Genomic DNA, 144,179 nt, shown 5'->3' with positions numbered 1-144,179 from the left:
TCCAAGATTTCTCCGGACATTGTTATTGCATTTTGCCTGCCTGTTGATGATAGAGGGCGCTATTTACACTTTGGGGGAAAATCATGCCCAATTTAAACGGCCTCGTACTCAATTCTTGCTCGTACAATATGCATATTTTTGTATTATTAGAAAACACTCTCTAGTTTCTAAAACCGTTTGAATTTGGTCTGTGAGTAAAACAGAACTCATTTGGCAGCACACTTTCTGACCAGGAAGTGGAAAGTCTGAAAATTATGCTCTGTTCAAGGGCCTGCCTATAAATGGGCATGATACGTATGACTATACATGCACGTCATACACCTTCCCTAGATGTCAAGAGGAAGTGAGAGAAGAAATGAAGTGATTATCTTGGTCTGAGGTGGAATAAATCCTCTTGGAATGACGTGTCCGCATTCCTGTTTTCTGGAAAGCGCAAAGAGGACCTGGATTGCCTTCTGAAAAGCTGTCGTTATAGGCGTACTACTATCTCCGGCTTTGATTTTATTTGATATGTCACATATATCGTAAAGTATGTTTTTTAACATAGTTTTATTAGATTATTGAATATTTTTCGGGACTTAGGCGTGTTGCGTTGTCTGTGTTTGTTTGACGTTGGAGAGCTTCGCGCCACTTGGCCAGTGGTGCTTGCTAATTAAGAGGAAACGATGTTCTAATCCAAACAACGACTGTTCTGGACAAAGGACCCTTGTACACATTCTGATGGAAGATCACCAAAGTGGACCCATTTTGTGATGCTATTTCATATATCTGTCGAACTGTGTACTAGTAGTTTTGCACCCAGGTTTTGGCCACTCTCTCGCTATAACATAAGCCTTATGTCGTAATGAAGATATTTTTTGATTCTAACACTGCGATTGCATTAAGAACTAGTGTATCTATCAATTCCTATACAACATGTATTTTTTTATAATGTTTATGAATAGCTATTTGGTCAGAATAGGTGACAGTTAATAGAAATATCCGCACATTCTGGGGAAAAGATGCTACGTTAGCATAATGGATAACCACTGATTTCAGCTCTAAATATGCACATTTTCGAACAAAACATAAGTGTATGTATAACCTGATGTTATAGGACTGTCATCTGAGGAGGTTTATGAAGGTTAGTGAAAATGTATATCTTTTGCTGGTTTATTTGCTAACGCTAACGTGCCTATTGCTATCGCTAAAGTGCCTTGATGAATGAATGCGGTTGTGTGGTAGGCTATTGTAGTAAGCTAATATAATGCTATATTTGTTTTCGCTGTAAAACACTTAAAAAATCGGAAATATTGCTGGATTCACAAGATGTTTGTCTTTATTTGCTGTACACCATCGAATTTCAGAAATGTTTTATGATGAGTATTTAGGTATTTCACGTTGGTCTCTATTAATTCTCTGGCTGCTTCGGTACTATTCTGACGGTAGCTGTGATGGTAGCAGCATGTAAAACTGATTTATACCTCAAATATGCACATTTTTCGAACAAAACATAGATTTATTGTGTAACATGTTATAGGACTGTCATCTGATGACGTTTGTTTCTTGGTTAGTTTGGTTGGTTCTTGGTTAGTTTTGGTTGGTTTCGTGCATGCTACTGTGCTGTAAAAATGTCTGTCCTTTTTTTGTATTTGGTGGTGAGCTAACATAAATATATGTGGTGTTTTCGCTGTAAAACATTTTAAAAATCGGACATGTTACTGGATTCACAAGATGTGTTCTTTTCATTTGCTGTATTGGACTTGTTAATGTGTGAAAGTTAAATATTTCAAAAAAATATTTTTTGAATTTCGCCTTTCAGTGGAATGTGGGAGGAGTTTCCGCTAGCGGAACCCGGGGCTGTAAAAGCTAGTATTCACATTGTATAACCACGATTTGTGCCGCTAAATATGCACATTTTCGAACAAACGATATATGTATTGTGTAAGATGATGTTATAGGACTGTCATCTGATGAATTTTGAGAAGGTTAGTGAAAACATTTATATCTTTTGCTGGTTTATTCGTTATCGCTACTGTTGGCTTGAATCAATGCTGTTGTGTTTTTGGCATTGTGGTAGCTAATATAATGCTATATTGTGTTTTCGCTGTAAAACACTTAAAGAATCGGAAATATTGGCTGGATTCACAAGATGTTTGTCTTTCATTGCTGTACATTTACATTTAGCATTTAGTCATTTAGCACGACGCTCTTTCCAGAGCGACTTACAAATTGGTGCATTCACCTTATGATATCCATGGAACAACCACTTCCAATAGTCGATCTAACTCTTTTAAGGGGAGGGGGGGGGGGTAGGAGGATTACTTTATCCTATCCTAGGTATTCCTTAAGAGGTGGGTTTCAGGTTGCTCCGGAGGGTGGTGATTGACTCCGCTGACCTGGCGTCGTGAGGGAGTTTGTTCCACCATTGGGGTGCCAGAGCAGCGAACAGTTTTGACTGGGCTGAGCGGGAACTGTACTTCCTCAGAGGTAGGGAGGCGAGCAGGCAGAGGTGATGAACGCAGTGCCCTTGTTTGGGTGTAGGGCCTGATCAGAGCCTGAAGGTACGGAGGTGCCGTCCCCTCACAGCTCCGTAGGCAAGCACCATGGTCTTGTAGCGGATGCGAGCTTCAACTGGAAAGCCAGTGGAGAGAGCGGAGGAGCGGGGACAGCCCGCTGTACACATGTATTTTTCATAAATGTTTTATGATGAGTATTTTAGGTATTTCAATTTGATCTCTGTAATTGTTCTAGCTGCTTCGGTGCTATTTCCGATTGTAGCTGCAATGTAAAACTATGATTTATCCTCAAATATGGAAAATTTTCGAACAAAACATAGATTTATTGTATAACATTTATAAGACTGTCATCTGATGAAGTTGTTTCTTGGTTAGTTTGGTTGGTTCTTGGTTAGTTAGGTTGGTTTTGTGCACGCTACCTGTGCTGTGAAAAATGTCTGTGCTTTTTTGTATTTGGTGGTGAGCTAACATAAATATACGTGGTGTTTTCGCTGTAAAACATTTTAAAAATCGGACATGTTGGCTGGATTCACAAGATGTGTATCTTTTATTTGCTGTATTGGACTTGTTAATGTGTGAAAGTTAAATATTTCTAAAAAATATATTTCGAATTTTGCGCCCTGCACTTGGCCTGGCTGTTGTCATAAGTGTACCGACGTCGGGCTTGCAGCCCAAAGAAGTTAACCTTCGTTCTCCCCATGGAGAGAAAACATGGTCTAATGGTAATTTCTCAGAGTCGACTTTTATTCAGATAGCAGGAAGGGGCTGTCCTTGGATGTCTGACCCAACTGGCTCAGGGGCGGGTCCTCGGGTTTAGTTCAAATCAAAAAGGGATTTGTATTTTTCTTAATTAAACAGTCCAAAATCATATTACACAATTATATAAACAGTATCATACTCACTCATTCATTTTATACAACAAACAGATGTAAACCTCATATCTGAGGTTATTATATAAACAGCGGTATGGTAATGTAGTCCCACAGTCTCTCATGAGTTTCCCACGTGGTGGCCAATGGGCATGTTAATAGCTGGACTCTCCACCGATCTTTTATACTTTTGCAGGAACATGAAATATGTTCGTACCTCAAGTTCTGTGAGGTGGGAGAAAATTCCTTTGTCCTGAAAGTTTACCCTCTCTCTTAATACTGTTTGGCCATGAGGAGATTCTCAGGAATTTACGARGTCTCTCTGTGATCACAGCATGGGTTGAAGGAGGAAAGGGAAAGGCAGGGAGAGGGGGATGGGGTTTGCAATACCCAAGCAGGCGACGTCATGACACTACCCTTGCTATTATATGCTTTCGTTCCTTAATTCTTATTGAAACATGAGTTAGGCTGAGCTTTCAACAGCAAACTCTGGTCTATTGTGACTCAGAAGACAATTCTGAGTTCGGAATGTGCACCTCTCGGAATGGCATTTAAAGGTGCAGCTCAAGGAGCAAACAGAAAGAAAAAAAAAATATCCTGACGACAGCAAAGATAAAGTCACTTCACCGACCAACCTTTTCTGCTTTGGAAAACAAAAATACAAATTCTGAACCTGGTTTCAAAGGATGAAAAAGGGTTGTGACATTGTTTGAGTTCTTTGAAAAGATGGATGGTGGAGGTGGAAAGAGAGATGAAGAGAGAGTGTTTGGTCATTGTTCCTGAAAGAGTTAATAGGAAAAGAAGAACATAAATAATAGAGAGGAAGGAGGAGAGGCAATTCCAGTAACTCCGTAAAAAAACACAGAGTGAGATAATAAAGAGTCATCATTCAACTCCATTGAACCGGGAAGCTAGCCTTGTGCAACTCATTTGAACATAATTCACTTACGGCTAGTTTCTCTGTAAAAAAAATACGTTTCCAAACGCATATTCACCAGAACAGCTAATGTAATGCCATTTAATGAAGCACTATGTATAGCTAGTTATATGATTTTAAGGACACAAGGTGTTTGTTGGGGCACCTAAAGGGTTCCAACTAGTTGTCTCTGTATCCACCTCGATGGTTCTTCAGAGTCTCCATTTGTACAGGAGGACAGGCTGAATGACAGGTGTTTCACAGCTGCCTGAAGGGTATACTACAAAGCAGGTTTGAGGAGTTAGCGAGGTAACTTTGGTCAACTCTGAGTTCAAGTCGCGATAACCGTTCATACAAAAGTGGCTCACCTTTTAGCCAGGTAAATTTCTAAGGCAAGGAATCCTTCAGAACTCACAGCTAACTCCACTTACCCTGCATGAAATGACTGAGCCACGAGTTGAGAACAAATGAAATCAGATTCCCTCCCTCTTGCAAAGATTGCATCATCATCCCCTTCATTTGAGGAAGATGACTGATTACATCTTTAATTAATCAAATATTTTTCTGTGTAAAAAATAGTAATGTTCACATTACACTTTTAGTAATGGCATAATGCATTTTAAACTTCACACACAGTAACAGTTTTGTATGACTTAGCTAATAAAATTATATTATTGATAGGAGAGGGGAAAAGGGGCTTGTGGTTGTGCATTGATAAGCACACCAAAGCACACCCGAGTCGGCATTAAAGATAAATATTAAAATAAAGACAGCACTTCTAAAAGCCTATTTCCCCACATAGCCTGCGGAATTTTCACAATAACTTTTCTTTCATTTTGATTTCGGCAGAAATTCAAATGTGGCACTGACTCGCTCATGGATTGATGTTTCAGCATTGTCTCAATGAAGAGTTCTGCGTTCAACTAGCCATGTGTGACATGCATGCGCAGTTACAAGCCTGCTAGAGCTAGCGGCAGGCGGACGAGCAATATCAAATCACATTTTATTGGTCACATACACATATTTAGCAGATGTTATTGCGGGTGTAGCGAAATGCTTGTATCCACCGTGGTAGTACGGATGAAGCCTGAGCTGTAATGTGAAGCTAACTGAAGCTGGTTAACAACCCGGTGTAGATCTAGCTTGCTTCGTAGGATTCCCTTCAGGTGTGTTCTTTTCTTCTCTTGGGGAGGTGCCACTACAGAACGTTGAGATGTAAATGTAATGTACAGGGATGCCTGCCAGGCCGGTCTATTCTCCAACTCCAAGACACACATGATATCTAGTCATTGGATGGGTCCACAATGCTGTCTGCGCCACATAACTGGCACAAGGCAAAAATACGGCACAGAACAACACATCACTCTCAGGTCATCACCCCTGAGCCCTGTTCTATTGAAGGGATCAACCTGCTTAACGTCTACGAGCTTCTAACCCTAAATAACATCAGTTTAGTGGGTGTCAGTGTGCACTGCTCATGTGGGCTGTGTAATGTTATGGGTTAGATACTGTAGGTACGGGTTGTTTGACATGGACAGACAGAAGGACACATTCAGAATTACAGAATGCATAGGTGTCATTGAACAATGGTAAAAATACACAGGTGTCATTGGACAATGTTAATTAATAATGTTGGTTAGACATAATACTGGTGCTCACAAGCCTGGGCATCTGACAGTTCCTGTAATCAACAAAGCAACTGTATATCCCTGTTAGGCAAGACAACAACAAGTAGACTAAAGCGGTAACAGACTGGCACCCGGTGTTACCCATAACGGCGTAAAGTAATCTTGTTGCCCGTGCTGGCGCTGCAGACAGATATAGCCGCTAATACAGGACTATTAAAGGCCCAGTGCATTACTTTTGTGAATAATACATTTTTTAACCACCCCCAAAAAAGGTTATAGTATTTTTTCTTCAGATTTTTCAAGTGGTGCTGCAGTACCCCTACTTCCCTGTTCAATAGTGTACTAAGGAAACTACCCAATTACCAGGGCATGTGTCACGTTCTGACCTTAGTTCCTTTTTTATGTCTTTATTTTAGTTGGTCAGGGCGTGAGTTGGGGTGGGCATTCTATGTTGTTTTTCTATGTTTTGTTCTGTTGTTATTTTTCTATGTGTTTGGCCTAGTATGGTTTTCAATCAGAGGCAGGTGTCAGTCGTTGTCTCTGATTGGGAGCCATATTTAGGTTGCCTGTTTTCTATTGTGTTTTGTGGGTGGTTGTTTCCTGTGTTAGTGTTTGCACCATACGGGACTGTTTCGGTTGTTTGTTTGTACTTTTTTTATTTTGTTCAGTGTTCTTTTGATTTATTAAATATCTCATTATGGACACTTACCACGCTGCACATTGGTCCGATCCTTGCTACTCCTCCTCAGACGAAGAGGAAATCCGTTACAGCATGTCACTACTACCACATTACTTTCACTTAGTCATCAAGCACATTAAGTCACATCCCACAATTCCCTGCATGTTTTTATGCACAGCCAGCAGGGCTAAGAGTGTGCGTAAGACTGAGATTAAAGCAGATCTATGTTTGGGTGAGTATATTCTATGGTTTACTGGAGTTGCCGCTCTACGGCAGCAGTTGAATGTTTCCGTCTGTAATAATAGAAGTTGTAGCTGGGGTTCAATGGATTCTTTGATGGTGTATGTTTGTTTGTTGTTGTTAACCCTCAAGCTACCAACATAATTGATAGTTTCCGGATTCGACCATATTAATGACCTAAGGCGCGTATTTCTGTGTGTTATTATGTTATAACTAAGTCTATGATTTGATAGAGCAGTCTGACTGAGCGGTGGTAGGCAGCAGCAGGCTCGTAAGCATTCATTCAAACAGCACTTTCCTGCATTTTGCCAGAAGCTCTTCGCTGTGCTTCAAGCCTATCAACTCCCGAGGTTAGACTGGTGTAACCGATGTGAAATGGCTAGCTAGTTAGCGGGGTGCGCGCTAATAGCGTTTCAAACGTCACTCGCTCTGAGACTTGGAGTAGTTATTCCCCTTGCTCTGCATGGGTAACGTTGCTTCGAGGGTGGCTGTTGTCGTTGTGTTCCTGGTTCGAGCCCAGGTAGGAGCGAGGAGAGGGATGGAAGCTATACTGTTACACTGGCAATACTAAAGTGCCTATAAGAATATCCAATAGTCAAAGGTTAATGAAATACAAATGGTATAGAGAGAAATAGTCCTAAAATTCCTATAATACAACTACAACCTAAAACTTCTTACCTGGGAATATTGAAGATTCATGTTAAAAGGAACCACCAGCTTTCATATGTTCTCATGTTCTGAGCAAGGAACTTAAACGTTAGCTTTCTTACATGGCACATATTGCACTTTTACTTTCTTCTCCAACACTTTGTTTTTGCATTATTTAAACCAAATTGAACATGTTTCATTATTTATTTGAGGCTAAATTGATTTTATTGATGTATTATATTAAGTTAAAATAAGTGTTCATTCAGTATTGTTGTAATTTTCATTATTACAAATAAATAAAACAAATCATCCGATTAATCGGTATCGGCTTTTTTGGTCCTCCAATAATCGGTATCGGTATCGGCGTTGAAAAATCATAATCGGTCGACCTCTAATCAAGATCTTTTGGGGGATTTCTAAGCTTGTTTTTTTCAGAAGATGAAAATCCTTCACATTGCTAACTTGCAAAGTTTCAGTGTATCAAACTTCGTCAGAGTTTAGTGAAACTTGCTGTGCAGGTGTGGTTTTTGTTCCAGTGCATCTGTAACAGTCTGTAACTAGATGTAAGTTTCTAGGAAAACCATTTTCCCAGAATCGGTAATATTATTCCCTGTGCTACATACAGTCCAATTTGGGTCATTTGGTAACCCAGCACTGGTTAAATAGTGGACAGAAAAATGTTGTGTTATTTTGACCCAGCCAGTTGTATTGTGTGAATAACCCAACATGTTGGTTTGTTGGGATTCCCCAAACATGGGTTCATTTAAACATTTTTTGGGCATGTTTTAATCTCATGCCGGCTTGACATAGCAGCTGGGTCTTTTTGAAAGTAATAATTAGGTGACTTATTACAGGCGTGACTTTCAGCTAGATCTTATTGGCCACCCAGGAGAGTAAATGTTATTCCTGTTCATCATGTTAACTTTACATACTGCAAATATATATATATTTTTTTTAAATATTATTTGACGATATTAAGATCATTTATTACATATAATAAGGTATAACACCTTATTGTAGCCTAACAGTGGGATTTACATAGAGAAGTGTATGAGTTCCCTAAAAGCCAAAGTGCCATTTAAACTACAAAATGTCTATGTTCAAACATACCATGTGATAACTAAAGAATACATTAACAGGAATGACATTTACTCTCATAGGCGGCTAAAAATATCTATCTGAATGCCACGCCCCTACTAAACTACGTCTCCAGTCTTCTGATCTGACCCGCTGGGACTAATCTCTAGCCCCCATGAGAGTAAATGTCATTTTTGTTAATCTGTTCTGTTGTATAGTAATCTCATGTTAACTTTGAACATAGATTTTTTTGTAGCTTCAACTAGGTTTACACATGTGTATGAGTTCCTTAAAAGCCTATGCAAATCCTAATTTCGGGATAAATACCAATTTATTATATGTAATAAGCAATTGTAATATTCTATAAGAATGTGTAAAATGCTAAACATTTCAAGGAAACATTTCATTTGCAGAATGTAAACTTAAGACCGTGCGGTCTTTGTCATTTTATTTTAAATCATCACTGTGTCTAATAAATCACTGTACATGTTTATTTAAAGCCCATGAACAGTTCAAATCAAATGTTCATGAAATTAGATGATATTTGGATGAAAACAGATCAAAATATGATGACCAAAGTATGAAAAATGACTGTTGTTTCAACACTGATAAAGTTTGATCATTGTCCTGGATTATTAAGGGGTTAGGGTGACATCACCTTAACTCTCATTTTAATACACCAATGATAACATGACATTCTCTTACCTAATTTAAATAAGTACCGCCTTGTAAAGAACATCGGAGAAGGCGTGTTTGTGGAGGGGTGTGGAGGGGTGTGGTTTCGCTACTGTTATTTTCACTGTCATTTTACTGTTTTTTATTTCTTTACTTATCTATTGTTTACCTAATACCTATTTTTTACTTAAAATTGCACTGTTGGTTAGGGCTTCTTAATAACTTCTTTGGGATAGGGGGCCGTATTTTCACGTCCGGATGAAAAGCGTGCCCAAAGTAAACTGCCTGTCACTCAGGCCCAGAAGCTAGGATATGCATATAATTGGTAGATTTAGATAGAAAACACTCTAAAGTTTCTAAAACTGTTAAAATTATGTGTAAGACCTGTTGTATTCAGAGCACGTGACAAATACACTTTGATTTGATTTGTCATGGAAAGAGCAGATGTTCCTAATGTTTTGTACACTCACTGTATGTCCCCCCTTTAATCTGTGTCTGGTTTCAGCTAGTTACTGGCTAGGTAGGGCTTCAGCCAGCATGGAACAAAAGGGGGGGACGGGTCATTCAAAACTCTCCTGCCGTTGTCATGTCAACACATCCATCAGTGTTGCTGTGAACCACATCACAAGAGACATGCCAAATGGGAGAGAAAAACCTTGACTGCGATATTATTTGAGTTGCTTTGTGTATCACCAAATTTGCTTGACATTATGTTATCGCAACACTGCCCACTGCATCCAAGTTTCTTGACATATGTATTTCAAAGAGCTAGCAGTCAAGGCAAACTCATTAATATAATCTCCCCTCCCACTCAGCCTGCCTTTTCAAACTTCCTGGTAGTTAGATATGAGAGAAAAATTATTATTTAAAAAATGTGAGCATTTCAATCATGCAAAAACATTATGCATGATATTTTAGTCATTCAAAAGGCTAATTTACATGGGAATCAAAATTACTGTCCGGGACATCTAATGAAAATAACCCAAAAATATATTTTTCATAATCTTTTTCCCTGAGCCAGACTGAAATAATCAGTCTCATCGTGTGGGTGTTGGGAAATAAATGTGAAGATATGGTCTACAGCCCACCCCCTTGCCCAGATGAACAGTCACTGGTCTATGATAATCAGTTCACATAGTGACATCATGATGTGGGACAAAAGTTCCATCCCACTTGAACAGGCTGACATTTCAGGAACACCTCATCCACAAAAACGGTATTACGCAATATCAGAGTACCCCTTTAAAATGATGAACAGGAATGACATTTACTTTCACGGGTGGCCAATAAGATCTATCTGAAAGCCACACCTCCAATAAGCCACGCCTCCTGAAAAGCATGAAAGTTAAAAATAACCAACTGAGGGTTTAATTAACCCATGTTTTGGTAATCCCGACAAGTAAGGTTATTCACACAACCCAACTGGTTGGGTCAAAATAACTCATATTTACCCAGTACTGGGTTACCAAATAACCCAAATTGGGTTGATTTTAACAAAGCATTGTTTTTGTGGGTACACTGGTGGCCATGTTGGATGTACCATTTGTTTAATCAATTGATGGTTCTGACATTCTCACTTGGAATTCAGTGTCTCTCTCAACATTCAACACCTGAAATTATGACTGGATTGTGAGAAATTCAATTAATCTTTGGAGCCGTGTCCGAATATATTGGTTTTGATTCTATGGTTACAGTCGCCTCTCACCGAATATAATCCTGTAACTCTTGCTGTAAACAGGAAGTGTCACTGTACTATACGCATCACAATCACACAATGCACATACTGTACACGGCAACGACGCACCCTCGGAAACATCCCACTGGGCGCACACTGGTTGAATCAACGTTGCTTCCACGTCATTTATACTGAACAAAAATATAAATGCAACGTGCAACAATTTCATTGATTTTACCTTGTTACAGTTCATATAAGGAAATCAGTCAATTGAAATAAATAAATTAGGCCCTAATCTATGGATTTCACATGACTGGGAATACAGATATACATATGTTGGTCACAGATAGCTTAAAAAAGCGCATCCTTTGTCTGCACCTCCCATGGCATTTGAACTTATTCCAAAGGCCGACCCAAAATCTAATTTATTTATAAAGCCCTTCTTACATCAGCTGATATCTCAAAGTGCTGTACAGAAACTCAGCCTAAAACCCCAAACAGCACGGTGGCTAGGAAAAACTCCCTAGAAAGGCCAAAACCGAGGAAGAAACCTAGAGAGGAACTAGGCTATGAGGGGTGGCCAGTCCTCTTCTGGTTGTGCCGGGTGGAGATTATATCAGAACATGGCCAAGATGTTCAAATGTTCATAGATGACCAGCAGGGTCAAATAATAATAACCAGAGTGGTTGTTGAGGGTGCAACAGGTCAGCACCTCAGGAGTAAATGTCAGCTGGATTTGGAGTTGGAGTATATGCGCTCCGCTCCGCTACCTCGACTTCTGTCTCTAGAGAATTGAAAACAGCAGGTCTGGGACAGGTAGCACGACCGGTGAACAGGTCAGGGTTCCATAGCCGCAGGCAGAACAGTTGAAACTGGAGCAGCAGCACGGCCAGGTGGACTGGGGACAGCAAGGAGTCATCAGGCCAGGTAGTCCTGAGGCATGGTCCTAGGGCTCAGGTCCTCCGAGAGAGAGAAAGAAAGAAAGAATTAGAGAGAGCATACTTAAATTCACACAGGACACCGGATAAGACAGGAGAAATACTCCAGAAATAACAGACTGACCCTAGCCCCCCGACACAAACTACTGCAGCATAAATACTGGAGGCTAAGACAGGAGGGGTCGGGAGACACTGTGGCCCCTTCCGACGATACCCCCGGACAGGGCCAAACAGGAAGGATATAACCCACCCACTTTGCCAAAGCACAGCACCAACACCACTAGAGGGATAACTTAAGCCATCAACTTACCATCCTGAGACAAGGCCGAGTATAGCCTGCAAATATCTCCGCCACGGCACAACCCAGACAGGAAGATCACATCAGTGACTCAACCCACTCAAGTGATGCACCCCTCCTAGGGACGGCATGGAAGAGCACCAGTAAGCCAGTGACTCAGCTCCTGTAATAGGCTTAGAGGGAGAGAATCCCAGTGGAGAGAGGGGAACCAGCCAGGCAGAGACAGCAAGGGGGGTTCGTTGCTCCAGTGCCTTTCCGTTCACCTTCACACTCCTGGGCCAGACTACACTCAATCATGGGACCTACTGAAGAGATGAGTCTTCAATAAAGACTTAAAGGTTGAGACAGAGTCTGCGTCTCTCACATGGGTAGGCAGACCATTCCAGAAAAATGGAGCTCTGAAGGAGAAAGCCCTGCCTCCAGCTGTTTGCTTAGAAATTGTAGGGACAGTTAGGAGGCCTGCATCTTGTAACCGTAGCATACGTGTAGGTATGTATGGCAGGACCAAATCGGAAAGATATAACTTTTACAGGTGCACAATTGAGAGCATCCTGTCGGGCTGTATCATTGCCTGGTACGGCAACTGCACCCACGCAACCCGCAAGGCTCTCCAGAGGGTGGTGCGGTCTGCACAACGCAACACCAGGGGCAGACTACCTGCCCTCCAGGACACCTACAACACCCGATGCCACAGGAAGGCAAAAAAGATCATCAAGGACAATAACCACCCGAGCCACTGCCTGTTCACCCTGCTTCCATCCAGAAGGCGAGGTCAGTACAGGTGCATCAAAGCTGGGGCAGAGAGATTGAAAAACAAGGCCATCAGATTGTTAAACAGTCACCACTAGCACAGAGAGGCAGATGCCTACCTACAGACTTGATATCATTGGCCACTTTAATAAATGGAACACTAGTCACTTTAATAATGCAATTTAAAAAATGTTTACATATCTCGCATTACTCATCTCATATGTACAGTTGAAGTCGGAAGTTTACATACACTTAGGTTGGAGTCATTAAAACTCGTTTTTCAACCACTCCACAAATGTCTTGTTAACAAACCATAGTTTTGGCAAGTTGGTCAGGACATCTACTTTGTGCATGACACAAATTCTTTACAGACAGATTATTTCACTTATAATTATTTGTATCACAAGTCCAGTGGGTCAGAAGTTTACATACACTAAATTGACTGTGGCTTTAAACAGCTTGGAGAATTCCAGAAAATAATGTCATGGCTTTAGAAGGTTCTGGTAGGCTAATTGACATCATGAGAGTCAATTGGAGATGTACCTGTGGATGTATTTCAAGGCCTACCTTCAAACTCAGTGCCTCTTTGCTTGACATCATGGGAAAATCAAAAGAAACCAGCCAAGACCTCAGAAATAAATTGGTGACCTCCACAAGTCTGGTTCATCCTTGGGAGCAATTTCCAAACGCCTGAAGGTACCACGTTCATCTGTACAAATAATAGTACGCAAGTATAAACACCATGGGACCACGCAGCCGTCATACCGCTCAGGAAGGAGACGTGTTCTGTCTCCTGGAGATGAATGTACTTTGGTGCGAAAAGCGCAAATCAATCCCAGAACAACAGCAAAGGACCTTGTGAAGATGCTGGATGAAACAGGTACAAAGTATCTATATCCACAGTACAACAAGTCCTATATCGACATAACCTGAAAGGCTGCTCAGCAAGGAAGAAGCCACTGCTCCAAAACCGCCATAAAAAAGATCATACTTTTTGGAGAAATGTCCTCTGGTCTGATGAAACAAAAATAGAACTGTTTGGCCATAATGCCCATTGTTATGTTTGGAGGAAAAAGGGGAGGCTTGCAAGCCGAAGAACACCACCCCCGTGCTTCACGGTTGGGGTGGTAGCATCATGTTGTAAGGGTGCATTGCTGCAGGAAGGACTGGATGCACTTCACAAAATAGATGGTATCATGAGGTAGGAAAATTACGTGGATATATTGAAGCAACATCTCAAGACATCAGTCAGGAAGTTAAAGCTTGGTCGCAAATGGTTCTTCCAAATGGACAATGACCCCAAGCATACTTCCAAAGTTGTGACAAAATGGTTTAAGGACAACAAAGTCAAGGTATTGGAGTGGCCATCACAAAGCCCTGACCTCCATCCTATAGAACATTTGTGGGCAGACTCAGTTACACCAGCTTTGTTAGGATGAATGGGCGAAAATTCACCCAATTTATTGTGGGAAGCTTGTGGAAGGCTACCCGAAATGTTTGACCCAAGTTAAACAATTTATAGGCAATGTTACCAAATACTAATTGAGTGTATGTAAACTTCTGACCCACTAGGAATGTGATGAAAGAAATAAAAGCTGAAATAAATCATTCTCTCTACTATTATTCTGACATTTCACATTCTTAAAATAAAGTGGTGATCCTAACTGACCTAAGACAGGGAARTTTTACTAGGATTAAATGTCAGGAATTGTGAAAAACTGAGTTTAAATGTATTTGGCTAAGGTGTATGTAAACTTCCGATTTCAACTGTATATAATGTATACTGTATCCTTCACTATCTATTCTTTACTATCTATTGCATCTTAGTTGCTCTGTCACTGCTCATCCATATATTTTATACTTATATATTCTTATCCCATCCCTTTACTAGATTGTGTGAATTACGTAGGTTTTATTGTGGAATTTGTTAGATATTACCTGTTAGATGCTGCTGCACTGTCGGTTCTAGAAGAATATGCATTTTGCTACACTCGCAATAACATCTGCTAACCATGTGTACGTGACCAATAAAATTTGATTTGATTTGAACTGATTGAACTTGGCTTTCTGGCTTTAATTTCTGTATCTGCAGCTGGTTCTAACATAGAGAACCAGGAGAGTGAGTGAGTCCCTCGTGCCCAGAGACAGAGCACAAGCTCTGGCCTCGGAAAGAGTAGTGAGAGGAGTCTGGCCACATGAAGCAGGAAGGGCTGAATACTAGCTTTGTCAAGGGCCTTTGCCCCTAACATCCTGGGGCAGTGGACTGAATTAATTTGACTGTTTCTGAGAAATAAAGCATCAAATAAAGCATTAAAGCTACTTACAACAAACCCCTCAGAATGTCATAGAGAGATTCATCGAGAAAATAAGGGAGAGAGGGAGATGAGAAAGATGGGGGATGTGAAATGATCAATAGAGGATCATTGTGCTAGGTTCAGGTTAAGGAGATAATTGTGAAGTGTATATGTGTGTGTGTGTGTGTGTGTGTGTGTGTGTGTGTGTGTGTGTGTGTGTGTGTGTGTGTGTGAGCGCATGTTTGTGTGTAGTGGCTGTAAGTACGTCACTCATTGAATGCTTAATCCAATATTACAGCTAATAACCCTGCTGGCTCCCCCGGGCCCTTACCAATCCCCAGTCCCTCTGCTCCTCATCACTCCTTCCCCTTCCAACTGCCTCTCCTGTGAGGGGAATCAGCTAGGCCTAATTGCCTTCCCTCTCACTCTGCTCCAGCCCTGGATAGCTCCTCTCCTCTGTCACCCTGGTGTCACTGTGGCCTCCACAGGTGGCATGGCCCATAATGGGCCTGACTAATGTGCTGCTCCAGAAGATTATGAACAGCTGCCATACTTGCTGGAGTTAGCGGCAGGTGGACGAGCAATATCCACTGTCCTAGTATGGTGATTCAGCTGCCATACTGAATCTCTAAGTTAGAACACACACACACACACTTGGCATCACAGAATGAGTCTGATGAAAATGTGAGCATCCCCTCCCCTCCTCGGACACACTCTGCCCAGGCTGCAGGACACTTTTTAGTCAGCATGTTGCTAATACACTTGTATACATACGCACACACATGCACACACATGCACAGACACACACACACACACACACCTGACACATAGTCAACATGCTTCTTGTACACACACACACACACTCTCTCGCTTGCCTCTCTACTTTCTTGTCGGGTTGCCAAGAAAAACAATGCCAAAAGGTGATTACAATATTTCAACTGAGGGAGGAGGGAGTAGAAGTGACACAGTAGGTGTAACACATAAAGCCAGCCTTGTGTTTTGTTGTTATTAGTGTCAATATTTAATTCTGACTCTATTTAAGGACCATATTAAAGGGGTGCAGCATGATCTAATATGAGAGTGTGTAAAGTTAATCTTCAAGTGTTTAATGATGAAGATGTCGGTGTTAGGATGGACACAAAGCTATTCAAATAGAAGGACTACACCTGAGCACTTGAGAGAGAAAAAGAGTCAGAGAACTGAAAGAAAAAGACCTAGGGATAGAGACAGGAAGAGATGGAGAGGGAAATACACAGAAATATATACAAATACAGAGGGACAGAGCGAAAGACAGAGAAGATAGATGACTACCTGTAGACAACAGCTCCTTTGTGTGTTAAAGCTCCTGTGGAGTTTGGGCCCCTGCCCTTGAATTCTACCTCTGTGTTTGGAGGAGTGGTGCCCCATCCATCAACATCACTCTGGGACAAAAGAGCTAAAGCTGCCAAGTGACAACTCACCCACTACTTTCACCCACAGCTTAGATGATAATTGTTGCAATGATTACTTCACTGTGCCACAGCCCCTGAGTGCCATGGAGAATACACTGAGCGCAGATTCATGACTGCCATGCTTGCAACATTACTACAAAGAAAACTGCTTTTTATCTCAAATACTTTTTATTGTGCTCCTAAATTTCTTTGTGTGCTCCTAAATTGTTCTACTTAGGTGCACACGTGCTCCTTGTAAAAAAAGGTCAGCGTAGAGCCCTGTGGGGTTAGGATTAGGGGTAAGCCTCGTGTGTAAACATTTGCATTAGACTGATAGATGGAGGAGCCTTTTTTGGGCATGGACCCATGTACACACATACGTAAGCAGTGTGTGTGTTTGGCTACAGGGAGACAGGAAATGGTTGTGGCTGGCATGCAAAGACTCAACAGGATCACTAACCAACACAAGGGATTGTGGTAACACTGCAGCGCACAGTGGACTTATTATTGGCTGGTGATATCCAATAAACTTATACATGATTAGTCAATAAAGTTACTTGAATAACAAATTAGACAGACGGGGCTGGCGTGCCAAAACTCATGACTACTACGCTACTAAGTAACCAGCACAGGATCGGACAGAACTAACCTGTATCATCTGGGATGCTACATGACCTTGTAAAGGAGTATCCTCCATTCCAAATCTAACCCTAGGTACTTATTGCATCTGAAATCTATCACATTATATCATTAATAACAGATGGTAGAAGTCAAGGACTGACAGGATCGACAACCGATTTAGATGGAGAAGTTATTGTAGTTTATTTGCATCATGTACAACTTTGTGATATATACTTTCAACATACTGTACAGCCTAACCTTTCATCAATATAGCATACAGTACAAGGCAAATATACAGTACCTACATTAACAACTTTGGTCATTCAAATAATTTCAGCACTTAAACATGTTTTAATACCAAAAGGTATTGTATGAAATATATTGTAATCTTCAAAAATTCCAATGTGAAATTAAATTGGTCAATATCTTGATAAATGCTTTAGCCTGTGGAGTGATCAGAAAGGGTTGTTTCATGTGATTTGAGATTGACAGGATGTATATAATCAGTCATGATCAGAATAATGCTAATTAACTTTTTAATCGGGAGGATTTTTGTTAATTTTGATAGTTTTGAAAGGCTTCATCCATATTACGACGGTGGATATTGCTCGTCCACCTGCCGCTAACTCCAGCAGGCTTGTAACAGCGAGTGCATGTGGCTATTCGAACACCAAACTCTTCATTGAGAAAATGCTGAATAAATCAATTCATGGGCAAGTCTGTACCACATTTTAATTGTGCCAAAATCTAAATAAAATAAAAGTTATCTTGCAAATACAGTAGGTTATTGTGTGAAATAGACTTTAAGAAGTGCAGTCTTTATTTTCTTGCTTTGGTGTGTTTATTAATGCACAAGCACTTTTACCCCTCAACCCTATCGATAAAATAATTTGATAAAGTCAAACAAAAGTTTTACTGTGCGTGAACTTTCAAATGCATCCTGTCATTACTAAATAGGTAATGTGATAGTAATATTAAAATACCTATTTTTATCCAAAAAACAAATACATTTGATTAATAAAATGTTTGCGAGAGGGAGGGCAATCTGATTCCATTAGTCCTCAACTCGCGGCTCAGTACTATCAATCAGGGCAAGTGGAGGTAGCCATCAGTTAGATTGCCCCAGATCAGGTAAGTTCTGAAGGATTCGTTGCCATAGAAATTTACCTGTCTAAAAGGTGAACCACTTTCGTATGACCGGCTATCCCGAGTTGAACTCAGTTCACCAAAGTTAGCTCGCTAACTCCTCAAACCTGCTTCTTAGTAAGGGGCTCAGGTCAACTCCATTCAATTACAACCTTTGCGCAAACAACACTGTGTGATTAGGTTGAGTGTGTGTGTGTGTGCATGTGTTGAGAAGGGCTAGGTAAGTAGGTCAATCCAATATCAGGCGACCCAAAGAGTGTGTGTGTGTGTGTGTGTGTGTGTATGTGTCTCAGAAAGACCATCTGGTTGAAACCTAAGGTAAGATGGTTTTCTCTCAGCAGTACATACTGTAACCAGCAACACTGACCCCAGGGAAAATTACTAAGATTTGGATCTGGGGAAAGGAGGAGATTGTCCAAAGGTGCAAACACACACACACACACACACACACACACTCCCTTAGATAAACGTCTGTTGTTTTTGTAACGATAGATCCATTGAAACAGAAGCTCATGTCTTGCTTTACCATGGGTTACACAACCACAACAGGGATGATCATTTTCATCAACTGTTCAGCCAAAGTAAAACATTTCACGTTCTAGATGGAAATAATAAATTGGGCAACATCAGGTAAAAATTATGTGAAAGCCTGCCACCTTATCCTTCAATGGAGATGTTTCAGTATACAGTGCATTCAGAAAGTATTCAGACCCATTGACTTTTTCCACATTTTGTTACATTACAGCCTTATTCTAAAATGGATTAAATTGTTTGTTTCCCTCAATCTACACACAATACACCATAATGACAAAGCAAACACAGGTTTTTAGAAATGTGTTAAAAAACTGAAATATCACATTTACATAAGTATTCAGACCCTTTACTCAGGACTTTGTTGAAGCACCTTTGGCAGGGATTACAGACTTGAGTCTTTTTGGGTATGATGCTACAAGCATGGCACACCTGTATTTGGGGAGTTTTTCCCATTCTTCTCTGCAGATCCACTGAAGCTCTGTCAGGTTGGATGGGGACCGTCTCTGCACAGCTAATTTCAGGTCTCTCCAGAGATGTTCGATCGGGTTCAAGTTGGGGCTCTGCCTGGGCCACTCAAGGGCATTCAGAGACTTGTCCCGCAGCCACTGCTTTGTTGTCTTGGCTGTGTGCTAAGGGTCATTGTCCTGTTGGAAGGTGAACCTTCGCCCCAGTCTGAGGTCCTGAGCGCTCTGGAGCAGGTTTTCATCAAGGATCTCTATGTACTTTGCGCCGTTCATATTTCCCTCAATCCTGACTAGTCTCCCAGTCCCTGCCGCTGAAAAACATCCCCACAACATGATGCTGCTGCCACCATCATGCTTCACCTTAGAGTTGATGCCAGGTTTCCTCTAGATGTGACGCTTGACATTCAGGCCAAAGAGTTCAATCTTGGTTTCATGAGACCAGAGAATCTTGTTTCTCATGGTCTGAGAGTCCTTTAGGTGCCTTTTGGCAACTCCAAGCGGGCTGTCATGTGCCTTTTACTGAGGAGTAGCTTCCGTCTGGCCACTACCATAAAGGCCTGACTAAGGCCCTTTTTGGTACCCTTCCACAAATCTGTGCCTTGACACAATCCTGACTCGGAGCTCTACAGACAATTCTTCAAACACATGGCTTGGTTTTTGCTCTGACATGCACTGTCAACTGTGGGACCTTATATAGACAGGTGTGAGCCTTTCCAAATCAATTCCAATCAATTTAATTTTCCTCAGGTGGACTCCAATGAAATCATTATGTAAATAAGATAATACATTTGCAAATATTTCTAAAAACCTATTTTCGCTTTGTCATTATGGGATATTGTCTGTAGATTGATGAGGATTTATTTTAAATACATTTTTTAATATGCCCTCAAAGCTCATCACTAAGCTAAGGACCCTGGGACTAAACACCTCCCTCTGCAACTGGATCCTAGACTTCCTGACGGGCCGCCCCCGGGTGGTAAGGGTAGGTAACAACACATCCGCCACTCTGATCCGCAACACGGGGGCCCCTCAGATGTGCGTGCTCAGTCCCCTCCTGTACTTCCTGTTCACTCATGACTGCACGGCCAGGCACGACTCCAACACCATCATTAAGTTTGCAGACGACACAACAGTGGTAGGCCTGATCACCGACAACGATGAGACAGCCTATAGGGAGGAGGTCAGAGACCTGACCGTGTGGTGCAAGGACAACAACCTCTCCCTGAACGTGCTCAAAACAAAGGAGTTGATTGTGGACTACAGGAAAAAGAGGACCGAGCACTCCCCCATTCTCATCGACGGGGCTGTAGTGGAGCAGGTTGAGAGCTTCAAGTTCCTTGGCGTCCACATCAACAACAAACTAACATGGTCCAAGCACACCAAGACAGTCATGAAGAGAGCACGACAAAACATATTCCCCCTCAGGAGATCCTCAAAAGATTTTACAGCTGAACCATCGAAAGCATCCTGACGGGTTGCATCACTGCCTGGTATGGCAACTGCTTGGCCTCCGACCGCAAGGCACTACAGAGGGTAGTGCATACGACCCAGTACATCACCGGGGCCAATCTTCCTGCCATCCAGGACCTCTATACCAGGCAGTGTTAGAGGAAGGCCTTAAAAATCGTCAAAGACTCCAGCCACCCTAGTCATAGACTGTTCTATCTGTTACCGGATGACAAGCGGTACCGGAGCGCCAAGTCTAGGTGCAAGAGGCTTCTAAACAGCTTCTACCCCCAAGCTGTAAGACTCCTGAACAGCTAATCAAAAGGCTACCCAGACTATTTGCACCCCCACACGCTGCTACTACTCTCTGTTATTATCTATGCATAGCCACTTTAACAACCCTACCTGCATGTACATAATTATCTCAATTACCTTGACACCGGTGCCCCCGCACATTGACACATTGAGTCTGTACTGGTACCCCCTGTATATAGCCCCGCTATTGTTATTTACTGCTGCTCTTTAATTATTTGTTTTTCTTATCTCTTACATTTTTTAAACTTTTTTTTTTAAGGTATTTTCTTAAAACTGCATCGTTGGTTAAACTTCTTATGGCTGAAGGGGCAGTATTGAGTAGCTTGGATGAAAGGTGCCCATTGTAAACGGACAGCTCCTCAGTCTCAGTTGCTAATATATGCATATTATTATTAGTATTGGATAGAAAACACTAATGTTTCTAAAACTGTTTGAATTAAGTCTGTGAGATTAACAGAACTCATATGGCAGGCAAAAACCTGAGAAGTTCCACTTCCTGTTTGGATTTTTTCTGGGGGTGCCATATTTTCAACCAAGCTCTCATTGAATATAAAGAGAGATATGGATGGGTTTTCACTTCCTACGGCTTCCACTAGATGTCAACAGTCAATAGAACTTAGTCTAATGACTCTAATTTTAAGGGGATTCGAAGGAGACAGGAATGAGTAATCACTGCCATGAGGTGCCCACGCATTGAACTGGCGCGTTCACGTGAGAGTGAGCTCCGTTCCTTCTCTCAATTGAAGTCGATTTAATTCTCCGGTTGGAACGTTATTCAAGATGTATGTTAACAACATTCTAAAAATTGATTCAGTACATCGTTTGACATGTTTCTACTGACTGTAACGGAACGTTTGGACGTTATAGTGGTCGCGCTTTGAGACTTTGGTTAGGGTATTAGGAAAACAATTCGAAAATAGCTAATTTGACATAAATAACGGACATGAACGAACAAATCAAGCATTTATTGTGGACCTGGGATTCCTAGGACTGCATTCTGACGAATTCATCAAAGGTAAGGAAACATTTATCATGTATTTTCTGGTTTCTGTTGAGTCCAACATGGTGGCTAATTTGGCTAATCATCTGAGCTCCGTCTCAGATTATTGCATGGTTTATATTTCCGTAAAGTTTTTTTGAAATCTGACACAGCGGTTGCATTAAGGAGAAGTATATCTATAATTCTATGTGTATTACTTGTATTATCATTTATATTTATGTTGAGTATTTCTGTTGAAACGATGTGGCTATGCAAAGTCACTTGATGTTTTTGCAACTAGTGAATTTAACGCCTCAATGTACACTCAGATTATTTTATATAAATATGAACTTAATCAAACAAAACATGCATGTATTGTGTAACATGAAGTCCTATGAGTGTCATATGATGAAAATAATCGAAGGTTAGTGATTAATTTCATCTCTATTCTGGTTTTTGTGAAAGCTATCTTTAGCTGGAAAAAATGGCTGTGGTTATTGTGGTTTTGTGGTGACCTAACATAAGAGCGTTTGTAGTGCTTTCGCTGAAAAGCCTATTTGAAATCGGACACTTGTTGGATTAACAACAAGATTACCTTTAAAATATAAGACACATGAATGTCTGAGGAATTTTAATTATGAGATTTCTGTTTTTTGAATTTGGCCCTGCACTTCGACTGGCTGTTGTCATATCGATCCCGTTAACGGGACTGCAGCATAAGAAGTTATTAAGGGCTTGTAAGTAAGCATTCACTGTAAGGTCTACACCTGTTGTATTCGGCGCATGTGACAAATCACATTTTATTTGATTTATAAGGCCGTAATGTAACAAAAGGTGGAAAAAATCAAGGGTCTGAATACTTTCCGAATGCACTGGAAGTGCCTAAATGATCTTTTATCTACTGTACTTAGATTTTTGATTATGCATACATGTGTATAAAGATGTAGGATCTTAATTTGAGCCAGTTTGCTACAGAAGGAAAATAATTATGCAACACAAGGAAATGTGAATTATTGTGTGGATTATAATTAATGCAAATTTTTGTAGAGGTTGATACCTTTTTCGAAATGGAAAATCAAGTCTGAAATTTCAAAGTGGAAATGACAAACTTCAGAAGCCTTTTAAAACATCAAATACACTACAAGTGATATGTTTCCTGCATTGCAGGAAAGTTCTCCTCAACAGGTCTAATGCAGTCTATGACTGCTTCTAGTGTCATAAAACTCCATTTGAGTGGTCCACAATGTGGTTCTTAAAATCTATCATTTTTTTTAACCCTAACTAACACTTTGGGTCGCCCAATATTAGATTGACCTAGTTATTGACCTACTTACCTACCTCATACAACACACACGCTTACATAACACAAAATGAACACAATAGATTTTCCGATTATGCCAATGTCCTCTTAAAAATGATCAAACACCAGAAAGGACTTCCTTTCACAAACTTTCACAGGACTTTATTTCCTTTCACATAATCACTTAATATCATTAACGCCCTCAGAAGGCAGACAGATGATACAAGGAATGAAAAATGGTAGAAGTGTAACGAAACAGTCTGGCAGCCTCATTCCTACCATACATTTTCTAGTTCACTGACTCATTTAATCAAGGACAGTACATTTGTATTTGTTTTGTTTAATCTGAATTCACCTGTGATTACCAGAAATGAAAACTGAAAGAGAGAAAGACTGTGTCCAAATGGGCACCCTATTCACTATGTCGTGCACTATATAGGATTAGGTGCCATTTGGGACTCATTAGAGAGACACGTCCAAAGCTAAAGTGATGAAACACCAGCTTGGCTAGCATGCTGTGTTTTGTTCAGATGACAGTCTGAGTTACACACCCCAGATTCACCATGACTCATTAGCCTCAGGTGAGAGCATAGAGATTGTTAAAGGAACAACATTGTATGTTCTTTATGCCGTCTGTGAGAGCATGACCCCATCTCTATTTTTCATTTTCTTATTCTACTACTTCTATGAGTTGGTAAACAACCTGAAAGGTGCAGTGTGTTGTTTGAACAGGTAAAAAGCCAAGGTGGCAATTTACTGCCACCTGAATTATGGAATGTCTGCACATGAGTATAATTCATTGGCTGATCCCTCCTGATGACCTGGATGGAAGTATGTGATCCTTCCTTAACCCATAGGATGTCCCACTCAGTTGACTACTTCAAAATGGTGAATGTCCTCAATGGTGCTGCCCATGCTTAAACAAGCTTTGGGGTACTAGAGTCCTCTATCTTATGGGTGAGAGTTAGATCACCTAGCTGATTGGCTGCTTCACCTCTGACTGGGAAAGTTCAAGAGGGTCAAGTGCCTTGTTGCAAACAGGATGCCTGTATTGACACTGGAAGTCTATGGGTATCTGTTTCGATAGAAAAGCTTGCTAGCAGATACCCATAGACTTCCAGTCATTGAGCTAACGCTAGTTAGTATTGGCTCACAAAAGAAATTCATTGGGAATTTTTGTTACATCACCAACATTTTAAGAATAAAGGTGCTAACATGGCGTCCATTCTAAAACCTGGCCAAACTCTCTTTATATTACTGCATGGCACTGCTTCTCCCTGCTCATAACCTGACAACACATGGCGCTGGAATAGAACTGAATGAAACAGTTGACTCCTATATGGTTCTCGTTAGTGATGATGTCAATACTAATCCGTTTTCATCTCAATCATCTTGTTGGCTTAGTTCTTCCTTCCCTGTGTTTTGATATCCCAATACAAATCAAATCAAATTTTATTGGTCACATACACATATTTAGCATAGTTATTGCGGGTGTAGTGAAATGCTTGCATTCCTAGCTCCAACAGTGCAGTAGTATTTAAAAACATTTCACAACAATACACACAAATCTAAAAGTAAAATAATTAATTAAGATATGTATAAATATTAGATTGAGCAATGTCGGAGTGGCTTTGACTAAAATACAGTAGAATAGAATACAGTATATACATATGAGATGAGTAAAGCAGTAGGTAAACATTATTTAAACATTATTAAAGTAACTAGTGTTACATTATAAAAGTGGCCAGTGATTCCATATCTATGTATATAGGGCAGCAGCCTCTAAGGTGCAGGGTTGAATAACCGGATGGAAGCCGGCTAGTGATGGCTATTTAACAGTCTGATGGCCTTGGGATAGAAGCTGTTTTTCAGTCTCTTGGCCCCAGTTTTGATGCACCTGTAATGACCTCGCCTTCTGGATGATAGCGGAGTGAACAGGCCGTAGCTTGGGTGGTTGATGTCTTTGATGTACACGCCGAGGAACTTGAAGGTTTCCACTTCTCCACTGAGCTTCCCGTCGATTGTGGTTAGGGGCGTGTTCCATTTGCTATTTCCTGTTTTGTTGACATTGAGTGAGAGGTTATTTCCTGCCACCCATGTCCAGGGCCCTCACCTCCTCCCTGTAGGGTGTCTCGTCATTTGTTGGTGATCAGCCTACTACTGTTGTGCCATCTGCAAACTTGATGATTGAGTTGGAAGCGTGCGTGGCCACGAAGTCATGGGTGAACAGGGAGTACAGGAAAGGGCTGAGCAAGCACCCATGTGGGGCCTCTGTGCTGAGGATCAGCGAATGGAGGTGTTGTTCCTACCTTCACCACCTGGGGCGGCCAGTCAGGTAGTGCAGGACCCAGTTGCAAGGGCGGGGTCGAGACCCAGGATCACAAGTTTAATGATGAGTTTGGAGGGTACTATGGTGTTTAATGCTGAGCTGTAGTCAAGGAACAGCATTCTTACATAGGTATTCATACTCTTTGTCCAGATGGGATAGTGCAGTGTGATGGCGATTGCATCGTGTGTGGACCTAATGGGGAGGTAAGCAAATTGAAGTGGGCCTAGGGTGACAGGTAAGGTGGAGGTGGAGGTGATATGATCCTTGACTAGTCTCTCAAAGCACTTCATGATGACAGAAGTGAGTGCTACGTGGCAATAGTCATTTAGTTCAGTTAGCTTAGCTTTCTTGGGAACAGGAACAATGGTGACCATCTTGAAAAATGTGGGGACAACAGACTCGGATAGAGAGCGATTGATTTAAATACAGTTGAAGTCGGAAGTTTACATACACCTTAGCCAAATACATTTAAACTCAGTTTTTCACAATTCCTGACATTTAACCTAGTAAAAATTCCCTGTTTTAGGTCAGTTAGGATCACCACTTTATTTTAAGAATGTGAAATGTCAGGATAATAGTAGAGAGAATGATTTATTTCAGCTTTATTATCTTTTCATCACATTCCCAGTGGGTCAGAAGTTACATACAACTCATAGTATTGTTTGTAGCATTGCCTTTTAAATTGTTTAACTTGGGTCAAAAGATTCCCACAATAAGTTGGGTGAATTTCAGCCCATTCCTCCTGACAGAGCTGGTGTAACGGAGTCAGGTTTGTAGACCTCCTTGCTTGCACACGCTTTTTCAGTTCTGCCCACAAATTTTCATAAGGCTTGAGGTCAGGGCTTGTGATGGCCACTCCAATACCTTGACTTTGTTGTCCATAAGCCATTTTCCCACAACTTTGGAAGTATGCTTGGGATCATTGTCCATTTGGAAGACCCATTTGCGACCAAGCTTTAACTTCCTGACTGATGTCTTGAGATGTTATCCACATAATTCCCCCTCATGATGCCATCCATTTGTGAAGTGCTGCAGTCCCTCCTGCAGCAAAGCACCCCCACAACATGATGCTGCCACCCCCGTGCGTCACAGTTGGGATGGTGTTCTTCGGCTTGCAAGCCTCCCCTTTTTCTCCAAACATAACGATGTTTACTTCCGGCGCCGACCAAGATGGCCGCTCGCTTCGCGTTCCTTGGAAAATATGCAGTATTTTGTTTTTTTATGTGTTATTCCTTACATTGGTACCCCAGTAATCTTAGGTTTCATTACATACAGTCGGGAGGAACTACTGAATATAACATTAACGTCAACTCACCATCGTTCCTACCAGGAATATGACTTTCTCGAAACGGATCCAGTGTTTTGCCTTCCACCCAATACAATGGATCGATCCCAGCCGGCGACCCTATGCGACGCCGGAAGGGGCAAACGTAGCGGTCTCCTGGTCAGGCTTCGGAGACGGGCACATCGCGCTCCACTCCCTGCGATATACTCCCAATGTCCAGTCTCTTGACAATAAGGTTGATGAAATCCGAGCACGGGTAACATTCCAGAGAGACATCAGGGATTGTAACGTTCTCTGCTTCAGCGAAACATGGCTAACTCAAGAGACGCTAACGGAGTCGGTGCAGCGCAGCTGGTTTCTTCACGCATCGCGCCGACAGAAACATACATCTTTCTGGTAAGAAGAGGGGCGGGGGTGTATGCCTTATGATTAACGAGACTGGTGTGATCATAACAACATACAGGAACTCAAGTCATCTGTTCACTTGATCTAGAACTCCTCACAATCAAATGTCGACCGCATTATCTACCAAGGGAATTCTCTTCGATTATAATCACAGCCATATATATTCCCCCCCAAGCAGACACATCGATGGCCCTGAACGAACTTTATCTGACTCTTTGAACACTGGAAACCACACACCCTGAGGCTGCATTCATCGTAGCTGGGGATTTTAACAAGGCTAATCTAAAAACAAAACTCCCTAAATTCTATCAGCATATCGATTGTGCTACCAGGGCTGGTAAAACCTTGGATCATTGTTATACTAACTTCCGCGACGCATATAAGGCCCTCCCCCGCCCTCCTTTCGGAAAAGCTGACCACGACTCCATTTTGTTGATTCCAGCCTACAAACAGAAACTAAAACAACAAGCTCCCGCGCTCAGGTCTGTTCAATGCTGGTCCGACCAATCTGATTCCACGCTTCAAGACTGCTTCGATCACGCGGATTGGAATATGTTCCGCATTGCGTCCAACAACAACATTGACGAATATGCTGATTCGGTGAGCGATTCATTAGGAAGTGCATTGACGATGTCATACCCACAGCAACGATTAAAACATTCCCAAACCAGAAACCGTGGATTGACGGCAGCATTCGCGTGAAACTGAAAGCGCGAACCACTGCTTAACCAGGGCAAGGTGACCGGAAACATGACCGAATACAAACAGTGAGAGCTATTCTCTCCGCAAGGCAATCAAACAAGCTAAGTCCCAGTACAGAGACAAAATAGAGTCGCAATTCAACAGCTCAGACACAAGAGGTATGTGGCAGGGTCTACAGTCAATCACGGATTACAAAAAGAAAACCAGCCCCGTCGCGGACCAGGATGTCTTGCTCCCAGACAGGCTAAATAACTTTTTTGCTCGCTTTGAGGACAATACAGTGCCACTGACACGGCCCGCTACCAAAACCTGCGGGCTCTCCTTCACTGCAGCCGAGGTGAGTAAAACATTTAAACGTGTTAACCCTCGCAAGGCTGCAGGCCCAGACGGCATTCCCAGCCGCGTCCTCAGAGCATGCGCAGACCAGCTGGCTGGTGTGTTTACGGACATATTCAATCAATCCTTATCCCAGTCTGCTGTTCCCACATGCTTCAAGAGGGCCACCATTGTTCCTGTTCCCAAGAAAGCTAAGGTAACTGAGCTAAACGACTACGACTATGTCACAGGAAGGCCATAAAGATCATCAAGGACAACAACCACCCAGCCACTGCCTGTTCACCCCGCTATCATCCAGAAGGCGAGGTCAGTACAGGTGCATCAAAGCAGGGACCGAGAGACTGAAAAACAGCTTCTATCTCAGACTGTTAAACAGCCACTACTAACATTTAGCGGCCGCTGCCAACATACTGACTCAACTCCAGCCACTTTAATAATGGGAATTGATGGAATTATGTAAAAATGTATCACTAGCCACTTTAAACAATGCCACTTAATATAATGTTTTACATACCCTACAGTACTCATCTCATACGTATATACTGTACTCTATACCATCTACTGCATCTTGCCTATGCCGTTCTGTACCATCACTCATTCATATATCTTAATGTACATATTCTTTATCCCTTTACACTTGTGTGTATAAGGTAGTAGTGTGGAATTGTTAGGTTAGATTATTGTTGGTTATTACTGCATTGTCGGAACTAGAAGCACAAGCATTTCGCTACACTCGCATTAACATCTGCTAACCATGTGTATGTGACAAATAAAATTTGATTTGATTTGGTCATTATGGCCAAACAGTTCTATTTTTGAATCATCAGACCAGAGGACATTTCTCCAAAAAGTATGATCTTTGTCACAATGTGCAGTTGCAAACCGTAGTATGGCTTTTTAATGGCGGTTTTGGAGCAGTGGCTTCTTCCTTGCTCAGCGGCCTTTCAGGTTATGTCAATATAGAACTTGTTTAACTGTGGATATAAATACTTTTGTACCTGTTTCCTCCAGCATCTTCACAAGGTCTTTTGCTGTTGTTCTGGGATTGATTTGCACTTTTTGCACCAAAGTACGTTCATCTCTAGGAGACAGAACGTGTCTCCTTCCTGAGCGGTATGACAGCTGCGTGGTCCCATGGTGTTTATACTTGCATACTATTGTTTGTACAGATGCACGTGGTACCTTCAGGCATCTGGAAATTGCTCCCAAGAATGAACCAGACTTGTGGAGGTCACCAATTTTTTTCTGAAGTCTTGTCTGATTTCTTTTGATTTTCCCATGATGTCAAGCAAAGAGGCACTAAGTTTGAAGGTAGGCCTTCAAATACATCCACAGGTACACCTCCAATTGACTCAAATGATGTCAATTAACCTATCAGAAGCTTCTAAAGCCATGACATCATTTTCTGAAATTTTACAAGCTGTTTAAAGGCACAGTCAACTTAGTGTATGTAAACTTTTGACCTACTGGAATTGTGATACAGTGAATTATAAGTGAAATAATCTGTCTGTAAACAATTGTTGGAAAAATTACTTGTCATGCAAAAAGTAGATTTCCTAACCGACTTGCCAAAACTATAGTTTGTTAACAAGAAATTTGTGGAGTGGTTGAAAAACGAGTTTTAATGACTCCAACCTAAGTGTATGTAAACTTCCGACTTCAACTGTATGTATACAACCATCCCAGATCTACAGATTTTGCTGTGAAGAGACAATCATTAGATCACTTGTTTTGGTACTACCCATATGTATCTTGTTTTTGGTTGCAGGTCCAGGAATGGCTGAAAAACTTAAACATTTACTAGGAGCTAACTCTGCAAATAGCACTGCTGGGTGATTTGAAGTCATAGTCATTCGGTCAATAATATAATAATACTCAGCAAAGGTGTTTATCTTTCATTTACAATCTGTAGAAACTTTGAAAATAGAAAGGTTCAGCACCTCCCGAGTGGCGCAGCGGTCTAAGGCATCACTACAGACCCGGGTTCGATCCCAGGCTGTGTCGCAGCCGGCTGCGACCGGGAGATCAATGAGGTGGCGCACAATTGGCCTAGCGTCGTCTGGGTTAGGGGAGGGTTTGGCCGGCCGTGATGTCCTAGTCCCATCGCACACTAGACTCCTGTGGCGGGCCGGGTGCATGCACGCTGACTTCGGTCACCAGTTGTACGCTGTTCCCTCCAACACATTGGTGCGGGTGGCTTCTGGGTTAAGCGGGCATTTTGTCAAGAAGCAGTGCGGCTTGGCAGGGCCGTGTTTCGTAGGACGCATGGCTCTCGACCTTTGCCTTTCCCGAGTCTTTTGAAGCGATGGGACAAGACTGTAACTACCAATTGGATATCACAAAAAAGGGGTAAAAAAATGATAATAATTTTAGGTTCAGCACAGTAGAAAAATATATGGCAGCTAGAAATCTAAACTGGATGGTCTTCAGAGATAGATGGGAGGGGTTGAGAGTAGCTCAAGGCTGGGACTAAAAACCAAAAAAGATAACTAATGTAAAATATACTGTCAGTGAAATGTATGTAGTATGTGTAAGTATTATTTTCCATTAGTTTACTCCAATTATGGGAGGGGTGCTAGAGTTAGGGGAAAATAATAACATAAAATATATAGATATGGGGGATTGCAGACAATTACATTGACAGAAGCCACAATCTATCTTCAATATTAAAGCTGATGTTTAATTTTTTTATTTTATTATAATAAATAAACCACTGCACTAAATGACTATCGCCCCATAGCAATCACTTCTGTCATTATGTCAGTGCTTTGAAAGGCTAGTCAAGGGCCATTACCTCCACCATACCTGACACCCAAGAGGAACATCTATGTGAGAATACTATTCATCGACTACAGCTCAGCATTTAACACCATAGTGCGCTAAGCTCAGGCCCTTGGGTCTGAACTCCTCCCTGTGCAACTGGTTCCTAGAATTCCTGACGGGCCGACCCCAGGTGGTGAGGGTAGGCAACTACACCTCCGCCACACTGATCCTCAACACGGGGGCCCCCCATGGGTGTGTGCTCAGCCCCCTCCTGTACTCCCTGTTCACACACAACTCCAACTCAATCATCAAGTTTGCTGACGACACAACAGTGGTAGGCCTGATTACCAACAACAACGAGACATCCTACAGGGAGGAGGTTAGAGCCCTGGTGGAGTGGTGCCAGGAAAATAACCTCTCCCTCAATGTCAACAAAACAAAGAAGCTTATCTTGGACTACAGTAGACAGAAGAGGTAGGATGCCACCATCCTCATTGACAGGGCCGCAATGGATAGGGTCAAAACTGCAATGGATAAGGTCAATAGCTTCAAGTTCCTCGTGGTGCACATCACTGAGCACCTAAGACCCTCACAAACTGCACCATTGAGAGCATTCTGTCGGGCTGCATCACTGCCTGGTATGGCAACGGCTCCGCCCTCAACCGCATAGCTCTCCAGAGGGCGGTGCAGACAGCCCAACGCATCACAGGGGCCACGCTGCCTGACCTCGAGGACATTTACCACATCCGGTGTCAAAGGAAGTCTAAGAAGATCATCAAGGACCTCAGTAACATCAACACACACACGCACAGCCAACGCTGCTGTATCATGTTATAGAGACATTGAACCAACCACTGGTCACTTCCCGTTTCACACTGTGTATTTAAATAATGTATCCTCAACATAGCTTATTCTAATATTTCTACAACTGCACATTGTATTTTAGTTACACTGATTATACACACCACATATTTATTTATATACTTGATTCTTGACATAGTTCACTAAATATTGTGTCTACTGCTGTACATTCTTAGTTGATCTGGTGTAAATTCCCCCGGTGTACATGTATAGACTGTATGTATAGATTCCATTTTGATACTGCTACATTGCTATTTGGGTTGTTAATTGGATTCGTCCTGCCATTCTTTTTTGTATTTTTCTTTACAATGTTTTTTTCTTTACATTGTAATTGCTTGACATTTGACTACATTGCTAGGAGCTAGCAACATAAGCATTTCGCTGCACAGCTATTACACCTGCTAAACTGTGTACGTGACCAATAAACTTTTATTTGCTCCCCAACACTGATGGTTAGCTACTGACTTGATCACAGGTGTATGTATGATGATGTTCTGTATTGACGTAGGTCTTATTGTACATTTCTAGATACACTTGTACAATTCTGTACATATCTATAGGAAGTAGAACATTGCATTGCATTTCATGTTGCATGAAAGATCAGTCTGTCCGTCCACTAGACGATGACTACAGAGAAAACTTGAGTAAATATGGATGGAACACAACTTCACTGGACACAGAGGCTGGAACATCGAGGTTGCTTAACACTCAGTCCCTGGTTCTTTCAACTCCACTGGACAGAAACTGAACATCTCAAGGTTGCTTTACACTCAGTCCCTGGTCCATTCAACTCCATTGGGCACAGAGGCTGAACATCTTGAGATTGCTTAACACTCAGTCAGTCCCTGGTTCATTCAACTCCACTGGACACAGAGGCTGAACATCTTGAGATTGCTTAACACTCAGTCAGTCCCTGGTTCATTCAACTCCATTGGGCACAGAGGCTGAACATCTTGAGATTGCTTAACACTGTCAGTCCCTGGTTCATTCAACTCCACTGGACACAGAGGCTGAACATCTCGAGACTGCTTAACACTGTCAGTCCCTGGTTCATTCAACTCCACTGGACACAGAGGCTGGAACATCTCAAGGTTGCTTAGCTGCTGTATTGTCTTTAATTCTGCTGTCTGATACTCCAGTGCAAGGATGTCCTTCATTTCCTTACAGGCTGCTCCACTAAAAAACAACTTTTATGTGTATAGTAACTACAGAGGTGGTTTGGTGTCGGTTTTCCAGTTGGTTTTGGTTGGCTTGGTAACTATGGAGGTTGGCTTGGTGTATGATGAGCTGATTGGTTTTGGTTATCCGGTTGGTTTTACTTAGCTTAGCAACTATGTGGTTTGATGTCGGTTATGCAGTTGGTTTTGGTTGGCATAGTAACTATGGAGGTGATTTGGTTGGTTTGGTGTCTGTTATCCAGTTCGTTTAGGTTGGTTTCAAAACTACGGTGGTGATTGTTGAGCTGATTGGATTTGCATGCTAGGCCAGGGATAGAGACGATATGCAGGCATGTAGCAAGTCGACTCGTAACACGACGAGTCAAGATGATAGATCACTTACAGCCCACCTCGAGGATGGCTCTAATAGTCCGTGTGAGTTCTTTAGCCTCTGCAGCTAGCGTAGCCGTCGTCCACTGGGACTTCTTCCCCACGCGGGCTCCCAGGGGTTGAGAGGAAGCGCCGGGCTTCATGTCACCAGAGCTGCAGAGAAACAGACAGGTATAGAGTTAACCTTTCAAGCTTACAGCACTTTTACACTGTTTTTACCATGGCTGTATTCATTAATCTAGCAAGAGAAAACTCTATGGATATTGGCTTTCACCTGGAATTGTCTATTTATGTCTGACATAAAATAATGAGATATTAAGGATATGGATAGGCTAGATAGGATGAAGTCAGAAGTGATGCAGGAAAATACTGTACTCTTTCTTAGGGATGTTATTGTAAAGAGTAGATGACATAGGCTGTACTACAGTTGGTCGGGAATATGGTGGCATGATGGCAGGTCATGACACATGTCATAGCTAATACTTCATAACTGAGAGTATAGCCTTGTCTCAAGTTAAGCAGTTGGTTACAACTGTGAGCGCTGTGGAGACCAAACAAAACTAGCAGAGTTGTATTGTGGGTGCATCTACTCTCCTTATTTGACCTAGATATTTTGTGTGTATGTATTGATGTGTAGGCTACGTGTGCCTTTTTAAATTGATGTAGTTCTGTTCTTGAGCTGTTCTTGTCTATTAATGTTCTGTATTATGTCATGTTTCATGTTTTGTGTGGAAGAGAAGCTGCTGCTTTTGCAACAGCTAATGGGGATCCAAATAAACCCCCCCCCCCTCCCCCAAAATACCATAGTCTGAATTCAATTCAATAGGGTTGCTAGAAAATACCGCAATATTGCCGACCTTGCCACCTAAATTGATGGAAATTATGATGCTGTAAAAATGGTTATTGCCACAGTTAATGGGGGATATCAATATTAGAGAAAGTAATTATTGTCTGACAGTGACTGATGAAGTAATTATATTATGACAATGAGCAATGGATATAATTATCTTTGTCTACCATTACCGAGGTGTAAACAACAACATGTCAACCTACATTTCATCTGTTACAACTACTGCCCTACAAACGACCAGGAACACCTGCAGTTCTAGGAAGAAAACGTATTGTCAAAAGTGTTGTTTATCTAACAAATGGTCTGGTTACCTAAGACTGAAGGTTGCTTAAAAGTCCAATGCAGCCATTTCTGAATCGCCGAGCTGACTAGGTGAAAAATCTATTGGGCAAGGCATTTAACTCTAATTGCTCCTGTAAGATAAGAGAGTCTGTGAAATGACTAAAATAGTCTGAGTAGGGAGGGGTAAACTGGCTGTTGCTGGCAGAGAGGTTTGGAAATCTTCTTTCTTATTGGTCTATTAACTAATTTACTCCATCCCACCAAAACAGGCAGAAATTTCAGGCGGTCTTTTCAAACAACTATTATCATCATTTTCACAATTTCACAGTATAATTACAACCTCAGTGTGGAAATATATATATATATATATATATATAAAACAGGAAAATCACATTTTTGACTGCACTGGATCTTTAACATAAAAACGAAAGTTGGGAGGTTGGTCAGGGAACGTCTTCGAATCGCGTCGGGGACACCTTTAGCATCTTAGCTAATTAACAACTTTAGCTAACCCCAACCAAAAGCGTTTTGCAACTACTTAGGTAACCCTTATCCTAACCCCTAATCCTTAACCTACCTAAAGTTAGCCACAATTGCTAAGCAAATGTTCACTACAAATGACAGCACAAAAATATGTATGATACTCTACGACTGCTAATATGTCTGATACTGTACAACCACAGGACCATTTGTAACATGTCATACAAAATGGAGGGACATAAAAAAACAACTATAATATCATGCAAATGCATATGAGACAGCATTGTTGTCACAAATCCATGTGAGACTGACTGGACAGCTATATTGAGGTTTTCCAGTGACCTACAGATTGACAATAGAACACTGGGTAGGTGGTAGCACAGGGGGTCTTTGTAAAAAAGTGTTTCAAACTGACACAGACTAATGCATGTTAGGTAGTCAGACTTACAAAACAGGACGTTGTCTAGGTCTTCAGAGGGCCAGAACTAATCATCACCCCACGTTGTTTGCTAAAAACTGCAGCTCGATACCCAAGTGGAAAGTAAATATATTTAAATATACTTATATCATACTTGAATATATTTAAGTATATAGAATTATGTCCATAATATATATACTTTAGTATATTTAAAATAATCTAAATTGGAAAACATTTTAACACATTTAATGTCAACTTTAATAGTGTTTTATTAGCATTTAAGTATATAAAAAATGCCCATTAGAGCGTTAAGGGCGGCACCTCACTTGTGATTGGTCAACAAAAAATATATAATTAATGGTTTATGTTTTAAATGCTCATAAAAGTGTGGTAAATGTGTAGATTTTTCTGTTTCAAAAATATATTGTTCAAAACAAGCTGTTCAGTTACTTACTACTCTGCCCCTAAGTGACTGTCAGCAGTGGCAGCTCCGTCTCCGTGGGTGAACAGGCCGTGCGAACATTGCTTGGATTGTGTTGCCAGCTGTTTGCTATGAGGGTGAATAGTCCAAATGAAATCACAGGAATTCATAGCATGAATTATAACAGCACAAAGTAAATGGGCCGTCCTGAGGCGATCAAATGTGTGTCCGTTCAGTCAGAACTTCTGGGTTTGCTCTAGTCTCCTCCTCCCAATCAGTCTCTTTATTATAGAGAAATACTCCTCAGCATGTTGCGTCGAAGGACAGAGCGATACAGTAGCTAGAACCTTTTCATCGTGGATCTGGTAGGGATTTATTTTTATTGTTTCCCACTGTTAGGGTCCTGTGTGGCTCAGTTGGTAGAGCATGGCACTTACAACACCAGGGTTGTGGGTTGGATTCCCACGGGGGACCAGTACCAAAAAGTATGAACATGTATGCACTCTGGATAAGTGTCTGCTAAATGACTAAAATGTTGTTTATCAGGTTCTACTGTAAGTGACATGGCGACATGTGTCGACTACAACAGCATAAAATCAGGTGTTTTACAAAGCACGATCAAATTAATTAGCCAGCTACAGTAATATTGAGAAATAGTTTGGTCGATTTTCTTGGGTCAAATAAACCACTTATCTACGGTACCTTTGATAAGCAGCTAGCTATTGCTAGCTAGTTAACACCCATGTCAATATCCGCAGCATCGGTATGTTTGTTGCGTTCTCCCAGGTTCACTCGTTCGTTCATGATCTTGGCTGCAGGTTTTAAATAGTATCATCTAATCCAGTGGTTCCAAAACTTTTTATTGTCCCCTACCCCTTCAAACATTCAACCTCCACATGCGTACCCCCTCTAGCACCAGGGTCAGCGCACTCTCAAATGTTATTTTTTGCCATCATTGTAAGCCTGCCACACACATTATACGATACATTTATTAAACATAAGAATGAGTGTGAGTTTTTGTCACAACCTGGCTCGTGGGAAGTGACAAAGAGCTCTTATAGGACCAGGGCACAAATAATAATAATCAATAATTTTGGTCTTTTTTTAACCATCTTACATATAAAACCTAATTTGTTCATCAAAAATTGTGAATACCTCACCAAGGATTAATGAGAAGGGTGTGCTTGAAAGGATGCACATAACTCTGCAATGTTGGGTTGTATTGGAGAGAGTCTGTCTTAAATCATTTTCCACACACAGTCTTGGCCTGTATTTAGTTTTCATGCTAGTGAGGGCTGAGAATCCACTCTCACATAGGTATGTGGCTGCAAATGGCATCAGTGTCTTAACAGCGCAATTTGCCAAAGCAGGATCCTCTGAGCGCAGCCCAATCTGTCAGTAGCTTCTGATTAAATTCAATTTTCACAGAACCGCTTGTTGCAATTTCGATGAGGCTCTCTTGTTCAGATATTGGTAAGCGGACTGGAGGCAGGGCATGAAGGGATAACGAATCCAGTTTGCGTGTTTGCGTCATCCGTTTCGGGAAAGTACCTGCGTATTGCGCACCCAACTCACTCATGTGCTTCACTATATCACATTTTCCGTAACCTTGAGTTCATTTGCGCACCAAAAAATCATACAATGATGGAAAGACCTGTGTGTTGTCTTGTTAATGCGGACAGAGAAGAGCTCCAACTTCTTAATCATAGCCTCAATTTTGTCCCGCACATTGAATATAGTCGCGGAGAGTTCCTGTAATCCTAGATTCAGATCATTCAGGCGAGAAAAAACATCACCCAGATAAGCCAGTCGTGTGAGAAACTCATCATCATGCAAGCAGTCAGACAAGTAGAAAATTATGGTCAGTAAAGAAAACTGCCCATATCAGTGCAGAGTGCAGAAAATACATGAGAGTTCAGGGGCCTTGCTTTAACAAAGTTAACTATTTTCACTGCAGTGTCCAAAACGTATTTCAAGCTGTCATGCATTCCCTTGGCAGCAAGAGCCTCTCAGTGGATGCTGCAGTGTACCCAAGTGGTGTCGTGAGCAACTGCTTGCACGCGCGTTACCACTCCACAATGTCTCCCTGTCATGGCTTTTGCACCATCAGTACAGATACCAACATGAGCAGCAGCTACGTTTGGCTACATACAGACCGTTAGTGGAATTCCAGCGAAAGAGGAACGGTTAATGTGATGGGATGTTAATTATTTGACTAGGCTACCTGTATTTGACATTGTGTTGTTATTTCGCTGAACCCAAGTTGGTTTCATTTTATTTTTGGCAGTGAAATTATGTTACTCAGGCGAGGAAAAGAACCTCACCCAAATGTATAGCCCCGTTGGAAAATACATTTTCCATATATAGGGCCATGTCATGTCAGGGTGAGCCTGCAGGAAGGGTACCACATGAGTGAGGAGGATGTCTTTTTTTATACATAAATATTTAAAAAATTTGAATCACATTTTTATTTGGCGTAACCCCGACGGCATTGCGTGTACCCCAGTTTGGGACCTGACCTAATCTGTTCAAAACAGAGGCAGCATGTGCAGCAGTGGTCATTCGGTTATTGAGATGCAAAAGTGAAATAGGTGTAATTATGCTGCTGTTCAAATGCACAGATTGTTTTACATATCTTCTCAAAGAAACTTCTGGTAGTTCGAAAACTTGTCTTCATGAACTCAGGAAAAAAATAAACATCCTCTCACTGTCAACTGCGTTTATTTTCAGCAAACTTAACGTGTAAATATTTGTATGAACATAAGATTCAACAACAGACATGAACTGAACAAGTTCCACAGACATGTGACTAACAGATATGAAATAATGTGTCCTGAACAAAGGGGGGGGGGGGGGTCAAAATCAAAAGTAAAAGTCAGTATCTGGTGTGGCCACCAGCTGCATTAAGTGCTGCAGTGCCTCTCCTCCTCATGGACTGCACCAGATTTGCTAGTTCTTGCTGTGAGATGTTACCCCACTCTTCCACCACGGCACCTGCAAGTTCCCGACATTTGGGAGAATGGCCCTAGCCCTCACCCTCCAATCCAACAGGTCCCAGACGTGCTCAATGGGATTGAGATCCGGGCTCTTCGCTGGCCATGACAGAACACTGACATTCCTGTCTTGCAGGAAATCCGCACGCAGAACGAGCAGTAAGGCTGGTGGCATTGTCATGCTGGAGGGCCATGTCAGGGTGAGCCTGCAGGAAGGGTACCACATGAGGAAGGAGAAGATCTTCCCTGTAGCGCACAGCTTTGAGATTGCCTGCAATGACAACAAGCTCAGTCCGATGATGCTGTGACACACCGCCCCAGACCATGACGGACCGTCCACCTCCAAATCGATCCCGCTTCAGAGTACAGGCCTCGGTGTAACGCTCATTCCTTTGACAATAAACGCGAATCCGACCATCACCCCTGGTGAGACAAAACAGCGACTCGTCAGTGAAGAGCACTTTTTGCCAGTCCTGTCTGGTCCAGCGACGGTGGGTTTGTGCCCATAGGCGATGTTGTTGCCGGTGATGTCTGGTCAGGACCTGCCTTACAACAGGCCTACAAGCCCTCAGTTCAGCCTCTCTCAGCCTATTGCGGACAGTCTGAGCACTGATGGAGGGATTGTGCATTCCTGGTGTAACTCGGGCAGTTGTTGTTGCCATCCTGTACCTGTCCTGCAGGTGTGATGTTCGGATGTACCGATCCTGTGCAGGTGTTGTTACACGTGGTCTGCCACTGCGAGGATGATCAGCTGTCCGTCCTGTCTCCCTGTAGCACTGTCTTAGGCGTCTCACAGTACAGACATGGCAATTTATTGCCCTGGCCACATCTGCAGTCCTCATGCCTCCTTGAGGCCTCCTCTCGATACCCCTAAACACTGAGGAACATTGGGTGGAAACAATGTGCTTTCGTGGTACCGCCGTTGTGATACCACACCGGGTTCGGGGACCTCGGCAACCGGTAACTTCCCCCATTGACCGAGCCACTTGGGAGCACTATTGCCACAGTAAATGCTTAGGGAGGATCTCGTGACCTGGCCTCCAGCTAGGTTCACCAGATCTGCCTCTTGCCCCTCACCGCGAAATAATCCGTTTTCACCCTGCTCTTCTTCGACCCAGCACGGTGTCTGTGCCAAAACGTCTGCCGCTGCCCAGAAGCACCAATACGGTAAAAAAAACGCTTCTGGCCCGGACCCTTTCCTTTATGCCTCGGAAACTGCTGCGTCGCCCCAGCGAAGGACTTTTGTTTGTCCTCGAAAAAGCCTGTAAGGACTCCATAACCAAGCCAAACAACCTTGTTGGTGAAATTGGTTCATCCAAATACATCCGCCTGTCCCTCTCAGGAATCCAAGATTACATCAACTAGACATGGCCCTGAGCCTCCATACTTTTCCACACAGCCAGGATAGAACAGCGGGACAGACACAGCACAAAATCAGCCGTAGCATGGCTTTCATCGAGAAGCTATGGAGCCGGCTTCCCCGCCTCCATGGTCTTATTCAGCTCCTGTAGCAAAACGATATGATACATCTGCAGCATTGTGACCACATTCAACGACCGGCCCGTCACACACTCACCCTGGTACCCTTTGTCCAGCTGATCCGCCGAGAACCGGCACTGTTTATTTGGAAGCATAGTGCTAGGATTAGCCCCCTTGTTAGCCTCTGGAGCTAAGTAACTCGCTAGCTTTCCATCCATTGGCAGTGTGCAAACGAGCCCCGCCTCCTCCATACCCTCTACATTTATGAACTCACCATAACCTGATAGTATCAGTCTGGCTGAATGAGGGGAATCCCAGGTCGCCTTTAGCTCATCGGCAAAATCTTTAAACGGGTAAGTGATGCTTCACCGCTGCAAGGACAGGAGGTAAATACCTTCCCCCAAACCTGCCGGAACGCCGCTGCGGGGAGAAGATGGCCAATCCACCCCCAGGTGATCTGCCGCACTATGACACAGCTCCATCAAAGGTGAATTAACCATCAATAGTACACTCTCCCCCGCCGAATGCAAAAAAACATTGTTTCACAAGTGAAACATCATCACATGTGAAGTGTTCCAAAAAACACATGGTTTCAAATGATTTCACATCAACAAAACATGTGGAAATGTCATGTGAAATCATGTGATTTTCCACATGTGAAATCATGTGGTTTTTTCGTAAGGGTGTATACACTGTGAATGAAGGAGATTATCTGAAAGATAGCCCACTATTGAAGAAAGAAGCAGACATGATTCACTCTCTATTCATTAGAAACGTGCACAATACACATTCTTACCTACAGCTCTTCACGGGACCTTGGTTTTCAATGAGGAAGTCTTGGACATTCTACATGGGAAGGAATGTAAACGTACGTATTATTTGAGTTGATATATGCGTCTCAAATGGCACTCCATTTCCTATGGTACACTACTTTTGACCAGGACATATACATAGGGCTCTGGTCAAAAGGGGTGCACTATATTTTTTATTTTACCTTTATTTAACTAGGCAAGTCAGTTAAGAACAAATTCTTATTTGTAGGGAATAGGGCGCCATGTGGGACACATTTGATGAGACCACTTTTCTGAACACTACAACCCTATTTATCAGACTGAAATACAGTTGGAAAGTATTGGCATGTATTTGAAAATACTCAAATACACAGACAAGTGTATTTTCAAATACAAATATTAAAATACTCCCATGCATTTAAAGCCAGGTCAGTTTGGTTCAAGGGGTATTTGCTATGTTTTTGGAAATAAGTATTTGAAAATATTTTAAAGTAGTATTTATAGGAATTGATTTGAAAAAAATACTTCAAATAGAAGTAGTTGATTCAGCTACAATATTTGAAAATACTCAAATACACCAGAAAATAAGTATTTTAAAATACAAATACAAAGCACGTATTTGAACCCAGGTCTGCTATTTATAAACTTGTCATTATTCAGAGATGTAAATGCTAATTTCAGTTTGTCTTTATATTTCTGTATTTTCTTTCTGAGGATGTGAATTCAAATCTGTTTCTCCTTCTCAAACCTGTTTCCCTTCACACATTGTAAACTAGATATGAAGTAATGGTCTTCGAGAGAGAGTTAGTGTTGACATTCAGTAATCACAGTACACACATATACAGTACCTCCACGAAGTTGAGCAGTTTTCCCATGGACACCTCAAAGCCCTTTTTGGCCCCCTCGTTCTTACGTAGTTGACACTCCAGAACGGCCACTCTCTTCTTCAGCTCCTCCACCTCATCCTATCAGGAAGGACATCAGACTAGGTCATCAGCATGGGTTCTACTGACTGGCCTGCATCTGGATGGGTTTTCATTCATAAGTTGAAAGATTGTTTGTATTTTTTATTAAAAAAATAAAACTATTATTATTATTATTAATCGCATTGTCTGAAAGCGTTCAAAATACACTGAAAATGTCCAAAATACATAATCTATACAGCTAAAAACAACAATGTGATGTCAAAACAAGTTGACAATGAGGTTAAAGAAAGTGTGATTATCAATTTACCAGATTTTGCTAACCGTTATTTTGGACAGCATCAAGGCGTCAATATTCTTGCAATGCTTTTTGTATAACAAATCTTAAATTACAGCTCAATTTGAGCTAAATCTGAATTTGTGATTCATGATTCATCAGCAAGTCCTGGGATTAACAGCCCTAATTTTCAATAAAGTTACATATTTTCAATAAAGTGTCATTCATTGATGATAGTTAAATTATTTTAAAACTATAGCAAAGGTTTCTATTGACTTTTCTGTGACTGCCAAAAGTGTGATATGTTTTATTTATTTATAAATGATCACACACTTTTCCCATTGACTCAGAGTACTATGTAGGCTACATGCCAAAAGTGTAACTGGGATTATAATTATGGTCCAGGTAAAGGTCTCCCGAACAGGATGGAGAAAACCTGGAACGGGATCACAGACAAGAGGATTGGGGATCTGGTGCAGACTCACACAGTATGGAAGGGTGAGCAGTGACAGGAGGGAGAGGGAAAGCAAGGGAGAGAAGTTAAGAATGATGAGATGGGTCTAAATTTATTTTACTCACACAGTGAAGCAGTAAATCCTGCAGACTCGGACAGGAAGAGGGGGGAAATCAGGAGCAGACTTTTCTCAGCACAGGGGAGAGGGAGGAACCTGGAACGGACTCACACAGGGAGGAAAGGAAGCAACCAGGAGCAAGGTCCAGCAGGGTTTGGGTGGGCTCGACACACTGGATGACAGGATGGACAGAAGGAAATACAGATAAATGGAAGGAAGGGAGAGGAAGGAGCTACTTCGTTTGAAGACAGGGGAAGAGAGAGTGTGAGAGAGAAACAGAGACTTAGAGACAGATACAGAGAGACAGATACAGATAGAGAGAGAGAGACAGGGTATAGTAAGGCCCCTCAGATCTAGCAGAGCTCCCTGTGGTTGATACCTTACACCAAGATAATAATACATGCGTTTGAGGAATAGACTGTTATTTATTCCAACAGGGGAATGTAGTGTAGTCTGTTACCTCAGTCTGGGCATGGGTTTTATGCTCAACAGAGAAAGAGGAAAGAGAGAAGGGGGTCTCAAATCCGAGAATGGCGGTTGACAGGTTTAATGGCAATTCTGCTTCTCAAAAGTAGTCTCTGGTCCAAAGTAGTGCGCTATGGGTGAAAATAGTTACGTTAAAAAGTGTGTAGGCTATAGTAGCTCTGGTCTAAAGAAGTGCACTACATGGGGAATAGTTGCTCTGGTTAAAAGCAGTGGTGGAAAAAGTACCCAATTGTCATACTTGAGTAAAAATATAGATATTTTGATAGAAAGTTACTCAAGTAAAAGTTACCCAGTAAAATACTATTTGAGTAAAAGTCTAAAAGTATTTGGTTGTAAATATACTTAAGTATCAAAAGTAAAAGTATAAATAATTTCAAATTCCTTATATTAATTAAACAGTTTAAATTTTATTTTAAAATTTAGAAATTTACTCAGACATACTGTAATTGACAAATTATGCATTTGTGTTTCGTGAGTCCGCCAGATCATAGGCAGTAGGGATGACCACATGTTCTCTTGATAAGTGTGTGAATTGGACCATTTTCCTGTCCTGCTAAGCATTCAAAATGTAACGAGTACTTTTGGGTGTCAAGGAAAATGTAGGGAGTAAAAGGTACATTTTCTTTAGGAATGTAGTGAAGTAAAAGTTGGCAAAACATAAAATGGTAAAGTACAGATACTTAAGTACTTTACGCCACTGGTCAAAAGTAGTGCAATACATGGGGAATAGTGGCTCTGGTCAAAAGTAGTGCAATAGGGATTATAGGGTATGATTTGAGAACCAGTCTGTTACCTTAGCCTGGCCGGGCTGCTGCTGTTCATTCCTCTGGGCCTTGAGCTCGGCTATCTCAGCCTCCAGGAGATGGATCACCTCCTCATAATCCATCTCCATTCCCCTGGCCTGCTTCTGGGCTGCTACAGCCAAGTGGATCCGGCTCCGCAGAGCACGGCTCTCATCCGTCCCAGACTTTACCTCCTACCAGGGAGAGTGACGAGGAGAGGACAGGAGAGTCAAACAGGCACAGGAATATGCTGTAGGTAAAAGTTCAGTGAACTTTGAACTTGTGTTGGAACATTTTACTGCTTGAATGAATGAAAAGGATGCTACATTATTTTATTTTTTTTTAGAAACGGTGCTTTGCTTTAATTTGTTTCTTCAATTATTTTGGCCTATTTCAGAGGCATTTTAGCTTTCTTTTGTAATTCTCTGCTAGAGGATAAAAGTGTTCTGAGGTGTGTGACACTGACACGCACAAACAGGTCTCCAGTGGTGGAAAAAGTACTGATTGTCATACTTTAGTAAAAGTAAAGATACCTTAATAGAAAATGACTCAAGTAAAAGTGAAAGTCACCCAATAAAATACTACTTGAGTAAAAGTCTAAAAGTATCTGGTTTAAAATGTACTTAAATACAGAGGTGGAAAAGTGTTGATACTTGAGTAAAAGTAAAAAGTAAATGCTATACATCAAAATCCTTGTCTTCATTTTTTTACAGACAGGCGGGCACGCTCCCACACTTTTGGGTGTTATCCCTGATGTATGGAGTAAAAAGTACCTTATTTTATTTAGGAATGTAGTGGAGTAAAAGTAACAGTTGTGAAAAATATAAATAGCAAAGTAACGTACAGATATCCCGAAAAACTACTTAAGTAGTTCTCCAAAGTATATTTACTTCAGTACTTTACAACACTGCAGGTCTCCCTCACTCATCACACGCTAGAGCAGAGTCAACACGCTAGAGCAGAGTCAACACGCTAGAGCAGAGTCAACACACTAGTGCAGTCAATATGCTAGAGTAGAGTCAACACGCTAGAGCAGTCAACACGCTAGAGCAGTCAACACGCTAGAGCAGTCAACACGCTAGGGCAGAGTCAACACGCTAGGGCAGAGTCAACACGCTAGAGCAGAGTCAACACGCTAGGGCAGAGTCAACACGCTAGGGCAGAGTCAACACGCTAGGGCAGAGTCAACACGCTAGGGCAGAGTCAACACGCTAGGGCAGAGTCAACACGCTAGAGCGTGGTGTTAACACGCTAGAGCGTGGTGTTAACATGCTAGAGCGGTGTTAACACGCTACAGTAGAGTCAACACGCTAGAGTGGTGTTAACACGCTAGATCAGAGTCACAGCTAGAGTGGTGTTAACACGGCTAGCAGTAGAGTCACAACGCTAGTTCAGTCAACCGCTAGAGCAGATAACGCTAGCATGGTGTTAACACGCTAGATAGAGTCAACACGCCTAGTGCATCAACACGTAGCAGCAGAGTCAACACGCTAGGTCGAGTCAACACGCCTAGAGTGTGTTAACACGCTAGAGCAGAGTCAACGCGCTAGAGCGGTGTTAACACGCTAGAGCTGTGTTAACACGCTAGAGTAGAGTCAACATGTTAGAGTGGTGTTAACACGCTAGAGTAGAGTCACACGCTGAGTGTGTTAACACGCTAGAGTAGAGTGCTAGAGTGGTGTTTACACCTAGAGTAGAGTCAACACGCTAGTGCAGTCAACACGCTAGAGCAGAGTCAACACGCTAGAGTAGAGGTCACATGCTAGAGTGGTGTTAACACGCTAGAGTAGAGTCAACACGCTAGTGCAGTCAACACGCTAGAGCAGAGTCAACACGCGTAGTAGTCAACCGCTAGAGTGGTGTTAACACGCTAGAGCAGAGTCAACGCGCTAGAGCGGTGTTAACACGCTAAGCTGTGTTAACCCACTAGAGTAGAGTCAACATGTTAGATGGTGTTAACACGCTAGAGTAGAGTCACACGCTAGAGTGGTGTAACACGCTAGAGCAGAGTCAACACGCTAGAGCGGTGTTAACACGCTAGAGTAGAGTCAACACGCTAGAGTGGTGTTAACACGTAGAGTGAGTCAACACGCTAGAGTAGTGTTAACACGCTAGAGTGGTGTTAACACGCTAGAGTAGAGTCAACACGCTAGAGTGGTGTAAACACGCGAGTCAAAACGCTAGTGGACACATGATGGATGATGGGACTACTCTGGGAGAGAACAACCTGACAGACTAACCTACATAATTACATAAGATTATGTAATGCTCTACATAGAAAATTCCAGTAGTTTTCCTGACCACTTTTACCTGAAAGAACCCCTAGCCGTACCTGATACTATGATAATACGGTAGATAATTGACGAAGGCTCAGTGTGTGTGGGCCAATCTATACAAGCTGTAGCGTAATATTGAGTGCAGTTATGTAACAAAAAAACGTGGGATGGCGACGCCTCTGAAGACTTAAAAAACAATGTTCGTAAGCTAGTGGCATAACATGCATTAGTCTGTCAGTTAGTTCAAAGTTCAAACCCTCTAGCCAATGTTCTATTTATCAATCTGTAGGTATGTGGAAAACCTCAATATAGCCGTCCAGTTATAAATTCTCAGATGATTTATTTAAAATGTGTTTCTTCACAAACTATTCTCTGTGTGTGTGTGTGTGTGTGTGTGTGTGTGTGTGGTCAATGCTGATCCTTGCTGTTGGCTAAAAATAAACACCTAACTCTCTGTGACCTAGATCTCCCCTGGTGTTCCCTACATGGAACACATGTGTGCACACACACGCACACACACACACACACACACAAGTAAATGGGCACATACGCATACACACATTCATTCACTTGCCCCACACACACACACCAGACCATCTGTTCCTGTGACTGGAATACTGGGAATTCTATATATTCTCAGAACCGACTTTCAGAGAACAGAAGGAGAGAGAGCGAGAGAGAGAGAGCTAGAGAGCGAGGGATAAGATCACTTAAGCTGGGATACATCTCACAGTCATGTGAATGAGTTGCCCGAGTTAGCAATGACCAACAGCATCAGTACACAGGAAGGGCACGATAGGGCAGAGCAACATACAAGCTGTAACTCTAAACACTGAGTAAGCCCATAATATTGTATCTTTATATACTGTTAGTCTGTGTCTCTCCTTTTCCCCTCAGCTCTACAAAAGAGCCTTAATAAAAAATCTAACCAAACCCCATGCAAACTGATCAAACATGGATTTATCAGATGGCGTTGTAAACCTTCACAAAATAGCAACAGCAGGACATGTCCCTGGATCTATTCAATACATAATTCAGTTATTTTACTAGTAAATTATGTATTTTCTTTATCCGCTTGTGTAATGTTTTCTGTGTGCTGGCTGGGATGACAGCAGGGATTTAGTTCTGTAATGCTGCTACCCTCTGAGCCTGAAGCTGCTGAGTCTGCAGGGAGCACTATACAGAGCTCTTAAAGGCAGCATCCCAAATGGCACCCTATTTCTTATATTGTGCACTTAGCAACGGTCATCAAAATTGTTAAAAAGGTTTTAAAAACATTTATAATATTTGATCCCAGGCTGTGTCGCGACCGGGAGACCCATGAGGTGCCGCACAATTGGCCCAACGTCGTCCGGGTTAGGGGAGGGTTTGGCCGGCTGGGATGTCCTTGTCCCATTGCGCTCTAGCGACTCCTTGTGGCATGCCGGGAGCATGCACGCTGATTTCCGTCGGCAGTTGTACAGTGTTTCCTCCAACACATTGGTGCGGCTGGCTTCCGGATTAAGCGGGCTGTGTGTCAAGAAGCAGTGCGGCTTGGCAGGGTCGTGTTTCGGAGGACGCATAGCTCTCGACCTTCGCCTCTACCGAGTCCGTAGGGGAGTTGCAGCGATGGGACAAGACTGTAACTACCAATTGGATATCACGAAATTGGGGAGAAAAAGGGGTAATAAGTTAAAAAATATATTTCCAATTAATGCAACAGTTGGATAATGGGTGAAGATACTCCAAACTTTTAGAAATGTTATAATCCTCAGATATTGACTGAATTATAGCACATAAAACATTTTACTGGCACAGACAAATAATGGAGTTTTACTTTTATTAGAATGCACTCATTTATACATTTTCTTATTGTATCAGGTATTTTTTATTATATTCTGTGTTCATATAAAGATAATTATGTGTGCAACATTTACATAAATATAGCATATTTGCATATATGAATACATTAACATAACGGGGAGCGACATGGCTGCAACCATCAAACATTTGTGCCATCTTCCGTACCTGCACTGTCTAGACTGCCTCAATAATTACTGTTGTTGTCTTGTTCACTTGCATAATTCAACAAGTGTGTTAATAGCAGGATACCCTCAGATTCAAAATCAACATGCTTGGCTCTACATTATACCTATCTAAACATACTTTACATTGTTTGCGAGAAAATACATAATATCGCTATAATCTAAGTGTTTTTTTTCGTTAGTTGCCTTCATTTCAGCGCATCTAATTTGTAAACATTTCAACTGTATTCAATTATAACCTTTTTCAATTCCCACAAAAAATTAACACCCATCAAGTTCTCTTTGTTCTCTTTCTTGTGATGCAAGTGTCGAGACGGTGGGTTAAATCCCAGACAAAGCTTTAACGTTCTTATGGATTCAACGGAAAGGCAATGTATCCTTTTGAGCTCATTTGATCCAGTACTGTGGTGTGTTTGATAGCGGGGGAAAACGACAGGCACAAGCAATTCCCTTAGGGGCAAGGTTTAATTTGAGGAAGAAAAAAACTCTCCATTGTTGGTCCTTGAATCAAATAACGCATATGTGACAAAGTAGATGATAATTAAAATGTATATAAAGCGTTGTAGAAAAATATAAAAGCAAAGTGTCGGTACCATGTTGCATGAAATGATATAAATAAATTTGATTTGATTTTATATAAAAAATACCAGAAATGTTCCATAAACACAAAAAGCAGAAGCTGATTAAAAAGCACAATCATTACACAGGTGCACCTTGTGCTGGGGACAATAAAAGGCCACTTTAAAATGTGCAGTTGTGTCACACAACGCAGTCACAGATTGCCATGCTGACTCCAGGAATGTCCACCAGAGATGTTGCCAGAGAATTTAATGTTCATTTCTCTACCATAAGCTGACTCCAACGTTGTTTTAGAAAATGTGTCAGTACGTCCAACCGGCCTCACAACCGCAGACCACGTGTAACCACATCTGCCCAGGACCTCCACATCCTGCTTCGTCAATCTGATTGGCTGGGCCTGGCTCCCCAGTGGGTGGGCCTACGCCCTCCAAGGACCACCCATGATTACATCCCTGCCCAGTTATGTGAAATCCATAGACTTGAATTGAATTAATTAGGCCCTATTGACTGATTTCCTTATATGAACTGTAACTCAGTAAAATCTTTGCAATTGTTGCATGTTGTGTTTATATGTTTGTTCAGTATACATGTACACTACCGGTCAAAAGTTTTAGAACACCTACTCATTCAAGGGAATTTTCTATATTTTTACATTGTAGAATAATAATGAAGACATCAAAACAATGAAAAAACACATATGGAATCATGTAGTAACCAAAAACGTGTTAAACAAATCAAAATGTATTTTACATTTGAGATTCTTCAAACAGCCACACTTTGCCTTGATGACAGCTTTGCACACTCGTAGCATTCTCTCAACCAGCTTCATGAGGTAGTCACCTGGAATGCATTTCAATTAACAGGTGTACCTTCTTAAAAGTTAATTTGTGGAATATCTTTCCTTCTTAATGCGTTTGAGCCAATCAGTTGTGTTGTGACAGGGTAGGGGTGGTATACAGAAGATAGCCCTATTTTGTAAAAGACCAAGTCCATATTATGGCAAGAACAGCTCAAATAAGCAAAGAGAAACGACAGTCCATCATTACTTTAAGACATGAAGGTCAGTCAATACGGAAAATTTCAAGAACTTGAAAGTTTCTTCAAGTGCAGTCGTAAAAACCATCAAGCGCTATGATGAAACTGGCTCTCATAAGGACCGCTACAGGAAGACCCAGAGTTGCCTCTGCTGCAGAGGACAAGTTCATTAGAGTTAACTGCACCTCAGATTGCTGCCCACATAAATGCTTCACAGAGAACAAGTAACAGACACATCTCAACATCAACTGTTCAGAGGAGACTGCGTGAATCAGGCCTTCATGGTCGATTTGGTGCAAAGAAACCACTACTAAAAGACACCAATAATAAGAAGAGACTTGCTTGGGCCAAGAAACACGAGCAATGGACATTAGACCGATGGACATGTGTCCTTTGGTCTGGAGTGAAATGTAAAATTTTTGGTTCCAACCGCCATGTCTTTGTGAGACGCAGTGTGGGTGAACGGATGATCTCCGCATGTCTATTTCCCACCGTGAAGCATGGAGGAGGTGTTATGGTGTGGGGGTGCTTTGCTGCTGACACTGTGATTTATTTAGAATTCAAGGCACACTTAACCAGCATAGCTACAAAAGCATTCTGCAGCGATACGCCATCCCATCTGGTATAGGCTTAGTGGGACTATCATTTGTTTTTCAACAGGACAATGACCCAACACACCTCCAGGCTTTGTAAGGGCTATTTTACCAAGAAGGAGAGTGATGGAGTGCTGCATCAGATGACCTGGCCTCCACAATCCCCAGACCTCAACCAAATTGAGATGGTTTGGGATGAGTCGGAACGCAGAGTGAAGGAAAAGACTGTTGGAAAAGCATTCCAGGTGAAGATGGCTGAGAGAATGTCAAGAGTGTGCAAAGCTGTCATCAAGGCAAAGGGTGCCTATTTGAAGAATCTCAAATATAATATATATTTTGATTTGTTTAACACTTTGTTTGGTTACTACATGATTCCATGTGTTATTTCATAGTTTTGATGTCTTCACTATTATTCTACAATGTAGATAATAGTACAAAATAAAGAAAAACCCTTGAATGAGTAAGTATTCTAAAACTTTTGACTGGTAGTGTAAGTGTAGCCTACATGTCTATGTAATATAGCCTATAGTAGCGACAATTATTTATGTAGCAGAGGCAGTATCTTATGTTGGGTCTGCAAGAGGGACTCCGACAAGAAGCTCTTCATGTATTCGTAATCTTTATTTACAAGGGTTTGCATGTACTTCTCTCCACAACACACTATCATAATTAGTGTAGGCCTAATATGCGAGGCTACATTTGAATGGTAGCCTAAGTCTAAAGTGTGCCACCCTGTCAAGCCTTGTGAAGTGAGTGATCAAGGTTGTTTCGGAAATACGGTTTCGCATAGACCATTACTGTGTTTGTAATAGACTATTTGGGGAAAAGCTTCTCCGGTGAAAGCACCTACATGTGATGGCGAATAGAACATGCCAGTTTACTTTTGTCATTATATCAAATGTCAGGTAAACTACAAGATGTAGGTTACAATTGTAGAAAGTGATATGCTAATGTCTCCTCGTCAGGAGAGGGCGTAGTCACTATGGTTAGCCTCTACTAGGCTTTCACCCTACTGGCCTGGAAGTCGAGCCTACTCTATGGAATACTTGACCTGGGTAAAGGTTATTGGTGTTCATAAATATTCCCAGATTGTCATGGTCTATGTGGAGCTAGCAGTTGGATTAAATATTAATAATCGAAGAGAAAAGTTGTTCGGCCCATCTTTATTTCCAAGCCTTACACATTCAATGTAACGCTTGTCTTTATGTGGAAGAGAGGAGGACCAAGGCGCAGCGTGGTGAATGTTCATGATGTTGAATTTTAATGAATTATCCAACTAAACAGAACACTGACAAAATACAAAATAACAAAACGACGTGAACAGACCTGAACTTGAGAACATAAAACATGAACGCACGAACAGGAACAAACAAACGAACGAACGAACGAACGAACGAACGAACCAGTACCGTGTGGCGAACAAACACAGACACAGCAACAATCACCCACAAACAAACAGTGAGAACAGCCTACCTTAATATGGTTCTCAATCAGAGGAAACGTAAAACACCTGCCCCTGATTGAGAACCATATCAGGCTAGTTGAATGAACCCAACATAGAAACACATAACATAGAATGCCCACCCAGCTCACGTCCTGACCAACTAAACAAGGCTAAACGAAGGAAATAAGGTCAAGAACGTGACATTCAAAGCAAAACACTTGAGCAACGAGGCAAGCAATTACATGCTGTAAAAGATGTGCAGGCTAAACGGCGTTTGCTGTTGATTTGCTACAATTAAATACGAGTTTAGATAATTTTTCATTGTACGTAAATTGAAGTATTATTTGCAGTTGTCACTGACAATTAATACACCCTGAAAGCATTAGTAGGCCTACAGTGTGCAGTCGGATGTGTTGATCAGTGGATTGACAGGTGTACTGTAGAACGATAAAAACTTTCCTCTAGTGTGGACTCGCAATAAACTTCTTTAAAATAACTAACACTGTTACTGCAATCTGTAGGATGATAACGAGAGTGGTTGACTTGGTTAAGGGTGCTCTTATGAAAAAGGGTTTGTTCACGTCCAACTACATTTGTAATTGGCCAATGCAGAACTTGTTCCAGGAAATAATTACTGTCATCTGGTGATTTTAGCATAGGACTAACGTGTGCCAGGTTATCTGATGGGACCAGCTACAATAGTGTTCTATCACGTGCAAGTAAATCAACAATGTTAATTGGCTGAGTTTACATTTTAACTGTTTCTAATGTTCGCAAGTATGACCCCACTGTGTTTGTGTGTGTGCCTGTGTGTTTGTGCATTTGTCTGCATACGCGTGTGTTACTGTGTAGAGTAGGGCTGCCCAAACCTGGTCCCGGAGGGCCAAAACACTTCTGGTTTCCATCCTCTCCTTTTAAATCAGGGACTAATTCAGATCTGGGACACCAGTTGAGTGCAATTAACTATCAGGTAGAAACAAAAAACTCAAATGTTTCAGGCCTCCAGGACCAGTATTGGGCAGCCCTGGTGTAGAACTTAATCTAATAGCCAGGTAGTGACTACTTAATATGCAATCAGTGTCGTGACGAACATGATGTACAGGAGGAAGATAGAGGGATATGGAAAAACCGAATAAATATGTTACTATCCCAGTGCCTGTTGGGATATATTACATTTGGAAATTGATCTATGTGCTTTATGCATCAGAGGATGAGTTCCAAATGACACACTATCCCCTAAGTGCTCTACTATGGGCCTGGTCAAAAGTAGTGCACTATATAGGGAATAGAGTGCCATTTGGGATGGGATGCAACCAGAGAGAAGAAGAGGAGTGCTGTGTCAATGACTCACAATACAGGGAGGATCTATTTAGGGTGCACCCGCCTCTATGTTCCCTGTAGTCTCACACATCATACAGTAAGCCTACACGGTGCCGTCCGTTTCTCCCTCCTACACATGGTGAGTACTGCCGCGGTGCTACTACAATACAGTACGTGCTTAAACCCCGTGCTCTCAACACACTCAGAGAAAAGATGCTTAGGAATGATGACGACATGCATGGAGGGGAAGTTTGAGAGAGTGTGTGACTGCTCTAGGGTCCTGTAGCGAATTAAGGAGTTCATAATGAGGGGTTTGTTTGTTTCAGTATGTGACGCTCATGTGGTTGGGTGTATGCAGTATGTGATGCTCATGGGTTATCAGTTTATCGGCCGTGTCCGAATACCCCTGGTTGCATTCTACCATAAATAGCAGGGTTTTTGGGTATGCAAAAATATAAAGTGTTATAGCATGTGAAATGTCAAATGTAGTAAATGTTTAAAATGCCAGGATGCCATACTAATTTTGGCTTTTCATCTACTAGAATTCTCCACACACTGTTGAGGAAGAGAATTGTCTTTCTCTACCCACGTGCGTTTGACAACAGCTGATAATCAGATAAGGGAACGTGCTGTACAAAATTGAACGAATGGCGGGAATTAACGCAATTACACATTAGGGGCTCCCGAGTGGCGCAGCGCATCTCAGTGCTAGAGGCGTCACTACAGACCTTGGTTCGATTCCAGGCTGTATCACAACCGGTCGTGATCGGAGTCCCATAGGGTTGCGTACAATTGGCCCAGCATTATCCGGGTTAGGGTTTGGCCGGGGTAGGCCGTCATTGTAAATAAGAATTGTTCTTAACTGACTCGCCTAGTTAAATAAAGGTTCAATAAAAAAAACATGATGCATTCTTAGTATGGATGAGCTTAGTTTATATTGTTGCTTACTGCGTTTTTACTAAAAAGTACGTTCTAAATAGTATGTAGTAAGATTAGTACAGTACACAGTATGTCGTTAGTAAGTAGTAGGCAAGGCAGATTTCGGACATGGTCATCCACAATACAAACCTGGACAATCTTGTATTATTGTATGAAGTCCACAGTCTATGACCAAGAAAACGCCATCGCTTGCTGAATATAAACTGTAATCTAGATACATGTATTTAAAAGATTGCATGCTAGTCTTATGCTACCTCTTCACGGCCGGTCGTTAACAAAACTTCAGTTGGACTCAAGCCCACAGGAGGTTGGTAGCACCTTAATTGGGGAGAACTTGCTCGTAGTAATGACTGGAGTGGAATGGTATCAAATTCATCAAACACATGGTCTGCAGGTGTTTGATGGCATTCCATTTGCTCGGTTTCTGCCATTATTATGAGCCGTCCTCCCCTCAGCAGCCTAATGTGGCCTCAAGTGTCTGGTTTGCTCCCTGCTTCTTCATAAGACAAAGAACCCTACAGAATAAAACGCATGCATGTAAGTGTGCATGCTTGTGCAGAGCGCCCTCTGGTGAATAGGCAAACAGCTACGCACCCCCCAAAAAAGCTCAACAAAACCAGCTAACTTCCAGTAAGTGAGCTTCAGATGTATGTGTAAGGCCAGATAAACTATACTAAAATCACCTGTTTGACCCTGTTCAGCTCTTCCTGCATCTGCAGGTGAAGTCTCTCTGACTCTGCCAACTGCTCCTGGAGAATGTAGAGACACGGCAAGAACATTTTAAAAAAAAGTCTATATATTCTCTAAAGTCAACACACAAATGTTCCTGTTTTCTGACCTACTAATGTTTTATTTCTCTAACTCCTGTGATACCTGTAGTTTCTTGATCTCTCTCAGAGCCTCAATGTGGTCTTTCCTCAGTCTCTCCATCTCCTCCAGGTCATCAGAGTCAGACAGTGAAGGCTGACAGATACAGGACAACAGGGACATTATTAGACAGAAAGTGAAGGCTGATCTAACAGTGAAGGATGATATGGAGAGACCGGAAGACAGAGGGACATGAATAAAGGATCTACTTCACACATAATCACAGCACCGGAACATGGGACTAACACCTTGTCAAAGGCTTTACATCAAACAGGTATTACCATCATGTATAGCATCAACACAGGAACACAACATCATCATTAAAATAACATGTTACTACATGATTTAGTTACAGCCTGTATTACACTCACACACACTACAACATAGGAACACATGCATATAGGCCAGTGGTTTTCAAACTTATCCTCGGGGACCCCTAGATATTTCACAATTTTGTTGTAGTCCTGGACTAGCTCACCTGATGCACCTAACATGGGCTTGATAATTACAGTAGTTGACAAGTTGAATCAGGTGTGCTAGCTCTGGAACAGTTCAAATGCATGGAACAGATGGGTGTCACAACAGATGGGTGTCCCAAAACCCCTAATATATCGGTTACTGAAGACTTTACTGCAAACATATATTGTACAATCACACTACTACACACATTAATCACCTTCAAGCAGAGCATCAACAGGTCGACATCCATAACCACTATTACACTTTACACATGGATGTTTACAACAGCAAACAGCACTGCTACAATAGAGAAACACTGTGTTAGTGCAGGGATGGGCAACTCTAGTCCTCAGGGCCTGATTGGTGTCACACTTTCCCCCAGCCATATAGATGAAACAGCTGATTAAACTAATTGCATTCTAAACTAAAGACCATGATTAGTTGATTATTGGAGTCAGGTGTGTTTGCTGGGGCAAAAGTGTATCACCAATCAGGCCCTGAGGACTAGAGTTGCCCATCGCCACCTTAGCATAAGACAGATCTGCAAATCCTCATACCAATTTCAAATTTCGCAGTCTGATGTGCACTTAACCAACTACAATGCATTAGCGTCTTCACAGAAGAAAAGCCTAGAGGCTAAAGTGTACAGTATTAATATCTCCTACCGTGTTGGTAGGTGACTCTAGGAGACTGGAGAGGTCTTCTGACACGAACCTTGAGCCTTGACCTCTGACCCCTGACTCCTCAAACTGAAGCTTGAACAGCTCCCGTGTCAGTGTCTCAAAGTCTGCACACAGAGTAATAACATGTGTTTTATAATCACAATCTATAAATATAGATGCTTGTTGCACATTTTGTATCGCTGAAAAACACATAAGAAAAGACCTGTTGTTATAGTTTCAATAGAAACATGCTACATTATACATACAGTTGAAGTCGGAAGTTTATATACACGTAGGTTGGAGTCATTAAAACTCGTTTTTCAACCACTCCACAAATTTCTTGTAAACAAACTATAGTTTTGGCAAGTCGGTTAGGACATCTACTTTTGTACATGACACAAGTCATTTTTCCAACAATATTTTGTTTCACAATTCCAGTGGGTCAGAAGTTTACATACACTGTGCCTTTAAACAGCCTAGAAAATTCTAGAAAATTTGTCATGGCTTTAGAAGCTTCTGATAAGCTAATTGACAATGTTTGAGTCAATTGGAGGTGTACCTGTGGATGTATTTCAAGGCCTATCTTCAAACTCAGTGCCTCTTTGCTTGACATCATGGAAAATCAAAAGAAATCAGCCAAGACCCCAGGAAAAAAAATTGGAGACCTCCCAGAAGTCTGGTTCATCCTTGGGAGCAATTTCCAAACGCCTGAAGGTACCACGTTCATCTTGTACAAACAATAGTACGCAAGTATAAACACCATGGGACTACGCAGCCGTCATACCGCTCAGGAAGGAGCGCGTTCTGTCTCCAGAGTTGAACGTATTTGGTGCGAAAAGTGCAAATCAATCCCAGAACAACAGCAAAGGACCCTGTGAAGATGCGGTGGAAACAGGTACAAAAGTATCTATATCCACAGTAAAATGAGTCCTATATCGACATAAACTGAAAGGCCGCTCAGCAAGGAAGAAGACATGCTCCAAAACCGCCATTAAAAAGCCAGACTATGGTTTGCAACGCACATGGGGACAAAGATCGTACTTTTTGGAGAAATGTCCTCTGGTCTGATGAAACAAAAATATAACCGTTTGACATAATGACCATCGTTATGTTTGGAGGAAAAAGGGGGAGGCTTGCAAGCCGAAGAACACCATCCCAACCGTGAAGCACGGGGGTGGCAGCATCATGTTGTGGGGGTGCTTTGCTACAGGAGGGACTGGATGCACTTCACCAAATAGATGGCATCATGAGGCAGAAAAATATGTGGGATATATTGAAGCAACATCTCAAGACATCAGTCAGGAAGTTAAAGCTTGGTTGCAAATGGGTCTTCCAAATGGACAATGACTCCAAGCATACTTCTCAAGTTGTGGCAAAATGGCTTTAGGACAACAAAGTCAAGGTATTGAAGTGGCCATCACAAAGCCCTGACCAATCTATAGAAAATGTGTGGGCAGAACTGAAAAAGTGTGTGCAAGCAAGGAGGCCTACAAACCTGACTCAGTTACACCGCTCTGGCGGAGAATGGGCCAAAATTCACCCAACTTATTGTGGGAAGCTTGTGGAAGGCTACCCAAAACGTTTGACCCAAGTTAAACAATTTATAGGAAATGCTACCAAATACTAATTGAGTGTATGTAAACTTCTGACCCACTGGGAATGTGATGAAAGAAATAAAAGCTGAAATAAATCATTCTCTCTAATATTATTCTGACATTTTACATTCTTAAAATAAAGTGGTGATCCTAACTGACCTAAYACAGGGAATTTTTACTTGGATTAAATGTCAGGAATTGTGAAAGAAATGTGTTTAAATGTACTTTGCWAAGGTGTATGTAAACTTCTGACTTCAACTGTATGTATTGTAGAGGCAGTTCTCTGGATGAAAGAACATTTATTATAATGTCCTCTTTCAATAAAATCAGTGTGGTCAAGATAACCCACATGAAAAAATACTAGAAGTATACTATGGTATAAATACTATAGTATTCACTGTAGTGCTTTCGCATACTTGACTGTTGTATTCACTGTAATGTTTTTCCGGATACTGTGGTATTTACTGTAGTATACTGTAGTAGTTACAGGTAACTATTGTATACATACTGTAGTAAAGAAAACTGTAGTATATACTATAGTAATTAATGTAGTGTTTTTGTACATTGTAGTATACTGCAGTATTTAACTGTAGTGTTTATGCAGACTGTACTACCCTACAGTATTTACTGTGGTGTTTTTTCAGGCATTACTGTAGTATTTACTATCGTGTTTTTGTTGTATTATCTTTGACACAAAAGCGGAGGCTTTCTCCCTCTGGAAACCTACTGGAGAAATACTAAAAGATCAAATGTTCCACAACCTGTAGGTAGGACTGGGGTCTGAACAGATAATTCAGCACTTCTGCTCTTTTGCATAACCTGTAGGGATTATATTGTACAATTTACTATAGAATTCTATAGTAAGTGCTGTAGTATTCTATAGTAAACTGTAGTATTTTTTCATGTGGTTGCTGACACATGCCAGATCTTACAATACCTGGATAAGTATTTTACGTATCAACTAACCACATTATATGTTATAGCAATCTGGTGCCCGACGGCACAGTCAATGAAATGACATGCAATCATGGGTTGATGCATGCAACGTCTGAGCAGGAGAACACGACCACAGATAGTGAACGGGTTAGCTAAGGTAAAGTGGTAAGGTACAGTAAATGTCAGCGTTAGAAAGCTAAGGTAAAGGTTAAGGAGCTAGTGTAATGTTGGATGTGTTCAAGTTAGAGTCAGCATAAAGATCAGGGTTAAAATGAGGGTACAACTGTAAAAAATTACTCTGGATCAATTACATTTTTTTGCATCAGCTAGTTTTCAATTAGGTTCTCATTTAAAATATATATATATAATTGTTGAAACTAGGGTTGAAAAATTACAGGAACTTTCAATAAATTCCCTGGTTTTCCTGAAATCCCGGTTGGAGGAATCCCAGAATAAGAAGGGAAAAAGCAGGAAATCCACAGATCTCCAACCAGGATTGCTGGGAAACCAGGGAATTTATTGAAAGTTCCCGGAATTTAGCAACCCTAGTTGAAACCAAATATATATGATTCAATGCCGACTTTTATGTTTGATTACTAACAAACCTAGTTGCAACCTATTTCTTTCAACACGCAACTTACCTTTCCCCTTTGGTTAAAGTTAATAAATAACATAAATACAAAATAATACACTGCTCAAAAAAATAAAGGGAACACTTAAACAACACAATGTAACTCCAAGTCAATCACACTTCTGTGAACTCAAACTGTCCACTTAGGAAGCAACACTGATTGACAATAAATTTCACATGCTGTTGTGCAAATGGAATAGACAACAGGTGGAAATTATAGGCAATTAGCAAGACACCCCCAATAAAGGAGTGGTTCTGCAGGTGGTGACCACAGACCACTTCTCATTCCTCGCTTCCCGGCTGATGTTTGTCACTTTTGAATGCTGCCGTGGCTTTCACTCTAAGTGGGTAGCAGAGACGAGTCTACAAGCACCCACACAAGTGGCCTCAGGTAGGTGCAGCCAGCTCGCGATGGGACGATCAAGGCGAGCGTTGGCAGAAGGATTGCTGTGTCTGTCGCTTAACTTCCCAGAGCATGGAGGCTACCAGGAACAGGCCATACTCACGAGCTGGAGAGCGTAGGGCAACAACCAGCACAAGACGTACCTCCGCTTTGTCAAAGGAAGGAGCCATGCCCGAAGCCCTGCAAAATGACTCCAGCAGCCACAAGATGCGCATGTGTCTGCGTCAACGTCAAGAAACAGACTCCATGAGCTGTATGAGGCAGCCGATTCCAAGCAGGTGGGTTATGACAGCCCAACACTGCAGGACTTTGCATTTCCAGAGAACACAAATTGGCAAATTCGGCCACTGCGCCCTGCCTCTTCACAGATAAAAGCAGGTTCAACGCACATGTGAAGAGTACAGAGTGTGAACGCCGTTGGAGAACTTCACTCTGCCTACCAAACATCCTCCACCATGACCGGTTTGGCGGTGGGTCAGTCATGGTGTGGGTGGCATTTCTTTGTGGGGCCTCCACAGCCTCCATGTGCTCCCAGAGGTAGCCTGACTGCCATTAGGTACCGAGGTGAGATCCTCAGACCCCTTGTGAGACCATATGCTGGTTGCGTTGGCCCTGGGTTCCTCCTAATGCAAGACACTCAGACCTGATGCTGGAGTGTGTCAGCAGTTCCTCCAAGAGGAACATTAATGCTATGGACTGGCCTGCCCGTTCCCCACGACCTGAATCCAATTGAGACATCGGGAACATCATGTCTCGCCGCTCCCATCCACCAACGCCACGGTTCACCACAGATCCAGGAGTGTGGCGGATGCTTTAGTCCAGGTCTGGGAGGAGATCCCTCAGGGAGCCATCCGCCACCTCATCAGGAGCATGCCCAGGCCATGGAGAGGTCATACAGGCACGTGGAGCCACACCACTACTGAGCCTCATTTTCTTGTTTTAAGGAGACATTACATCAAAGTTGATCAGCCTGCAGTTGTGGTTTTCCACTTTAATTTGAGTGTGACTCAAAATCAGACCTCCATGGGTTGATAAATTTGATTTCCATTGATAATGTTTGTGTGATTTTGTTGTCAGCACATTCAACTATGTAAAGAAAAAAGTATTTAATAAGAATATTTCATTCATTCAGATCTAGGATGTGTTATTTTAGTGTTCCCTTATTTTTTTGAGCAGTGTATATACAGTACCAGTCAAACGTTTGGACACACCTACTCATTCAAGGGTTTTTCTTTATTGTTACTATTTCCTACATTGTATAATAATAGTGAAGACCTCAAAACTATGAAATAACACATATGGAATCATGTAGTAACCAAAAACATGTTCAACAAATAAAAATATATTTGAGATTTGAGATTAGCCAGTCTTGGCATTCTCTCAACCAGCTTCATGAGGTAGTCACCTGGAATGCATTTCAATTAACAGGTGTGCCTTCTTAAAACTTAATTTGTGGAATTTCTTTCCTTCTTAATGCGTTTGAGCCAATCAGTTGTGTTGTGACAAGGTAGGGGTGGTATACAGAAGAAAGCCCTATTTGGTAAAAGACCAAGTCCATATTATGGCAAGAACAGCTCAAATAAGCAGAGAGTCATTACTTTAAGACATGAAGATCAGTCAATCCGGAACATTTCAAGAACTTTGTGCAGTCGCAAAAACCATCAAGTGCTATGATAAAACTGGCTCTCATGAGGACCGCCACGGGAAAGGGAGACACAGAGTTATCTCTGCTGCAGAGGATACGTTCATTAGTTACCAGCCTCAGAAAGGACTGCGTGAATCAAGCCTTCATGGTCGAATTGCTGCAAAGAAACCACTACTAAAGGACACCAATAATAAGAAGAGACTTGCTTGGGCCAAGAAACATGAGCAATGGACATTAGGCCGGTGGAAATCTGTCCTTTGGTCTGGAGTTCAAATTTGAGATTTTTGGTTCCAACCGCCATGTCTTTGTGAGATGCAGTGTAGGTGAACGGATGATCTCCGCATGTGTAGTTCCCACCGTGAAGCATGGAGGAGAAGGTGTGATGGTGTGGGGGTGCTTTGCTGGTGACACTGTCTGTGATTTATTTAGAATTCAAGGCACACTTAACCAGCATGGCTACCACAGCATTCTGCAGCGATACGCCATCCCATCTGGTTTGGGCTTAGTGGTACTATCATTTGTTTTCAACAGGACAATGACCCAACCCACTTCCAGGCTGAATAAGGGCTATTTGACCAATAAGGAGAGTGATGGAGTGCTGCATCAGATGACGTGGCCTCCACAATCACCCAACCTCAACCCAATTGCGATGGTTTGGGATGAGTTGGACCGCAGAGTGAAGGAAAAGCAGCCAACAAGTGCTCAGCATATGTGGGAACTCCTTCAAGACTCTTGGAAAAGCATTCATGAAGCTGGTTGAGAGAATGCCAAGAGCTTGCAAAGCTGTCATCAAGGAAAAGGGTGGCTACTTTGAAGTATCTAAAATATATTTTCATTTTTTTAACACTTTTTTGGTTACTACATGATTCCGTATGTGTTGTTTCATAGTTTATGTCTTCCTTGTTATTCTACAATGTAGAAAATAGTAAAAATAAAGAAAAACCCTTGAATGAGTAGGTGTGTCCAAACTTTTGACTGGTACATCACCAGCCGAAGAACATTTTGCCAACACCTCATATATATTCAGTTAGACTGATGTTGTAATGTAATATAGAACATTGTTGCCCAACACTGGTCCTCGAGCACCCCCAACAGTACACGATTGTATTTTAACCCTGGACAAGCACACCTGATTCAACTTGTCAACTAATCATCAAGCCCTCAATGAGTTGAATGAGATGTGTTTGCCATGGACTACAACAAAACTGTGTAATGTTGGGGGTACCCGAGGACCAGGGTTGGGAAACACTGATATAAAAAGCCTAGTATACTCACAACTGCATTGTGGTATAGATATTGCTAACTGTACATATGTATATAATGGTGTTTTATATCATATTTTTTTACAAGTGTACTGACAAGTGACTAAATGGTTCCAGCTGCATTAGAAACCATTAAAGTGTTGACTTCAACTTCTGGATCAATTCATGTGATATTCATTAAATGTATTTGGAAGTAACTAACTACATTCTTAATGCTAAAACAAATGATGCAGGGAGTTGGTGTATCATTTAAACTTTAATTTGTTGGCAAGTAAAGATGTTTATAAAAAACAGTACATTACTCTGTCAATGTAGCAAATAAGTAGACAAATCAAAATGTATTGGTCACATACACATATCTAGAAGATGTTATTGCGGGTGTAGCGAAATGCTTGTGTTTCTAGCTCCAAAAGTGCCGTAATACCTAACAATACACACAAATCTAAAAGTAAAAGGATGGAATTAAGAAATACAGTGCATTTGGAAAGTATTCAGACTCCTTGACATTTTCCACTTTTTGTTACGCTACAGCCTTATTCTAAAATTGATTAAATCGTTTTTTCCCCCTTCTCATCAATGTACACACAATACCCCATAATGATAAAGCAAACACAGATTCTGAATTTTTTACACATTTATTTATTAAATGTAAATGTGATATTTCACTTTTTTATAAGTATACAGACCCTTTACTCAGTACTTTGTTGAAGCACCTTTGGCAGCGATTACAGCCCTGAGTCTTCTTGGGTATGACGCTACAAGCTTGGTACACCTGTATTTGCGGAGTTTCTCCCATTCTTCTCTGCAGATCCTCTCAAGCTCTGTCAGGCTGTATGGGAAGCCTCGTTGCACAGCTATTTTCAGGTCTCTCCAGAGATGTTCGATCGGTTTCAAGTCTGAGTGCTCTGGAGCAGGTTTTCATCAAGGATCTCTCTGTACTTTGCTCTGTTTATCTTTCCCTCGACCCCGACTAGTCTCCCAGTCCCTGCCGCTGAAAAACATCCCCACAGCATGATGCTGCCACCACCATGCTTCACCTTAGGGACGGTGTCAGGTCTCCTCCAGACATGACGCTTGGCATTCAGGCCAAGAGTTCAATCTTGGTTTCATCAGACCAGAGAATCATGTTTCTCATGGTCTGAGAGTCCTTTCGGTGCCTTTTTGGCAAACTCCAAGCGGGCTATCATGTGCCTTTTACTGAGGAGTGTCTTCCATCTGGCCACTTTACCGGAAAGGCCCGAATGGTGGAGTGCTGCAGAGATGGTTGTCCTTCTGGAAGGTTCTCCCATCTCCAAAGAGGAACTCTGAAGCTCTGTCAGAGTGACCATTGGGTTCTTGGTCACTTGCCTGAGGAGGTGCACTGTCAACTTTGGGACCTTATATAGACAGGTGTGTGCCTTTCCAAATCATCTTCAATCAATTGAACTGACCACAGGTGGACTCCAATCAAGTTGTAGAAACATCTTAAGGATGATCAATGGAAACATGATGCACCTGAGCTCAATTTCGAGTCTCATAGCAAAGGGTCTGAATACTTATGTAAATAAGGAATTTCTGTTTCCGCTTTGTCATTATGGGGTATTGTGTGTAGATTGATGAGGAAAACAATTATTTAATCCATTTTAGAATAAGGCTGTAAAGTAACAAAATGTGGAAAAAGTCAAGGGGTCTAAATACTTTCCGAATGCACTGTATATAAATATTAGGAGCAATGTCAGAGTGGCATTGACTAAAATACAGTAGAATACAGTATATACATGTGAATTGAGCAAAGCAGTATGTAAACATGATTGACTAGTGGTTCATTATTAAAGTGACCAGTGATTCCATGTCTATGTACATAGGGCAGCAGCCTCTAAGGTGCCATCACCAGCTAGTACTGCGAAGTTGCTTAGGCGCTAGAAGCAGAGTTGTCATGTCTGTCGGTGCTATCTTGCTCTTTCATGGCTTGTTTTCAAGACAAAGTTAATTTGCTCTGGTGACCAAAATGAGTTTACACAGCAGTATGCAGGAACAGTAATGGCAATGTATGACATATATACAGTAGGAGGAAAATATACTACTATCGCCTATATTAAACACTACAGTTCTACTAAGGGAATACTTGCATATGGTGTGTTTGGGTGATGCAGTGTGGTGTTCGGAGCCACTTAGATACAATGGGAGATTGTTGTTATGGGACCTTTGTTAGGAATTTTGTAAATAATAACTAAAACAATTTCTAGATTTAGATAAAACTATAACGAATTGAACTCTGCACGCTTGGTGAAAGAGATTTGTGCTGTGGGTTATAAAGTAAGCAAAAAGGGTCGTTAAACTATGGTTGAACTGACCCAACTTAGCCCTGAGATGTTTAGATAAGGCAGTGAGTAACTTTTTAGGTCTTCCATTATCTTGAGTTGTCTGCTAAAGTGGGAATAAATTATAGTGAGCCTTCAGGAGAATAGATTATATTGTGTGTCATGTGTGTGCGCTGGGAAGTTGGAATGAACTTTTGAACCTGTTTTATATTGGTCAGGAGGAGGAGATTTATTCTGTAACCTATGACGTCATATCTTGTATATAAACTGTTGTTTATGGTCAAATGGTAGCGTGCTCCGAGAATAAATACTATTATCTAATTTTAAAAGACTGTATCCTGTCTATTTTATGTTAATAAGTATCTTACAAATTCTTATAAAGAGACAGATTGATTTTAATTAATGAGTACATTAGAGGAATTATTTAATTCCACTAACAACCTTCCACATATTCCCTTAAGTCATCAACTTCATTGTATCCAACAGACTGTCCATCATGTGAGGGATAAATTGCTTGAATGGCACCAACAACACACGCAGGCAAGGGGATTCAATACCCTCTGCCTAGCTTCTCCCCGCGTAAAACAAACTCCAAAAATAATCTGTAAACCACCAATCTGTATTGTCTGTAAGAGAATGACAAAAACACTATTAGACTTTCATGGGCAATCGTTGTGTAATGACTGATTTCTTACTGTAGCAGCATGGTGTAGAATATGAGACATCTCACAGACAAATGTGAGCTAGCTAGTTAGCTACAGCACACAGGTATAGTTACTCCAAGACTAATCTGAGTCATAAAGCCAAAGTCATTCCTTTACTCTTCGTCATCACCATCAAAACATTTATCCAGTTTTGCTCCTAATGAGATGCACTGAGGCTAGCTAGGCTAGCTAGCTATAATGTTAGGCTACAGTACATTTTGGGTATAGCAAACAAAGCTAGCTAGCTCAACTTGGCTAGTAATGGTACTAGCAAGCCCCGTTATGGCCGAATCGATCACAAAATTATACTGTACTGAACAACACTGCCTCGTGTAAAAAGATTTTACCGACAGCAAAACAACTTACTCGTTTGTCATTTGCCCTCCTGGTCCAGCTGGTCTATGCTGCCGTCTCCAGTTAATCTGGGAAGTTCTGAAGGATGTTTCCAGCATCCCTCTATCCATGTGTGCATAGAAACATTGATGGTCTGTCACACACACACACGATCCATGGGGTTTGCAGTGACCCTCTCCAGTAAGAACTGTCCGCGATCAAATTCGTTGCAGCACAGACTTGAATTGCACCGGCAATTCAGCATTCGCAATTCTATTTCTCTCTCTCAACTCTGCTTCAGTATATTACAGCTCAAATGAATAGCACTATATGTCCCGATGTAAAAGAAAATCAAAGACTGTTTTGTCGTCCAGCTCTTCTTGGAAAGAGGAATCATCAGAAGCAGCCATTGTAATTATTTAGCCATCTTGGATAGACAGTGCACGTTAACATGGCTTCTGTGAACCCATAGAAACTAGTACTGCCCCTGTTTTTAAAAGCCTGCCTTTGAGGGTGGGAACACAATTGGACAAGGAACTAGGGCTACCGTCAGGCTGCAGTCTTTACAAAGCCAGGTAAAACGTGTCAACCTAGATATCCTGCAATGTCGTGGCATATAAGAACATCGTTGAGACAAGTCCAATGGCTCTATTGAAGGCCAACCATATCTACTCACTGCAAGCGTTTTTATTCCAATCGGTGAACACAAAGGCCACAATAATTTCTACAAAACTCGACCTCATTCCTTTTTAGATCAGACAGCAGGCTCAATCAACCGATGACGTAATTGGTTGACCTCTCCCAGTGTGAAAATAAACAAATACCACTATGGTGCATAATTATGTCTGAAACGCCTCTCATCAATCATAATTATGTAGGGAGACTGGAACAACACCCCAAATAATGTCTAACGGTGAAGTTTCACTTTATCTGGTTACAATATTACAATATTGTAACCAAATGGTGACCATCTCAATGGAAACCTTCCCAGGCTCTTTAGTATCACAATACTTACACAGATGTACTGTAATTTAAGATTCAGTGCAGGCAGTGAACATTATAACAATAAAAAAAATAATCTCAACAGAACACATTACCTGGAATGACATTCACTCTCAAGGGTGGCCAAACAATTAAGTGAAGGCCACCCCCCCTTCAATAGGCCATGCCTCCATCTCTTCTGGTAGGCTGCCGCCGCTACATTGCACCCACCACTATTCAATGTGAATGCACATGAGGTGTTGAAAGTGTTATAGGCTTTTGATTGATTTGGTTTTCGATTTCGATGTTGGTTTTGTTGGGTGTGGTTTGCCTTGATTGGAATCCTCCTCGTTGGTCAGGATGTGTTACCCCTGTCGCCTGGTTAGTTAGTCGTTAGTTTCCCATGCTGGCCCAGTGCTCCGGTTAGCATGAGAGATGTTGGAAGAGCTCCTCCTTTTTAAGTTTTATCTTGTCTCACCTGCTTGGTTTGCTCCACGGTTATTTGCACTCCCCTACCTAAGTTGGTGTGGGTTTTCTTTTCCTTTAGTTTCTGATATCAGGCAAATCTACTGGGTGTGTGTTAAGACCCGACTCAAGTTTGCTTGGTCAGAATCCAGTCTGTAGGCACCCCCATGGATGCCTTTCAGAACCAATTTTAAACCCCCACCTGTTTCGTTCTGGTTTTCAACATCATTTGGTAGTTCCCTATTTCTGTTGAGCGACGATTTTTGGTTTCTTATTGGGGAACTTAACAAAAGCAATTTAGAAGCTTTCATTCAATTTTTTGGATCATACCGATCAGAAAAAGCACTTCAGATGAACAACAGCTCCGTCCCACTTTTTACAGTATAGATTAGATATAGCTGGAGATGATCTGTGTTACCTGTGTATGGTTAAGGGTCAGGTAAGGTAAGGGGTTATCTTGCCTGCGTAGAATAATAGTTAGGGTCAGGTAAGGTTATGGTGGAGTGTAGTCTTACCTGTGTAGGCCACGGTCAGAGCAGGGTTAGAGCTATGGTGAGGTAAGGTTATGGTGAAGTGTAGTCTTACCTGTGTAGGCCACGGTCCCAGCAGGCTTAGGGTAGAGTTAGGATCAGGTAAGGTTATGGTGAAGTGTAGTCTTACCTGCGTAGGCCACGGTCCCAGTAAGCTTAGGGTTAGAGTTAGGATCAGGTAAGGTTATGGTAAGTGTAGTCTTACCGCGTAGGCCACGGTCCCAGCAAGCTTAGAGTTAGAGTTAGGATCAGGTAAGGTTATGGTGAAGTGTAGTCTTACCTGCGTAGGCCTCTGTCCCAGCAGGCTTAGGGTTAGAGTTAGGATCAGGTAAGGTTATGGTGAAGTGTAGTCTTACCTGCGTAGGCCTCTGTCCCAGCAGGCTTAGGGTTGAGTTAGGATCAGGTAAGGTTTTGGTGAAGTGTAGTCTTACCTGCGTAGGCCACGGTCCCAGCAGGCTTAGGGTTAGAGTTAGGATCAGGTAAGGTTTTATGGTGAAGTGTAGTCTTACCTGTGTAGGCCACGGTCCCAGGCGGCTTAGGGTTAGAGTTAGGATCAGGTAAGGTTTTGGTGAAGTGTAGTCTTACCTGCGTAGGCCCACGGTCCCAGCAGGCTTAGAGTTAGAGTTAGGATCAGGTAAGGTTATGGTGAAGTGTAGTCTTACCTGCGTAGGCCACGGTCCCAGCAGGGTCTGTTCGCAGTCTGGCCCTCAACGTCTGTCTCTGTGCCTCCGTAGGATTCAGTCCTAATGCATCCAGAGCCTGCCAACACACACACACACACACAGAGTTTACACACACCGTATCAAAGACACACACCCTACCCTCACACATTTATACACACATGACTACACACACAGAGTAGTAAACACACGCACACCTAGTGTGACTGAGCATGCTGAATGTGATTTTGCAATGATGTTGTGGGAGAGGGATTGGAGCAGCTTGGACAACATGCACCACAACGCGTGCGCACACACACACAGTAACATGCACATTGGCTTGACTGTACACTCTTAGAAAAAAGGGTTCCAGGTAGAACCCTCTGTGGAAAGGGTTTTACGTGGAAGCCAAAAGGGTTTTACCTGGAACCAAAAAGGGTTCTTCTATGGGCACAGCCAAAGAATCCTTTTAGGTTCTAGATAGCACATTTTTTTCTAAGAGTGTAGGCATCCATTTGATTAGGCCAGAGCAAATGACTGGCCAGCAGCAGTAATAGCTTATTGAGCAGTGCCTCTGCAGGGAGGGGTCAAAGTCAACACAAGCATTACACTGCAATGACCCTAGCATCAAACCACATCCATACTGTACACAGACATCTACAGACACACCAAGACAATCACAAACATTCCTACACACATACTCACAAATCCTCAGGTACAGGCACATACAGTCATACCAGTGGAGGCTGCTGAGGGGAGGACGGCTCATAATAATGGCAGGAACAGAGCGAATGGAATGGTATCAAACACATAGAAACTATGTGCTTGATACCATTACACTCATTACATTCCAGCCATTACCACAAGCCCGTCCACCCCAATTAAGGTGCCACCAGCCTCCTGTGAGTCATACAGTTATTATTTGTTAAACAAAAGCTCTTTCTCTGAACTATTGTATTAGTATAACATCTTTATGTGCATACAATATAGCTCATTATTTGTCATTTTTATTTAGTATTTTTTGCTCTTTATCAAGTGTGCCAATCATTATGGACCTGACCGTACAGTTCACCAATACACGCTAACAAATACACAAACTTCCACATCCACGCACACACACACACTGACCTGCTCCAGCCTCTCCAGTTTGAGGCGACTGATGGAGCTGAGGGAGCACTTCCTGTGTGGTGTGTGCTGGATGCTGTTTGGCTGACAGGCAGGGTAGGATTCTGAGTATCGGGACACAGGTGAGGTGTTAATGTATCTCTTCTTTGATGTTTATGACTTATGTTTATTGCATTTACATATATATATATATATATATATATGAGAGAGAGAGAGAGAGAGAGAGAACAGGGCTGCGTTCAGTACATAAAAGTGTAATAGAACGTTCAACGAAAACGGTACTGAACTGAACGACCAGTTGAAAAATGGGGAGGGGTTGGGTTATGGGTTCAAAATGCACCCTTGCTCTTTAAATGCATCACTCGTTGCTTCAAGCCACACCCCAGCACACCCACCAAAAGGACCCAACGTATCTCAACGTCTTTTCAGTACAAGAAAGTTTGGGGGAAATGTGTCGTTCAGTTAAAAACGCTCAGCGATGTAGCAAACGTTTAAGTGAACTGAACGCACCCCAGGTGAGCTACAGGTGTAAACAGACAGTATCACAGAGTCTGGAGCGAGGCATAATTAGCGAGAAAGGCACAGAGGAGAAATAGACAGAAAGAACGAGGGAGGAAATTACTATTCTGATGGACGGCTCTGCTTCACAGCTTTTCAAACCCCCACATTATATTTGTTAAAAATCTACCAAGCTCACGACATAGCAAGATGATAGACAGATGCAGTCCTTTGTACAGTCCTCTGACAGACAGATACAGATATAGTCCTCTGTAGCTCTGTTGATAGAGCATGGCGTTTCCAACGGTAGGATAATGGGTTTGATTCCCGGGACCACCTGAACGTAAAATGTATGCAAGCACGACTAAGTCACTTTGGATAAAAGCATCTGCTAAATGGTATATGTTGTTATTATTATTATAACAAATTGAAAGTTTGGAAGTGGTGAATCGAGGTAGTTCAGGTAATTAGTATAGGTAAAGAAGGTAGACAATGTATGTAAAACAGTTTTAGGTTACGTTGACAAATGCAGTAAACATTTAAAATGTGTGCACAGGAGTCATATCTGATTATATGGCTGCACCAACTGAACATTAACATGTTGGGCAACACTTGAAGGAAGCCTATGTGCCAATCATTCACATCTCTGTATCAACTGATCATTAACATGTTGAGCAACACAGAACATCCAGACAGCCCTCCCTGGGTTTCCCCTGGTTCCCCACTCATCATCATACCAAAGCTGCACAAAGAACATTATTCTGAGAAGGGATTCCATCCGGAAGATGACAGTGTCTTGTTTTTGACACCTCCAGGTCCAAGTGTGGGACAAAATGTCCCCTAGACTGTGTAGACTAGACATCCAAGGCCAGATTAGCCTTTTTCCACCTAATAGACATGTCTTGTTTTGACACATTCAGATGAAGCGTCTCCCGCCTCACTCGATCTCCTCCTTCCTGGCTGCACGCCACACCACGCTACATCTGTCCTACCAGTCTACACAGCCAAATCTCCAGTGCTAAAAAACAAACAGAGTTAAATCAACACTGAAAATGTTGAGTCTGTGGACCCATATATGCACCGGAAGTGTTACATTAACACACTGCTAAGTGTAAAGCCTTATTCAAATAGTAACACTCTCAGTGTGAAATTGAATATTTTTTAGACTGGATAATTTCCTGTGTATCTTCTCTATGTACCAACGCAACAGTGTCTGATATATTTATCAGAGTTTGGGTTCCCAAATGGCTCCCTATTCCCTATATAGTGCATTACTTTTGACCAGGGCTCATATGGCCAACTCTAGAAGACAACATAGGGCAGTATAGAGCAGAATAGAATATACTTCATTTTCTCACGAGGGGGAACTTTGGTACCCCACATAACCTTGCAGAATTGCTTTGAACTGCTTAGAGTGGTATAGAACAGAGTAGAGCAGAGTACATTTCTTTAGAACTGTACAACCCAGCTCAGTGAAGTAAAACTGCCTAGAACAATAACACAGAACAGATACACACCAACGCACAGAACAGTTGTGAACCCTTGAAATTACACAGAGACATACGTGGAGCGAGGTGTGCGTGTGTGCTTGACAAGATATCATGTTAGAACTGGTTTCAAATGTAGGTTTCAAGTATAGGTCACATCATTACTTGGGCTGGTTGTTTGCCTGACTCACTGACTGAGTTCATGACATGGCTCTGTCCTCTGGAGAGAGATAAGGGCTAAAAGGCACACCCTCATTTTACTATTATCTCTTCTTTACCACCTGCTGTGACCAGTTTCCCAGTATAGTTCCCACCTGGAGGTGTGAGTCCCAAAGGGCACCCTATACCCTATATAGTACAGTACCTTTTACCAGAGCCCTATGGGCCCTGATCAAAATTAGTGCACTACATAGGGAATAGAGTGCCATTTGGGATGCATTCAAAGTGTAGGTGTACTGTATGTAAGGGTGGGACTGGAACATGTCTTAAAGCCATGGGACACCATGTTCCCAAATGTACATCAACAACTTTCTGGTCTTGCTGCTTTAAGAAATGTCAGAATAGTTATATTAGCCCAGAGGCAAATGTGAAGGTGAGACAAAGAGGGAGAGAAGAAGAAAGAAGGAGAGAGAGAGAGAGGCTGAGAGAAAGAAAGGCTAAGAGAGAGAGGCTGAGAGAGAGAGAGGGAGAGAGAAATAATTGGAGGAGCGAAAGACAGAGAGAAAGAGAGACACAGAGATGATAGAGAAGTAGACAGATTTCTCACCAGGCTTGGCATCTGTGGTGCTGGGACTCTGACGGGGGGAGGAGACACACGTCTGTTCTGTTCTCATTCGAACCTGCAGGACACAACCACACAAACCACACCAACCACATCAACCATTAATACCATATAGGAGGAATAACCATATTCACAGAAGACTGGTGTGTGTGGGTGTGTGTGCGTTGAACGTGTGTTCGAGCCTCAGCCACTAACCTGGCTAAGGTTGACAGATGGCAGGGCCTCGCTGGCGGGGTTGGGGGTGGAGGTGATCTTGGGCACCACCAGGGGAACCCCAGGGAGGGCTGCAGGGAGTGTGGTTCTCCTGTGTTGGAGCAGTGATGCAGGGGGAGGCAGGGCCCCCAGCACGGCCAGGGTCTCTCTCCTGATGGGGGGCACTGCGGGGGCTCCGCTGACTGGGCCCTGGGGGGTGATAGGGCTCTGGGGGCCACTGCTGGAGGAAGCAGAGCTGGAGGAAGACCTGTGTCTCATAAATGCTATCTCCACCGTAGGGTCTGGTCTGAAGAAGGACAGAGAAATGAGAATGGATTGGAATACTTGTAATGTAGTAAATAGGGATACATCCCAAATGGCACTATTTTCTACCAGGTCCCAAAGGGATCAAGTCAAAAGTAGTGCACTATTTAAAGAATAGGATGCCATGAACGCATCCTAGGTTACAGTTCACACAATTACTACAGTAGAGATGAACGTGTTTACTCTTCTTCTACTGTATCTTTATACAGGAACCCCTTGAAAACAAGGTGGTAGACCTCAGGAGGTTTATCCTGTCAATACATATTCAGGTAAAGTCATACAGGTGCGCCCCACCTGAGTTTGGTGCGTGTCAGGATACTTCTAGCCTCCTCATAGGTCACTCCAATTAACGACTCCTTATTAATCGACACCAGCTGATCTCCTGGCTGTAGTCTACCGTCCTGGAATGCAGATAGAGAAAATCATTAGTTCATTAGCCTATAGTTTGACTATAAAAAACATGGTCATTGTCAGTTGAACCAACACATATTTTTCCTGTCTCACACTTTGTCTTCCCACAAAACCCCATGAATAACACCTGATTCCCCCTGTATCAAAAGTTAAACATAGTGACAAGTCACCCTCTGGCAGTCTCCTCCAGGTATTATTTCCTGAATCAACACCATTGGTCCCTCGGCTCGGTTAGCTCCGCCGTTGATGATGAGGCCCAGGCCTGTTCCCTTTGAGACGCATATCAACTGAATGACGCTGTCGCTAGAGAGAGAGAGAGAGAGAGAGAGATATGTATAAAATAGGGCAGGGAAAAAGAGAAAGATAGAAAGGGGCAGTCAGGGAGAGAGGAAGAGGAAGTGAGAGTGGGCAGTATCTCAGACTAGCACACAGACTGTGAGCATGATTAAATAAACATACAGGTTTCATTCAGGCTGTCCCTGAACAAATATCTCTTCCTTTGTATTTGTCTCTTTATCTCTCTCCTTCTATAAATGTGAGGGTTTCTCTTCTGTCAGAGAGCAACGTGACTGTTCAGCAGCATGCACACATTCAATATATTGTTTTGTGTTACACAACTAGATCTTATATAAAAGGATATCAAGGATAAACTGTTACAACCTTTCAATCTATCTTAGTGACACAAGGACATCAGGGAGATATAACCTGGCCATATATCTATCTGGTTCTTTGGAAAAAACCTTCTGTCTGGATTTTAAATTATGAGGACAAACAGACAGTGACAACAAGTGCAATATTCCCGGTGCTTCAACTGTCTAATTCTATTTCTGACTGACACATACTTGTTGAAGACGTGTTGTGTAGGGGTTGTGTTAGGGTTCGATGTATAGGGGGGCCCAGTGGTATAGAGGGGTCCAGGGGTATAAGGGGGTGCTGTGACCCCCTCTTTAGGGCTGAGGAGCTGGCTGGTGGGACTGGTAGATCTAGAAGAGGAAGAGGAGGAGGCCGTGTCTGTCTTGCCTCCTGAAGAGAGGGAGAGAGAGAGCAGAGAGAGAGAGAGGAAGAGAGGGGGGGCAGGGACAGAAAGAGAATGGAGCGGAGAGAAAGGGGGTTAAGGAGTGAGAAGGATAGAGACAGACAGACACAGACAGAGAAGGGGTTTGTTACTTCCGATCGATGACAGACATTGGTACAGGAGCCAATAATGAATCACACATTGTGAGGTGTAAAAACAGCTCTTTTGATTAGCATAGAGAAACACCTACACATGTTAGCCACATTGTTGCCCAAAGTTCTCATGCATATCTCAAGGTAGGATTCAGTGCTCTATTATTTTAAATAATGCCGTGTTGAATTTGAGTGTCGGTGAAAGGATGTTTGGAGAGGGAGGCGGATTGCGAGAGGAGCTGTGCCAGCACTCAGTTGGAGAAGGTGAAAACAATTGTGAATATGGATGAGAGTAAGGATTGTGAAAGGGTAAATTAATGAGAATTAGAAGGAGTGTGAAAGTAGGAAGATAATGGTTAAGAGACTATAGTGTTACATGGAGATGAGGAGGGGAACGGGGGATAACCAGGTCTTAGGTACAGTGGATGAGTCCCAAATGGCACCATATAGTCCACTACCTTCAAAAGAGGGCCCTTTTCCCAAATGGGAGCCATTTGGGATACAAAGGTCCTAGGTACAGAAACTCACCTGTAGAAAGCTGTGTAGGGGAGACTCTCCCTGAGCTTCCTTTAAAACTGCTTTGAGAACCATACTTATTCATCAACTCTATGAACTCCCGCCTGGAAGACACACACAAACACAGACCCACACTATCAATTTACCCATAGAAACAGTGCAGTAGATCTCTGTCTCCCTCCCATGGTCAGAGAGACATTGATTCCCAGTGACATCTGACGGGCGCGGACTCATTAAAAGTGACTTCTTTGTCAGTGGTTGAGATTAGGATTATTTGAGCTATATCAGATTAGGCTGCTAATCCAGTTTAATCTTGCAGTAAAGAGTCTACTGTCTTAAGAGTTCAGGTAAAGAGTCTAGGTGCTTGGAGCCCAGCCATAACCTAATAAGTATGTCTTGGAGAGAGGGATTGACCTCTTGCCACCAACTGTCTGATCTGGGATTCAGTTTTGTGCCATAGACACTAAAAGATGAGGGTTCCTTGAGAGTTCTTTGTGGAACCATACTGACCCAAAGAACCCATTGAGCCCTTGGTTGCCCATTGAGTGGAGTGGTTGGTTGCCCTTCAGAAACGGGTTCTTTCATCTTTTCGTGATAATTCAAATGTAGGGGTGGCAGCTCATTTGAATATTTTGGGGTGTGGTTTACTCAACTCTTTTTGTGCAACGTGAATGAGACTGTCATTCTAGTTTATCTAATCTGTAGGTTCTTCACCTTGTTTTTGTCTGGAAGAGAAGGGTCCACTTCAGGACATAATGGGCCCGGCAGACAGACAGACAGACAGTCTTCTGTCCCTAATATGTCAGCTTGTATCTGTCTGGCGGTTGGGCCGTTGGGTGTGACTAACGTGGCTGACAAACAATGAAAAGCACAGAGCCTAGCAAAGTGCCAGGTCCCTTTATGTCAGGCCCGGTGTTCAAGACAGGGTGAGACGTGACAGGAGAGAGAGACAGAGGACGGAGACCTTTCCTCAGCAGTTAGAACTAGTCACAGAGGATGCTAGGGAATTGTTTAACTGTAACCAACTGAATGACTCATCACAGCATTCTGAGGAAATATTACTGACCTGGCTTTGAGCCAGTGTTGTAGTCCGGTCTCGAGACCACATATTGAGTGTCTCGGTCTTGTCTCGGGGTGTCGATACATTTGTACTCGGTCTCTGACAATAAGGACTCATAATTTCTTCCCGAGACCAGGCCTTCAGGTTGAGACAGATTCGTGATTATAAAAAGAAAGCAACCGTAATATCAGCGCACACATGTAGGAGAATACACTTTTTGTAAAACACAAAATGGTGTAACGTTAGTGGAAGGTCTAAGCAGCTATAAACCATATACCCACTTTTTTTCAGTGGGCTTTGCGTAAACTCACTTCTTAATCCTTACTGATGCATATCAAAGTAGTGTAGTGGAGGTATACGACTTTGCACAAAGTAGCCTTCACAATCGCAAAGGACGTGAAATACTGTATATTCACATGCGCGCCGCACACAAAGCCTAGTTTCAACGGAATATCATCATCAGGCAGCAAGTGTGCAGCTCACAGAAGAATGACATCGGTAGCCGGTAGGGTAGGAATTTATATATACCAGTATGCAAACCAGGTATTGAAAAAGTTTCGTGCAAAGTGTTGGTTAGTAGGCTATTTTTGATGCACAATTGTCATCATGCGTTGTGCATCAGGGGCGTAGACATGGATGGGCCTGGGACAGAAGGCTCACCCACAGGGGAGCCAGGCGCACCCAACCTGATTGATGTTGTTTGTGGTATTGTTGTGGACTTAGAAAAAATATATAGAAAATGTATGGTCAAATTTTTTCAATACCTGTGATTTTGAGAGTGGAAATAAAATTGAAAAAACATAGGAAAACATAGGATTTTTCACACAGGGTGCCATTCCTTCACTAGGCTGGCCGTTTGGGAACTTTATGGCAAAATGTGAGTATACCCACTTCTCCAGGCACCACTACACCACTGCATAGGGCCGAAGGAAAGACAGCAGTCACACACAGCATGATGTTAAAGGATAAGCAGTCCATAAACTTGGACATAATCAGCCAATAGGTCCCAATCATAAGAATACAAAAACACGTCCATTAAACATTTCCCAATCGAAATTTACAACTATTAATTCCCATTGCAAAAAGCATGTCAAGTTTAGCACACAAAGTAACTGGTGACCTGAAGTTTAAAGTAGAACTGACAGCATTTTAACTACTTTGCAGATTGCAAACAAACAATCATAATATCAGTCAAAAATATCAAATTCCCAGTTTATGCTAGAAAACGAACTTTATAAGAGGTTTTAAAAATAGGTTCTATTTGATTCAATGTTCCATGAGGTAAACTAAAGCATTGTTGGCAGAATAGATGGATGCAGTTCAATGCATGATTAATATAATTCACCAATACATTTCTTGGTAGTCCAAAAAATATTGCTATCAGGTTGTAAATCACAGCTGGCCTGGTACATTGTTTCAGTTTTAATGACTCGATATTCTGGACAAAAACAGACAAATGTAACGAATGCTGGGAATGTTAATACAATAAAACTAGCAAGGGCAATGATCACAAGTCAGTCATAACGTGGCTAATATGCTTGTGTATCTATTTATGTAGCAAGCTAAAAACACGGAGCCTAATGGTAGCTAGATCGCTAGCTAGCTAGCTGCTAGGAGGATGTCATGCCATGCCATTGGAGGAGTGGGTGAGGGACTGACTTTTCCCCCTCATATCATTTTTCGGTGGCTATACACAGCTAGAGATGCAGGTGTCATTTGGTTAGATAGCAAGAACTTGATCGACTGTTATCTAGTTAGCATATCTCTTGTGTTCACAAATTCACGCTGGCTATTTACAGTCAGTAAGCGCAGGTAAAAAAAAAAGTAATAGTTACTCAAGAACGCTCTAGATAACATGTAAACAGCCTAACCAGCTCTGCTACGGCAAGTAAAATGGTTAGAATGAGGTGTTCTCTCATTTATGTCTGAAAGTAGCTATCTAGCAAGCTAGCCAACTTTAGCCAGTTAGCTTGGGTGCTTGGTTGGGACAAGCATGCATAGGCAGGCAAGCTGCAGAAGGATGAGGAGGCTACAATTCCCCATCGTTTATCAGTGCAAATTTGACATCCAACTAGCTGAAAAAATTTAAGAGGCTTTATCTAATGGTCCTTCTTTAGATATTAGCTCACCTTGCTCTGGCTAGCGTAGTTGTTGATCTTGTTGATGTGCTTAACTGAGGGAGAGAGAGCATACCTTTTCATGGTTGTTTGATCAGTACTGTAAAGTTTCCAAATGTAAGAGGACTCCCGTGGTGTTTACATATTTTCAGAAATCCATTCAGGTATATTTTGTGGCTTTTGGCGAATGCGTTCTAATAATCTAACGTTGCGCTGTTGCAACTGCCTGTAAACACACAGTAAGGTTCAAAGTGAATGATGGCAGGCCCGTGTGGCAAATGTCTTGCTTTTATAAAGGCCTACTGTAGCTCTGATTGGCTATAGTCTGTGTAGACTCCGTTCCTGGACAAGACAGATGTTTTTATTCGGTTTTATTTACTGCAATGTCTATTAATTGTCCAAACGCATGTCAGCTTTCCCACTCTATATTGCTATAGAATTTTCACACATGCCTTAGGATACGTAATTCCATTCGTGACCATATTTAAGTGGTCGCTTGCAGAAAATGTAAAAGAAATTGTCATATTCTTCCTGGGGATGTATATGAACAGATTTTAATAAGATTTCATGTTGCTAAAATTCTGTCAGTTCCACTTTAAATGCAACAATGTTTCACACACATAAGTTATTTTCAAAGAGATGGCTAACAACGTCAAGCGGGATGCAATAACAAACACAGTTCCACTCACCAGATGATGTTTATTTGAAACATAACTTATTGTTTAAAGTTATTCTTTAAAAGGGATAAGCTAACAAATTAGCAACATCATTTTTGATAACACCTGCACTAGCTATTGTGCAGTGACCTGCTTGCCTTCAAGAGGGCATAATATTCCATGTGTTTTCGTAAAAATGGTCCAACCCATTAAGTCAAAATGTGGTTGGTTGAGGGCCTCCCGGGTGGCGCAGTGGTCTAAGGCCACCAGAGACTCTGGGTTCAAGCCAGGGCTCTGTCGCAGCTGGCCGCGACCGGGAGGTCCATGGGGCGACGCACAATAGGCCTAGCGTCGTCCGGGTTAGGGAGGGTTTGGCCGGTAGGGATATCCTTGTATCATCGTGCACTAGCGACTCCTGTGGCGGGCCGGGCGCAGTGCATGCTGACCAGGCCACTAGGTGTACGGTGTTTCCTCCGACACATTGGTGCGGCTGGCTTCCGGGTTGGATGCACGCTGTGTTGGGTTGTGTTTCGGAGGACGCATGGCTCTCGACCTTCGTCTCTCCCGAGCACGTACGGGAGTTGTAGCGATGAGACAAGACAGTAACTTCTAACAATTGGATACCATGAAATTGGGGAGAAAAAAGTGGGTTAAAAAAAATTTGGTTGGTTGATTCCACTGTCACTCCAAAATGTTGCCCTAATAGGTGCCTTTATCTAGCTTCTGATGGCCGAGCTAGATTAGCTAGCTAGATTTATCTCCCCCAAAGAAATTCCTGAATGGATCTTTTTTTCTCTTCTTTTCACTTTCCAACAAAAACTGAAGAGATAAAATCAGAACATCATTGAAAATAATAATATAATTATCATTATTATTATTATAATCATTATTTTATAAATCCTCTGCAGGTGTAGAAGGCCCATTGTTCCCCACTGTGTTTGGGTTAGTAATAATTTGTAGTTTTCCCTCAGCATGCATGTTTTCACTATTCTGAATGTCTAAAGAATCCATGTTGTTCTGAAATATGAACTCAGAAATACTGGACATTTTACAATCATGGTCTTGAATTTTAATTTGCATTTTTCTGGTCTTGGTCTTGACTCGGTCTCGCCCCCCCTCCGGTCTTGGTCTTGACTCAGACTCAATTTGCTCCAGTCTTGGTCTTGAATCGGTCTCACTTCAGGTGGTCTCAAAAACAACACTGCTTTGAGCTCTCTGTTTCAGAGCAGCTCTGCTTTCAGATCAAGTCTTGATTGATGAACTTTAGTTGTTTCTATAGATCACTTTGGCTATCTCTCATTGGCATCATTCTAATATAACTATGAAGTATTCTGAAAAGAGTGCCAAATGCAATAGAAGCAAACAGAAGCAAACAAACACCCTTGCAGCTATGAATGAATGTGCTTTATCTGTCTTGTCATAAGCCGTTTTCTGAATCTGCACATTGGACATATGTATGCACACATGACTGTAAGTCACTTTGGATAAAAGCGTCTTGTTAATGGCATGTAGTATTATATTATTTATACATCAAGGCCTCAAACACTGTTACGCAACACTCTACCTTTCTTCCCTAAACTCTCTGTTTCTGTCACCCTATTCCCAATATAGTGAACTATTTTTGACCAGGGCTCTGGTTAGGAATATAATATTCCAAAAAGTATATTATATATAATATATATATTATACATTATATTATTATATATGATAATACAATATTAGAATAGGGCACCATTTGGGACGCCTTGTCTGTTTATGAGCGAACACTACCAAAGCCCCTTAATGTTCTTACTGTATTAACCCTATTTTTAGATTGATCAAAAACAAATCAAGGGGTTTATAACCACTCAGCTCCTAACAAGATTAAGCCTCGTTCAGTAGTGACAACAATGATGAAGTACTCTGATGTAGTGCACCCTACCGTACATAGACTACACACAACCTCACAGAGGCTAAGCACTACACTGCAATGGAAAACTGTAATTTATACAGTAATTTGAGGTATTATCAACCATGAAACATTTTAAAATGTTTAACAACAGCATGCTGTAAAATGATGGTGCATTGTGAGAATATTGCTGTATTTCAAAAGGTACTGTAATTCCACCCCACAGAACACAGTACTGTACCATATTTTTAGAACGCCAAAAACCTTTTGACCGCATGGTATTGTTGTTTCTGGCTCCTTAACATATTTTGAGGCGTGCCTTGTAAGAGGCAATATTTGTTGCACCTGTGAGTGAGAATGCTGTACCAATTTTACTCCTATGTGTATACTTCTTTAAAAGTGTAATAACTTCAATCTGACGGTATTGTACTGTATGTCATTACACAGTACATGCTGAAGTGACCGTATTTATATTACACACTGTTGTGCTATACAGGGCTCATCTGGAAAAGAGACCTTGGTCTCAGCATTGACTCCCTGTCAAAAAAAAAAAAAAAAAAAAGTCAGTAGGTGTACTATAATGTGAAATACAGCCGCCAAGCTGCGTGTAAGTTAGTGTAAAAATAGTAGAGCATAGACTCCACACTTGAGGTCTCTCAGGTTCATCTCAGAGCAAAAAGGTCCAGTGATTATCATAGTGTAACTCCTTCACACAGTGACACAGCACAAATCAAACAAGACTGTGTGTTGCATTTTTCTTTACTGTTCTTTGAGGTCAGGATTGTAACTTTTAAGAAGAGTTTGAAATGATTGGTTAAATGCTCCAAAGTATAAATAATTTCAACCAAGACTGGCAAAACTTCTGATGAGAAAAAATAAAATATATATATTAAATAATTAAATGTATTAAATAAAGTCAGCCTTGGTTACCTGCTTTCATCGTCCCTGGCAACCATCAGAGACATGTGATTGGAGGCTGACGCTGACCGGAGGATATCAACCGCCCTATAGGACCACAGGAGAGAGGAGAGCAGTTTTAACAGGTTCAAGGTTCAAGAAACTATGTGTCTCAAAATGGCACCCTATTCCCTTTATAGTGCACTGCTTTTGACCAGGGCCCATAGGGAATAGGGTCCCATTTGGAACACACAGGTTGGTGCTCCAACCGGACATAACATTTTCAGACATACAGTGCATTCGGAAAGTATTCAGACCCCTTGATATTTTCCACATTTTGTCCTCATCAATCTACATGCAATACCCCATAATGACGAAGCAAAAACAGTTTTAGAAATTTTTGCAAATGTATAAAAAAATAAATACAGAAATACTTTATTTCCATAATTATTCAGACCCTTTGCTATGAGACTCGAAATTGAGCTCAGGTGCATCCTGTTTACATTGATCATCCTTGAGATGTTTCTACAGCTTGATTGGAGTCCACCTGTGGCAAATTCAATTGATTGGACATGATTTGGAAAGGCACACACCTGTCTATATAAGGTCCCACAGTTGACAGTTCATGTCAGAGCAAAAACCAAGCCATGAGGTCGAAGGAATTGTCCGTAGAGCTCCAAGACAGGATTGTGTCGAGGCACCGATCTGTGGAAGAGTACCAAAAAATGTCTGCAGCATTGAAGGCCCTCAAGAACACAGTGGCCTCCATGATTCTTAAATGGAAGAAGTTTGGAAGCAGCAGACTTCCTAGAGCTGACCGCCCGGCCAAACTGAGAAATCGGGGGAGAAAGGCCTTGGTCAGGGAGGTGACCAAGAACCCAATGGTCACTCTGACAGAACTCCAGAGTTCCTCTTTGGAGATGGGAGAACCTTCCAGAAGGACAACCATCTCTGCAGTACTCCACCAATTACGCCTTTATGAAGAGTGGCCAGACGGAAGCCACTCCTCAGTAAAAGGCACATGACAGCCCGCTTGGAGTTTGCCAAAAGGCACCTAAAGGACTCAGACGATGAAAAACAAGATTCTCTGGTCTGATGAAATCAAGATTGAACTCTTAGGCCTGAATGCCAAGTGTCACGTCTGGAGGAAACCTGGCACCATCCCTACGGTGAAGCATGGTGGTGGCAGCATCATGCTGTGGGGATGTTTTTCCGCGGCAGGGACTGGGAGACTAGTCAGGATTGAGGGAAAGATGAACGGAGCAAAGTACAGAGAGATCCTTGATGACCTCAGACTGGGGCGAAGGTTCACCTTCCAACAGGACAACGACCCTAAGCACACAGCTAAGACAACACAGGAGTGGTTTCGGGACAAGTCTCTGAATGTCCTTGAGTGGCCCAGCCAGAGCCCAGACTTGAACCCAATTAAACATCTCTGGAAAGACCTGCAAATAGCTGTGCAGCGACACTCCCCATCCAACCTGACAGAACTTGAGAGGATCTGCAGAGAAGAATGGGAGAAACTCCACAAATACAGGTGTGCCAAGCATGTAGTGTCATACCCAGGAAGACTCGAGGCTGTAATCGCTTCCAAAGGTGTTTCAACAAAGTAAAGGGTCTGTATACCTATGTAAAAAAAAAAAAAATTGACATTTGCAAAAATCTTGAAAAACCTGTTTTTGCTTTGTAGGGTATTGGGTATGCTTTGTAGGGTATAGGGTATTGTGTGTAGATTGATGAGGGGAGTAAAAACTATTTAAACCATTTTAGAATAAGGCTGTAATGTAACAAAATGTGGAAAAAGTCAAGGGGTCTGAATGCTTTCCCAATGCACTGTTAATACAGTAGACATACACATCATAGCCCTCTATGTACAAATTCCAGTTGTTTTTTTATGCAACGTGTGGGATTCAAGTAGATTATTTCCGTGCTTCTACGTCTGCATTGCTTGCTGTTTGTGATTTTAGGCTGGGTTTCTGTATAGCACTTTGACATCTGCTGATGTAAAAAGAGCTTCATAAATACATTTGATTTGATTGATTGAAAACATGTTTGAAAGACAAAAGTCAATGAAACATGCTTTAGAGACTAATAAGTTAAGGATCAGTAAGAATAAACAAGAGATCTAGTATAGCGTCATTCACACCTTAGGTTCAGAGTCTACCACTGTGCACTACTGACCTACCTCTCGTTGGTTACTCGTCCTCCTAAACTCATATTATTGACTTCCAAAATGAGGTCGCCCGTTCTAAGCCGTCCTGAGAGAGAGGAGAAGAGAGAGAGAGAGAGAGAGAGAGAGAGAGAGAGAGAGAGAGAGAGAGAAGAGAGAGAGAGAGAGAGAGAGAGAGAGAGAGAGAGAGAGAGAGAGAGAGAGAGAGAGAGAGAGAGAGAGAGAGAGAGAGAGAGAGAGAGAGAGAGAGAGAGAGAGAGAGAGAGAGAGAGAGAGAGAGAGAGAGAGAGAGAGAGAGAGAGAGAGAGAGAGAGAGAGAGAGAGAGAGAGAGAGAGAGAGAGAGAGAGAGAGAGAGAGAGAGAGAGAGAGAGAGAGAGAGAGAGAGAGAGAGAGAGAGAGAGAGAGAGAGAGAGAGAGAGAGAGAGAGAGAGAGAGAGAGAGAGAGAGAGAAGAGAGAGGAGAGAGGAGAGAGAGAGAGAGAGAGAAGAGAGAGAGAGAGAGAGAGAGAGAACGAGAGAGAGAGCGCATTTTGCCAGTCAAACGACAAAAAAAAGAATATTGAGTTAATCGCCCCCCAGGTGGTAAGGGTAGGCACAACACATCTGCCACGCTGATCCTCAACACTGGGGCCCCTCAGGGGTGCGTGCTTAGTCCCTTCCTGTATTCCCTGTTCACCCACAGACTTCGTGGCCAAGCACGACTCCAACACCATCATTAAGTTTGCTGACGACACAACAGTGGTAGGCCTGATCACCGACAATGATGAGACAGCCTATAGGGAGGAGGTCAGAGACCTTGCAGTGTGGTGCCAGGACAACAACCTCTCCCTCAATGTGAGCAAGACAAAGGAGCTGATCGTGGACTATAGGAAAAGGACGGCCGAACATGTCCCATTAACATCGACAGGGCTGAAGTGGAGTGGGTCGAGAGTTTCAAGTTCCTTGGTGTCCACATCATCAACGAACTATCACCAAGACAGTTGTGAAAGAGGGCACGACAACACCTTTCCCCCTCAGAAGACTGAAAAGATTTGGCATGGGTCCCCAGATCTTCAAAAGTTCTACAGCTGCACCACGAGAGCATCCTAACCGGTTCCATCACCGCTTGGTATGGCAACTGCTCTGCATCTGACCGTAAGGCGCTACATAGGGAAGTGCGCACGGCCCAGTACGTCACCGGGTTCAAGCCTCCTGACATCCAGGACCTATATACTAGGCGGTGTCAGAGGAAGGCCCAAAAATTGTCAAAAACTCAGTCACCAGTCACCCATAGATGTTCTCTCTGCTACCGCACTGCAAGCGGTACCATAGCGGCAAGTCTTGGAGCAAAAGGCTCCTTAACAGCTTCTACACCCAAGCCATAAGACTGCTGGACAATTTATCAAATGGCCACCCAGACTATTTACATTGACCCCCCCCCCCCCCCTTTGTTTATACAGTGCTGCTACTCGCTGTTTATTATCTATGCATAGTCAGTTTACAAATTACCCTCGACTAACCTGTACACCCTTTATATAGTCCGTTATTGTTATGTAAATATCTTATCTTACTTTTTGATGTAATCCAATTTTTTACTTTAGTTTATTTAGTAAATATTTTATTAACACTATTTCTTGATCTGCATTGTTGGTTTAGAGCTTGTAAGTAAGCAATTCACGGTAAGGTCTACGGCACATGTGACAAATAAAATTTGATTTGACATTGGGTTGTAGGAATAATATATTTTTTTAATATAGGGGAAGAAAACACAAAAAAACTATATTCTAAGACAATAACAACAGCTCAGCCAAGTCTGAGTTCATGTAAAAATATAATACAGCTATTAAAATATAGCCTAAGCTAGGTTACTTATCCATGTTCTTCAACATGAACTAGTCACAAGCTGCTACTACTAGAATTGGGATCATTTGCTTAAAGTAATTGTCCAGGGGGAAAAAACACTTTTAAACGTTAATATTCTGTTAACTCATACCCAAATAATGCTGTTGACTCATCCTATACTCGTTTTTGTGGCCAAAGCATACATTGGAGAAAAAACTCCACCTCAAACTTGTATCTATCTCACGCAGACTGTTTCATGATGTCATCTTCCTGAGGAGGATGAGCTGGCCAGTGTTCTACTTGCGTTAATATTTTTTATGACCGGTATACGCCCACATCATTCTGTTGTTGGGATACAGCCACACCATTCCAACACAGAAAAGCAGATTTGTAACATACTTAATAAATACAAAATTGGAGGGAAAACTATATCACTCTTATTTTGTATTTCCTATTGTATTTCATAGAAATGTGGAAACACTGGATAGTTACTTTAAATCTTTTGACCTGAGAACTACAACAAAAGCAGTAGCTAAGTGGAATGGATGTCCTGTTCTGATTAAAATAATTGTGGGAAATTAGAGTTAATTAAATCAAGAAGCATTCAGCCATGGCATTGTAAACATTCTCGTTTGGTTAGCATAACTAGTTAGCTACTTCTGTGCAAATTACGTTTTTACTGTTATTCAAAGAAATGCCTGGGAATGTGTTGATGATTGAACTTTCTGTAAGTTTTCCTTTGAAATTGTTGCTCAAAAGCTGCACGCATAGTGGATGTGCATAGTGGATGTGCATAGTGGATGCACCACAAAAGAGAGACAGACAGTTTCACAGTTCTCCAGGAGCTGTTAGCTGCCAAGACTAAGAGCACACAGCACAGCCAAGGGGGGGCAGTGTTCTGGTCTAGAAGCACGGTTTAGACTGCTCCTACAGTTTTGCTTCAGAACTGCAGTTTAATTGACACCCGGCCCAGAAAGACAATTTCCATAGAGTGCCACATAGAGAAGTCAGATTGGAAAATTCCTAATAAGACACTTTAGACATCACTTTTGTGCACAAAACATCCATTGAATTATTCAAATAATTGTGGCTGAAGTCTATTTTTTTCCCATCACTCACAGCTGAAGATATTAAAATGTTATATTCATCCAATGTCTGCCATTTTTTGGGATGGCATTGCTGCTCACGCTGCTCGCTGTGCGCACTGAGTGCTAAATTAAAATGTTTGTCTGTATACACCGGATGCAACCTGGATATAGATGGTCCATACCTTGGACCCAGTCACCAGTTAATATTACACCTCAGTGAGCAGAGCAGAGCGTGTGTGTGTGTGCTGCGATTAAAAGGGTCCATGAGGAAACAGACTTGGGTGAAGAAATGGAGATGCCATTAACAGCTTCCAAAAAAATGACAGCATTAAAAATGTCAAAAGTTAACTGTAATTAATGCTTTAACTTTGACAGCCCTATTATCAACATAGTAGTAAATGATACAAAACAAAAAACAACAACCAGACATTAATGTACCATCCTGAGCAGCCAGACCTCCCGGTAACACCCGCTTGATGAAGATCCCAAACTCTTCCCGTGTTTGATCTCTGTAGCCACCTATGATTTTCAACCCTGGATGAGAAACAAGAGACAGAAGTAACATGCTGACCAGACTGGACACATCGCGTGCTTGAGCGTCGCAAAATAATGTTTTTCATAGTCGTGGTAATACAATGAAAGTTTAGATGCGATCACCATATAAGTTCAACGATGAAAACGCCTGGAAGGAGGAGAGAGGACTAGAAACGATTCGGTTGGCCGTTTTATGTGTGGATTAATTTGTTGGAGTAGAGGACCTTGTGCAGTTCAGGTAAAATAACAACTCAATGTTTATATCCCAGGACAAATTAGCTAGCAAAAGAAAGCTAGCTAAATAGAACAAATTAGCTAGCAAGTACAAGCTAACTAGCTAAATTGCCATACATGTTTAATGCTTTTCGACCTGTCCCCAAATTAATGTAATTGGTTCAGAGTTTGTTTTGATATTTTAACCTGCGTGTCGTGATCGCGTTTGGTGTAGGGGGACAAAATAAATGTATGCACGATAGCGCACATGTTCGTTTTTCAACAGGACAATGACCCAACACACCTCCAGGCTGTGTAAGGGCTATTTTACCAAGAAGGAGAATGATGGAGTGCTGCATCAGATGACCTGGTCTCCACAATCCCCCGACCTCAACCAAATTGAGATGGTTTGGGATGAGTCATATCGCAGAGTGAAGGAAAAGCAGCCAACAAGTGCTCAGCATATGTGGGAACTCCTTCAACTGTTGGAAAAGCATTCCAGGTGAAGCTGGTTGAGAGAATGCCAAGAGTGTGCAAAGCTGTCATCAAGCCAAAGGCTGGCTATTTGAAGAATCTCAAATATAAAATATACTTTTTTGGTTACTACATGATTCCATATGTGTTATTTCATAGTTTTGATGTCTTCACTATTATTCTACAATGTAGAAAATAGTAAAAATAAAGAAAAACCCTTGAATGGGTAGGTGTTCTAAAACTTTTGACTGGTAGTGTATATGAACCACCAGTAGATAAAATCTATGGGGTCTTCTATCTAACTAGCAGATAGTACATTTAGGGCAATTTCGAGGTACAACATCGGAGCTACTATTATTTAGAAGGTTGCGGTGTGTTAGCTAGTTTTTGCGGGGGGAAATGTCGCCCTTAGACTTGCTATAATAAACATTCATTGCTAGGGCCAATAGTTTTTCCTTCACAACCTGACCAGGGAAACCTCTGGGCTCCAGTTATAGCCTGATAAAACATTATACATGTATACACTCACTGTAGCTACATGTATTCATAATGCACATCACATACGAGGTGAAGTTTTATACTGACCCAGTCCCTTCTTGCAGTCACAGAACTCCAATCTCTCGATGGCCCGGTTGATGCCGTGAGGTCCCATGATAGTCCTGGAACACACAAACACCTCCTCTGTCACGTCATCCCAACGTTTACCATTTGAAAAATAAATATTAAGCCCGTCCCTTCCTCGTCGACGGAGAAAGAAGAATACTTATGACGGATAGAAGGAGAGAATGGAAGAGTTAAGGGAAGAGATAAAGCAAGAGAGAAAGAGTGGCGACCTCTCACAGTCACAGAGTTCGTTGAATGAGCTTTCGTCTTCGGTCTCGAGATGTAATTGAATCACTGTCCAAAGAATTTCGTTAGAATAGGTTCCGAGAGCAACACCAATTAGTTCCATAACCAGCTGTGGATTTGCTTTAGAGACAAGCTGGGATGAGATGTGTCAGGAGCTGCCGCACGAGTGTGCAGAGAGAGTGTGTGTAGGAAGTGTGTGGTCTGCGGAGCCACCAAAGTGTCTGGCGAGTGTGTGAGGTGAGTGTGTGTGGGCGTCCAGAGTGGCTGCAAGTGTGTGTGGTGAGTTTAAGGTGAGAGTGTGTGTTGCGGGTGTGTGTGTCGGTGCATTGGGAGTGTATGTGGGGTCAGAAGCAGCAGCCAGACACAGACTGACAGGGTTTTAGCATCAGGGGAAAACAAAAACACACTGTCTCATCTCTTCACAGGGAATTTGACTGGCAGAATCACATCAGCTCAGGCTGTCCAGACCAATCTCCCTCTGAGCCATTCTCGGCATTAAAATGCACCATATGACAGTAATAACCAAGGACTTAGCCCAATCTGAAAAGAAGATTTGTTGTTGAGAATTAATGCCATTATGCTGGTAAATTGTACACGGTCAGAAGTTTTTCCAGGACAGCTCATGTGATCAGGGAAAAGTTTTCCTCGTCCTAATGATGCAATATAGTAAGGTACAGGAGCTTTTTTCTGAATCCGTCAACAGGAAAAATTCCTGGCCTTATACTGTAAACAGTATGAGTACTTCAGTGGATATCTCCACCAGGGAAAGACAACATGTGCCTGTGTACCTGTGTGTAAGTTTTATTGCAAGCTGTGTCACCAATAGGAGTAAATAGGTTACAGCAGCAAAGAGCTTCTAGATCTTTTAAATTATGAAAAAGTAATTACAGTCTAAACAGGTGCATTAGGTATTGGAAAACGCTGCTGCCAATCTGCAGACCTGGGAGTACAGGGCAGGCGAGGTAATCCTCTGGACAGACACACACAGGAAGAAGCAGAGGACAAAGGCTTTGGGCTCAAACTAGGGCAATGGAAGACTACAGTCAATACAATTGTTTCAAACGTAGTGTACACAGAGACGTTGACATCAGGTGCATTTTAGGTGCTAAATGAAGGGTGAAAATATGTATTTTCCGGACGTTGAAAATAAGCATTTTCCGGATTTTGAAATCAGGTGCATTTTAGGTGCTTAATGAAAAGTGAAAATACATACTTTACGGACGTCAAAAATCCGTATTTTCCGGATGTTGAAAATACATAATTTACAGATGTTGAAAATATGTATTTTTCGGTCATTGATTCTATGGCCAAATTTCAACTGCACATACAGAGCATTTGGAAAGTGTTCAGAGCCCTTGACTTCTTACACATTTTGTTACATTACAGCCTTATTAAAAAATTGATTAAATAAAAAAATGTCCTCATCAATCTACACACAATACCCCATAATGATGAAGGACAAACAGTTTTTCATAATTTTTTTTAAAACAGGAAAACATTATTTACGTAATTATTCAAACCGTTTACTATTAGACTCGAAATTGAGCTCAGGCGAAACCTGTTTCCATTGATCATCCTTGAGATGTTTCTACAACATTATTGGAGTCCACCTGTGGTAAATTCAATTGATTGGACATGATTTGGAAAGACCTGTCTATATAAGGTCCCACATTTGACATGTCAGAGAAAAAAAACAAGCGACGAGGTTGAAGGAGGTTGAAGAGGCGTCTCCGGGATGCTGGCCTTCTAGGCAGAGTTGCAAAGAAAAAGCCATATCTCAGACTGGCCAATAAAAATAAAAGATTAAGATGGGCAAAAGAACACAAACACTGGACAGAGGAACTCTGCCTAGAAGGCCAGCATCCCGGAGTCGCCTCTTCACTGTTGACATTGAGACTGGTGTTTTGCTGGTACTATTTAATGAAGCTGCCAGTTGAGGACTTGTCTGTTTCTCAAACTAGACACTCTAATGTACTTGTCCTCTTGCTCATTTGTGCACCGGGGCATCTCACTCCTCTTTCTATTCTGGTTACAGCCAGTTTGCGCTGTTCTGTGAAGGGAGTAGTACACAGCCCTGTACGAGATCTTCAGTTTCTTGGCAATTTCTCGCATGGAATAGTCTATTCTTGTTCTGAGAAATGAAGGCTGACGAGTTTCAGAAGAAAGTCCTTTGTTTCTGGCCATTTTGAGCCTGTAATTGAACCCACAAATGCTAATGCTCCAGATACTCAACTAGTCTAAAGGCCAGTTTTATTGCTTCTTTAATCAGAACAACAGTTTTCAGCTGTGCTAACATAATTGCATAATTTCTAATGGTCAATTAGCCTTTTAAAATGATACATTTGGATTACCTAACACAATGTGCCATTGGAACACAGGAATGATGGATTATGATAATGGGCCTCTGTACGCCTATGTAGATATTCCATTAAGAATCAGACATTTCCAGCTACAATAGTCATTTACAACATTAACAATGTCTACACTGTATTTCTGATCAATTTGATGTTATTTTAATGGACAAAAAATGTGCTTTTCTTTCAGAAACAAGGACATTTCTAAGTGACCCCAAACTTTTGAACGGTAGTGTAAGTAGGAAAAATGTATGTACAGCAGTAGTTACATAGGATGAGCTATGTCAAGAATACAGCATGTATTGGGAATGGCGCCGGAGGAGATGGCTGCCGTTTTACGGGCTCCTAACCAACTGTGCCATTTTGTGTGGTTGTTTGCAACTTATTTTGTACATAATGTTTCTGCCACCGTCTCTTATGACCGAAAAGAGCTTCTGGATATCAGAACATCGATTACTCACCTCGAACTGGACAATGATTTGATCTTTAACGAGTCAGACACAAAGGATTTACTCCAGATACCAGACCAGGCCCAAATCCCTGTCATTCGCATGAACAAAAGACGACGAATACAGGGGACACAGGTCCGGGTGCCTTGTTAGAATTCGTCGGCGAGTGGGTAACCCGCCTCCACCATCCATCCTATTGGCCAACGTGCAATCATTGGAGAATAAACTGGATGAGCTCCATTCAAGACTATTAAAAACTGTAATATCTTATGTTTCAAGAGTTGTGTATGAATGACGACATGGATAATATACAGTTGCCGGCAGGACAGAACAGCTGACTCCGGTAAGACAAGGGATGTCGGTCTGTGTCTATTTGTCAATAACAGCTGGTGCGCGAAATCAAATATTAAGGAAGTCTCAAGGTTTTGCTCGCCTGAGGTAGAGTATCTCATCATAAGCTGTAGGCCACACTATTTACCAAGAGAGTTTTCATCTATATTTTTCGTAGCTGTCTATATACCAGCACACACCGATGCTGGCACTAAGACCGCAGTCAATGAGCTGTATAAAGCCATAAGCAAACAAGAAAATGCTCATCCAGAGGCGGCACTCCTAGTGGCCGGGGAAGTTAATGCAGGGAAACTTAAATCCGTTTTAACCCAAAACATTGTGTATATTTTTTTAAACTATTTATTTATTTTTTCTCCCCAATTTCATGATTTCCATTTTTTTTTTCTTTATCTGAAGTACTTTGAAAGGCTGCTCATGGCTCACATCAACACCATCATCCCAGAAACCCTAGACCCACTCCAATTTGCATACCGCCCCAACAGATCCACAATTTGCACACTGCCCTTTCCCACCTGGACAAAAAAAACACCTATGTGAGAATGCTGTTCATTGACTACAGCTCAGCATTCAACACCATAGTGCCCACAAAGCTCATCACTAAGCTAAGGACCCTGGGACTAAACACCTCCTTCTGCAACTGGATCCTGGACTTCCTGTCCCCATTCACATCGATGGGGCTGTAGTGGAGTGGGTTGAGAGTTTCAAGTTCTTTGTTTCCCACATCACCAACAAACTATCATGGTTCAAACACACCAAGAATGTCGGGAAGAGGGCACGACAATGCCTTTTCCCCCTCGGGAGACTGAAAAGATTTGGCATGCGTCCCCAGATTCTCAAAAAGTTCTACAGCCGCACCATCGAGAGCATCCTGACCAGTTGCATCACCGCTTGGTATGGCAACTGCTCGACATCCGACCGTAAGGCACTACAGAGGGTAGTGCATACAGCCCAGTACATCACTGGGGCCAAGTTTCCTGCCATCCAGGACCTATATACTAGGCGGTGTTAGAGGAAGGCCCAAAAAATTGTCAAAGACTCCAGTCACCCAAGTTATAGACTGTTCTCTCTGCTACCGCACAGCAAGCTGAAACCGGAGCGCCAAGTCTAGGTCCAAAAGGCTCCTTAACAGCTTCTACCCCCAAGCCATAAGACTGCTGAACAATTAATCAAAGATTTGGCATGGGTCCTCAGATCCTCAAAAAGTTAATCAAATGGCTATTTGCATTGACACCCCCCCTTTTTTCCCCTTGGAGCTCTGCTACTCACTGTTTATTATACAGTATATCCAGTCACTTTACTAACCTGTACCCCCGCTCATTGACTCGGTACCAGTACCCCCTGTATAATTGTTATTTTATTTTATTGTTGCTCTTATTTTTTACTTTAGTTTATTTAGTCAATACTTTTCTTAACTCTTATTTTTCTTAAAACTGCATTGTTGGTTAAGGGCTTGTAAGTAAGCATTTCGAGTAAGGTCTACACCTGTTGTATGTGACAAATAACATTTGATTTGATGTACAGTGGGGCAAAAAAGTATTTAGTCAGCCACCAATTGTGCAAGTTTTCCCACTTAAAAAGATGAGAGAGGCCTGTAATTTTCATCATAGGTACACTTCAACTATGACAGACAAAATGAGAAGAAAAAAAATCCAGAAAATCACATTGTAGGATTTTGAATGAATTTATTTGCAAATTATGGTGGAAAATAAGTATTTGGTCACCTACAAACAAGCAAGATTTCTGGCTCTCACAGACCTGTAACTTCTTCTTTAAGAGGCTCCTCTGTCCTCCACTCGTTACCTGTATTAATGGCACCTGTTTGAACTTGTTATCAGTATAAAAGACACCTGTCCACAACCTCAAACAGTCACACTCCAAACTCCACTATGGCCAAGACCAAAGAGCTGTCAAAGGACACCAGAAACAAAATTGTAGACCTGCACCAGATTGGGAAGACTGAATCTGCAATAGGTAAGCAGCAGTAGAGCAGAGTACATTAGAGTAAAGTAGGGTACAGTACACTATACTTTACTGTACTCTACTGTGTTGTACTGTACTTTTCTTTACTGTACTGTGTACTGAACTGTAATATGTTGTGCTCTACTGTACTGTATTGTGCTGTACTGTGCTATTCAAACTTGTGAAACATAGATGTCTATGATTGGTTCAAATTTGATCCGGTCCGGACCAAATCTGAACCAATTATAGACTTCTATGTTTGGGCCAAATCAAAGCCGGTCTGGACCGGACCAAGTCTGAACTAATTATAGACATCTATGGACCAAATATATAGTCTGGTCCGGATGTCTGTGGACGTTGAAATCAAGGGCAGTCCAGACCGGACCAAATCTGAATCAAACGTATATATTTGCCGACCTTTCACTCATTTGTGCTTTACTTGGATGACATTGTCATGAAAAGAAAAAAATCCGTATTTCTACGGCCTATGTTGGCCCTGCTCAGGACTCTGTATTGAACTGACCCTGTAAGTAGCAGTGGAAAAGGGTTCAGCAAGAGGTTCGACATTCCAGATTTAGGAAGAGCTGACCTGGTTCTGACTTTCCTCTCCTTCCTCTCCCCATCTCCTCTGCCTCTTCTTTCAATTCCTATTGATTCCCTTCCCCCTCTCACTTCATCATTACCACCTCCTTTTCCTGTCTTTTATTTTCCTTCTCCTGTCTACCCTCCTCTCTCCTTATCTCCTCTTCTCTCCACCCCTACCCATCTATCCTTTCCTCTCCTGTCATTTCTGTGTTCTCCTCCAGCCCCCTCCCCCTTTCCCCTCCCATCTTGTCCTCTCCTCCCTCTTCTGCTCTTCCCCATCCCCTGCCCCCTTCACAACAAAAGCCCACATTTCTAAATTTAGCCCAGGAGATTACACTGACCAATAGACAATGACCAAGACGGACAGTCACTGTCTTCAAAGTCTCATAGCAAGATATCTAAACAGCTATTGTTCCTGAAACCTACGAAAGACTATTATAAAAACACCCTATAGCCTACATTACCACATATAGAACCCTTTATCAATAAACAGTGAATGAGTCATTATAGTGCGTTATTGGCGGAGTAGCGATGAAAAAGTTCCGTTCTTCCTCCTGCTGCAACAGTAATATGGTAATACAGGATAGGCCAGCACCGGTCACAGGGCTCTAGCTGCTATAGGCTACTGGTTTGGGCAACTGGTGGCCCTCCCCCTTTTGTAGGCCTGCGGACAAATTTCCAACCAAAATAATAATAATAATATATATAAAGTACCAATAAAAACTTTGGACACACCTCCTCATTCCAGGGTTTCTCTTTATTTTCACTATTATTCTACAATGTAGAAAACAGTACAAATAAAGAAAAACCCTTGAATGAGTAGGTGTGTCTAAACCTTTGACTGGTACTGTATATTATCTTATTAGGACATTCATTCTATGGACGCAGTGCTAGTGACGATGGATTCAGTGGATTAAACCACAATGGCCTAGTAGTATTGTGTGGTGGTCTACTCAGCTAAACAGAGATCAGGCAGACCAGACGTTTACCTTCTTCTTGGTGGTGAGGATGCATCTCAGGGCAGTCCTCAACTGGCAGCTTCATTAAGTAGTACCCGCAAAACACCAGTCTCAACGTCAACAGTGAAGAGGTGACTCTGGGATGCTGGCCTTCTAGGCAGAGTTCCTCTGTCCAGTGTCTTTGTTCTTTTGTCCATCTTAATCTTTTATTTTTATTGGCCAGTCTGAGATATGGCTTTTTCTTTGCAACTCTGTCTAGAAGGCCAGCATTTTAAAATTATAAAATTGGATTACCTAACACAACGTGCCATTGGAACACAGGAGTGATGGTTGCTGATAATGGGCCTCTGTACGCCTATGTATATATATTCCAAAATCTGCCGTTTCCAGCTACAATAGTCATTTACAACATTAACAATGTCTACATTGTATTTCTGATCAATTTGATGTCATTTTAATGGACAAAAAAAAATGCTTTTCTTTCAAAAACAAGGACATTTCTAAGTGACCCCAAACTTCTGAACGGTAGTGTATATATAAACTCAGCAAAAAGAGAAACGTCCCCTTTTCAGGTCTTACGAAGATAATTTGTAAAAATCCAAATAACTTCACAGATCTTCATTGTAAAGGGTTTATACACTGTTTCCCATACTTGTTCAATGAACCATAAACAATGAATGAACACGCACCTGTGCAACGGTTGTTAAGACACTAACAGCTTACAGATGGTAGGCAATTAAGGTCACAGTTATCAAAACTTAGGACACTAAAGGGGCCTTTCTACTGACTCTGAAAGACACCAAAAGAAAGATGCCCAGGGTCCCTACTCATTTGCATGAATGTGCCTTAGGCATGCTGCAAGGAGGTATGAGGACTGTAGATGTGGCCAGGGCAATAAATTGCAAGACAGCGCTACAGGGAGACAGTACGGACAGCTGATCGTCCTCGCAGTGACCTACCACGTGTAACAACACCTGCACAGGATCGGTACATCCGAACAACACACCTGCGGGACAGGTACTGGATGGAAAGAACAACTGCCTGAGTTACACCAGGAATGCACAATCCCTCCATCAGCGCTCAGATTGTCCGCAATAGGCTGAGAGAGGCTGGACTGAGGGCTTGTAGGCCTGTTGTAAGGCAGGTCCTCACCAGACATCACCAGCAACAACGTTGCCTACGGGCACAAACCCACCGTCGCTGGACATCCTCCTCCCTCATGTGGTACCCTTCCTGCAGGCTCATCCTGACATGACCCTCCAGCATGACAATGCCACCAGCCATACCCATACTGCTCGTTCTGTGCGTGATTTCCTGCAAGACAGGAATGTCAGTGTTCTGCCATGGCCAGCAAAGAGCCCGGATCTCAATCCCATTGAGCACGTCTGGAACCTTTTGGATCGGAGGGTGAAGGCTAGGGCCATTCCCCGCATGAAATGTCCGGGAACTTGCAGGTGCCTTGGTGGAAGAGTGGGGTGACATCTCACAGTAAGAACTGGCAAATTTGGTGCAGTCCATGAGGAGGAGGTACACTGCAGTACTTAATGCAGCTGGTGGCCACACCAGATACTGACTGTTACTTTTGACCCCCCTTTGTTCAGTTTATGTCTCAGTTGTTGAATCTTGTTATGTTCATACAAATATTTACACATGTTAAATTTGCTGAAAATAAACACAGTTGATATGAGAGGACGTTTCTTTTTTTGCTGAGTTATATATATATATTGGAATAATAAAATGCTTTCAGTGTTAAAACTTCTTATGGCTGCAATCCCGTTAACGGGATCGATATGACAACAGCCAGTGAAAGTGCAGGTCGCCAAATTCAAACAACAGAAATCTCATAATTAAAATTCCTCAAACATGCATTTATCTTATACCATTTTAAAGGTAATCTTGTTGTTAATCCCACCAAAGTGTCCGACTTCAAATAGGCTTTACAGCTAAAGCACCACAAACGATTATGTTAGGTCACCGCAAAATCACAGAAAAACACAGCCATTTTCCCAGCCAAAGACAGGAGTCACAAAAAGCAGAAATAGAGATAAAATGAATCACTAACCTTTGATGATCTTCATCAGATGACACTCATAGGACTTCATGTTACACAATACATATATGTCTTGTTCGATTAAGTTAATATTTATATCCAAAAACCTCAGTTTACATTGGTGCCATGTTCAGAAATGCCTCCAAAATATCCGGAGAAATTGCAGAGAGCCGCATCAAATAACATAAATACTCATCATAAACGTTGATGAAAGATACATGTTTTACATAGAATTAAAGATACACTTGTTCTTAATGCAACCGCTGTGTTAGATTTCAAAAAGCTTTACGGCAAAAGCACAATATTCAATCATCTGAGAACAGCGTTCAGCCACAAAAGGAAGCCATACAGTTACCCGCCAAATTGTGCAGTCAACAAAACTCATAAATAGTATTATAAATCTTCACTTACCTTTGCTGATTTTCATCGGAATGCACTCCCAGGACTCCCACAAGAAATGTTTGTTTTGTTCAGAAATGTTTGTTTTGTTCGGTAATGTCCATCATTTATGTCCAAATATCTATTTGTGTTTGGTAAACAAATCCAAAGTCAGGAAGCGCTTTCACTAAAAGCAGACGAAATGTCAAAAAGTTCCGTAACAGTCAGTAGAAACATGTCAAACGATGTATTGAATCAATCTTTAGAATGTTTTTAACAAATCTTCAATAACATTCCAACCGGAGAATTCCATTGACTTCAGATGTGTGATGGAACAGAGCTCCCTCTCATGTGAATGCGCATGGTCAGAGCATGGTCATGTCATGGTAGACCTGACTCATTCCCGTCTCCTTCGGCCCCACTTCACAGTAGAGGCATCAGACAAGGTTCTACAGACTGTTGACATCTAGTGGAAGCCGTAGGAAGTGCAAACTGATCCATATCCCACTGTGTATTCAATAGGGGCTGGGTTGAAAATCGACCAACCTCAGATTTCCCACTTCCTGTTTGGATTTCTTCTCAGCCATATGAGTTCTGTTATACTCACAGACATCATTCAAACAGTTTTAGAAACTTCAGAGTGTTTTCTATCCAATACTAATAATAATATGCATATATTAGCAACTGGGACTGAGGAGTAGGCAGTTTACTCTGGGCACCTCTGGGCACCTTTCATCCAAGCTACTCAATACTGCCTCTGCAACCATAAGAAGTTTTAAACGACTAAAACCAGATATAAAGTATGTAGAAAAAAAGATAATGGAGCTATGTATTATAAGTAATATAATCTTTGAGAACTAACAACCAGTCAGGGAGAATGAAAAATTCCCAAAATGTCATGGTATATTTTAGATTTTGTTATAAATTTTAAGTCACTTAGATAGTAAAAGAACAACGCAAAAGCCATGCAAAATGTGTAGAATTCCAGAAAACTAGCTTTAAACTGTCAAATGTTCTCTCCGCCCCATGACAAAATGTGCAGAATTGCAGGAAATTAGCTTTATAACAGAAAAATGTTGTCTATGCAGCCAAGAGGCGGGCCTGTGAAATGTTTGGTCGGAGACCGCACCATTGGCCACGCCCACTACCCTGCTCCCCCCCCTACGGTAACTTTGCCACTGCTGCTGAAAAATATCCTAGGGAAAACACTGGTGATTGTTTTCAATCAAAATGGTAATAAAAAAAATACAAATAAATGCTTCTTAGCTAGAGCAATTTCTCAAGCAAGAATTTTGCTAGGGCTGTCTGGGAGTGGTCTGAGTGGGGAGGAGAAAACTGAAAACTAGCTGTTATTGGCAGAGAGGTTTGGAACTCTTTCTTATTGGTTAATTAGCTAATTTGCCACCGGGTGATGTCACCAGCCAGGTCAAAACTCCCTCCCACCAAAACAGGCTGAAATTGCAGGTGGTCTTTTCAAACCGCTCTTAAGCTAAAAGGGCATTGTCATCATTTTCACAATTTCACAGTATTATTCAAACCTCATAGTGTAGAAATATATATATATAATATAGTATATATCAGTGGGGAGAACAAGTATTTGATACACTGCCGATTTTGCAGGTTTTCCTACTTACAAAGCATGTAGAGGTCTGTCATTTTTATCATAGGTACACTTCAACTGTGAGAGACGGAATCTAAAACAAAAATCCAGAAAATCACATTGTATGATTTTTAAGTAATTAATTTGCATTTTATTGCATGACATAAGTATTGATCACTACCAACCAGTAAGAATTCCGGCTCTCACAGACCTGTTAGTTTTTCTTTAGAAGCCCTCCTGTTCTCCACTCATTACCTGTATTAACTGCACCTGTTTGAACTCGTTACCTGTATAAAAGACACCTGTCACACACTCAATCAAACAGACTCCAACCTCTCCACAATGGCCAAGACCAGAGAGCTGTGTAAGGACATCAGGGATAAATTGTAGACCTGTACAAGGCTGGATGGGCTACAGGACATAAGCCAAGCAGCTTGGTGAGAAGGCAACAACTGTTGGCACAAATTATTAGAAAATGGAAGAAGTTCAAGATGACGGTCAATCACCTCCGGTCTGGGGCTCCATGCAAGATCTCACCTCGTGGGGCATCAATGATCATGAGGAATGTGAGGGATCAGCCCAGAACTACACGGCAGGACTGGTCAATGACCTGAAGAGAGCTGGGACCACAGTCTCAAAGAAAACCATTAGTAACACACTACGCCGTCATGGATTAAAATCCTGCAGAGCACGCAAGGTCCCCTGCTCAAGCCAGCGCATGTCCCAGGCCCGTCTGAAGTTTGCCAATGACCATTCTGGATGATCCAGAGGAGGAATGGGAGAAGGTCATGTGGTCTGATGAGACAAAATAGAGCTTTTTGGCTCTAAACTCCACTCGCCGTGTTTGGAGGAATAGAAGAATGAGTACAACCCCAAGAACACCATCCCAACCGTGAAGCATGGAGGTGGAAACATCATTCTTTGGGGATGCTTTCTGCAAAGGGGACAGGACAACTGCACCGTATTGAGGGGAGGATGGATGGGGCCATGTATCGCGAGATCTACACCAACAACCTCCTTCCCTCAGTAAGAGCATTGAAGATGGGTCGTGGCTGGGTCTTCCAGCATGACAACGACCGAAACACACAGCCAGGGCAACTAAGGAGTGGCTCCGTAAGAAGCATCTCAAGGTCCTGGAGTGGCCTAGCCAGTCTCCAGACCTGAACCCAATAGAAAAGGTAGCCGAAAGTCCGTATTGCCCAGCGACAGCCCCGAAACCTGAGGATCTGGAGAAGGTCTGTATGGAGGAGTGGCCAAAATCCCTGCTGCAGTGTGTGCAAACCTGGTCAAGAACTACAGGAAACGTATGATCTCTGTATTGCAAACTAAGGTTTCTGTACCAAATATTAAGTTCTGCTTTTCTGATGTATCAAATACTTATGTCATGCAATAAAATGCAAATTATTACTTAAAAATCATACAATGTGATTTTCTGGATTTTTGTTTTAGATTCCGTCTCTCATCAGTTGAAGTGTACCTATGATAAAAATTACAGACCTCTACATGCTTTGTAAGTAGGAAAACCTGCAAAATCATCAGTGTATCAAATACTTGTTCTCCCCACTGTATATATATATATATAGCAACAGAGGAGCAACAGAGGACGAAAATGAGAAAGATGGACATACCAATATAGTAGAGATAGCCCATCGAATCGTTCTGCCTCCTTAGGCAGCAGTGGCATCGCAGGGAAAGAGAAACTGATTCACTTTCTCTCACAGACAAACACACACACACGGACAGAGGGCGATAGACTGACACCCACACAGACACACACACACACAAATATTACAGAGCCATGGAAGATGACAGCAGTCAGTTGTTTGGAGGAAATGAGATGAGGCGCTAGCAGTTCAAACAGGGTCGGTGCTGTGTAACTGCAGAGAGAGAGAGAAAGAGACAGATTGAAATCCGACTAGACTGAGAGAGAACACGCCTGCCTACCTTTGCCACTAATCCCTCCTGATACCCGTCTCTCACTGGCTGCCTCCCCTCACCTCTCCTTCCACTGTCGCTGGGCGTCAGGGAGCGTTACACACACAATCTAAGAAACACACACAACACACCCACATACTCACCTGAGCTGTACCTCTGTCCAATAAGCTATCATGGAGCGACAGATGGACTGACAGGACGGAGAACAGAAAAACAAATAGGTAAAACTACGCAACCATGCAATTAGGGAAAGAGAGATGGAATAAAAATGTATGAAAAACAGAAAGGACAAGAAAGACAACAATGTTAAGCTGAGGTCCCTGTGGAGAGAGAGCCTAATGGGTAATACTAAACTACTCTAATTCCATGTGTCTCTGTCTACTACAACTAGTCATTTACAAGGTGAGTCATTTACTAGGATTCAATTGACGCACCAGCGCGTCAATCTAATTGACATCATAAAAAATCCCCATCAAAATCCGTCTATTTAAGCTTATGGTTTATTAAACTAGAGATGTATCTGGTGTTTTGTATGAGATGCGTCTCAATCCACCACTTGTCGGCCTTCTGCATTGGCGGTGGAAAGTGGCAGAGCTACAGGGCTGTTTGTCAGACCAACAGACATCACGAAAATAGGATTTCTCACAAAAACATCTGTTTGGGATGAGACTCTCATAGACATTATGGTGTTCGTCGTTTTGCTCTACGACCCCCACAAGCGTCACAGGACTCTCTGAAGGTAACCCAGTACCAGTTTAACTGATGGAAGTAGTTTTGTGCCAACAAAAAAAAGGGGGTTAAAAATGTGTCCAAAAAAAGTATATTTCCTGAGCTTTGTTATATCTGCTATATAGGACAGACGCTTAAAAACCTTATTCCTCAATATTTATTTTTTTATTGTCTTTTTTGCCATTTATGAATGTGTTATTCAATGTATTTCTATGGGCTATAGTAGTGAAGGCCAAATTCAATATTTTATCCCATTTTTATTCTTATTTCTTCTACCTACAGGCATCCTAAAATTCCATATCAAATAGCCAAATGATCCATGGTACGACCATCTTAAAACAATTCCATACGTTATCTTAGTAGAACCCCCCCCAGCCTGCTGGTGGCTTCGGTGATGGAGGCGAATCAGATAAGTAGGTACTAAAGTGCAAAAAGAGTTTTGTCATGTTATGTTGTTAGTAGATGATCAAAAATGAAGATAGCCAGTTATCTAAGTGCACCGGGCCATGCAAAACGAAGTTCACTCGGATTTAGGCTCGATCAACAATGCACATTTGCAGAAATTAATGATCAAATACCCATCGGATTAATGTCATTGTTTAGTTCAAAGTATGGCTTTATTTTGCTGAACCTCCTGATCTTTATTGGCCAATACAACTTGCAGGATGTCATGGTAGCCAATGTTTGTGTCAGACATTATACCTGGATTTACTGTTACTGCTGCTTGTAACGTTAGTACTCAGGTTAACATGTGGCGAGCTAAAGCTACCATCGGCCAACAACAGCGTTTTAGCCAGTTTGGTTATAGACGTTCAATGTCTACTATGATGGTAAAGGTTTATCTTGATTTTGTGTAACAGTACGAGAATATGCTGGACTGCTAATAAGTGATGTGTTTCAAGGCTGCTAGTGGTTAGCTAGTAGGGGTAAAGCCCAAATCACAGTCAGACGCCGTCAAAATTTGCATGCGAGAGTAGAGAGCGTCAATTCACACACTGCGTAGCATATGCCAACTTAATTGTCCCGAGAATCCATAATAAACAGTTGTATTTGCTATGTAGCCCTAGTGAATTATTGATTGTTGTTGTTACTTTTGACTCACCATATATGTCCTACGGGAGCCACTGTACCATCCTATTAAACTGTTATGTTAGCGCACGAACATGAGAACAGTAGTAGCTAATATACCCGAGCAGTTTATAAATAATTTAGCTAGTCTCGTTCATTCTACATAACAGTATTCTCTCGTGAAATTGGAGTTCCTTCGAATTTCCCAGCCATAGCCTGCCAAGGCTATATGCCTGTGATCGAAATCAACAAAGGTAGGCATAACATTATTGTTTTCAAATATGTATTGGCACTGGCAGTACTATTATCAAAACTAAATAGACACTATAACTTAGACACTGTAACGTAAAATCACGTAAACTCGTACATCGCCTTGGTCCGTACAATTGCCCTTATTTTAACGCCCCAAAAACGTAATACTTCCAGATCAACTGTAATGTCAATACCATTGTAAAGCACAATTTCTCCCCTTTCCAACAAAATCAATTACATGACCTAAACACTGCCCGTTTCTGCATAATTCAAGCAGGCAATGAGCCCCGTCGAGTCTTTTTAAAAATGGCGGGTGGGGAAGCGAAACTAATGCGTGATAGTGAGAAGCACAGATGTCGTGTGGGAAAATTGCTTTTTTCACTCGATCTGTCCAACTTATCACCTTATCGCCTCTAAAATGTAAATAAAAACATTATAAAGAGTTTATATAATGTGTCATTACATACCTATTTGAAGGTTTGTGTCGAATTTGAGTCGGGTTTTTAGGGCGGTGCTAAAGTGATCTTAGAAGTAAACAGCGGCTTTGAGAATGATGATCGCATGCAATGATGACGAAAAAATTACTAGGTATCCCCCTTACCCCCGTCACTGTCCATTTCTTGTTTTTAAAAGATGAGAGAAGTGCTACACCTGGTGGAGAGAGATTGTAAGACAGAAATAGTTGCTTTATGCGTGCTGTACGTTACGACATGACACGTCAAGATGTAACGGAGGGTCCGTTTTTTCAACTTTTCTCCAATACTATAGAGCCATTACCATGTCGATCAACGCTTGAATAGAAACCTAGTTCACACCCCCGATTTTGAAGTCAACACAGTCGCTACAGTCCCGTTAGTTTTCTTTGTAGCCTCGTTTGAATGTCGCGGTTACGCACATTTGTACGGAATGGGGTGAGTTTACGTTACATCACAGGATATGGTCAGATGATAAATTGGCTTTTTCAGAGTGTCAAAATATTTATTAAAAAACAATGAGGACTCGGTATGATGTGGGTCTTTTACCGTCTTATGTGGACAGTGGCTTCACTCCTGTCGTGTATTCACTCATGTGATCTTCTCTTGATGTCACTTTTCCGAACGCTTTTCCAACATTACTTCAGTCGAATTCTGATCAAATAAAATATCCCAAAATACAAATGTAAAGTTTTACTTGTCGTATTGAGACTTTTAGTTGGAAGGTTGAAACAAATCAGAATGTTTATTAACTGCAACCTAATTCTGCAATCTTCTCTTAAACAGTGATTAAACATAGGCAGTGTCAACCCGGTCTCAGAGCATTTTGTATTATTCTGTACGGAAATCCGACATACTCAATTTAGTATGACATGTTATGTTTCGTATGGTATTGTAACGACCCTGGGTTTATAAGCGCAGAAATCGACTCTGCGGCACGAGCATGCTTTTGCGGCACAGTCGATAGTGCGCCGGACCTCGGGCTAGAAGGTCAAGGGTTCGAGACCTGCTCCCTACGGTTTCATTACATTGGTGTCAGAAGTGATCGGACCTTGCATCCACGACAGTGCGTGTGCTTGGCCGGTGAGCGCGTTCCTGTAAGACGTAGAGTCGCAAGCTAGCGCGAGGACGCGCTCTTTGAAAAGAGGGAGTAGTGTAACGACCCTGGGTTTATAAGCACGGAAATCGACTCTGCCGCACGAGCATGCTTTTGCGGCACAGTCGATAGCGTTCCGGACCTCGGGCTAGAAGGTCGAAGGTTCGAGACCTGCTCCCTGCTGTTTCATTACAGTATGCATTAATTTGTGCATGTCCATTATCCATTTGTATATGTGACAAATTGCAATTCGTATGATACATTACAAATTCTGTGGCTGACGTTAGCTAGGCTAGAAGTTAGGGTTAAGGGTTAAGGTTAGGAGTTAGGTAAGGGTTAGCTAATATGCTAAGTAGTTGCAATGGAGCTAAAAAGTAGTAAGTAGTCTGCAAATTAGCTAAAATGCTAAAGTTGTCCATGATGAGATTTGAACACGAAACCTTTGAGTTGCTATACATTTGCGTTATACACCAACCTATCCAACCACCCTCCTTCATTTAAGTAATCTTCTGTCTTATGTAACCATACGAAACGTAACAATTACCAATTGAGTGTCTCGGATTACATTTACTATGTTATGTCTCGTCTATGAGACCAGGCTGGCAGTGTATATTCAACAGGCAGAAAAGAAATGGTGATGGACTGCGCTATTAGTATGCATAGGAGGCCTAGAGTATTGAAGTGCTATTCTGAACAGTTTTAAATCAATGTACAGGTAACTGCCAAAATAAGGAATACACCTGAGTAAATGAAGTGCTTGCTTCCACACAGGTGTGGTTCCTGAGTTAATTAGGATATTAACTTCCCATCATGCTTTGGGTCATGTATAAAAATGCTGGGCAGGCCATTATTTTGGCTACCATGGCTATGCTCCCATAAGATGACAATGCCGCCATCCAAAGGGCACGAGTGGTCACAATGTAAACCATATGCCATGGCCATCACAGTCACCAGATCTCAACCCAAATGAACACACATGGGAGATTTTGGAGCAGCACCTGAGACAGCGTTTTCCACCACCATCAACAAAACTAACCCTAACCCTAACCCTAACCCAACACCAAATTATGGAATTTCTTGTGGAAGAATGGTGTTGCATCCCTCCAATAGAGTTCCAGACACTTGTAGAATCTATGCCAAGGTGCACTGAAGCTGTTCTGGCTTGTGGTGGCCCAACGTCCTATTAAGACACTTTATGTTGATGCTAACCTTTATTTTGGCAGTTACCTGTAGCTATACTGTTTGTAATTGTTAAAGTGTGTAAAATCTATGTAACCTAACAAAGGTTCTTAGGATAGTCCTAAACCAGGGTCAAGACCTAATCTGGGCACTGCCGGTTACGGAAGTCACAATAATTAGGTTGTGTTGCATGCATCAACCAATTGTTGCGTACCACATCATCGACTGCGCCGTCGGGCACCAGATTGCTATGGCATACGATTTGGTAATGTTGCGTTTGTGACAAGTGGGAAGGTGGTATTTACCACATACGACTGTGAAGAATCCACTTGAACGCCCCTCTAACTCGTAATTACTGGTGGGAAACTCGTCTGTCTTCCTTGAGCTCCAACCTCGCTCCAACCTCTTCCACATGCTGAACTCTGACGTCACCTACTAAGGAAATGGCCTCTAAGAGCATTTTCAGCAGTTAAAGGTAACAAAACATTCTTTATAAAAAACAATGTATTAATATGGTTTTTGAACACGTATTTGTTTACAAGCGTGATAGCTGTACTTTTAGTTTATGGTTGCAGCAGCTTGTTGAAAATAAAGGAGAGCCGCACACTCTAGGAGCTCAGATGTAAAAATTTTATATCCAACGTTTCGACAGGCAAGCTGTCTTCATCAGGGTATAATCACAAACACTGCAGGGTGACTCGTTTATATAGTGTCAAAAGACACGCAGGTGTCTGTAATCATGGTCAAGTGTGGCCTAATATCATTGGTTAATTCTCAAATATTAAAATGACATACAAAGAACAGCATACAAAAAACAAATGGATAGCATACGACCATAGATTCATTTTAGACTACACAAGCTTACAAACAATTACAATGGCAAAAGTCACAATCACAAGAATGGCTTCAGATCAAAGTCTACGTTGAGACCGAAGGGAGCAAAGGTCTTTAAATTAAAGATCCAGGCAGCCTCTCGTTTTAACAATAAATTATCATATTATTTTCCTGACACTGGTCATAGACCCATACAAGATTACTTTGAATATAGCCAAAGGGAGCGTGATAAGATCATTGTTTCGGAGTCCTTTTTGACATGCCAGGAGGTAATTCTGACCTCTCGAAAGAACTGTTACATTTATCTAAGCGCCAGACGAGAACGCATCTAAATATAGTCACTCTTAGTGATTATGTGCGTCAAGGCATTATTCCACGGGGACTCAGGTGGCAAAAATAACCATCATTGGGACAGCGCACAGATGATTTCTGTGAGCGCATCCTGAACAAATGCTCTATTGATTTAATGACATTAATTGTTGACCAGTTGAAAAAGGATTTTATTGAAATGGATAAAACGATTAAAGACAAACGCACAGCTCTACAAATAGCTGTTAATGATGATGGCATATTCAATGAACTGATGAAAATTAACCAAGCGCTCCAGGACAAGTTGTCTACAGAAATAAAGGAACTTAAAAATCAAGAAATTCAACCAAGACAAAAAAGACAAGGCCGAGGATAAAGTCTACTTCTGGAGAAACCCTGACAAAGGAGGTCCTGCTCCTCCTCTCCATGGCAGACGCAGGAGGAATGACGCTTACTTCGATCCACCCCCATCTGACCAACACTCTACAACCAGCGCCTCATCGACTTCCAGTGGCAGTTTTTTATTCAACGAGAGACTGGGCCGACGGAAGAGCGGAGGTGGCCGCAGGCACGCACATCGACGAGATGCCGCACCCGACGGGGTAAGAAGAAACGACTATCAGAGACAGAGGAGACCATTCACACGGTCCCAGAACCCACGGGACTGAGTGTCTTTAATTTATCAAGCAAGATATTGAGCCCTGCCCATGTCTCCTTGCTTAATAAAGGGTTATATTTTGTGCCTACAACCCAGTCCAACGATTTTGATGTTACGGTAGACATGTTTAAGTTTTTTTTTTTTGAAACATCAGTTTAAGGGAATAATTTAGCTCCCCTAATCCTGACATTTCTATTGAACAAGTAGGTTACTCACCTGCACATACTCCGACTCATTTTAGAAGCAAGAGTTATTTTATACCTCCAGCCAATCGCAATCACTCTATCGAGACATATTGCAGACTTGTTGAAAAATATGTTGCTCATCTCCTTAAGAACAAACAGGAGTCCAAATCTTTTCATAATTTACCTAAGGATGAAAAACAGGCTTTGCTTGATTTACAATCCGATACGTCAGTCCTTACTCGCCCTGCTGATAATGGTGGGTCGGTTGTACTCATGGATAGGACAGTTTATGTAAATGAGTGTCATAGACAACTACTTGACAACACCTTTTACAAGAAACTCAGAAGTGACCCCACTTCCCAATTTCAGAATACTATCTTTACTGTCCTAGATGGGTATTTAAGTTCTGGTCAGATAACCAAAAAAGAACATGACTTTTTGCCTATACAACACCCTAAAATTGCCACTTTCTATACTTTGCCGAAATTACACAAGAATGTTACAAAACCTGCAGTGCTAGCTGTGCCACCAGAGATTCTGGGTTCGAGCCCAGGCTCTGTCGCAGCCGGCCGCGACCGGGAGGCCCATGGGGCGGCGCACAATTGGCCCAGTGTCGTCCGGGTTAGGGAGAGTTTGGCCGGCAGGGATATCCTTGTCTCATCGCGCACTAGCGACTCCTGTGGCGGGCCGGGCGCAGTGCACGCTGACCAGGTCTACAGGTGTACGGTGTTTCCTCCGACATATTGGTGCGGCTGGCTTCCGGGTTGGATGTGCATTGTGTCAAGACACCAGCAGTATGATCTCTATCATTGAATCTCTTGATCCTCTCCCTGAGAGGTTACTTTGATGTTGAGTCGTTATACACAAATATTCCACGAGGGCGATATTGTAGCTATGGAACATTTTCTTCTGCAACGTGACCCTAATGAACTACCTTCCTGCATTATAACATTGGCTGAAATAGTACTCACACACAACTACTTCATGTTTCTAAATGATTTCTTTATTCAGACGAAGGGTACTGCTATGGGATCCCCCCATGGCTCCTAACTATGCTAATTTGTATGTGGGTTACATGGAGAAACAGTCTCTTTTCAATCCTCAACAAAAAAAATCTTGCCTAACATCATTATTTGGAAACGGTATATTGATATTTTTGTTCTATGGAGGGGTGACACAAAACAGCTCCAGGCGTTTTATGCTTTTCTTAACTCCTGTTCTGAACATTTAAGATTTACTATGCAATCTGATACACGTCAAATTAGTTTTCTTGATCTTCTGATCTTATGTGAAAATAATGTTCTATACACTGATCTTTACAGGAAACCTACTGATCGTAACAGTTTGTTGAGGGCTGACAGTTGTCACCCACTTCCCTGGAAAAATAGTTTGCCCTACAGCCAATTCTGTCGCATCAAAAGAATTTGCAAAAAACAATCAGATTTCGACAGAACGCAAAGAAAATTCAAGGAGAGGGAGTACAAAAATGATTAGATTAATATTGCCATTGAAAAAATCCAAAACAAAACGAGACATGACCTTTTTCAAGGTCAGTCTCGCAAAAAGACGCATTATTGCGTTCTAGTTCTAACTACCCGCTATTCAAACTGCTCTGAAAAATTTAAGGGAATCGTTCACAAACATTGGCACATTCTAAAATCCGATGATAATCTCGGTAATGTGTTTTCGGACCTTCCCTTGGTCGTATTCTCGCGGGGCAGAAATCTGAGACCAATTGTTACACTCGGATTTACCACCCCAAGATATTCCTGAACAACGTCTATTTGCGCCCCTACTGGATGGAAATTACAAGTGTAATGGCTGTGCTCAATGCAATGGCACTTATAAATGTAGATCCTTAAAACACCCACAAACAGGGGAATCTATCCCAGTCAAAGGTGTTATTACGTGCTCCACTAAGGCAGTTATTTATCTTATAACTCGTCCTTGTGGTAAAAATTATGTGGGTAAAACAAAGCGCGAATTAAAAATACGTATCTCAGAGCATCGTAGCACCATTAGGTGCAAAAACTCGATTTACCCAGTTGCGGCCCACTTTTTGGAAGCAAACCACTCGATTTCGTCGCTGCGTTATATTAGCATCAAACTTGTCACCCTCCCTGGGAGAGGGGGTGACCTTGATAATTTATTGTTAAAATGAGAGGCTGCCTGGATCTTTAATTTAAAGACACTTGCTCCCTTCGGTCTCAACGTAGACTTTGATCTGAAGCCATTCTTGTGACTTTTGCCATTGTAATTGTTTGTAAGGTTGTGTACTCTAAAATGAATCTATGATCGTATGCTATCCATTTGTTTTTTGTATGGTGTTCTTTGTATGCCATTTTAATATTTGAGAATCAACCAATGATATTAGGCCACACTTGGCCATGATTACAGACACCTGTGTGTCTTTTGACACTATATAAACGAGTCGCCCTGCAGTGTTTGTGATTATACCCTGATGAAGACAGCTTGCCTTGTCGAAATGTTGGATATAACATTTTTGCATTTGAGCTCCTAGAGTGTGCGGCTCTCCTTTATTTACTCCGCTTGCCAGCACCTCGCCTAAATAGGTGTGCGTTTTTTCTCTTCTAGATTGCAGCAGCTTGTTGGCCATGAGCCAATCTGCGTTTCTCAACGTGTTCGAAGCAGTGAATGCATCCAAATGGTATTTACCGTTTCACACACTGTTAATTATTACCTTCCCACATGGTTATCAATGCAGCATTAGCTGATACGTAAAATACCTATCCAGGCGTTATAAGATCTGGCATGCATCAACAACGTCTGAGCAGGGGAACATCACTTACCTTGCTGGCTTTCGCTAAATTCACAGCCAGCTGTGAATACTTACAGATTAACACATGCGCCATCATTTTGGAGGAAACAGGTGGCGGTCATAGCCTTTATATAGACAACTCTAGTACCCAAAAGCCTGTTTTAGCATGGGCAGTGCTATTGAGGACTTTCACAATTTTGAAGTAGTCAACTGGTTGGGACTTCCTTTGAGTAAAGGAATGATCACATAATTCCATCCAGGTCATCAGGAGGAATCAGGTAATGAATTATACTTGTGAGGAAACATTCCATAACTGCAGGTGGCAGTAAATTGCCAACCTTGGCTTTATACCTGTTCAAATAACACACTCCAGGTGGTAGTATGCACCCTTTCAGTTTGCTTACCAACTCATAGAAGTAGCAGAAGAATAAACTGTACTACTTCAAAATGAAGATGGCCTCAATGGCGCTGCCCATGTGCTCACAGAGGGCATAATGGGACAGATACAAAGAAGAGTCCTTGAAGGTTAGTGCTATCCAGGGTCCTTGGAATGTCCCTACCTTTACCCCTACCATAACCATTTTAAATGTCAATTTCAATGGGTAGGGAAGTCCTAAGGATCCCAGGATGCAAGGACCTTGACTATCTCTATGTTGGTGGTGCAGTCTCCTTCATACATGCACCCAATCAGAGCACACAAGCAATTAATTAAAATGGACCAATATGCTCACAGTACAAAATCACATGATTACCCACAATTTTCTGCATTCATGGAGCCACCACCCTGTTACGGTTTAATAGCTGATTAATTATATCAAAGATTATGGATATACTGACAAGACACATGTCGCTCCGCTCTAACAATGGGAGTAGTCCACAAAGTGCATGGCGGACTGTCTAGCTCCTGCCTATTCTTTCTTTGGATTGATAGATACATCTAATTTTTCACATCCTTTTTTGAATATTCGATGAGGGTTATTGACGTCAACTGCCTGTATTTAATGGAGAGAGATGTAGTGGTGTGAAGTACTTAAGTAAAATTACTTTAAAGTACTACTTAAGTCTTTTTTTGGTATCTGTACTTTACTATTTATATTTTTGACAACTTTTACTTTTACTTCACTACATTCCTAAAGAAAAGAATGTACTTTTTACTCCATAGATTTTCCCTGACACCCAAAAGTACTCGTTACATTTTGAATGCTTAGCAGGACAGGAATATGGTCCAATTCACACACTTATGGGGGGGGGGGCACAAGGGGCAGTGGAGTGGTTTCCCTTACTTAAACTACTTTGTCCAAATGAGAAACTTAAGTATATTTAGAACCAAATAGTTTTTTACTCAAGTAGTATTTTACTGGGTGACTTTTACTTGAGTAACTTTCTATTAAGATATCTATACTTTTACTCAAGTATGACAATTGGGTACTTTTTCCACCACTGGAGAGATGCTACTAGCGTCATAACATGAATATGCATAGCCATCTCGAGATCAATATAAACTCCAATATAAAGTGGGGGTTTTTCAAAGTTGCCCGGGATGTCACGTCAACTACTTAAATCAGTACAACATAAGCATTACAAAAAGTATATTCAATCAAATAAACCTCACGTAGCAAATAAGTCATTAATTTTTTTATTGACGAAATTTGGTCGACACTCTCTCATTGACCTGCATAAAAAGAAATCCTTGCTTGGTGGGCGAAACAACTAAACCGCCACCTGCTGGAGGGAGTCAGATTTTCAGACGAATTGGGCTTCTCTCTTCAGCTCTCATTGCATTCAAGTCAACAGTCAACTTCCCACACGTTTTCTCTGAATACATTTTCTGCAAGCAAAGGCTATACAGATTTAGCATTTCAGGGCTATTCCAATAATTATAATTGTGAATGTGTGTTAACAAGTTGTGAATGCGGGTTAAGACTCAAGTAGCCTACTACAGTAGCTGGCGAAGGAGAAATACAGACCATCTAATGTAGCTTTTGGTACTATTTCCTGTGTTGAATGCATTTCCTCTATGTATAATCATATTTGGAATTTGGGTGTACTAATTTTCTAAATGATCGTGTGTTAAATAGCTAATTATTGTCAAGAAAGGTTGAGGGAAAGGGAATGGCTGTGGCCATGAGGTGGGGGTAAGATGGAGGACATGGAAAAAAAGGAGAAAAGTGGAACATGTTTTGAGTGAATATGGAGTGGTGGATCACACAGAACTTTTGGAAGAGCTACAGAAGGAAATTGAACATGACGAGAGTGAGGGTGAATTAACTGCGGTGGCAGCTTTGGTGAAGACCGCTGAGTTTGAGCTTCACCTTGATGATGACAAAGATATTCCTGGCCCAGTGGGAGTGAGATTTTTTGCCTTATGGATGTGCCTTATGGATCTGATTCCTAGATGTGAGAAGTGTGCAGGAGTCAAATGTCGTATCGGTGGAAAAAGTTGTGTGTGTCAACTGTAGGGGTACCCATGGTGCTGGAGATCAGAGGTGTCAAATAAGAGAAAGGCAGGTTGAGGTTGCCAGGATCAGAGTAGTCCACAAAGGTGTCCTATGCTGAGGTAGTCAAGAGAGTAGTAGAGGAAGATGGGTCCAGGGTGAGGGATCTTAAGAGGATCCCTGTGAGTAGGCCGAGGCCAATAAAGTGATCGGAATAACCTGTGCTTCGGTAAGGTTGTTTTTGTTAGGTGCTCATGGCCATGGTTGTCAAGTACTGCAGGAATGACATGTAAATCATAGAGGATAGATGTGGTGGCAGCTGCAGAGAAGTACTTGGGTGTACAAGATTATATTACAATATGTTTTGAACAGGATCAGATGGGGCCAAAGTAATGGAATAGTGTTGAGGTTTTAATGGGTGCAGGGTTAGTTGGTAAGGCAATTATTTTTGTATTTGTATTTTTTTCACAAAGTGTACTGAAGTCATACTGTACTACAGATTAGTAGGCTGATACACAGCCAATACAGTAGGTGGCGGTATACACCTAAAACATTTGAAGAAAAAGAAGAGCTGGCGGAACAATAGCACTGCCCGGAACCTATGATTATGATCCTCGTATCAAGGGGGGACGTTAAACCGCTGGACCATGCATTTCTTATGTTTTGTAATGTACAATCCAAGGGTGTGTGGCAGCTGAATGTATTTGGTGAGTTATTAACACTATCATCTACCTATCGTATTGACTTTGGGCAGTATCAACGCTAAACGAGACCTTGGCGGTATGAGCAGTTATGATTTATATGTCGTTTGTAACGTTAGCTACCAAAGCAACTTACCCGTAGCTAGCTACATTAGCCTGCGCATGTTTACTAATGAATAATTGTTTCCTATGGAATTTTTATAAACAAACAGTAGTTAGCTAGTATATGTTATATTGTGTAGCTAAATTAGCGAGATAATATTAAGGGGTTTCTCAATGCTCTATCACATCGGCTGTATTGAGAATACTCTGGCCAACCACGTCTCTGTCCTTTCTTTTCACAGCTCAATTGGTAACGTTACTCTACTGTTATGTCTTGTTGGCTAATAGCAGATTGTAACCTGCTAATGATGCCCCATTAGCCTTACATGATAAGTACCGTTTGGCGTAGCACAGAATTTTCGACCAACCTTAACTTTGCGATAACTTCGTTCTCGATTCGGTCAAACACGTATCTTCTAACATGTATGTCCGTTTCCAGTTGCAGGATTTTCGTTTGAATTCAGAAAATGCTCCGTTATTAAATACGTACTATACAGAAATCGCTCTGCCTTTTCCTGGTTATTAAAATTCGAATAATTCCCCTAATTTCAGTTTGTGACAGCAAGCAAGTACTGTATGTATAGTGTAGGGAATCATTTTACCATCTAAACCACTGTGAAATGTATTTTCCATAACCAAAAATGCAGCGGTGTAAGTGCTAAAGTAAAAATACTTTAAAGTACTACTTACGTCGTTTTTTGGGGGGGGGGTTATCTGTACTTTACTTTACTATTTATATTTTTGACAGCTTTTACTTTACTACATTCCTAAAGAAAATGATGTACTTTTTTTTACACGGGAGGCTGTTGGTACCTTAATTGGGGAGAACGGGCTTGTGGTAATGACTGGAAATACATCAAACACAGCTATTCCATTTGCTCCATTCCAGCCGTTATTGAGCTGTTCTCCCCTCAGCAGCCTCCTGTGGTTGATGAAAGTCGAAGAGTGAAGTCGAGGGAGGTGCATCTGTGACGGATGTGAAATGGCTAGCTAGTTAGCGGGTACGCGCTAGCTCTGAAACCTAGAAGTAGTGTTGCACCTTGCTCTGCAAGGGCCGCGGCTTTTGTGGAGCGATGGGTAACGACGCTTCGTGGGTGACTGTTGTTGATGTGTGCAGAAGGTCCCTGGTTCGCGCCCGTGTCGGGGCGAGGGGACGGTCTAAAGTTATACTGTTACACATCTGTAACAGCCGAAAGTCGGACACTGATGTGGATTTCCAACCGCAAGGTTCAGTGCTACATGACAGTGTTTATAAAAGTTGTCGCCAACCCCCATATCACACACTCACAAACTGAAAATATGTGTGTCTATTGAACATAAATGTATGCACTCTACTGTAAGTCGCTCTGGATAAGAGCGTCTGCTAAATGACTAAAATGTAAATGTAAATAAATTGGTGAGAGACCATTATATTACATTAATTTGTACATATCCACTGAATACATGAGTAGTGGCAGAGTTGGTTCCTGTTTGTCACGTCTTTGGTCATGTTCACATCAAAAACACCTGAATGATTGATTGACAATAGAGCCTCCCACAATGCAGGTAATGAATGTTTATCCCCATAATGCAACACACTTTAAAAGGCCGACTTGACAAAACTGAAATGCTTGAACGCCCAATGAAAGAAGATATATAAATGTTTAAATATACATGTATAAATAGGCAAGATGGCAGCATACACATTGTTGGATTACTTCATGGAGCAAAAAACAACAACATTTATTTTAATAACTGGGCATTTTCTAAATTCAAACAAACCACCTGCAACTGGACACTGACATTTTAGAAGATATGTTTGGGCGAATTGAGAACGAAGATAGTATTCCCAACTTAAGCTTTGTGGAAAATTCTGTGCTACGCCAAACAGTACTTATCCTGTAAGGGCTAATGGAGCATCACATTAGCTAGCAGATTGCAACAGGCTAATGTCTTACTAGCTAGCGAAGGGTTTTGCTTCCTTGCTTTACCAAATATATGTTTTATAAAGTCCAGTTTTATCTGTGTTTTTACCAGTGACCGGTTATTGTAGTGCAGTGAACCGGCATTAGCTACAGTTGAAGTCGGAAGTTTACATAGACCTTAGCCAAATACATCTAAACTCAGTTTTTCACAATTCCTGACATTTAATCCTTGTAAAAAAAATATATATATATTATAGTGAATACTATAGTATTTATACCATAGTATACTTCTAGTATTTTTTCATGTGGATTATCTTGACCACACTGATTTTATTGAAAGAGGACATTATAATAAATGTTCTTTCATCCAGAGAACTGCCTCTACAATACATACAGTTGAAGTCAGAAGTTTACATACACCTTWGCAAAGTACATTTAAACACATTTCTTTCACAATTCCTGACATTTAATCCAAGTAAAAATTCCCTGTRTTAGGTCAGTTAGGATCACCACTTTATTTTAAGAATGTAAAATGTCAGAATAATATTAGAGAGAATGATTTATTTCAGCTTTTATTTCTTTCATCACATTCCCAGTGGGTCAGAAGTTTACATACACTCAATTAGTATTTGGTAACATTGCCTTTTCACTTGAGTCAAACGTTTCGGGTAGCCTTCCACAAGCTTCCCACAATAAATTGGGTGACTTTTGGCCCATTCCTCCTGACAGAGCTGGTGTCAGGTTTGTAGGCCTCCTTGCTCGCACATGCTTTTTCAGTTGAGGTCAGGGCTTTGTGATGACCACTCCAATACCTTGACTTTGTTCTCCTTAAGTCATTTTTCCACAACTTTGGAAGTATGCTTGGAGTCATTGTCCATTTGGAGACCCATTTGCGACCAAGCTTTAACTTCCCGACTGATGTCTTGAGATGTTGCTTCAATATATCCACATCATTTTCCTCCCTCATGATGTCATCTATTTTGTGAAGTGCGCCAGTCCCTCCTGCAGCAAAGCACCCCCACAACATGATGCTGCCACCACCGTGCTTCGCGGTTGGGATGGTGTTCTCCGGCTTGCAAGCCTCCTCCTCTTTCCTCCAAACATAACGATGGTCATTATGGCCAAACAGTTCTATTTTTGTTTCATCAGACCAGAGGACATTTCTCCATGTGCAGTTGCAAACTGTAGTCTGGCTTTTTTATGGCGGTTTTGGAGCAGTGACTTCTTCCTTGTTGAGCGGCCTTTCAGGTTATGACGATATAGGACTCGTTTTACTGTGGATATAGATACTTTTGTACCTGTTTCCTCCAGCATCTTCACAAGGTCCTTTGCTGTTGTTCTCGGATTGAGTTGCACTTTTCGCACCAAAGCACGTACATCTCTAGGAGACAGAACGTCTAGGAGACAGTCTCCTTCCTGAGCAGTATGATTGCTGCGTGGTCCCATGGTGTTTATACTTGCATGCTATTGTTTGTGGAGATGAATGTGGTACCTTCAGGTATTTGGAAATTGCTCCCAAGGATGAACCAGACTTAAAACCAGAGACTGATTTCTTTTGATTTTCCCATGATGTCAAGCAGAGGCACTGAGTTTGAAGGTAGGCCTTGAAATGCATCCACAGGTACACCTCCAATTGACTCAAATTATGTCAATTAGCCTATCAGACGCTTTTATTAAAGCCATGACATAATTTTCTGGAATTTTCCAAGCTGTTTAAAGGCACAGTCAACTTAGTGTATGTAAACTTCTGACCCACTGGAATTGTGATACTGTGAAATATAAGTGAAATAATCTGTCTGTAAACAATTGTTGGAAGAATTACTTGTGTCATGCATAAAGTAGATGTCCTAACCAACTTGCCAAAACTATAGTTTGTTAACAATACATTTGTGGAGTGGTTGAAAACCAAGTTTTAATGACTCCAGCCTGAGTGTATGTAAACTTCCGACTTCAACTGTATCTAGACTGGTTGTTATGCCTTAACATCGCTGAAGTGGTGCTGTCAGTTTAGCCCAATCTATCCCTGAACCTATCAGTTATCAGCATGAAGGTTTAGTTAGTTCAGAAACATTCACGTTAACACATTTTAATGTTTTCACACCCAGGTGAACCCAGATAGGAGCAGCATCTGACTCGACTGAAGCTTGAACTTATAAACCCACTGCAGTCATGCTACTTCCCATCCTTGTCCGTGAGTCCCTATGTTGCTCCAAGAACTCTGTCTTACTGGCATCCTCAAACATACAGACCTGTATCAGGGGTCTTCAGGGCAAGGGAGCCAGGGGCCTCCACAGCTACGCCCAGTGGTTCCTCTGTAGGAGGGTCCCCTCACGCCTCAACACCCAAATACGGGGGGCCAAGAGTCGGAAGAGCCAGACCAAGCAGCAGGAGGATGAGTGGAGGAAGAGGAACAAGACGGTGCTGACGTATATCGCTGCTGCGGGGGTGGGGATGATCGGCATGTCCTACGCTGCTGTACCCCTCTACAGACTCTACTGTCAGGTAGGAGCAGAATCATATATTTAAGAGTATGGACATTAAGGTTTCTGCATTATGTATTTACATGACACTGTAATTCAAAATGGCATCCATGTTAAACCATATGGCTCTGGGACGGGTAGGAGAGCAGAGATAGACCCAGAGACATACAATGTTTGATACAGTAGTACTGCCACTTGAAGATTTTTTATGTATTATTTGAGGTTTTGTTTGTGGAGGTAGATATAGTAGCACATCGCAAATTGTTGGTTTGCTTACAAGTCATTATAGAAGCCTTCATGAAATCTGGAGCTAAGTATTACAAGAAGACCTGAAAATAGTGGTTGAAAGATGGATGGATTTATTAGATAGCTGAGTGTCTCATCTGTTGTGTGTTTGTTTCTAGGCGTCCGGTCTGGGTGGGACGGCGGTGGCAGGTCACGATGCAGAGCAGGTGGAGACGATGACGCCGGTGATGGACCGCATCATCAAGATCACCTTCAACGCTGACACACACGCCAGCATGCAGTGGAACTTCCGCCCGCAGCAGTCCGAGATATACGTAAGACATGCTTAATATAGTGCTCACTCGCTCTCCCTCCACACACATACCCAGTAAGGAGGATCCATTAGACGACTGACATTAAAACCATTACTTTTAGCAGAAAACAAATCCTTATTGTGTGTTACAATAGAGGTATTTTATTGTGTGTGTTTTAGTTATCTTATTATGTTTTTTGAACAGGGACAATGAACAACAAAACATAACTTTCAGTACACTTGAGAAAAGATACGTTGTACCAGATTTAGCCAACAGCTAATATCCATCGGCAGTCCCCAAGCAGGTGAACATTTAAACAAGAAAAACATTATATATGGACATATAGATGCGTTTCCACAATGAAGTCAAGACATTGGTCACGAGTATGTGTGTGTTACAATAGGTATTTTATTGTGTGTGTGTTACAATAGAGGTATTTTATTATTGTATGTTGTGTTCCAGGTGGTTCCAGGAGAGACTGCCCTGGCCTTCTACAGAGCCAAGAACCCCACAGACAAACCTGTTATTGGGATCTCCACCTACAACGTAGTGCCCTTTGAGGCTGGACAGTACTTCAACAAGATACAGGTACTAATGAACATGTAGTCCATGTCATTTATTTTATTTAAAAAAATATATATATATATTTCACCTTTATTTAACCAGGTAGGCTAGTTGAGAACAGGATCTCATTTACAACTGCGACCTGGCCAAGATAAAGCAAAGCAGTTCGACACATACAACAACACAGTTACACATGGAATAAACAAACATAGTCAATAATACAGTAGAAAAAGTCTATATACAGTGTGTGCAAATGAGGTAAGATAAGGGAGGTAAGGCAATAAATAGGCCATGGTGGCGAAGTAATTACAATATACAAATTAAACACTGGAGTGAATAGATGTGCAGAAGATGAATGTGCAAGTAGAGATACTTGGGTGCAAAGGAGCAAGATAAATAAATAAATACAGTTTTGGTATGAGGTAGTTGGATGAGCTATGTACAGGTGCAGTGATCTGTGAGCTGCTCTGATAGCTGGTGCTTAAAGCTAGTGAGGGAGATATGAGTCTCCAGCTTCAGTGATTTTTGCAGTTCACTCCAGTCATTGGCAGCAGAGAACTGGAAGGAAAGGCGGCCAAAGAGGAATTGGCACTGTGACCAGTGAGATATACCTGCTGGAGCGTGTGCTACGGGTGAGTGCTGCTATGGTCACCAGTGAGCTGAGATAAGGCAGGGTTTTACTTAGCAAAGACTTGTAGATGACCTGGAGCCAGTGGGTTTGGCGACGAGTATGAAGCGAGGGCCAGCCAACGAGAGAGTACAGGTTGCAGTGGTGGGTAGTAAATGGGGCTTTGGTGACAAAACGGATGGCGCTGTGATAGACTGCATCCAATTTGTTAAGTAGAGTGTTGGAGGCTATTTTGTAGATGACATTGCCGAAGTCGAGGATCGGTAGGATGGTCAGTTTTACGAGGGTATGTTTGGCAGCATGAGTGAAGGATGCTTTGTTGCGAAATAGGATTGGAGATGCTGCTTAATGTCAGTCTGGAAGGAGAGTTTACAGTCTAGCCAGACACCTAGGTATTTGTAGTTGTCCACATATTCTAAGTCAGAACTGTCCAGAGTAGTGATGCTGAACTGGCGGGGAGGTGCGGGCAGCGATCGGTTGAAGAGCATGCATTTAGTTTTACTTGCATTTAGGAGCAGTTGGAGGCCACGGAAGGAGAGTTGTATGGCATTGGAGCTCGTCTGGATGTTAGTTAACACAGTGTCCAAAGAAGGGCCAGAAGTATACAGAATGGTGTCGTCTGTGTAGAGGTGGATCAGAGAATCACCAGCAGCAAGAGCGACATCATTGATGTATACAGAGAAGAGAATCGGCCCGAGAATTGAACCCTGTGGCACCCCCATAGAGACTGCCAGAGGTCCGGACAACAGGCCCTCCGATTTGACACACTGAACTCTATCAGAGAAGTAGTTGGTGAACCAGGCGAGGCAATCATTTGAGAAACCAAGGCTGTTGAGTCTGCCGATAAGAATGTGGAGATTGACAGAGTCGAAAGCCTTGGCCAGGTCGATGAATACGGCTGCACAGTAATGTCTCTTATCGATGGCGGTTATGATATCGTTTAGGACCTTGAGCGTGGCTGAGGTGCACCCATGACCAGCTCTGAAACTAGATTGCATATCGGAGAAGGTACGGTGGGATTTGAAATGGTCGGTAATCTGTTTGTTAACTTGGCTTCCGAAGACCTTAGAAAGGCAGGGTAGGATAGATATAGGTCTGTAGCAGTTTGGATCTAGAGTGTCTCCCCCTTTGAAGAGGGGGGTGATCGCGACCGGTTTCCAATCTTTTGGAATCTCAGACGATACGAAAGAGCGGTTGAACAGGCTAGTAATAGGGGTTGCAACAATTTCTGCAGATAATTTTTGAAAAAGAGGGTCCAGATTGTCTAGCCCGGCTGATTTGTAGGAGTCCAGATTTTGCAGCTCTTTCAGAACATCGGCTATCTGGATGTGGGTGAAGGAGAAATGGGGGAGGCTTGGGCGAGTTGCTGTGGGGGGTGCAGGGCTGTTGACCGGGGTTGGGGTAGCCAGGTGGAAAGCATGGCCAGCCCTAGAAAAATGCTTATTGAAATTCTCAATTCTAGTGGATTTATCAGTGGTGACAATGTTTCCTAGCCTCAGTGCAGTGGGCAGCTGGGAGGAGGTGCTCTTATTCTCCATGGACTTTACAGTGTCCCAGAACCTTTTTGAGTTTGTGCTACAGGATGCAAATTTCTGTGTGAAAAAGCTAGCCTCAGCTTTCCTAACTGCCTGTGTATTTTGGTTCCTAACTTCCCTGAAAAGTTTCATATCACGGGGGCTATTCGATGCTAATGCAGAACGCCACAGGATGTTTTTGTGCTGGTCAAGGGCAGTCAGGTCTGGAGTGAACCAAGGGTTTAGTTCTAGATTTTTTGAAAGGGGCATGCTTATTTAAAATAGTGAGGAAGGCACTTTTTAAAGAATAACCAGGCATCCTCTACTGATGGGATGAGGTCAATATCCTTCCAGGATACCCTGGCCAGGTCGATTAGAAAGGCCTGCTCGCTGAAGTGTTTTAGGGAGAGTTTGACTGATGAGGGGTGATCGATTGACCGCAGACCCATTACGGATGCAGGCAATGAGGCAGTGATCGCTGAGATCTTGGTTGAAAACAGCAGAGGGCGAGTTGGTTAGGATGATATCTATGAGGGTGCCCGTGTTTACGGATTTGGGGTTGTACCTGGTAGGTTCATTGATCATTTGTGTGAGATTGAGGGCATCAAGCTTAGATTGTAGGATGGCTAGGGTGTTAAGCATGTCCCAGTTTAGGTCACCTAGCAGCACGAGCTCTGAAGATAGATGGGGGGGGGGAAATCAGTTCACATATGGTGTCCAGAGCACAGCTGGGGGCAGAGGGTGGTCTATAGCAAGCAGCAACATTGAGAGACTAGTTTCTGGTAAGGTGGATTTTTAAAAGTAGAAGCTCGAATTGTTTGGGTACAGACCTGGATAGTAAGACAGAACTCTGCAGTAGATTGCAACTCCGCCCCCTTTGGCAGTTCTATCTTGTCGGAAAATGTGTACCAAACTGTTGATGTATTGTGCCAGTCTGTTAAGAGGGATTTTTTTTTTTACACCTTTATTTAACTAGGCACGTCAGTTAAGAACACATTCTTATTTTCATTGAAGGCCTAGGAACGGTGGGTTAACTGCCTTGTTCAGGGGTAGAACGACAGATTTTTACCTTGTCAGCTTGGGGATTCGTTTTTGCAACCTTCCGGTTACTAGTCCAACGCTCTAACCACCTGCCTTACATTGCACTCCACGAGGAGCCTGCAAGGCAGGCTGACTACCTGTTACACGAGGGCAGCAAGAAGCCAAGGTAAGTTGCTAGCTAGCATTAAACTTATCTTATAAAAAACAATCAATCTTGAATAATCACTACTTAACTACACATGGTTGATTTTACTAGTTTATCTAGCGTGTCCTGCGTTGCATATAATCGATGATGTGCCTGTTAATTTCTCATCGAATCACAGCCTACTTCGCCAAACGGGTGATGATTTAGCACTGTCGTTGCACCAAACCTAACCATAAACATCAATGCCTTTCTTTAAAATCAATACACAAGTATATATTTTTAAACCTGCATATTTAGTTAATATTGCCTGCTAACATGAATTTCTTATAATTAGGGAAATTGTGTCACTTCTCTTGCATTCCGTGCAAGCAGTCAGGGTAGATGCAGCAGTTTGGGTCGCCTGGCTCGTTGCGAACTGTGTGAAGTCCATTTATTCCTAACAAAGACTGTAATTAATTTGCCAGAATTGTACATAATTATGACATAACATTGAAGGTTGTACAATGTAACGGCAATATTTAGACTTAGGGATGACACCCGTTATATAAAATACGGAACGGTTCCGTATTTCACTGAAAGAATAAACGTTTTGTTTTCGAAATGATAGTTTCCGGATTCGACCATAACAATGACCAAAGGCTCGTATTTCTGTGTGTTATTATGTTATAATTAAGTCTATGATTTGATAGAGCAGTCTGACTGAGCGATGGTAGGCAGCAGCAGGCTCGTAAGCATTCATTCAAACAGCACTTTCGTGCATTTGCCAGCAGCTCTTCACAATGCTTCAAGCATTGAGCTGTTTATGACTTCAAGCCTATCAACTCCCGAGATTAGGCTGGTGTAACCGATGTGAAATGGCTAGCTAGTTAGCGGGGTGCGCGCTAATAGCATTTCAATCGGTGACGTCACTCGCTCTGAGACTTGGAGTAGTTGTTCCCCTTGCTCTGCAAGTGCCGCGGCTTTTGTGGAGCGAAGGGGAACGATGCTTCGAGGGTGGCTGTTGTCGATGTGTTCCTGGTTCAAGCCCAGGTAGGGGCGAGGAGAGGGACGGAAGCTATACTGTTACACTGGCAATACTAAAGTGCCTATAAGAACATCCAATAGTCAAAGGTATATGAAATACAAATGGTATAGAGAGAAATAGTCCTATAATTCCTATAATAACTACAACCTAAAACTTCTAACCTGGGAATATTGAAGACTCATATTAAAAGGAACCACCAGCTTTCATATGTTCTCATGTTCTGAGCAAGGAACTTAACATTTACACGGCACATATTGCACTTTTACTTTCTTCTCCAACACTTTGTTTTTGCATTATTTAAACCAAAATGAACATGTTTCATTATTTATTTGAGGCTAAATTGATTTTATTGATGTATTATATTAAGGTAAAAGAGAAGTGTTCATTCAGTATTGTTGTAATTGTCATTATTACAAATAAATGTTTAAAAAAAATGTTGGGGGTCTTCCCATAATCGGTATTGGCGTTAAAATCTTAATCGGTCGACCTCTAGTGTGTTGAGTTGCCTTATGACATTGTTCGACAGAGTCACAACTTTTACAGTGTAGTCATTTATCAGACTGTCTTTTCCTGGGCGACTTATAGGAGCAATTGGGCTTAAGTGTCTTGCTCGAGCACATCAACAATTTTGCACTTAGTCGTCTTGGGGATTTGAACCAGCGACCTTTCGGTTACTGGACCAATGCTTTTAACTACTAGGCTACCTGCCGCCACTACTAGGACTATTTGCTCTAAATTACTTATTTGGATAAAGAAATGTTGATTAAGTAAAGTATCTCCTCGCCTACTAGTCTGTCATGAAAAATAGTCTGTCAGGCATTGACAAGCCTTGCATTGCCAGACATCACACTGTAAACGGGCAAGGCCGGACATTGACATGCATATTGAGCCTGTCTGATTTTTACACACTTGTGTTGAGTCATTATCGCCAATGGCAATCAGTATAGTTCAGGCTGGCTGAACTATACGTAATTCACCCAAAGTAAAATTCAAAGCAAGAACAAACTTGCATTTTTTCCCCATGTGCACATTTTTGCTGTGTGCATCTCTTCATTGATCTTCAGTCTGCAATACTTTTTTGGGGTAAGCACTGCAGCTCACATCAGTGTTGTAGTACTTGAGACAGGTCTCACTTTAGGTGGTCTTGAACACAACACTGGCTCACATACAGCTTCATCTACATTATTTAGTTTGTTGTGGGGACTCCTGACCTAAATTGAACCTCTATTTACCTCCATATCGAGTATCTCTGATGTTTAAGATGTGTATCTCTTCTCCCCTCCCAGTGTTTCTGTTTTGAGGAGCAGCGGTTGAACCCTAAAGAGGAAGTGGACATGCCCGTGTTCTTTTACATCGACCCTGAGTTTGACGAGGACCCGCGTATGGCCCGTGTCGACACCATCACCCTCTCATACACCTTCTTCGAGGCCAAGGAGGGACAGAAACTACCCCTCCCCGGATATAGTCCGATTTCCCTACACAGCTGAAGATTGGCCTCATACTATTTACTGTTCTCAGAGCTGCTGAGTTAGTCCAATATATACAGGCATTCAATCCATAGATTGGATTTAGTGCTGAGACACATTTCGTCACTACAGGATGTTACACAAAATGTTGAGGTGTGTGTATTAGACACAGATGATTGCTATAATATCAGTCATCCATCCCTGAATCAGAGAATGCAAAGATAATATACGAAAATGATCATGTACAGAGAAGGGGTTATGTAAAAATGTTGTCCATGTGATGAATAGTTAACTTATCAAGTGTCTTTAAGACTGCACAGTGTTCTTCAATCAAATAAATTATGATTTGAGCTTTGAGGACTAATCAGACTGTTCTATTTCCCCCCCATTTAAGGGTCAATTTATCCCTCTGAACCTTGCAAATGCCTTGTGTTTTTGTATTGCTGCAATTTCACCACTAGAGGTCATCACTAATCATTATGGAAGCGTATATCTGCTGAATGATACATCAATATCATGTTTGCCGTTTATTTTCCCATTTACCTGCTCATAATCGGTGACAATTCAAAGACAAAAATGTGTTGTTCTCTGAGAACTTTCATCTGAGAATTTCCCCACAATCTCTTAAAGTTTTCCTTTTCAATTGCTACCATGGTTGTGCTTATTCTTTCTTTTAGAAACATTTCATTTTGGGCCTGTCCATATAACAATTTACATTTGTAAAGTGCTTTTCATCATACAGGAATAATCTGTGTTTAAAAAAATGTTTAAAAAAATAAAAAACACCTAGGGTACAAGTCAACTTTGGACACACCTACTCATTCAAGGTTTTTTTTTTTTTTTACACCCGCTTGATGAAGATCCCAAACTCTTCCCGTGTTTGATCTCTGTAGCCACCTATGATTTTCAACCCTGGATGAGAAACAAGAGACAGAAGTAAGGGTAACACTTTACACTACCGGTCAAAAGTTTTAGAACACCTACTCATTCAAAGGTTTTTATTTTTACTATTTTCTACATTGTAGAATAATAGTGAAGACTATCAGAACTATGAAATAACACACAGACACCACCTCCAGCCTCTCACTGATCTCTTCAAGTTCCCTGGAGAGATCGACCATCTGCTTCTGAACCTTAGCCCTGGCATCACGCTCAGCCTCAATTTCCTCCTCCAGCTCCTCAATACGGGCCTAGAACAGGGGGCAGGAGCAGGGGGGGATGAATTCTACAATACAGTAAAAAGCACCATCTTTCAAGCCACTGAGCCATCAGAAGCCACCAGGAAAAATGTGTGCTACCTGAAGAAATGTCTGTTTTTTTCAGGAAATTATTCAGGTGTGCTTTCCTGTACTTGAGTTTAGATGCCATACTGTACCTGGAGTTCCTTGATCTCTTTCTGGAGCTGAGCTCCCAGAGACTGCTCATCCTCAATCTTGCTGTGGCCTTGGTCAGAATGTTGACTTTGTTCTTCTCTCCTTGCCAGTCGTCCAGTGTCTGCTTGTGGGACTCTTGGAAGGCTTTCTTCAGCTTGGCAGCACTCTCCTCTGTCAGGTGTTTGGAACAATATACTTTTCAAACACAACAAATTTCCAGAGTTGGCTCTTTGGTACTTTTGTAGATTTTATCCATTTTATACATAGCAATTGACAATGTAGGTCTTTAACCAAACACAGACCTTTGGTATTGCACATTAGAAAATCACCAGCAGACAGAGTCAAATAAATTGTGGTGGTGCTCATAACATTTATCATAACTTTGATATACTTGTAGAGTATATTGTTCCAAACAGCTAAATCAAATAGGGTACTTTTGAGATATTAACATTTGTAATGTTTAATAAATTACTGTGAATTTTTTTATTTCAGACTGTTGACATACTCCATATTTGAGAGCAAACTATAAGGAGTATAATGACAGCACAAAGTTATCTGTATCATGTTTGGTTTACGGATCATAAGATCTTACATGGGGGTGTGGAAAGGGGTCTAAAATGTCCAATTTCAACATGATTAAAAATGGTTTGTGATTCAAATGTAAAAAGCATGTCAAACATCCTTCCTCCCAATTAAGTTACTATGTCAGAATTGCCAGAACAATCTGACAWACCAAAAATATTTTCGGCCTACGCTGGTGTGGAATTGCTCAATAATAAGGCGGGGCAGATCTGGTTCCACCTCAGAGTATGGTTGTGGATAGCTGGAGGAGACCTGCTGAAAGGATATGCAAATCACATTTTATTGGCCACATACACATGGTTAGCCGATGTTAATGCGAGTGTAGCGAAATGCTTGTGCTTCTAGTTCCGACCGTGCAGTAATATCTAACAAGTAATCTAACAATTTCACAACAACTACCTTATACACACAAGTGTAAAGGAATGAATAAGAATGTGTACATATAAATATATGGCCGAACGGCATAGGCAAGATGCAGTAGATGGTATAGAGTACAGTATATACATATGAGATGAGTAATGTAGGGTATGTAAACATTATATAAAGTGGAATTGTTTAAAGTGACTAGTGATACATTTATTACATCCAATTTTTTATTATTAAAGTGGCTAGAGATTTGAGTCTGTATGTTGGCAGCAGCCACTCAATGTTAGTGATGGCTGTTTAACAGTCTGATGGCCTTGAGATAGAAGCTGTGTATGGCATCATTGAATGAGATTGCCAATAGTTAGCTAAGATATATCAGTTAGCTAACAATTTACAGTAACAGCAGTTCATTTGTAAGTCAATACACTATCATTGTTGTGCTTAAAAGGTGCCAGGCAAAGGTTTTCTTTATACAACAGCTAATAACATCATAAAATMATCTGCAATAATATTTTGGTCAGAGTAGATTTTGTATTCTAGATATAACACTAAGAGAGGCATAGCCACCTAATTACTAGGCATTGTGAAAATTCCATAATCTGAAAAGGTTCAAAATGATCTGATTTAGTAGGGTGTCCAATAAAGAACGCATATTTTGGCCAATGGGTAAAAGAATATGTTAATTGTGTAGATACTCCTCTAATAAAACAAATGGTCCAAATCGTATGTTTCTATCATCATGCATTCAAACATTATTGGAGTTATTTACCCTTGTGGGGATGGCCAAGATTAGGGTGACGAAATCAACGGATCACCGTTGGACTCGTCATCTTTCTTCTTGAATCCGGGGAGGACATAAAACAATATAGGGGTAAAATAGTATTGGGAACATAAAATGTGATCAGATGTTTCATCGATGAGAAATTAGCTGAATGTAAACCCAGTTTCACCTAGTTCCATCCTCTCTCACCCGCATCTTGACTTCCTCTCACTACCATATTTGGTGGTGAGAAAACGTTCTAAACGGATGCTTCAGCTTTATAGCTAGCCCCTGTGATGTGTCTGAGTTACCCTTTCTGTCTGTGGAGAGACCCTTCGGTGGCCAATCTGATTTATGCTACAGAAGAAGCTACTTAGCTAGCTATCAAACACATTTGGGCTAGTTAACATTCGATAGTTAGCTAACCAGTACATTTAGCAGAAAGGGTCTAGTTATATGGTAGCATTTAGCTAACCAGGATTACCATAGCTGTATAATTTTCATGTGGTACTTAGCCACGTTTTGGTTAGTTAGTTAGCTGCCTGCAGCGTCAATGGCTGTCTAGCTAGCTAGCAAGCTAACTATTGTTTACTTATTGGAAAACAATAGCTAGATATTTCTGTTAAATTTATTAGCTAGCCAACTAACTAGCTAACATTAATTTTACATGTCATATCATCCAATAATTTCTTAACTCAAAATGTAACCTATTGGCTGTTTTGAACTGCAGCCGAATCACATTGGGAATTCATTGGCTATAACTAGTCTTTTTGCCTAATAATGATGTCATTCTTGCGTTCTATGGTCAGAAAATGACATCTTCACCAAAAAGTAGAAAAACCTAAATTAGCAGTATTATTAAGTGTTCTATTTTTTATGGAGACATTTGCCTATTACCTAGAAATTTAGAAATCTTACCTTGGCACTGTATAAGCGTTTAAACCCCATTGACATCTCAAGTTGTTTTTTGGTTTACATGCAAAAAAAACGAGATAAAAAAAACGTAATTTTCCCCCTCTCTTGTTTATTGCATAAAATCCAAAAAACAACTTTATATTAAAATTTTCACATGTGGTGGGGTTAAATGTGGAATGCCTGTCATTTGCCAAATGCACAGCCAACACTTCCGGTCCCTCCAAAATAGGAGTTCACCTTTTTAATTCTATTAATCTAATATCTATTAAGTAATCTATTAATGCCAAGATCGGGTGATATTTCTCCATTTCTATTTTAGATTCAAGCAAACACCTGGAGCAATTAATGCATATTAATCAATCAGAGAGCAATATTTTGGAAAGATTGGCTACAGATGGGAGTTTGGACCGTGTCTGATTTGTTTAAAGATTGTTAAGTGATGGATCTGAGTAAATTGAAGGATAAGACCGGCTCGACCAACCCATTTTAGAATCATTCTGATTGTATAGGCAGTCAAGTCGGAGATAGAACAATTACATTTAAACAGGATTTGAACAATTTCTAAAGGATTTCCATTCCAAAAACCACCTGGTATTGAGGGTGTATAAATTCTTAAACAAAAAAAACAAGGGGACTACATCTTCCCTTAAAGTGATGCTACAGAGGTTTTATATAATTTTAGCCAGTAGTTTGGAAAATAGCCCTCACGAGCCAAAACTGGTCCCCAAAAATGGTGTACAATTGGGTACTACGTCATCCAATTCGTATGGCATGTAACGCCCTGCAAAAAAAAAATGTAAATCCTGAAATTCTTATATGTTACAAATTCGAATTAGTACAATAAGTTACGAATGTGTAAGTGCTTAAGATCCCATTCAATTTCCTTAAGGGAAAAATGGGGTGAAGATTAATATACAAGAAATTGAATGGGAAAAACAATTTTAGAAAGGGCAGAGTCCAAAACACAAATGGTTTAGTATAATATAATGAATAGATCTTACTGGACTCCCTCTAAAATGCACAAGGCAAAAATGACAACCGACAGCAAATGTTGGAGATGTAAATCAGATGACGCTGGCCTTGTTCATATCACCATTGGCCTCATGGTGAAATCCCTGAGCCATGTTTGGACTCACCTTGTTGTGCTGTGCTCACTTGAACAGGAAGGTGGTGCGGCGGTCCATCGTGGGCAAATTTTGCCATCAAACTTTGTCATCAAAGTCTGGCATTCTCTGGATTTATGAACAGTGGAAAAAAACAAGGTCGAATGATGACTTTAGTGATCTTTAGGTCGGCGCTCTAGAAAGAGGCCCGAGTTCCCAACTTGGAATTCCGAGTTGGATGACCGTTAAAAACATATTTTCCCCGTCAGAGCTAGTTTTTTCAGAGTTCCTTGTCTTGAACTCACTGAAGTCTGAGATTTCCCAGTTGCAAGTTTTCAGTTTTGAAAGCGGCAGAAGTCATGCTGGGTTGACAGCATGGCCAATGTTGAATGTTTATCCTTTTAAGCTTGGAAAAGAGACCCTTAAACCCAGACTTGTACCGCACATCCACTCCATTGAATAGCAGGCTAGTGATTGTTTTGCAATGCTTGCAGTTAGCCAAACCACGTATTGTTGAATTTGTGATTTCCAACTTGTTGTGTAATGTTTATATCCAATGGCCAATTAGCACCGATAAGTTTTATCTATAATTTCTCTTCATTATTTCTCTTCAAATGACAAGGGTTGAAAAGGATTTGCCAGTAGAGTGTCGACTTGATTCATGATGATGACTGCTAGCTAAGATTTTGAAAGTATGATGTCCAGTCAAAGCTACTGTAGATATCACGTGATTTGACATCATTTTATCTGTGGCCAATGACCTTGAGCCTTCTTGGATCGCACTTCTAATGTAACTCTATGGCAGCACCCAAGGGGCTTGAATTTTTGAGCTCTCCCCGTAGATTTTGCGGTGACGTAGTGTCCCCATGACTGACAGAACACTGAGCCAATCACGGCGCAACTAGAGAACATTATCAACCCCTACGCTCCGTATTTTCTGCTGACTGCCCCACCACCACAGAAAGCACTGAGCTAGGCTGAAACACCTCCATTTTGGAGCTGCCTTACTCAAGAAAGAAAAAAAGAGACCATGTTTGTATGCAGCTTTATTTAGTCAATTATATTAAAAAAATGTTTTACATTGTTTGCAAACTGATATGAAGTATTAATGCCAAAATAACATGTAAAACAGGCCCCCCACACAGGACTTACCATAACAAAGGGGTTGAATACTTATTGACTCAAGATATTTCAGCTTTAAATGTTGTATTAATTTAGAAAATGTTCTACAAACAAAATTCCACTTTGTGGGGTATTGTGTGTAGATCAGTGACACAAAATCTCAATGTTATAAATTCAGGCTGTAACACAACAAAATGTGGAAAAAGTCATGGGGTGTGAATAGATTCTGAAGGCACTGTATATGAAAAAAAACGTACACGTATCCATTTGAACTTTGCATCTAGAATGTTGCAAATGTATTATGTGTACTACCGACAATACACCACCCGAGAGCAGTAGATTACCCGTAATCATTGCTGGTAGACGCACTCAAAAACTGTGGCGCACTAATGAACTCGGGTAGTGGACGATATTATCTGATGTAATATGAGCAAAGAAAAAAATTACCACGCAAATAAAAGCAATGAACAGAACATTTAAGAAATTCTGTCAAATTTAAGTCGCATCTTATTTTCTTTAAATTATCTAAATTTCACTATATAAATTCAGTTAAAATAGGCTACCTGCAATGTTTTATTATCATGTACATTATGTCCCATACCATTGATGTTGTAGGCTAATAACGAATTTGTAATTAGGGTACAAAATATGTCCATGTCCGTATTCATTCCTCGAATCCATCCATAGTCTGGTGCCTGGTGTGCAATTACGCAATGGCCACAGTGGAGTTGGAACTGACGCCAGAAGGCAGCTCCTCTCTTATAGTTACATAACCCATCTGATCAACAGACCCGCGGCATCCATCCACTACACTGTGTAAACAACATTGTACTGCTGCGCAATGCAATGTTTACTCACTGATGAATGTAGGCTACACTGCAGTCTCGTTTGGTATTAGAATACCTCCATCATTGTATGATAGCCTATTTACAGGACAAGAGCAGCCTAATATGTTGTATTCCTATTGAGCACTAGATCACATGTAAACAGCCCTTCATTAATAATTGTGCAGTTTTATTTTTCTTGAATCATGTACTGTATAGGCTATGTAGCCTATTGTCTCTTACTGTTTTTCTTAGGGAAAACGTAATCCATTAAATTAGGTAATACTATTATTGATCACGTTTTAATCCGTTTTTTCATTATAATTCCCTTATCAAAATGATTGTAACTGTTTTTCTCTGTTATGTGCTGTTGTTTTGGAGCGTGGCTGACTGCGCCATTGTTGTATGAATAGAATAGCCTAATGTCCCTAAATCCTCCGAGGTGTTCTGCGCTACATCAGAAATCGTGCGCAGACAAAACAACAACAACAACAACAACAAACACAAACCGAGCCATGCTGTCCGTTGCCAAGCCAGCGGCTGCTGCGGACATCTGCAAACACTGACCCGGAATCAGTTCAAACAGCCGCCATCCTATCCCTTCCTACAGGGTTAAAATCACTAACACTGATCTCAAATCAGTGGTAGGGTTGATTCCAGACCTCACAAAGCTTGGCTACCCATGGTAGCCACACCCCTCTATTGAATCAAATGGGTAGGCCAAATGGAGATTTTGATAGACGTTTGCAGCGACTAGCCTACTACTGACTCAAGACTGCCCTAGCAACCCGGTGGATGAGCCAACCATAACCGTGTAAAACTCGAGACTCTGCCGCTACTGGGGACAGGAAACGACAGAGATCAGAGAGAGCTGCGGAACAGTGTGGCTGGCGGTACAATACAGCGTTATAACAAGTCAGACGTCTGGTACTTTCAAGGCACGGTAGCGGGAATGGAGGATTTATGGAATGACGATTTGAACACTGGGACAGGTTCGGCGTGAGCGGCAAGCTTTGATGTTACAGTGGAACACACTGTAGATGTAGGCTAATTTGTATAATTGTTTATGTTACATTGTGTTGTCACTTTCGTTGGCAAAATTGACACTTGTAGCTTTCATTCAAATTCCTATTTTAGGAGACTTCAAATCTGTGTTTGATGCATTTATTCTAAATGGATACATTGTGAGTTCCCAGATATTCATTATGACTGATAATATAAGGCTATCCACTGGATGAACTGTCAAAGAACACAACATTCAACTTGACTCGCTTCTTTGCTACTTTAATTCGTGCGTCACACAGCTCTCAAATCTTGAGTTGGAAGAGAAATATAAGTGATTGAACAGTCTTGTACAAGTTGTTCCATGATGGAACATAATCATTCTTCACCGCGAGGATGAACCACAGAACCAGCCCCGCCAAGGCTTACGATTTTCTGCTTAAGTTTCTCCTGGTGGGAGACAGCGATGTGGGAAAGGGGGAGATACTGGCGAGCCTCCAGGACGGAGCCAGCGAGTCTCCGTATGGCTACAACATGGGTGAGTGTCCAGTATACAACGGCAGCCAGAACTATAAACAAACAAATGACATATTTTCATTTCAAACATTTATTTATAGAAAGTATTGAAGATTACATGTTATGATCACCAGGACTCGATAATATAGAACTTTTTTCAATGTTTTTATTGCACAACAAACAAGTGGTCACACACAGTACGTTTTATGCACAGCTTGTTCTGGATGGTCCGTGTCATCAGAGCCCCGAAAAGCGCTGTGGTCGTCATGCTTTAGCTAGCCAGTGCACATTCTTTAGGTTTAAAGGGTTATATTTAGGATTAGTGGACCAATACCAAGACTGGACATGTCATCTTGGACATCTGAGAGTAGGTTTGCATCCCAAATGGCACCCGATAGTGCACTACTTCAGACCAGTGCCCTATTTAGGGAATATGGTGCCTTTAGGACCATATTGTGGATGATCATCATGAGTGACAGGACATATGGGCTTAGATGTCACCTACCCGTGTCAGAGCTTGACAGTCACCTCTACTCTAGGAAAAAAAATCATAGGTGTTTTATTACTGGGGATATTAACGTAATGGCATGTCTCAGGGTGGACACATTGGCAGTCAGGATCTCTAGTCGTCATCAAGTGTTAACACCCCATGGTTCCCCTTATCCAATTGTCGGTGGAGAAACACGTTTTTGAGTGTTCAGAAATAAAACTCATAAGTTCTTCTGACCGGCTTGAAAGAGGCTAGAGTCTTCAGAGGTGTAAGGATAATTATGCGTTTGAAATTAGGGTATTTGGTGCAGTTCCACATAAAAGGAGTGTAATAAAAGCTTGGCCATATGTACCACAACATATACAAAAGCATGTGGACACCCCTTCAAATTAGTGGATTCGCCTATTTCAGCCACACCCGTTGTTGACAGGGGTATAAAATTGAGCACACAGCCATGCAATCTCCATAGACAAACATTGACAGTAGAATGGCCCATACTGAAGAGCTCAGAAACTTTCAATGTGGCAACGTTATAGGAGGCCACCTTTCCAACAAGTCAGTTTGTCAAATTTCTGCCCTGCTAGAGCTGCCCCGGTCAACTGTAAGTGCTGTTATTTTGAAGTAGAAACGTCTAGGAGCAACAACGGCTCAGCCGCGAAGTGGTAGGCCACACAAGCTCACAGAACGGGACCGCCGAGTGCTGAAGCGCATAGCGCGTAAATCTGTCCTCGATTGCAACACTTACTACAGAGTTCCAAACTGCCTCTGGAAGCAACATCAGCACAATAACTGTTCGTCGGGAGTTTCATGAAATAGGTTTCCATTGCCGAGCTACCGCACACAGGCTGGAGCGGTGTAAAGCTCGCCGCCATTGGATTCTGGAGCAGTGGAAATGCGTTCTCTGGAGTGATGAATCACTCTTCACCATCTGGCAATCTGACGGACTAATCTGGGTTTGGCGGATGCCAGGAGAATGCTACCTGCCCCAATGCATAGTGCCAACTGTAAAGTTTGGTGGAGGAGGAATAATTTGTCTGGGGCTGTTTTTCATGGTTCGGGCTAGGCCCCGTAGTTCCAGTGAAGGGAAATCTTAACGCTACAACATACAATGACATTCTAGTCGATTCTGTGCTTCCGACTGGGGAAGGCCTTTTCCTGTTTCAGCATGACAATGCCCCCGTGCACAAAGCGAGGTCCATACATAAATGGTTTGTTGAGATCGGTGTGGAAGAACTTGACTGGCCTGCACAGAGCCTTTACCTCAACCCCATCGAACACCTTTGGGATGAATTGGAATGCTGACTGCGAGCCAGGCCTAATCTCCCAACATCAGTGCCCGACCTCACTAATGCTCTTGTGGCTGATTGAAAGCAAGTCCCCGCAGCAATGTTCCAACATCTAGTGGAAAGCCTTCCAAGAAGAGTGGAGGCTGTTATAGCAGCAAAGGGGGGACCAACTCCATATTAATGCCCATGAATTTGGAATGAGATGTTCGACGAGTACGTGTCCACATACTTTTGGTCATGTAGCTGTATGTCTCACCACCAGTTGCTTTTCACCACAATGCGTAACTTGAGTATAACACCCTAAAGGTGGCAGGTACAGTGCCTTCAGAAAGTATTCATACCCTTTGACTTATTCCACATTTTGTTGTGTTACAGCCTGAATTCAACATCGATTAAATATTTTTATAAATCTCACCAATCTACACACAATACCCCACAATGACAAATGGAAAACATGTTTTTATAACTGTTTGCAAATGTATTGAAAATGAAATACAAAAATATCTAATTTCCATTCCCACCCCTCAGTCAATACTTTGTAGAAGCACCTTTGGCAGCGATTACAGCTTTCAGTATGGTGTGTATGTTATCATGTGTGTGTATGCATGTGTCTGTGCCTATGTTTGTGTTACTTCACAGTCCCCACTGTTCCATAAGGTGTATTTTAAATAAATATCTATATAAATACATTTGATTTGATATTTTTTACCTGCTTTTTAAATCTGATTCTAATGCTTGATTCAGTTGCCTGATGTGGAATAGAGCTCCATGTAGTCATGGCTCTAGTATTGCACACAGTGTTAGTCCATGCAACTTAGTATGTGACTTTGATTTTATGATTTGTAAAAAAAATAAAAAAATAAAAAAAATTACTTATTTTGGCTTGCCATAACAAAGGGGTTGGATACTTATTGACTCAAGACATTTCTAAATTCTAAAAATATAATGTGTGTAGGCCAGTGACAAAAAAACAACCTTTTATACATTTGAAAATCAGGCTGTAATGTGGAAAAAGTCAAGGGGTGTGAATACTTTCTGAAGGCACTGTAGATGCGATTTCAGAAACATGTCCAAGCTTGTTTCTGCAACCTTGAGAAAACTCTCCAGCGTTGGTCGAAGACAGCTCAGGCATCAGACAGCTAATCATGCAAAGCCCACACCAATGTGTTCTGATAAGTCAATACGTCAGTTACTGCATCTCCACAACATCCAGCACACAAAATGACATAAGAATTCAGAGGGGAAAAATAACAGCTACTGCAGGGCATGAACCAATTATTGTGTTGTGGACATAAAGACACATTGTTAATACACAATAAAGTACATCTTATCTTATCCAAAACTCTACCATAACCATTAGGGGAAACACAAAACTGAACTTGAATCAGCGTCTAGGGGAAACGTCATCCTACTCTGTTAGTTGTTTACCTGCATTTGCAGGTAGCTGACTAAGCTTAGGTTGTTGTGGAAAATGTAATGAGGTACATGATAGAGAGAGCTTACCTCAGGGACTGACTGTTATAGTTCCAGGCCTGGGGAGAGCACTACAAAGGGAAGTCCTCTCTGTGTACTCTGGTAACCTCCGTGTTGTCCTTTGGTCTGGTTGATATACAATGTTCCCATACCACTGGCCTATTAGATATAGTCGGAAACACCCAGGTACGTTTATGAAGTGGCGGCTATGATGGTCGGCCTATTTGTGGTTTATTTATTAGTGGACATGTATTGTGCAATTTTGGAGTCACTTTTATTGTAAATAAGAATATGATATGTTTCTGAACACTTCTACATTAATGTTGCTGTTTCCAGGATTATGGATCATGATGAATGAATCGTGAATAATGATAAGTGAGAAAGTTGCAAAATGACACACTCAATTATTTACCATTCATTTCTATTGGGCGCATCATAATCCGAAACAACCAAAACAAATGGCAAATGCAGCCAACAAGTTTGTAGAGTCACAAGCTTGATGTAGTCATGGTGTGTTAGGAATATGGGACCAAATACTAAACTTTACTGCTTTAATACACCTTGAAATGGGGGGATCAGATACATAAAGTAAAACGGTAAAATAGATATGTATGAAAATACCCTCAAATAAAAGGTGACATTCTGTACTATCACCTCATGAAACATTTGATCTCAAATCTAAAATACTTGAGTATAGAGCCACATTAAAATATGTAGCTTCAGTGACATGTATTCATGGATGCCAAGGGAAGCCAGGCTTCCCCAAAAAGCGGACCAAGAAAAAAACATTAAAAATAATTTATCTTTCGTCTCTGTGTTTCATAATGTTCCTTCAATTCGCAAGAGGCTGAATGTATCTCCCCGGAGAAAGTATCCGGGCAAGTGAAACAGCACCCCTCTGTCTTTGTATGTGTAGCCCATCTATCTGATGCTGTTTGGTCAAAAAGAGTAGGATTTTGTTGCCGCCTGGAGCATTGAATGCAAGGGAAGCCAGCCTCCCTTGAATTTTTTTTAATTTTTTAATACAATAATAGCCAATCAGCGTTGAGCTAAACTGAGTGAGCTCAACTGTGAATGGTCCTGTCGCACCAAAACAAGTGTCAAGGGAAGCCAGTTTGGACTTCGCTTCACACCAATCACATCACATTAAAGGCCAAATGTCATTGACAGAAAAATTGTCCTCCAGTGGCTAGCTAGCTAGCTAAAATTGTCCCTTTCCTAATTTAGCCATGGATGGAGATAGGGATTTGGACTTGTGGTTTTACTTAATTCTCTGTACTGGCCAATGATTATAACGGTGTTTCTGATCCAACCATAAATTCATAGGATGGAAGTTCAATATGTAGCTAGATGTAGTAGGCTAATGTTAACTAGCTGGCTAATCATTGCCCGTGAAAGGAAGTTGGGCTAGAGAGCAAGCATTTTAGCCAGGTAGCTTAGGACAACAAAAACTAAGTGTGTACTGTATGACGGAGTCATACACCGTTTTGGCAACATGAAAAAGTGGAGGATGGCATTGGCGTTTCTCAGCAAGTAGAGTGAGTCAACATGTTTTTCTACTTATTTAGCCTACGTTGATTGGACTAAATGGTTTTTGGAATATTTTAGTTGTCACTGTATTAGACTAAGCAGAGGTGATTTGATGACGTTGAAGTTGAAATGGTGCTGGAATAGTGGAGGCAGCTCCTGTTTTCTTTGCGACTTGCAGTAAATCTCCGGTGTTCTAAATCAATAGCTGTTTAGTAGTCCGAAAACTTGCTTGACGATGTTGTAGGTCATGTAACTGTTTGTTACATGCAATATGTTTTGTGGACTTCACTGAACAGAGGTTGCTCTCCGGTTTTGTGATGAAACAAAGGTGTGATTGAATTTATTCTGCCACAGTCTTCTTATTGTCTTGACCTTTAGGCCTATATATCACGGTGTCAAGGCATATGAACTAACAGGTTATAGAGCAAACAATGCAATTATCACAAAACATACAGTAGGTTGTAATATGGCTTTTTTTCCTGGCTTGTCTTCCCAAGTGATTTTACCCACGCACCGCTACAGTTTAGCTTCACTGTTCAAATAAATACGTAGGGGGGTGTAGTGCACTATTTTTGACCAGAGCCCTATGGGCCCCGTTTTGACCAGAGCCCTATGGGCCCCGTTTTGACCAGAGCCCTATGGGCCCCGTTTTGACCAGAGCCCTATGGGCCCCGTTTTGACCAGAGCCCTATGGGCCCCATAGTGGCCATTGTCTTGATATCAGGGCCTATTCAATGACTTAAGACAGTCTGGGCCAGTGTTTGTAAATAAAGGTTTGGACTTCGGTTTAGTGTCTCATCCAATGGAATGAGAGTAGGTAAGTGAGTGTTGAAATATGTTGATATGACGACTGCTCACTGTGCCCAGTGTTCAGTAATAAATGGTGTGTGAGTCACCTCGTCAACTGTTTGATCCAGCACTGACCCCAGTTAAGGTGTCTGAGTGAGAGAGAGACAATGAAAGAGAGGCAGAGGAACAGGGAGATGGTGAGAGAGATGGGAGTCTAGATGTTAGGGGAGAGGAGTTCTGTCTCTGCTTAAACTCTGATACATAGCAACAATTGCTAGAGCGACAATGTAGCTGCCTCTGCTCCCCTGCCTGGATGATGGGTCTTACACTAAGGAAAGACTTGCTGCTCCTCTCGATGAATACTGGCTTTATTAACAGTTAGCTCAGTCTATATGTGTGTGTGTGTGTGTGTGTGTGTGTGTGTGTGTGTGTGTGTGTGTGTGTGTGTGTGTGTGTGTGTGTGTGTGTGTGTGTGTGTGTGTGTGTGATTTGTCCGTTTGACTGCCAGATGGTGAAGCGTGATTCACCACTCCAGCCGACACTTGTGGCATTGCGCATGGTGATCTTAGGCTTGTGTGCAGCTACTCGGCCATGGAAACCCATTTCTTGAAGCTCCTGACGAACAGTTCCTGTGCTGACGTTGCTTCCAGAGGCAGTTTGGAACTCCCACGTTGAAAGTCACTGAGCTCTTCAGTACAGGCCATTCTACTGCCAATGTTTGTCTATGGAGATTGCATGGATGTGTGCTCGATTTTATAAACCTATCAGCAATGGGTGTGGCAGAAATAGCCAAGTCCACTAATTTCAAGGGGTGTCCACATACTTTTGTATTTTTAAATGGTGGCATGTGAGTCTGACTGGCTGGCTAGTTGCAAGTGGAGAGCAGCACAGCCCAGCAGGGGAGCTTTCAGTCTGCTTACGTTCAGAGTCCCCGCCAGTAGCAATGGAATGTTATCGAGCTGACATGAGTCTATTATGCATAGACTCATGTCTGTGCATGTAGCACAGAACATTGTTATACAGTGTTTGTATCCCAAAATGGCACTCTATTCCCTATACAGTGCACTCCTTTGGACCAGGGCCCACAGGGCTCTGGCCAAACGTAGTGCACTATGTTGGGAATAGGGTGCCATTTGGGACACAGGCAGTCTTTTTTTCTATGTAGTGTTTTTTCTGCTCTGCAACCGTCAGAAAGTGTAACACCTGGGTTCAAATACGGGTGTATTTGAGTATGTGTTATTTAAAATACTTTTTCTGTGTATTTGAGTATTTTCAAATTCACAGCGCAAAACAAGTAGTTTTATTTGAGTATTTGAATGGTTATTTGTATTTAAAAAAAATATTCTTCCTAATTGTATGTCTTGCTAATTGTATGTCTTCCAAATTGTATTTGAAAGTCTTTTCAAATACATATTTCAAATACTATTTCCAAATACCTTAGTTAAATGGTTAAATGTATGGAAGTGTGTTTGAGTATTTTCAAATACTTTCTAAGTGTATTACTATAGTATTTCCAAATACATTCCAAAATTCAAATACTTTTTTTTTCAAATGTAGGTTATCTGAATACTTACTTCGGAATGTATGGGAAAATAATTCATTCATTTTAAATAGTATTTGAACCAAGGTCTGGAAAGTTTCACCCTATTAACACGCCTCTGAGAAGGGGTTCCCAACATTCAATGTGATGTACTTTTGTGATTCAGGGAGTGTTATAGGCTATAAATGCAAGACATCATTATAATCATCATCAGTGTTTGTTTTTATTCTCTAACTGATGTTTGTTTGACTGATTCCTAGAGGGAGCTGTATAAAAGGCAGTCAGGCTGAGTCCCAAATGGCACCCTATTCGCTATGGGTCCTGGTCAAAAGTAGTGCACTATATTGGGGATAGGGTGCTATTTGGGATGCAACCCACCGTTTTCCTCAGAGGATCTTAGTTAGCTGTTAATTACCTTATTTTCTCTGTTAGTGTTTTTTCCTAATGTTCTAATTACAACAATGCCAAGCGTCATCATCTAGAGCAGTGGTTCCAAAACTTTTTATAGTCCCGTACCCCTTCAAACATTCAACCTCCAGCTGTGTACACCCTCCAACACCAGGGTCAGCGCACTCTCAAATGTTTTTTGCCATCATTGTAAGCCTGCCACACACACACAATATACGATACATTTGTTAAACATAAGAATAAGTGTGTGTTTTTGTCACAACCTGGCTCGTGGGAAGTGACAAAGAGCTCCTATAGGACCAGGGCACAAATAATAATATAATAATAATCAATAATTTTGCTCTTTATTTAGCCATCTTACATATAAAACCTTATATGTTCATCAAAAATTGTGAATAACTCACCACAGGTTTGACTTTTTCTTCTTCCAATTTTAACCTTTATTTACAGTTGAAGTTGGAAGTTTACATACAGAATCCACTCTCACATAGGTAGGTGGTTACAAAGGGCATCAGTGTCTTAACAGCACGATTTGCCAAGGCAAAAAAACTCTGAGCGCAGCCCTATCCAGAAATGTTCAGATATCGGTAAGTGGACTGGAGGCAGGGCATGAAAGGGATAACGAATCCAGTTGTTTGTGTCGTCCGTTTCGGGAAAGTACCCGCGTAATTGCGCACCCAGCTCACGCAGGTGCTTCGCTATATCACATTTGACATTGTCCGTAAGCTTGAGTTCATTTGCACACAAAAAATCCTACAATGATCGAAAGACCTGTGTTGTCCTTGTTAATGCTGACAGAAAAGAGCTCCAACTTCTTAATCAGAGCCTCAATTTTGTCCCGCACATTGAATATAGTTGCGGAGAGTCCCTGTAATCCTAGATTCAGATCACCCAGATAGGCCAGTCGTGTGAGAAACTCATCATCATGCAAGCGGTCAGACAAGTGAAAATAATGGTCAGAAAAGAAAACTTTAAGCTCGTCTCTCAATTTAAAAAAACATGTCAATACTTTGCCCCTTGATAACCAGCGCACTTTTTTCTGTATGTTGTAAAAGCGTTACATGGTCGCTGCCCATATCATTGCATAATGCAGAAAAAAATACGAGAGTTCAGGGGCCTTGCTTTAACAAAGTTAACCATTTTCACTGTAGTGTCCAAAACGTCTTTCAAGCTGTCAGGCATTCCCTTGGCAGCAAGAGCCTCTCAATGCTGCAGTGTGCCCAAGTGGCGTCGGGAGCAACTGCTTGCACGCGCATTACCACTCCACTATGTCTCCCTGTCATGGCTTTTGCACCATCAGTACAGATACCAACACATCTTGACCACCAAAGTCCATTTGATGTCACAAAGCTGTCCAGTACTTTAAAAATATCCTCTCATGTTGTCCTGGTTTCCAGTGGTTTGCAGAAGAGGATGTCTTCCTTAATTGACCTCCCATAAACGTAATGGACTTATACCAGGAGCTGTGCCAGGCCCGCCACGTCTGTTGGCTCATCCAGCTGTAACACATATAATTGGCTTGTATGCGAAGCAGTAATTGTTTCAAAACATCTCCTGCCATGTCACTGATGTATTGTGAAACAGTGTTGTTTGATGAAGGAATTGTCTGTATATTTTTGGGGGTCCTTTTCCCCCAGCATTGTCCCAGCCACATCCGCGGCAGCAGGAAGAATTAAGTCCTCCACAATAGTATGGGCTTGCCTGTCCTAGCCACTCGGTAGCTCACCATATAAGACGCTTCTAGCCCCTTCTTATTAATGATATCTGTTGCTTTTATACATGTCTTACTACTCAAATGTCGGCTTTATTCTTGCTCAAAAAACTCCCATGGCTTATGATTTATTTAATGATTTCTTTCAGATTTTATTTCTTTCATCACATTCCCAGTGGGTCAGAAGTTTACATGCACTAAGTATTTGGTATTCAATTAGTATTTGGTAGCATTGCCTTTAAATTGTTTCACTTGGGTCAAACGTTTCAGGTAGCCTTCCACAAGCTTCTTACAATAAGTTGGGTGAATTTTGGCCCATTCCTCCTGACAGAGCTGGTGTAACTGAGTCAGG

General features: G+C 41.7%; 2 protein-coding genes across 5 annotated transcripts; one reads left to right on the top strand and one right to left on the bottom strand.

Annotated features, from left to right (window-relative positions):
- Positions 1-31,165: 31,165 nt before the first annotated feature.
- On the bottom strand, positions 31,166-89,415 carry stxbp4 (syntaxin binding protein 4). Its single transcript, XM_070448726.1, has 20 exons — positions 89,297-89,415; positions 89,049-89,122; positions 87,681-87,776; positions 84,349-84,421; positions 82,197-82,271; positions 75,558-75,649; positions 74,705-74,885; positions 74,033-74,165; positions 73,746-73,852; positions 73,131-73,434; positions 72,921-72,993; positions 70,161-70,273; positions 69,048-69,144; positions 56,604-56,725; positions 55,486-55,575; positions 55,296-55,361; positions 44,414-44,596; positions 42,211-42,327; positions 41,368-41,417; positions 31,166-33,801 (listed from the first exon to the last, which is right to left on the bottom strand). The coding sequence occupies exons 1-20, from the start codon at positions 89,413-89,415 to the stop codon at positions 33,654-33,656; spliced, it is 2,313 nt and encodes a 770-aa protein (XP_070304827.1). The 3' UTR covers positions 31,166-33,653.
- A 4,744-nt stretch (positions 89,416-94,159) lies between these two features.
- On the top strand, positions 94,160-126,839 carry cox11 (cytochrome c oxidase assembly homolog 11 (yeast)). 4 transcript variants are annotated; one of them, XM_024008254.3, is made up of 6 exons: positions 107,146-107,204; positions 111,311-111,383; positions 118,742-119,138; positions 119,521-119,676; positions 120,118-120,243; positions 125,858-126,839. In XM_024008254.3, exons 3-6 carry the CDS (start codon positions 118,806-118,808, stop codon positions 126,056-126,058), a joined length of 816 nt encoding a protein of 271 aa, XP_023864022.1. In that variant the 5' UTR covers positions 107,146-107,204; positions 111,311-111,383; positions 118,742-118,805; the 3' UTR covers positions 126,059-126,839. The 4 variants fall into 4 exon arrangements, with proteins under 4 accessions (XP_070304724.1, XP_023864022.1, XP_023864021.1 ...); XM_070448623.1 differs by lacking the exons at positions 107,146-107,204; positions 111,311-111,383 and adding an exon at positions 94,160-94,437; XM_024008253.3 differs by lacking the exons at positions 107,146-107,204; positions 111,311-111,383 and adding an exon at positions 114,534-114,636.
- Positions 126,840-144,179: the final 17,340 nt, after the last annotated feature.

This window comes from Salvelinus sp. IW2-2015, linkage group LG18, assembly GCF_002910315.2.
Source record: "Salvelinus sp. IW2-2015 linkage group LG18, ASM291031v2, whole genome shotgun sequence".
NCBI classification, from domain to species: Eukaryota; Metazoa; Chordata; class Actinopteri; order Salmoniformes; family Salmonidae; genus Salvelinus; species Salvelinus sp. IW2-2015.
Note: the sequence above shows the minus strand (reverse complement) of the source record. Positions and strands in the feature narration are given on the sequence as shown.

Coding starts and splice junctions, on each gene's coding strand:
- stxbp4 (XM_070448726.1), bottom strand. CDS start 89,415: ATGGAACTAATTGGTGTTGCTCTCGGAACCTATTCTAACGAAATTCTT. Junction 87,777..89,048: donor TGACTGCAAGAAGGGACTGG/GTCAGTATAAAA, acceptor TTTCTCATCCAG/GGTTGAAAATCATAGGTGGC. Junction 73,435..73,745: donor CTGACACGCACCAAACTCAG/GTGGGGCGCACC, acceptor GTCCTTCTTCAG/ACCAGACCCTACGGTGGAGA.
- cox11 (XM_070448623.1), top strand. CDS start 118,806: ATGCTACTTCCCATCCTTGTCCGTGAGTCCCTATGTTGCTCCAAGAAC. Junction 119,677..120,117: donor CGCAGCAGTCCGAGATATAC/GTAAGACATGCT, acceptor GTTGTGTTCCAG/GTGGTTCCAGGAGAGACTGC. Junction 120,244..125,857: donor AGTACTTCAACAAGATACAG/GTACTAATGAAC, acceptor CTCCCCTCCCAG/TGTTTCTGTTTTGAGGAGCA.